Source organism: Chenopodium album, chromosome 6 (genome assembly GCF_948465745.1).
Source record: "Chenopodium album chromosome 6, dcCheAlbu1.1, whole genome shotgun sequence".
NCBI classification, from domain to species: Eukaryota; Viridiplantae; Streptophyta; class Magnoliopsida; order Caryophyllales; family Amaranthaceae; genus Chenopodium; species Chenopodium album.
The window spans coordinates 59160235-59304413 of record NC_137839.1 but is presented as its reverse complement, the minus strand read 5'-3'; the positions used below and the strand labels follow the sequence as shown (position 1 = coordinate 59304413).

At 37.4% G+C, this 144179-nt stretch overlaps 1 protein-coding gene, 3 long non-coding RNA genes and 1 pseudogene across 4 annotated transcripts; 1 reads left to right on the top strand and 4 right to left on the bottom strand.

Moving 5' to 3' along the window:
• Positions 1 to 56514: 56514 nt before the first annotated feature.
• On the bottom strand, positions 56515 to 58228 carry LOC145634940 (uncharacterized). Its single transcript, XR_014113698.1, has 2 exons — positions 57937 to 58228; positions 56515 to 56811 (listed from the first exon to the last, which is right to left on the bottom strand). It is a non-coding gene; the product is annotated as an uncharacterized LOC145634940 (long non-coding RNA).
• Positions 58229 to 64978: 6750 nt separating this feature from the next.
• LOC145634939 (uncharacterized) lies at positions 64979 to 69339 on the bottom strand. Its single transcript, XR_014113697.1, has 3 exons — positions 69082 to 69339; positions 66692 to 66753; positions 64979 to 65147 (listed from the first exon to the last, which is right to left on the bottom strand). It is a non-coding gene; the product is annotated as an uncharacterized LOC145634939 (long non-coding RNA).
• Positions 69340 to 74321: 4982 nt separating this feature from the next.
• LOC145636122 (exocyst complex component SEC6) lies at positions 74322 to 108866 on the bottom strand. The gene is made up of 25 exons (XM_081687582.1): positions 108424 to 108866; positions 106258 to 106296; positions 106050 to 106138; positions 102230 to 102320; positions 102011 to 102100; positions 101850 to 101929; positions 100987 to 101079; positions 100115 to 100141; positions 96260 to 96367; positions 94668 to 94794; positions 93279 to 93323; positions 91578 to 91633; positions 90788 to 90896; positions 89649 to 89789; positions 89353 to 89532; positions 86063 to 86146; positions 85883 to 85969; positions 80955 to 80999; positions 79427 to 79505; positions 76853 to 76922; positions 76027 to 76114; positions 75812 to 75901; positions 75586 to 75702; positions 75370 to 75432; positions 74322 to 74738 (listed from the first exon to the last, which is right to left on the bottom strand). The coding sequence occupies exons 1-25, from the start codon at positions 108550 to 108552 to the stop codon at positions 74607 to 74609; spliced, it is 2259 nt and encodes a 752-aa protein (XP_081543708.1). The 5' UTR covers positions 108553 to 108866; the 3' UTR covers positions 74322 to 74606.
• A 1491-nt stretch (positions 108867 to 110357) lies between these two features.
• On the top strand, positions 110358 to 116367 carry LOC145637002 (uncharacterized; annotated as a pseudogene).
• Positions 116368 to 127425: 11058 nt separating this feature from the next.
• On the bottom strand, positions 127426 to 127918 carry LOC145634938 (uncharacterized). The gene is made up of 3 exons (XR_014113696.1): positions 127781 to 127918; positions 127584 to 127688; positions 127426 to 127483 (listed from the first exon to the last, which is right to left on the bottom strand). It is a non-coding gene; the product is annotated as an uncharacterized LOC145634938 (long non-coding RNA).
• Positions 127919 to 144179: the final 16261 nt, after the last annotated feature.

Genomic DNA, 144179 nt, shown 5'->3' with positions numbered 1-144179 from the left:
CTAGTCCATGATATGCGTTCAATAATAGTGTAGTTGGATGGGGCTTGAAAGACTTTTCCAACGATATATTATAAGCCCAATTCCGATGAATAATGAGGAATTTATGGCCAAAATACTAAACTGGACCCAAACCGTATTTTACCTACGACCCAATGATCATGTGGAGGGTCCAAAGGTTTAATCCTATTCCTAAACTAATTAGGATTTAATTATAAGCTTCTATGAGTTTCTAAATTATCTTAATTATCCTTTTTGAAAAGATAAAAATTAAATAATTTGAAATTGAATAAAAACTTTCCTTTTTTAAAACTTTTTTTTAAGTCCTAATTCTATTCAAATTTAAAGATGTTCAAAGACAATCAAATATTATTTTCGTGCCTCATAATTTTTATCCAAATCTTATATGGTTGGATAGATCTTGAAATTATCTTTCCAATGATATATTATAATATTAATTCCGAAAAAGATATGAAAGAAATACAAAACTCTATCCAAAACAAACACCGTCCCACTATTTCGGACATATCTTTTTATCTATAAAAGATTTTAATCTGATTCTAATTGGTTGGAAAGTAGACTTCAAGAGATTTCCAACGACATATTATACGACTTATTTGGACTTCTAGATCAAAACATATGATAAAAACAAAATCTTCTAAAACTACTGACCGACGAGTTTTATTTCGATTCGAATTCGGATTCTTTTCTATTCCTTCGACCCTCTATTTTCCTTATAAATAGAAGTCATATCACCCCTTTTTCAATTCACAATCATCAACAATCACCAATCATCTCTCTTCTCTCTCTAAGCTAAAGATTATTCTCTCTCAATTCTTAATCTAAGCCTAGCCCTTTTCAAAATACAAAATTCAGCATTCACAAGTCCTAGACATACCTAGCCAAGTTCGATATTGACAGCGCCCTAGACGTGAAAGGTTGATAATTTCTGAGGGTTTGGTCCCAAATCTCTATTTTAATTATTTAAATTAATTGTTTGCATTAATATTTTCCTTGAAGTTACTAATGCGTGTATTTTGTTATTAGAAAGAGATACGAGGCATCCAAGTAAGTAATTTAATTGTTATTATTTTGATATAGAAATCATGCTTTGATTATTTTAATTCCTAGTACTCCCTCCGTGTTTTTTTAAGTGACACAGTTTGACCTACACGTAGTTTTAGGAGATTTTATTGACTTTAATAAAATAAGATGTTAGTGGGGTAGGTTGGAGGAGTGAGAAATGATAAAGTAAAAGAATGTGAGAGGAAGTGGGGACTATGAAAGGAGTGAGAAATGATAAAGTAAGAGATAGTGGGGTGAAGATATGTTATTAAAATGTAAGGAATTTCTAAAAGAGGAAGTGTGTCACTTTAAAAAAAGGTCGTTTAAGGATGTGTCACTTAAAAAACACACGGAGGGAGTATCATGTTAGGATGTCTTTATGATTCCTAGTATCATGTTTAGGGTAATAACTAAAATTTCTAATATCATGTATGTTTATATGATGCTTCCTATTCTTTTCTTCTATCATGTTAGTATTATGTCAGGGATGAAGCTTTGATCTTTAATGTTTAGTGACATGCTAGGATTTGTTATTAATCTTGTTAGTATCATGCCTAGGATCTTGCTAATTATATAATGCTTTAACATGATTATTTTAATTATGATTGTTATTTTGATTATGATTATTATGGTTATTGTGATTATCATGTTGCTTGTTTATTATTGTTTATTATTGGGAGGAATGGCTTAACTAAAATCTGGGAAGATGTGAGAACTGGAAAATGATTTTCTGCATTTCTTTGTGGCACCTATGGAAAGCTATAAACAACTCGGTTTTCCAGCTTGCAATTTTGTATCCTATTTCCATGTTTAACAGGTTCATGTGGTATTTGGTGGCCAATGTCAATGTTTTTCAGGGCAAAGGAAAGGATCCAGTTGCTGCCATTAGCGCTCTAAAATGGAGTAAATCGAGAGAAGGGTACATCAAAGTCAACACGGATGTAGCCTGGGAAACCACCAACAACAATGGGGTGGGATGTGTTGCTCGAGGTAATGATGGTAGATGGATTTTTGGTAGATCATGGAAAACTAATGCTAGAATTGCTAGCGAGGCAAAACTCATTGCAGTGGGTAATGGTCTTGCAGCGGTTATTGGAGCTCAATACAAGAAAATATAGTTGAAACTGATGCAGTAGCTCTAAAAGTAATAATTGAGGAGGTAGAAAAATATGACACCAATGAAATGGTTGTCATCCTTAAAGACCTTGTGGAGATGATGAAGATGGGACGTGAAGTTGAGTTCAGTTTCATTCCAAGGGAGCCGAATTTCGTAGCTCACTATCTAGCAAAGATAGCATTGGAGATGGAGGACCAGGAAGCAATCCATAGCAGCATCCCAACTTGTGCTAGAGGTGCTTATGAGGAGGACCTTTTTAACAGCAACTTCTGAGTTACCCTATGATGGGGCTCTTTTGATCAGTTTGGAAGAGGAGATTCTTTCCTTGTTTGTTATTTTCTTTAGTTGTTTTTTTTTCTCTAGATGGTTGCAACTTCTGCTTTGGTGTTTTATTTTGGTCTTTTTAGCCATGTATTTTTTTTAGGGGAATTCTAGCCACGTACTTGGATGCTTGTTTAATTAATTAATATATCTTCTCTTTTATCTTATAAAAAAGGTTTTAGTGTGATTTGTCAAGTCTATTAGTTACTTGTTGAACTTTTCAAAAGGGCAAACCAAACACAAACTAAAGCCCACATGCCACCATAATGTGTCTTGTCATGCGTATACGCAAAAGCCAATTTTCACTTGTTTAACAAAAAATTTGTCAAGTCGTGTTATGTTGTGTCTTGTTATAATTTTCCATTATTAATAATAATAATAATAATAATAATAATAATAATAATAATAATAATAATTACTACTAGGATAGGCTTTGCTATAGCTAGAGGAGTGGGGGCCCAGATTGTATCTCGGCTTCCCACTAATTTATTGTAGGTTGTATGACTTTTGTTTTTGAGATATAATAATAATAATAATAATAATAATAATAATAATAATAATAATAATAATAATAATAATAATAATAATAATAATAATAATAAAGGTTCGACTCCACATACTAAAGAATACACTTAATAATGTGTCATGTCATGATATCCCATGCCTAACAATAGTTGAGGGCAATGCCAAACCGTAACTTAATTGAGAGGTGCTACACATAAATCTAGTGTATTTGGGGTCAACGTACACTTTCAATGGGTAGCTGCCACTTCACTACAAGCCAAAAAAAAGGGTAAATTGGGGGGGGGGGAGTAAATGGGTTTATGCGCCTAAATGCAAGGTTGAGTGGGAGAATAAGCTTAGGCGCCAAAATGCATTTTAATTAATTCATGCATATTAATATCACTAAATGAAATAGGGAAAATTGTGGGGGGGGGGGGGAGTAATTGGATTTACGTGCCTAAATGCAAGGTTAATTAAGCTAAGGCGTCAAACTGCATTTTAATGCATATTAATCTCACTATTGTGTTACTAAACTATTATATCATGATACTAATGAATAGAATTTGTTTCTTAAATGAAGAGATGTTTTAAAATTGAATAATATATCATTTGGTAATGTTTCTTAAATTACAATTAACAAAAAATTACAAATCAAAAAATTATTATAAAAACACTAATGAAATTAATTGATAATGCTCTCTAAAGACATTCATCAATAACATAATACTAAAACGGGCACCAGGTCTTATAATCCACCTCCTTTCTTATATATTCTTCGTCTTTTTTACTTGTATTTTGCTTATGTATAGCTTTCTAGGCTTTTCTTTATTTTTTTTAGGCTTTAAGTAGAATTATTGTGTTACTATCAATCTAGTGCTCACTAGATTTCCTTTGCAAATTCTATTTAAAGTTCTTTAAGGAACAAGTGATCAATGAACTCAAAATGCTCCTACCTGCTTTGAATCTTCTTGTTGTTTAAGCTCTTAATACAAGTGCTTGCAGTCATGCAGATCTCAAAGTGCCACCACCCCCCTAGAGACCCTCCAAAAGATACACTTGTCGTCGGACCCGCTTGTGAGCACTTTGACTTGATCGGTCCTCACAAGTCCCAATCGATCCTTACAAGTCCCGATCGACCCTCGCTTTCACCCTTGCTCCCGAATAGATAAGAGTGATCCCCAAATACGTCATTTTAATTGTGTTGTTACTAACCTCGTAACACTCAAGACTCTTGGCTTGCACCCGTGTTGCCCATTTGACGAGTGTGCGCCACACGACCCGAGCCAAAATATTTAGATTGTGACACCATGAATGACAAGTGTCATTTCCTGGTGCTGTTTTTTCCCTCCAAAACTCTCGTTCTCTTTTTAGCAAAAATCTTTTATTTTTTGAATATTTATATAATACAATCATAAAAATATTATTCCTAATCTTATGTATTATCTTTATAATAATTGTATTCCTTTTTATTTCGTGTTCTATTTACTTAGAATATTTTTTTTTGAGGGATTTACTTAGAATATAGTTACACAAGATTTTGATACCTTTGCATTAAGGGAAAATTAAATAAGCTATAATTTATAAGGTTGAAATATTGTGGAGTGTATAAAATAACGGAGCCAAAAATACATATTAACATTTATATTACCATTATTTATATAGTTGTACAATAGTGGGGAAAAATATAAATCTATACATGGTATTAATTTGAACCCTTGTGAACCAATAATAATTAATTTAGTTTTCTGTTAAGTATTTCTGAAACAATTTAACCAATTATAACTTTTTTTTTTTCCTTCAAAAAGTCTACTTCATATAAACTATTACTAAAACAAGTAATACTTACATTAATCATTTTGGACATATGTCAAGCTATCATTAAAACAATTTCCCGCCAATACAATATATGACGTCAACTTTATTTTTTTTTTTAAATTATTCTACTTATCTTATTTTTTGGAAGTACATTGCAATTTTTTTTTGAACTAAATTATTTCTTTAATAAAAAGCCATGCAACATCTACATTGTATAGTTTTATTGGGAATAACATGCATCATTAATGTAATATAAATTATAGTATTTTAAAATATTTCAACACAACTAATCAACAATAATATATATTTTTTTTCCCTAAATTGTAGTTTTAATAATTTTTCCCATACTATTTCATCTTTCTTATATGCATTGCATCGGTTTATTCCATACAAATGGCCTCAAATTTATATTATATCATAAATTAATTATGGGAAAAAAATTATTACTACTGTGCATCGCACGAACACTAATCTAGTATCGATATATTTTCGAAAATGTTATATACTTGGTTAATTTTAACATTACTATAGTTTTGTATTCTACCTTAAGTTTTTTACTCTGATACCAGTAAAAATCGTTTTGTTATATAAATAAATTTAACTTTAAAATAAAGCAGCAGAATGTAAAAATAACAGGTCAAACAATCAAAGGGTTACAATAAAATATTGGATCGATGGTTCATTAAATAAAATATTATAGGTATATTATTAAACATTTGGTCCAAAGATTACTGATGCAATTTTATTCGCTTTTGTGTTTATTTTCATTTATAAAATAGTTATCGATTATGTAATAATATCCTTGTTATATCTTGTAGGTAGATTTAGAACTACTCTTCGTTTTATTTTATAATATATATTTCGTTAGCATTACTAGTATGATCTCGTTCCTTAATATTAATTTTACACAAAAGATTCCAAGAGAGAAAATTATTTTTAAACGAAGGATTGATAATATTAACTCATGATCAATTGTGAAATTTTTTATAAAAGTGAAATTATGCTTCTTAGTATTAACATTTGATAATTGTTAATTAGAAGGTAATACAATTATTAATCTTGTAATATACAAATATTAAATCTCGATAAAGTATTTTACAAAATAAATGATATTATGCAAAAATAAACATTTAAAAAGTAAGGAGTAACTCTTGAAATACTCAATTTTTGCTACAACAACCTAGTTTAAATTAATTATTTTTTTTTTTTGGGGGGGGGGGGGGAGATTAAATTAAATGAATTAGTGTAGGGTTAAAATCAAATAATAAGGGTTTAAAATAGATAACACTAGATGAAAGCCCATGTGATGCACGGTTTTCCCATTAAATCACACAAATTGTAATTAGATCATATCATACATATAATATATATTTTGATTAATTTTCTATTGTTTCTTAACGATATTTTTTTTATTAATTTTATGTAACTTATTCCACCTAATTAATATTTTGATACGAACATTAAAAAAATATACATAAATATATGTAACACAAAAAATATTAGATACACATAAATATATGCAAGAAGTAATATTAAAAAAATAATAAAAACATATAAATAAACCATTTATCCTCTATTTCGATAGAATCACCAACTTTGTTCACAACTATACTACTCCATCTAATAAAAGTGGGTAAATAGAACACAGAAATATTAGCAAAATTAAATATACTACATCCGTTTTATATGATATGCAACAAACTTGGTTGCACAATCCCCAGGCTAAAAATTTTGAAGCAAAGATTAGTAATAAAAAAGGGGCATGTGAATAATTGGATGAGAGAGAAAGTAAACACCACCAGCTCTCACCTTGTAACCACCCTCTCACCACCACTAAGATCTGAAACCCCACCACCACCACCCAAAACCCACCCAACCAACTTGCACCACCACCAATTAAAACCCTACGTCATCAGCCACCACCAACGAACAAAACCCCTTATCACCAGACCACTAATTCACACCACCAACGAACGAAGCCCCATGTATCGGACCACCAATGAACCAAAACCCCACGTAACCAGGCCAACCACCACCGACGAACTGAAACAACCACCTTACCACCTACAACGAACTGAAACCCCAAGAAACCACTTCTAATTTAGATCTCAAACCCCAACTTACCACAACCAAGGAAACAAATCAAAATCCCACCTCACCGCCACCAAGATCCAAAACGCAGCACCACCAAGACCTTACCTCGTATTGTTTAAAATTATCATCAAATTTCACCTTTCCCAAATTGCGAGTCATAAATGATAAAGTGAAGTGCGACAACTTTGAAAAGGGAAAAATAGGCGGCAATGAACATGCAAGGGTGAAGTGAAATAGTTGGAAACTTAATCTGAGTAGTGGTGGTGGTGTGGTGGTTGTGAGAGAAGAGAGAGAAGGGTTGCTGCTGCTAGTGGTTGAGAGGGAGGAGAGAGAAAAATTGGTAATGTTGGTGGTGGATGTGGTTGTAAGGGAGAGGAGAGAATGTGGATCAGGGTTTTAATTATGGATAAATTAATTTGGGTTAAAGAGTTAATATGTTGTTTATTGAAGTTAAGTAAAATTTAGTAAGGATATGCCGGTAATTTTTCCCTAAAAAAATTTACTAAAAGAGGAAACTTCTGGTTTGTTGCTTATAATATGTAGCATTCGTTTTTGGAAAATGTTGTAGATAATAAGAAACGGAGGTAGTATATAAAATTAATCTTTAAGATTTTATAAAATAAATCAATATATTTACATGAAGAAAAATTGTTGCGAATTTGATCTAGAAATAGTAATTGTTCAAAATCAAATCTATGCATTGGAAATTTTTCATCGTCCCCAATTGCCCGAACAATAGTATTTTGGAAAAAATTGAATCATTATTTTTTTGTCACTGACAATGCGATATTACTTCTTATTTGGGACGACTGAAAAGTATCAAATGAAGTAAACTTTTCCTTCAATAAAATTTAGACAAAAGTGTTGAACAAAGTTGGATTTAATTGAGGCACGAACATTATCATCTTGTAAATAAAAATAAAAAATTAAGTTAATTTAATGACTTGATTAAGCTACCTAAATCACAAAAATTTTGTTTCATAAAATTAATTAACAAAAACTAAAAAGTTTTATAAAAAAATTTAATAAAGTAAATAATTTATAAAGATATAATACCTCCTCGTCCAATAGGACCATATCAAAACTTAGGTCCTGTTCTTTTTAGCTTCTTGGCAGAGCAGAGCACATTAAATTATAGCAGAGTAGAGCTGAGCAAATTTCAGGATAGTAGAGCAGAGCAGATTTCAACATTATTATTAATGTTATTATTATTAATGTCGTCGTTGTTGTTGTTATTATTGTTATTGTTATTATTGTTATTATCATCATCATCATCATCATTATTATTATTATTATTATTATTATTATTATTATTATTATTATTATTATTATTATTATTATTATTATTATTATTATTATTATTATTATTATTATTATTATTATTATTATTATTATTATTATTATTATTATTATTATTAAGTGCATATACCATTGATTTAGGTGAGTGAAAACAAAAATAAATGTGTACCACATTTAACATATGTTAATAGTAGAAAGATAAAAGACAACAGTTTAACATCTTCACATTATAACAACCACATATCAAAATAGGAACATAATTAGATCAGAGTCTAACATCATGGTGAATAGACCATCCACTTCCATATTATTGTGATTTTCATCATCTTCATTATTGCTTTGATCTTGGTTGGTATCACCTTCATTGTTGCTTTCCAATCGATTAGCCCTCCAAATTCGGAGTGCTATATGATGTCGCACTATGTCCATACTATCTTTGCACCATTGTGCATACATAGTTGAATCTACAGCTACTATATTCGCATCATGTTGAATGATTGGTATGCTAAGCTTATGCATCCGAATAAAATTATGTAGTGTGCAAGTGGCTATAATGATTGACATTTGACTCTTTTGTGACGCCTGTGGCATGTTATGTAATATCCTCCACATTTTTTCAACTGTCCAAACGAACATTCCACCTTCATTCTTAACAATGAATGTAGCTTAGTAAAATGTTCTTTTAATCCTCTAGGTGGCATTGTTCTAAAATCAGGCATATGTACTTTTACTCCCCCGATGTACAACGTCATATATCCAAGAGTATTTGGATATGCCGAGTCTGCCAAATAATATATATTTTCCTGAAATATATAGATTTTAGAATATTCAGAATATTTTACACGAAATAAATTAAAATATATATTTAATACGTAATTGAAGAATTAGAGCGTACCCGAAGCTGGATGGGAAAAATTAAATTTTGGATCTCCCAAACTATCTTTCTACACCGTGGTATCATGCACACTTCCTTCCAGCCGACGTAAATAAATGTGTAAATTCTGTCAAACGAACAACAAGCTAAGGCATCCCAATTTTTTTTCCATGTCGATCACGAAACGACACACCATTGGTATCACTTACAATGGCATCGATAAGAGTTCCATCAAAAGCTCTAATAGCATCCTGACAAATAATGACATTTATATATAATTGATTTTATAATAAACATCTAAACTTTCGACATTGAAATCTAAACAAGCGAATGTAAATAATTGTAGGCGTCGTTTGAAGTGCACCTACGTCAAAGCATGTGGTGAATATTCTTGGCACTCATAGGACGTGGGAATTGACATAATACGATTAGGGACAAATAAAGTAGGGAGCCGCCAACAAGTTTTTAAGGAACTTGTAAACCGTTCACGGATCATAAAAGGCAACCACGAATAAAGGGACAACGAAAGGCAACAACGATTGACCGGTGAAAGTTACACCCCATTCATAATCCATGAGATTAATAACTCCATATGGTTCGGACCACGAAATGAGGATCGGGGATGATGGTACGAAGTGAGTCATGGAGTCACATTTGCCCGTATTGGCCTCTACTAGATTCTTATAGTGAAAAGTATTCCTGTGATCTCAAAGGCATACAAACAAAATATTCGATTCGCTCCAAACTATTATTATGCTAAATTGGTTGAATATTAATACAACACATAATTCTAAAATATTAGTGATCACTTTAATTAACAACAAGATTAAAAAGGAACCTAAACCGGTTGTCCAAATTATCTTATTAGGCGTAATTTTCAATTACATATTCCCTTTAACATGCAATATGGCGATCAAAAATAAAAATAGAATAAACATTAATATTGGAAGCAATTTAACAATAAATTGTTCGTTAAATCAAATCATAAACCTAATCATGATACTGTTCCAGGTGTGGATCCAAGGGTTCTACTGGGTGAGCTGGGCCCCGTCGACAACCTACACAAGGCAACACACGTAAACTGCCCTCGGGGATGGTTCGAGGAACCCCCCTCCGATGCTTAAGTTAGAGAGTGTTTAGAGAGAGAAAGTGTACTTAGAGAGATGTAGAGAGTATAATAACTTGAGTGCCTCTTTTCCGTTGTACTTTGCCCTCTATTTATAGGTATACAATCTCCTTTGTGGAGAGTCGACCTGGTCAGCTCTGCGGGCTGACTCCATCGGGCTGGTGAGCCCATCACAGTTGTTCTTTCGGCAATGAGTGCGCACCCTAGGGAGCTGGGCGATAGTTCAGCGGGAGCTATCCTATACAACTAGGCCCTCAAGAGGTGGTATGAGGTCACTCATGCCGACTCTTCTTTACATGGCGGAGCCTTCCTATCTTGAGCCTAGTTGGAAGGAATAGCTCAGCAGGAGCTATCCCCTACAACTAGCCCCTCAAAAGATGGTATGAGGTCATTCATGCTAGCTATTCTGAGCGTTTAGCCTTATCGACCATGACTCAACGGGACGTCTGGCCAAATTACCCTACACACTCATAGCCCCTCCAGTTTTTGGGTTGGTGATGCGATCTAGAGACTTGAGTACGTGGTTAGGTCGTAATATTGGTGAGGGCTCTATCGTATTATTGAGTGTTAAAGATGGCTCTATTTTTGCCTGCTAGGCGCACACTTGGTCGTTGCTCGCTAAAACTGTAGGGAGAGATTTTGATCACTCCCACTAAAGTCTGAGAAATGACGATCTTGCGGAGAGGAATTTCAATCACTCCCGCTGAAGTCTGAGAAATGACGATCTTGCGGAGAGGAATTTTGATCACTCCTGCTGAAGTATGAGAAATGACGATCTTGTGGAGAGGAATTTCGATCACTCCCGCTGAAGTTTGAGAAATGACGATCTTGCGGAGAGGAATTTCGATCACTCCCGCTGAAGTCTGAGAAATGACGATCTTGCGGAGAGGATTTTCGATCACTCCCGCTGAAGTCTGAGAAATGACGATCTTGCGGAGAGGAATTTCGATCACTCCCGCTGAAGTCCTAGAAATGACGATCTTGCGGAGAGGAATTTCGATCACTCCCGTTGAAGTCCAAGAAATGACGATCTTGCAGAAAGGAATTTCGATCACTCCCATTAAAGTCTTTCTTTGATAATTTTTTTTGGGCGGGAACAACATTTGCATGAATGGGACACGTGTCGATCATCCAATCCTGCAGTTTTGATTTTACCAAAGTGACATGGCGGTTTCGTTTTACTTCATATCCAACCGCCCATTAATTCCGTATTAAATTAACTGTCCCCCATTTCTTTTTACCTTCCTCATTTTTTCATCTTCCCCATCTTCTTTCTTTTATTTTAAATTCTCTTTCTTTCTTGTACTTGTTCTCAGACGCGCATTTCCCCTCCAATGTTGTGGTAAGTTTTTGCTTCTTTCGTCTTCATTTTTGCTTCAATTTCCTGTCATTTTTACTTTTCTCCTCTTTGTTCTTGCTTTCTTACTAATTTTGCCTTTCTTTTTCTCTTGGTTGCAGTTTTGAACTCCTCTTTTGTTCGAGTTCTTGCGTTTGCCATTGTTGTTGTACTCTGTTGCTTTCTGCAACTTTTGCTCTAAAGGTACTTACTTTGTACCTTTTGTTGTATGTACTTACCCAATTTAGCTTCTTTTGCATTTTTCCTCACAAAATTGTGTCTTTTGACTCGTTTCAATTATCATTATCCGATTTTTACCCCTTTTTGTTGTTGTTGTAATTGCGCTCTTGATTCCCTCTTTTTATTCCTCCATTGTTCTTGTCTCCATAAACTGATTTTCAATTTTCGATGCCTCGTTGCCTTCTTTTTCCTTTATGTGGGCCTTTTCAGGTTATGACAAGCTAGACAGGCTCATTCTTGGGCTGGCTGACAATTGGAGGGATCCCTTGACTGCTACTCTTGATAATCCCCCAGAGATTTTTGACACACTGGAGGTGTATGCTGGTTCCCTGAAGAATGAGATGCGACTAGCTCCGACTAAGCTACGGGTTGTCTTTGGCAATGTGACAACTACTGACCGTGCAGGATCCAGCCGTGTTGAAGCTGAGCCCCCATCCTCCATTGTTGGGAGTAGACACGAGACCCGGCCCGCCTCTCAAAGAGCGGCTTCAGAATCTGAGGCGTTAGTGGCGCATGGTGCTTCTCCTGAGAAGCAGCCTGCTGCGGTTTTCGGGCAAGTGGCACCTCAGACCTCTGTTTCCAAAAGACAACTTGATCAAGCTTATGAGGATCCAAAGAATACCGCTGATGATTTTTGCGGATAGCATTCTCAAGTTTCCCTCTAATGAGGTTGAGACTACTGTTGCGGGTGTAAAGCCTACTTCTTCTAGTGAGCATGTTAAACTCTTTTCTTCTGATATCGATACTGCTACTGTGTGCAATGGATACTGTGGTTCCTTTGCTGAAGCCGCTGATTTCCAGCTCCCTGATGAGACTATCATGAAGCTTCCAAAGTTTCCATCGCGCCCTTCCGGACTGAGAGGGCGGCTCCGAAGCGCCACTAGAGGTGGGCACTCTCAGGCAGGGGGTACTCACAAGCAGGATCAGCTAATTATTGATTTGGAGGATGGTCCTGTGACCTCTGCCCCTCCTGAGGATGAGCCTGCTGTGAAAAAGGCTCACATCTCCTCTGGCCTTGATCCCTTTGCTTCTCACTCTGCTAACACTGGGCTTCCTGGTGGGAATGCTAACAAGGGGGTAGATACTCAGAATTCCAGTGAACTTAATCATTGCGTTCACCAATTCCTAAGTGATGCTTTTGAGAACCCGCTATCTGCTACCTCAATCTCTACTGGGGGTACCTTCCGCCGTACTGGGCCCATTGATGTCCACCTTCGCCCCTTACTGTGCCCTGCTAAAGCTGAGAATGCTCCCTTTCGACCTGAGATGAATGTGAGGGCTAATGAATCCTTGTTCGTGGACGACCCCCAGAAGGGTGGTACCTTGGGGTATCGTCTTACTCAGGGAGTTCGTCTTCCAGCTGATTCTACGTGCTGCTCAGTCAGTCTCCATGCGGCTACGGCTTGTCATGACTTGCAGAAGGTTAGTTCTTGCTTTTAGTCTTCTCTTCTCTGATTCTGTTTTTTTTTCCTTCTTTTGCTTATTCTTTTGTTAATTCCTTGTCTTATTTTTCTCTTTAATTGATTCCTATTCTGGCTTACTCTTTTCTTTCTCTGCCTAGCTTGTCAGGTCTGTTAGAGACTTGTCCAATGCCTTGCTTACAATGGAGAAGGAGTATCAGAATCAAGGCCTGATTCTTTCTCAGAAGATTTTGGAGGTTCAGCAGGCTCGTACTAAGAGGGATGCCATGGTCAGTGAGGTGACTCCTCTAAGGGAGAGGGCGGAAGCCCTGCAGCTTCAGTTAGGAGAATTTCAGCTCACCTAGACCAAGCTAAGGAGCTGCGAGGAGCAACTGCAAACCTCTCAGGCCAGGGTTCAGACGTTGGAAGCAGAGATTGCCGATAGGATCTCCAGGGTAAAACATAGTAATCGATCATTGACATTGCATAAATAACACGATTAACAGGCTCTCGCAATTTATTAATCAACATAGATCTAACAGGCTCTCGCAATTTATTAATCAACATAGATCTAACAGGCTCTCGCATCTTGAATCAATATTGTCAAACTCATGCATAAAAGATAGGCCTAATCTAGTCACAGAGCATTAAATCAATCAATAGGAAATTAATCTAGCATTGATAATTAACAACAATAAATTACCCCTTCATATTATTCATTAGATCCCCATAAACCCTAGAAATTAAACTACTCACACATGGTAAAAACTAAACTAATCAAAGTAATAAAATAAATCATGATGAAAGGAATAAAGTAAATAACTAAGATTAAAGGGGAAGAAATTGTTACCAAAAAGTAATCTGGAATTAATGGAAGAATTAAGAACAAAAGTTTAGAGAGAGAATTCTAAGAGAATAATTAAGAGAGTAAAGAAAAAGTAAAGAGGAGAAGAAGATATCCTAAAAACGTATTACGGAGGAGTATTTATACTCCGTACAAAATCCTAAATTAAAACAAATTAAAACGACGTTAAGCGTCAACTAATAAAACACGCGCCTGATCGGGCGAGGCACCGCCCGATCGGGCACGCCTTCGGGCGCCAGCCTTTTCTTCTCTCGCCTGGCCGGGCGCGCCTCCGGGCGCCAGCCTCTTTTGGCCGGGCGCCGACCTTTGCTTCTCCCGCCCGGCCGGGCGCGCCTCCAGGCGCCAGCCTTTTTGGCCGGGCGGCTCTCTTGGGCCACTATTTGGACTACGATTGGGCTCCAATTCTTCGGGCCAATCTGGGTTTCCTCTTTGGGTCTTGAATACTCGGTCCAAATGCCCCGGTATCACCTATACCGAGCCCTTAATCACCGGTTCGATGGCTCTAACCGGCCCTGGGCTATAAAATCTGGTCGTGTTTCTCCAATGCTCGTGATTGCTCCAAAATATCTCGGGAAAATACTCCAAAAGCATAAATCCCTGCAAAAGTCAACCAAATCTACGAAAACACTAGAAAACACCAATTAGTAATAAAAGTGGCTCTAAAGAGCCAAAAACACTACTAATTATGACCAAGGGACGGGGGTAAAATACTATATAAAATAGACACATCAAACTCCCCCAAGCCAAACCTTTTCTTGTCCCTAAGCAAAGATCTCATCAATGAATCAATAAATATGCTTCACCCCAAAAAGTAAAAATCAAGCACAAACAATCCAGGGTAAATCAAATAAACATGTTTCAAAGTCAACCAATCAAATCCATCTAATTACCAATCTTCCCTAACAATTGCCAAACAGAGCAAACCACAAGAGCATATAGAATTCAAGACTAGTGCTCACACACTCAACTCTCATTTACGTGGCGAGTAAAAGATGTACTCGATCGCTCTCCATCCAACCCCTTTATGTGAACAATGCCCTCCCAACTCACACTCTCGTGTGTATAAAACAATGAACGCTCAATCCTACTAGTCGACTCGAAATATGTCAAATCATAACTTGCATTGATAAGCAACACTTTCACATTCATACAATTCTATGCACAAAGGTCGGAAGGTCTTTAAAGCTTGTAATGTAAGGCTAGGGTAAAGGGTAGGATACATTTGGGAATAAGTGAGAGAAAACTATGCTTAAAGGAGCCATATCCTAATAAAACCCATGATCAAAATAAATAGTGATCATACATCTCCTACATAACCAACTCTAACATCAACCAAATAAACTCCAATCATAATAAATAATCCCAACTCTTACAATTTCACTCATAAGATATAATAATGAAGTAATAGAGTGAATAAACAAACTTTATATCCAAACTTGAGTTTTTTTCATTGAGGCTCAAAATTATTTTTCTTTTGATCAACCTCCAACTGGAACATTTGAACATTTTTTTTTTCGAAGTTCACTTATTTTTTTCATATCTTTTTTTTTTTCTTGAACTTCTCTTTTTTTTTTCAATAATATCATGCTTTATTTTTTTCAAGAAAATATAACTCTCAAGCTCATCAAAAATAAACATGAATAACAACAAAACAACTTCTCAAAAGCCCACCTAAGTTGTGCAAATAATAAGCACACTACAAGCTCCCTCACCTCACTCACTAATAGCTCCCCCAAGCCAAGCTTGGGACTAGTAACCAATGGGGCAAAATAGGCTTGTAATATGGCTAATAAAACAACAAAAAGTCAAGGCAACAACATGGGTAGCAATAAGGGAACAAATGTATCTACAATATCTGGAGGCTACCTAAAAGAACAAATGCCTTCGTCCTCCACAATGTGCATAATAATGAATCATATAAACATTACTTATAGTTGCAAACCAATACTCAAATTCATTGACATACCAGGAACTATGGAACTATCACACATTCCTTACCAAATCAACTACTCAAGCACTATATTCACAAGAAGTTGGACAAAATTGACGCAAGTTAAGGTTTCTAGGCAATCAAACATCAAATCATGATCAACTAATCCACAATGCTTATCATCAAATACAAGAAATCAAAACAATTTTTCTCAAGTAAGGGGCACAGGGAAGCATAATTTACAATTCATTGGAACAAAACTATCCTAAGAAAGTAATAAAATCTATACTAAGAAAAATAAAAGTAAAATGAGAAGAGAGAGAGTGAAAGATGTACCATACGAACACGAGAACCTCCCCCCAAGCTAAATCAGAAAATGTCATTGTCTTAAAGGGAAGCTAGTAGTCAAGGTGACTACACTTCATCATCACCACATCAAAGTCACCAAAGTCTTGAGGATTGCAATGCATCTCTTTGGAACAAAATTGGGCAAGAAAGAAACAAAGTGTTAGTGGCAAAAAGTTCAAATTTGAGTCAGGTGCACTATTCTGATCATAACTTTTGATATATAAAATATAATACAGTAATTTTAATTGAAATGGAAACTAGACTTGAAGAGCTTTCCAACGACAGGTCACACGCAAAAATCGGATGAGAAACGCAAAAGTTATGGCCTATCGAAGTTTACTAAGTTTGCTGACGCGTACGCGCGCCCGATCGGGCGAGCTCTGCCCGATCGGGCCCGTGCTACTGATTTGACGGGGCAGCTTGCGTTGCCCCGGGATTCCTTTAGCCCTTCGATCTTTTCTCAACTTTTCTAGTATCTCTGCAAAAAATCACACTCCCACAAATATAAGATATACTCTCCTCTACCTCTCTAAAACAAAACAAAAAGAAAACACACAAACAAATAAATAAATAAAAAACTAAATAAAAAACAACAAAATACGGGTTGCCTCCCGCAAAGCGCTAGTTTATCAAGGTCCCGCTCGACCATACTCCTTCTCTCAATCGGAAGAATTAAATGCCTTGAGTAACCTATCAAACGCTCCTGCAAACATTTCATATATAGGGCTTAATAGCAAGCACATTTATCGCTACAAAGAAAAAGTTAGGAGCACATAAAGAGAACTCAAGGGAGAAAGAAAAATCAAAAGAGGGAGATGAAAATACACCACAACCTTCTACTACCTCCGTTAAAAATTTAGAATTAATAGAACGAACATGGAGGTAGTCATTGTCTTTATCATCCAATAATGACTTGAACATTCCACCCTTACGAATAACCTCATTATCAACAAAGGAATTTTCAACCACCGTTTCTACAACTAATGATTTTTCAATCACCGATTCGTCAACCAATGATTTTTCAACCACAAATTCTATAACTGATGGTTCTTCATCCTCAATAACATTCATATTATTATAGTGTCCATAGACTTTTTCATCAAGAGCCTTCCAATAACTTTCATTAGCAACTAATCGTTTCCGAATATGATCATACGTATACGGAAAGACTCTAAAATCATCCGGAGCACGCACAAAAAACTCACTATAAGGGAATTCAGGATTTTCATGACAAAGACGTTGACAACTACAGTAGTTAGGTGCTGCATAAAAATTATATAATTCTTGTAGTGATATAAAATCTGGTCGTGTTTCTCCAATGCTCGTGATTGCTCCAAAATATCTCGGGAAAATACTCCAAAAGCATAAATCCCTGCAAAAGTCAACCAAATCTACGAAAACACTAGAAAACACCAATTAGTAATAAAAGTGGCTCTAAAGAGCCAAAAACACTACTAATTATGACCAAGGGACGAGGGTAAAATACTATATAAAATAGACACATCACACCCTCGTGCTGTCAACTACAAAGTTCCTGACCATGTCGTGCTGAACTTAGAGGTTCCCCTCTGCCCCGACATTGCTGCATCTATTAGGGTGGAGTCCTTGGCTGGTGAACAATAAAGGTTATGACGGCTGTCACCTTCCTATTCCAGTGGTTCCTCTGAATTTCCCTCACCCAGATCTGTAGTAACTAGGTAGCTTTTGTTGCTGTCTTTGGGGTGTATAGCCGCCAAAGATTATATTTTCTTGTGTCTTTTCAAAATACTTTATCTTTTGTTGCTGGGCTTGTCCAGCGTGACTTGAATTTATGTCTCCCTGTACGCGTCGATCGAAGTGCGCCTACGTTAAAGCATGTGTGAATATGCTTGGCAATCACAGGAAGTGGGAATTGACATTACGATTAGGGACAAAGAAAAGTAGGGAGCCGCCAACAAGTTTTTAAGGAACTTGTAAACCGTTCACGGATCATAAAAGGCAACCACGATAAAGGGACAACGATAGCGAACAACGATTGACCCGTGAAGGTTACACCCCATTCATATCCATGAGATTACTAACTCCATATGATTCGGAACCGCGAAAGGAGGATCGGGGATGATGGTACGAAGTGAGTCATGGAGTCACATTCGCCCGAATTGGCCTCTACTCGATTCTTATAGTGAAAAGTGATTCCTGCGATCTCAAAGGCATACAAACAAAGATTCAATTTGCTCCAAACTATCATTAAGCTAAATTGGTTGAATATTAATGCAACATATAATTCTAAAAAATTAGTGATCACTTGATTAAATAATAAGATTAAAAAGGAATCTAAACTGGTTGTCCAAATTATCTTACTAGGCGTGATTTTTAATTATATATTCCCTTTAAACATGCAATATAGTGATCATAATAACAATAGAATAAACATTAATATTGGAAGCAATTTAACAATAATAGCGTTAATCAAATCAAATATAAAATAACCCTAATCATGATACTAGCAATATTAAAATAAAATAAGAGTAATTAAATGAATTAATTACTCACATTCCGCACGTTCCTTTAAATTGCTACATCATGAATAAACTGCTAGTAACTTAAATAAAAATATAAATCAAATTGAAACAATTAAATTAAATAAAAAGTAGAATTGATTTAGTCCAAACCCTCAGTCAATTTTACCTATCACGCCTTGGTTAAAGTATAGAACTTCAGGTATTGGATGGACCCCTTAAAGTGCTTAAAGGAAGAAATAGTGAAAGAATGGGGAGACTAGTGTTTAGGCTAAAGAGGGAGAAGAGAATGATTTGATGATCAAGCTTGTTGATCCTTGGAAAAGGGGTGATATGACCTCTATTTATAGAGAAAAAAAGAAGGGTCGAAAAAACAAGATAAGATCCGAATTAAATCGAAATAAAGCTCGATAGACAGAGTTTTTGCAATTTTTGTTTTTATCACATATTTTGATCCAGAAATTGGAATAAGATGAATAAGATATCATTGGAAAGCTCTTGAAATCTAATTTATAACCCAATTAGAATCAGATTAAAATATTTTATAGAATAAAATATATGACCGAAATAGTGAGATGGTGTCAGTTTTGGATTGAGTTTGATATTTTATTCATATCTTTTCCGTTATAGCTCGGAATAGATATTATAATATATCATTGGAATTATAATTTTAAGGGCTATCCAACCATTTAAAATTTGGATAAAAACTATGATTCAAGAAAATAATATCTGTCTATCTTTGAATGTCTTTCAATTCGAATAAAATTAGGACTTTCAAAAAAAGGAGTTTTATTCAATTTCAAACTCTTTAATCTTATCTTTTCAAAAAGGATAATTAGGATCTTTTAGAAACTTATAGAAGTTTCTAATTAATCCTAATTGTTTTAGGAATTGGATTAAATCATTTGGACCCTTCACATGATCATTGGGTCGTAGGTAAGGTGGGCTTAGGTTCGATTTGGGCTCAGTTTAATATTTTGGCCATAACTTATTTGTTATAACTCGGATTTGGGATTATAATATATCGTTGGAAAGCTCTTTTAAATCCCCATCCAAATATTTAATCATTGGACCCATATTATGGACCAAAATAAACTGGACTAAACGTTTTTTATAAAAAGGACACGAAATGAATGATTTTAAGGGACACGAAATGATATATTTTGAGTTTAAAGGCACGAAAAGAGGAAAATAAGTTATGTTTTGGGGAAATGGAATAGGAGTTGGGTTGGTTTATGAAAGGGAAATATGGATTTAAGCACTCCAAGATTAAATACTCAAACCGACCAACAATGGCGGTGAAAGGTTGTTCATCATCGGGTTTGGTTTTGGGGAGACATTTTTAGGTGTCTTCACTCCCTATCTTAATTTGCAGAGTGTTTCCTTGTCTTGGTGGATGAGGGCTCAGTTTTTGCATATACTGTAACTGACTTGCTTGATGTTTACCCTGTCCTGGTGGGCAGGGGTTCAACTTTGTGTTGTATGTACTTAATGGTTTTTTTGCTATTTCATCCACTGATTGTTTTGTGGTTTGCGTGCGCGTTTGAACCTGCTGCTGAGGCAAGGTGTAGTAGTGCCTAGACCTTAGCACAGCAACCTCTTCGTTGCGTTTAGTGAAGCCTCGTAGGTTGGGCCTCCCTATTTTCTTGATTTGGCTGTTGGGGGCTTTCTTACTTTCTTGCTCCCTTCTATATTTAGCTAGAGCTTTGATGAGCTTTGCTCTCTCTACCCTGTTTGTACTGCGTGTTTATGCTCCATGTATTCTGCTTGATTCTAGTAGAAACTTGCTTGCATATTGGCTAGTTTATCCTATTTGTTGACTGTTTGGCACCATTCGTTCAGTCTGCTTTGTTGAGACTTACTTGCGTCAACCAGCTTTTGGCTGTTTGTTTGTGTCATTCAGCTTGTTTATGCTATGACTGGTTGTTCTGTGTCATTCAGCTTATTTATGGTGTGACTTGTTGTTCTGTGTCATTTAGCTTATTTATGCTGTGACTTGTTGTTTTGTGCCTCTTACTTCTCTTCGTAAGGGCTTATCATATGTCTATGTCCTCCTCCTCTCCCCTTTAAAGAGGTGAGCTGGGTGGGACTAAGAGAACCTTAGTGTTGCTCGCGCAGCTCATCCTTCTTCTTCTCTTTCACTTTGAGCAGGTAAGGTGAGTTTTTAGGGAGGGATTTTCTTTTGTCGTTTAGCGCCGTCTCGATGCTTCTTGCTAAGGTGCTTTATGCCTTTGGCACTTGCATGCTTTCTTTCTTTTTGTTTTTTTTTTGCATGTTAGTTTATGATGCTAAAGCATGATATATTTAAACAAATTTACGCAATATACTCCTCACGTAGAGGCTCGTATTTCATTGAATTAAAATGGCTTAAATGCCTTAATTGACATAACATGAACTAAACAGAGTTCTTTGCAAAATTAAAACAATTAGCCCCAGCTCTACTTAATTTCTTACTTTTTCAAACAAAATATTTCATTAACACATCATCATTGTAACTATTCCTTAAGACCTAACCTTCTTGATCTGCGAGGAGGAATGCACCAGGTCCTACCTGCTCATGGATGATGAAATGGCCTTCCCAATTGGTTGACAGCTTTCCATGCTAGTTTCCTTTTCCTATTACTGTTGTCCTTCTAAGGACCAACTCTCCAGGTAGGAGCTTCCGGTGCTTGACTCTTTTGTTGAAAGCTTTGGAAATCCTGCTCTTCTGGGCTGCCAGCTTGAGGGTTGCTTGTAGCCTTACTTCTGGCAGGAAGTCTAGCTCTTCCAGCATGCGCTTTTCATTTCCTTGTGGCTCATAGTGTTGTATCCTCAGGCAGGGAATTTGTATTTCCACTGGGACAACTACATCAGCCCCGTAGGCTAGAGTGAAAGGGCTTTTACTAGTGGATTCTTTTTCAGTGGTTCTGTTTGCCCATAATACCTCAGGGACTCGGTCAGCCCATAGGCCTTTGTGCTCCTCCAGCTTCCTCTGCAGGGCTGTTAAGATCAGCTTGTTTGCTGCTTCAGCTTGGCCGTTACTCTGAGGGTGATATACTGAGGCACTTGCATACTTGGTGCCCATGTCCTCCAGGTAATCCTTGATTGTGTCGCAGTGAAATTGGCATCCGTGGTAAAAGACAATGCACTGCGGCACCCCGAACCTTGTGATGATTTTTTCCATATGAACGTCCTCACTTGGGTTACCTTTATGTACTTAGTGGGCTTGGCCTCTATCCACTTGGTAAAATAGTCCACTGCCACTATGAGGTACTTCCTACCCGCTGACCCAGTGGTGAAGGGTCCCAATATGTCCATTCCCCACTGAGCAAACGGGATCGGGCTGAGCATTGGGGTCAGATCATTTGTCGGCTGGTTTATGACCGGGGAGTATTTTTGACACTTGTCGCACCTTTTCACATATGCCAGTGCGTCTTGAGCCAGAGTTAGCCAGTATGCACCCCTTATGAGAATTTCTATTCCTAATGCTTTTCCACCAATGTGGTTGGCACATATTCCTGAGTATGCTTCTTCCATGATACTCTCCTGCTCCCTCTCTGGAATACACCTTAGCAGTGGATTCGAGAAGCCGTTCTTGTTGAGCTCTCCATTCATCACCACGTACCAGTTAACATCTTTTTTCAATTTCTTAGCTTGTACTTCATCGTCTGGCAGCGAGCCATGAATTTTGTATGCCAGTATGTTTGTGAACCAAGCTCGTTGCTGTCCAATGCAGTTCACCTGCTCTTTTTCAGCAATGCTGCTTTCCTCCAGGACTTCCACCATCAGTCCTCGTGAGGCTCTACAGGGTAGAGCTAGCTAACTTCGATAATGCATCGGCCTGAGAATTTCCTGCTCTAGGGACCAAGTCTATCTGGAAGTGAACTAGCTGAGTGGACAACTCCTTCACTTTGGTCACATACTTCAACATTGTGGATTCCCTAATCTCATACTTCCCCCTCAACTGATTGGCGACAAGCTGAGAGTCAGTCTGCAGATGGACTTTCTTGGCTCCGGCTGCGATACTCATACGCAGACCTGCCAAAGCTTCCCCATACTCTACCTTGTTGTTTGATGCCTTGAATTTGAACTTTATGGCATACTCAAATACATTTCCCTCTAGGGATGTAATTATGATCCCTACTCCGCTTCCTGTTTGGGCTGATGATCCGTCTACCTCCACCTTCCAGATTCCAATATCATCTTCTTTCTCCTCGTATGAGGCTTCCACAATGAAGTCTGCTAGGGCTTGTGCTTTGATAGCTGCCCTAGGTTTGACCTCAAACTCATACTAGGAGAGCTCATTGGCCCACTTCAAGAATGGCCTGATGTGTCCATTTTTTGTAACGCTTTCTCCAGTGGGTGATTTGTGAGGATTTGTATTATGTGCGCGTCAAAATATGGTTTCAACTTCCTTGTTGTTGTTACCACTGCAAAAGTCAACTTCTCCACCAACGAATACCTTTGCTCGGCCTCAGTCAGCACATGGCTCACAAAGTATATTGGCCTTTGCTGCTTTTGTCTTTCTACCAGGAGAACGACTGTGATTGTCTGAATTGATGCAGAAATGTACAATTGTAATTTTTCCTTCAGCTCCGGGCTGATCATTGTTGGGAGCTTAGTCAGATGCTCCTTAATGCCCTCAAAGGCTTCTTTTTCTATGGCTCTTCACTTAAATTCCTTGTTCCCTTTCAGTAGCTGGTAGAACGGTAAGGCTTTGTCGGCTGACTTGCTGATGAACCTAGTCAGTGCGGCCATTCTGCCTGCCAGCCGCATGATGTCTTTAATGCACTTAGGCTTAGGTAAGCTTAGGACTGCTTCAACCTTCTCCGGATTTGCGTCTATTCCTCTCTCGCTGATCAGGAAGCCTAAGAATTTTCCTGAGCTCACCCCGAAGACACATTTCTTTGGGTTGAGTTTGATGTTATACTTGTTCAAGGTGGCCCATGTTTCCTCCAAATCCATGATATGCCCTGCCTGTGTGACGCTCTTGACAATTGAGTCGCCCACGTATACCTCAACATTTCTGCCCTTCTGGTGCCTGAACACTCTATCTATTGTCTTCTGAAAATTTGCTCTAGCATTCTTCAATCCGAAGGGCATAGCTATGTAATTGTACACTCCCCCTCGGTGATGAATGCAGTTTTTTGCGTGTTTAGGTTGTGCAAGCTGATCTGATGGTATCTTGAGAAGGCATCCATGAAGCTTAGCAAGGCATGCCCGCTGGTTGAATCTACCAGCTGATCGATTCGCGGCAGCGGGTAACAGTTTTTTGGGCAGGCTTTGTTGAGATATGTGAAATCAACACACATCCTCCAATGGCCATTTGCCTTCTTCACCATGACCACGTTGGCTAGCCGATCCGGGTAATCACAAGGCTCGATGAATCCAGCTTCCAGGATTTTTTCTACTTCTTCCTGGATTGCCTGATTTTTCTCCGTGGAGAAGCTTCCTTTCTTTTGTCTTACTGGCTTAATATCTTCTTTCACATTTAGCCTGTGGATCATGACTGCAGGGTCAATTCCGGGCATCTCATCTGCTGAAAATGCAAAGATGTCCTTATTCTTTCTCAGCAGCTCTATGAGGTGTACCCCTACTCCTGGATAAATATCCTTTCCAATTTTCATTGTTCTCGAAGGTTCACCTTCTGTGAGCTCAATTGTAACGTGCTCCCCGCTAGAAAGTGGCCTAGCCATTTTCTCCTTTGCAGGCTCAATATTTTCCATGGTCAGCTTTTGTTTCTCCTTCTCCTTGTGATATTCTTCGCACTTCCTCTTTCTTGACTTTTTCTCAGGTTGCTCAGTGGGCCTTTGTTCTAAGATTGGCTGCTGTCTGGTCCTAGCGGGCTGCTTTAGAGCAGTTATGTAACATTTTTTAGCCGTCTTTTGGCTTCCCCTGAGCTTTGCTGACCGCCCTTCATTAGTTGTGTAGGCCATGGCAAGATGATAGGTGGAAACTACTCCGCCGATCTTGTGGATGAGTGGCCTTTCCATGATCACATTGTAAGGCGAAGGAGAGTCTATCACCAGGAACTCTGCTCGAACATCGCGCCTTTTTGACCTTTCTCCTACTTGGACTGAGAGTTCGATTATGCCCTCCGGGGTCAATTCAGACCCATTAAACCCGGTGACTTCATAACTCACCCTTTTTAGATCTTTCCTGTCTAACTTCAGTTCTTTGAATGCGCTGATGTATATGATGCTGGCTAAGCTACCACCATCTATCAGTATTTAGTCCACTTCCTAATTTTCTATTCTCATCGTCACCACTAGAGGATCATCATGAGGATAGATTATGCCCTCTTGATCATACTCAAATGTGGCTCGCGGATGCGGGGGAAGAGGTGGCCACCTGCGCTTCTCATTATATTTTATCTGATGTATCATTCAGGTCCGCCCATGCCTTATTCACTGTTCCCTCATGTACTAGTCCTCCACTGATCACATACACCTACCCTCTGGCTTGCTATCTCTGTCTCTATCCTGAGCGGGACCCCTGTGACCTTCTCTACGGTCACTGCCTGTTCTATCCTCATCCCTTCTTTTGGGGAGATCAGCAGGCTGCTTGAACTGATTCAGGTACCCCCTCCTAACTACGTCTTCTATGTTACCTTTCAGATGCGTGCATTCATCAGTTATGTGGCCATGATCCCTATGTAAGTCACACCACTTTCTAGGATCACGGTTCCTATATATTAACCATCCTCAGGGGTCTCTGCCACTTATCATCAGCTTTGTTCACTCTTAATATGTGAGACCTTGAGTGAGTGAGTGGGGTATACTGGTCGAACCTCCCAGGTCTTCCTCCTCTCATCGGATCTGACCTTCTCACCCCAACAGCTCGATCCGCCTCTCTGCGACCTTGTTCAGCTATGTTAGCTGATCCGCCCTGGCTGCGTTTTCTGCCCGGGTGACTTTTGCCCGCTTAACTGGGTCGTTTGGCGCCTTCCTGCCAGCATCGCCCCGTCAGTATCATCTTCCTTGATGAACTTGTGCGCTTTACCTAGTGCTTCAGCTAGCATTTTGAGGCTTTTTTGCCCCTTATACGCTCTAAACGGTGAGCCTAGTAGCAAACCTCTCTGCATTGCCAGCAACTCTACCTTCTGGCTCATATTTGGGATGGTTTTTGCCTCCTTGTTGAATCTGGTGATAAACTCCCCCAGGGGTTCATGCTTCCCCTAAACTAGTGACAGCAACTCAGTTGTCATCTTAGTTCGGTCTACCAAGGTTATAAAATGCTCCATGAACATCCTTTTCAGCTAATTATATGAGTACACAGAACCTTTTGGAATAGCCCCATGCCACTCTACTGCGAGCCCCTCCAGGGTCAGTGGGAAGGCTTTGCACCAGACTGAATCCGTCATGGTATAGAGCACCATGTGATTCTCAAAAGCCGATATATGGCTCTTAGGCATTGTAGTTCCGTTGTATCTGCATCTTGGCATCTTTATCTTCTCCATCGGTTCCTCCTGAATCTCCCGGCAAAATGGGGAATTATCTAGAATAACCTGGATCCGTGCTCGCTTTTCCCTATCCGGGCTCGATCCCCGCTCTGCGGCTGGTGACCTATTGCAGGCAACTCGCCTCTCCGGGCTGCCCTTAGTCTGAACTATTTCCTTCATGCTCCATTCTCGGTTCAGATTTCGAGCTTCCAACTCCAGCACCTTCTTCCTCAGCTGGACAAGCTCCTTTTGCTCGGGGGTGAGGGTTGTGGGTGTTGGCTTCTTTATCGCTGAATCTATAGCTACTGCTAGTGGTGACGAGCTCGCTCCCTTACCAAAGTTGGCAAGGACTGCTGTCATCGCTGCCAACTGCTCCTTACTGCACTTTGAGAGGTTTTACAGGATGGCTGGCATTTTTACGGCTGCGGTTTTTGGGTTATAGGTGCTGAAACAATGGGTTCATTATTCGCGTCTGTTAATGGCATACCGTATTTGAAAATGGAACTAGATCCTATAAGATCGACTGGTTTTGACGCTGCTTTAGCTGCAGTCGATGTCGACCCAATGGGGTTAGATTTTTGTGAGATGGTGGACTTGGGTTTCTTAGTGGATCCTTTGGGATCGATGGTTGCTGGTGGTATTTTTTGTGGTGTCTAGTTGGCTTCATTGGCTTTGGGTATGGGTGTTTGTACAGCTTCCTCCCCAGCCATGGTGGTTTGTCAACTAGTCCCTAACTCAGTTGGTGAACCTCAGGTTAGATGATCCTTCCCCTCTTTCTAGCGCCAATTATTCCAGGTGTGGATCCAAGGGTTCTACTGGGTGAGCTGGGCCCCGTCGACAACCTACACAAGGTAACACATGTAAACTGCCCTCGGGGGTGGTTCGAGGAACCCCCCTCCGATGCTTACGTTAGAGAGTGTTTAGAGAGAGAAAGTGTACTTAGAGAGATGTAGAGAGTGTAATAACTTGTGTGTCTAACCTCTTTTGTACTTTGCCCTCTATTTATAGGTGTACGATCTCCTTTGTGGAGAGTTTGGCCTGGTCACCTCTGTGAGCTGACTCCATCGGGCTAATGCGCCCCTCATAGTTGTTCTCTCGGCAATGAGTGCGCACCCTGGGGAGCTGGCGATAGTTCAGCGGGAGCTATCCTATATAGATACTAGCAACAAGAATAAAAATAAGAGTAATTAAGTGATTAATTACTCACTTTTCGTGTTTCCTTGAATTGCTGCATCATGAATAAATTGTTAGTAACTTCAACTAAAATAAATCAAATTGAAACAATTAAATTAAAAGTAGAGTTGATTTGGTCCAAACCCTCGGTTAATTATAACTTTCATGCCTTGGTTTAAGTATAGAACTTTGGGTATTGTATGGACTCCTAGGAGTATTTAAGGGAAGAATAATGGAAGAATAGGGAGGCTAGTGTTTAGGCTAAAGAGGGAGAAAGAATGATTTGATGATCAAGCTTGTTGAGGATTGAAAAAGGGGAGATATGACCTCTATTTATAATGAAAAAAGAAGGGTCGAAGAATAAAGATAAGATCCGAATTAAATCGGAATAAAACTCGATAAACAGCAGTTTTTGTGGTTTTTGTTATTATCATATCTTTTAATCCAAAAATCGAAATAAGATAAATAATATGTCGTTGGAAATATCTTGAAGTATACTTTTTAATCCAATTAAAATCAGATTAAAATACTTTGTAGCATAAAAGATAAGGTCGAAATAGTGAGACGGTGTCAGTTTTAGATAGAGTTTGATTTTTCAATCATATCGTTTTCGTTATAGCTTGGAATTGATATTATAATATATCATTGGAAAGATAATTTCAAGGGCTATCCAACCATCTAAGATTTGGATTAAAAGAATGAAGCACAAAAATAATATCTGACTATCTTTGAATGTCTTTCATTTCGGATAGAATTAGGACTTTCAAAACGAGGAGTTTTATTCAATTTCAAACTCTTTAATCTTATCTTTTCAAAAAGGATAATTAAGATCTTTTAGAAACTTATAGAATCTTCCAATTAATCCTAATTGGTTTAGGAATGGGATTAAATCTTTTGGACCCTCCACATGATCATTGGATCGTAGGTAAGGTGGGCTTAGGTTCGGTTTGGACTCAGTTTAGTATTTTTGTTATAACTTATTCGTTATAACTCGGATTTGGGCATACAATATACCGTTGGAAAGCTCTTTTCAAACCCCATCCAAATATTCAATCATTGGACCCAGAGAATGGACCAAAATAACTGGAAAAAACGTTTTTATAAAAAGGACACGAAATGAATTATTTTGGGTTTAAAGGCATGAAAGAGGAAAATAAGTTATGGTTGTTTATGAAATGTATTGGGATTTAATATAGATATAAGAACTTCAAATATTAACTCAACCCGGCCAATAATGGCGGTGAAAGGTTGTTCATCATCGGTTTGGTTTTGGGGAGACATTTTTAGGTGTCTACAGAAGCCCCCACTTTGACTGAGTTTATAGTTACGTCAGTTTCAAAAAACGATAGTCAAAGTAGTTGATAGAGACAGAGAATGATTTAAGACATCCTGCAATCCTAAATCACTCTGTATACACCGATACCTGCAGGAAAATGTTAGTTCCACAGATAAAAGAGTAAACGGATAGAATGCGTATCTGACACCAGTGCATCGGTGACAAATATGTTTGGTAGCTTCCTATGCTTGAAGGAACCATCGGATGACGTTATGTTGAAATATTTTCCATGCCTGAGGGAAGTCAACTGATGAGTTTAGTAGCTTTCTATGCTTGAACAAATCTACCGGATGATACTTTCCATCCTTAAGGAAAGTCGACATATGAATTTGGAGGCTTTCTATGCTTAAAGAAATCCACCGGATAATACTTTCCATGCTTGAGGAAAGTCAACAGATGATTTTGGCAGGTTTCTATGCTTGAAGAAATCCACCGGATGACACTTTCCATGCTTGACGAAAGACTTGTCTGATGATGAGATTGCAAGTCTCTATGTATCGAGAACCTTGCGTCGTGATATGATGATGGTTCGATTGTCCCCGAACGTGGGCTGTAAATGGTTCGCTTGTCCCCGAACGTGATTATTTAGGGTTTGCAAATGCACAAATATTAATGCAAAGTCCAAGATGTAAATGGAGAACCTATATGCTAGACTACCGTGGGCTGTAAATGGTTCACTGTAAATGTATTGGACTTTGCAAGTTTTATTTTTCCATTCTTGTGAATCAATGTAGGCAATCTCAGATCATGCGGTCCATCACTCACTTAGCATTCATGTTTCTCAGGCACGGTACCAAGCACTCGATGAGAGACGCAATTTGAGACGTGTTCATATCGAAGACATTAAAACACTTGCCTTTAGACATTTTTTTACTTATTCTTTTCTTTTTTATTTGAACTTGCTTTCTGAATGTTACACAATTTGCACACCTTCCCATCCCAGGGTTTTCTTAATGTGGGTTGAATAAATGAGGCCAACCGTCAAACGAGGCTCAAAGTGGTTGATGAAGAAATGGATATGTGATTGAAAATGGTTTAAGGGGAATGGCAGGGTTGCAAAGGTGCCTCAAGTCATCGGTGTACCTTCTGTTTAATTCGGTAATTGTTTTTTTTTTTGCTAATCACATGACCGAATGTAAGAAAGAGATGCTCATTTATGAAGAAGGTAAGAAATGTGACACATGGATAAGGAGAACCTATATGCTAGACTTTTAAGAGGGTGGGTTTGAAACAAAAGAAAAAGAAAACATGAAATCTTGATGAGATGCTTGCATCGTGCTTTGTCTTCATGGCTGTTTATGAGTTACTTCTTGTCGCTTGAGGAAAAAAGTTTCTTGTTGTTGATGCTTTGATTGGAAGGAAAGAAGGAAGGAGTGACGTTCCCCTTATTCTTCCAACTATTGCCTAGTGATTTTAGACTCAAGTACTGTGTAAAGATGAAATCACTAAATGCATTCACTCAATATTCGAATTGGAAAGGAAGAGTGTATGAAACAATTTTGAAATCTGATGGGAAATACTCCACTCATTCCTATTACGACGGAAAACGACGCATACATGGTCCTAGTATACGGTCATAAACAATATAGTGCATTACTCGAAGACAAAGTGTGTGCAACGACTCAACATGTGTGATTAGGTGAGTTTATTAAGACTCGTGATATGATCGCATGGCTAGACATGAGGACGTTGTTAAAAACAGAAGACCCAATGACCAAATAGTACGGAAGACTTAAAGACAAACTAACTTGATTAATTTTGTCCAATTTTAATGTTTATGCTATTTACTAAGTGAAAACGGTCCATTGCCAATCGTTAGTTATAAATAAGATCAACCACAATAAAAAATAAAGAATACATGTTAAGGTTAGCACAAAAATCACAAGAAACTAGGAAGAGTACTAGAATTCTAGAAAAGTTAGGACTCATGAGTAAAAAAAAATAATAATAATAATCTATAATCCTATGTTATAGGAGTTTACCACGGATTAAAGGAATTGACACGAAAAGATATAAAAAAATAAATAAATAAAAGAAAGAAAGTAGAAGCTAAAAAGACAACTAATAAACTGGACAGGCTGTAAAATATCGGTTATTACTTTTAATCTGTGACTCTGATTGGGACGAAACCAATGCCAAATGAAAGATAAAACTCGGGGCTACAGATTCATAGGTTGTAGGATACGTAACTCTTTCTAGAACTCCGGCTATGACCAAAACAAGTTGACTCTTGTGCAGTATACGAGAATAAAAAAATCCGGGTGACTCAAAAATTATAAAAAAAAAATCTATGACTCAACTCTAATAAAAAAAAAGGGTTTGATAAAAGAAAAATATAAACAAAAAAAAAGTAAAAAAATAAAAGCACATATAAGCACATTGTCATGCATGATGCAATGAAGTTCGCAACCTAAAGTCAAGTTGTATGTTCGACTATGGTCAAGCTTATTTGGGTGTCAAAGGGTACCATGGTTAAGAGTTTGGACGTGTTAGCAAGGCAGCCTCCCTTGAGGGTGTATGCCAACGGGCGGCACCGCGAGTTCGTGATGAAATCGAACTCGACTCCATGGTTTGAGTGGATTTAAAAACTCGGATGAACCCTTATTGCCATGAGCGTTTTCGGGTTGATAGAGCTTAAATCCCCTGGGCTAGCAACATACATAGAACACGTACTATTGTGGAAAAATAGGTAAGCTAAAATGTATATGCATATGTGACAATGCCAATTAAATCGCAGGAATACAATTCAAGAATCTTTCAAGTCTCATCCACTCATCTCAATTAAATACCAATCACTCAAATCGATAAATAACCAAGAATCCTCCCCAATGGATCGGAGCCGCCAAATTATAGGCGTTGTTTGAAGTGCGCCTACGTTAAATCATGTGGTGAATATGCCTGGCACTCATAGGAAGTGAGAATTGACATAATACGATAAGGGACAAATAAAGTAGGAGCCGCCAATAAATTTTTAAGGAACTTGTAAACCGTTCACGGATCATAAAAGGCAACCACGAATAAAGGGACAACGAAAGGCAACAACGATTAACCCGTGAAGGTTACACCCCATTCATAATCCATGAGATTACTAACTCCAAATGGTTTGAAACCACGAAAGGAGGATCGGGGATGATGGTACAAAGTGAGTCATGGAGTCACATTCGCCCGTATTGGCCTCTACTTGATTCTTATAGTGAAAAGTATTCCTGCGATCTCAAAGGCATACAAACAAAATATTCGATTCGCTCCAAACTATTATTATGCTAAATTGGTTGAATATTAATGCAACACATAATTCTAAGATATTAGTGTTCACTTTAATTAACAACAAGATTAAAAAGGAACCTAAACCAGCTGTCCAAATTATCTTATTAGGCGTGATTTTCAACTACATATTTTCTTTAACATGCAATATGGAGATAAAAAATAAAAATAGAATAAACATTAATATTGGAAGCAATTTAACAATAAATTGTTCGTCAAATCAAATCATAATAAACCTAATCATGATACTAGCAACAAGAATAAAAATAAGAATAATTAAGTGATTAATTACTCACTTTCCGCGTTTCCTTGAATTGCTATACCATGAATAAATTGTTAATAACTTCAATAAAAATAAATCAAATTGAAACAATTAAATTAAAGATAGAGTTGATTTGTTCCAAAACCTCAGTTAATTATACCTTTCACGCCTTGGTTTAAGTATAGTACTTTGGGTATTGCTTGTTTGGACTCCTAGGAGTGCTTAAGGGAAGAATAATGGAAGAATAGGGAGGCTAATGTTTAGGCTAAAGAGGGAGAAAGAATAATTTGATGATCAATCTTGTTGAGGATTGAAAAAGGGGAGATATGACCTCTATTTATAATGAAAAAAGAAGGGTCCAAGAATAAAGATAAGATCCGATTTAAATCGGAATAAAACTCGATAGACAGCAGTTTTTGCGGTTTTTGTTATTATCATATCTTTTAATCCATAAATCGAAATAAGATAAATAATATTTCGTTGGAAAGATCTTGAAGTATACTTTTTAATCCAATTAAAACAAGATTATAATACTTTGTATAATAAAAGATAAGGTCGAAATAGTGAGACGGTGTCAGTTTTAGATAGAGTTTGATATTTCAATCATATCGTTTTCGTTATAGCTTGGAATTGATATTATAATATATCATTGGAACGATAATTTAAAGGGCTATCCAACCATCAAAGTTTTGGATAAAAACAATGAAGAAAAAAAATAATATCTGACTATCTTTGAATGTCTTTCATTTCGGATAGAATTAGGACTTTTAAAACGAGGAGTTTTATTCAATTTCAAACTCTTTAATCTTATCTTTTCAAAAAGGATAATTAAGATCTTTTAGAAACTTATAGAAGCTTCTAATTAATCCTAATTGGTTTAGGAATGTGATTAAAGCTTTTGGACCCTCCACATGATCATTGGGTCGTAGGTAAGGTGGGCTTAGGTTCGGTTTGGACTTAGTTTAGTATTTTGGCCATAACTTATTCGTTATAACTTGGATTTGGGCATATAATATACCGTTGGAAAGCTCTTTTCAATCCCAATCCAAATATTTAACATTGGACCCAGATTATGGACCAAAACAACTGGAATAAAAGTTTTTATAAAAAGGATACGAAATGAATGATTTTAAAGGACACGAAATGAATTATTTTGGGTTTAAAGGCACGAAAGAGGAAAATAAGTTATGGTTGTTTATGAAATGTATTGTTATTAAATATGGATTTAAGCACTGCAGATATTAAATACTCAACCCGACCAATAATGACGTTGAAAGGTTGTTCATCATCGGTTTGGTTTTGGGGAGACATTTTTAGGTGTCTACAATAATGAAGTTATACCTTGAAATATTGCCAATATATTGTACTATTAGCTACCTCTGGAGGCACCTTGGATAAGTCACGATGTGGTCTAATGATATCGATGGACAAATTAACCAACACTTTTAACACTTCGTTATAATACTTGCATATTGTAGAAATAGAATGCTTAAATTTGTCGGAAGCATCACGATATGAAATTCCTTTTGCTAAGATATATACACATATACCTACTTGTTCCGCTACTTTCACATATTTACCGTCATGTAGTAGATCTCTTTCAATCATCAAGTTCACTAGCTGAACAAACATGTTTCGATCAAGTCTTAATTGAATTTGACATTCCGTCGGAGTTTCTGTTAACAACATATGTATAAATTCAGCTCCACTTCCCCTCGTTCTCTTTGCGGTTGCCTTGTCGGTTGGGTCGTCGCTGTATCAAGATTGTCTTTTACTGAATCGTGAAGTTCCTGCAATAATGCAAGAATCATGCATGTATGTTTTATGTTTTCATCTCCCATTCTACATTAAACAAAACAAGATAATGATAAATAAGATGTCCATGTAATTAACCCCAAATAAAACAATAAACAATACTTTTAAGTCTCGACAAACCAAATTTAAGCCATAATAAAACAACACAACTAGTTCACCGAATTAAAAGACAACACAAAGTTCAATTGAAATAAAAGCACACATAGTTCAAACAAATCAAAATCACAAATACTTCAACCAAATACAAGCTTTTCGTCTTTTTTCATCAAAATTATCAATACTACCTTCACTTTTTCGTTTACTACTAGTACCACCTTTAACTTGTTTCCGCACAGTCTTTGGAGGGGATACACTTTGGGCAGCGCTTGAAACATTGACATTTATACGAACATAATCACTATTAATGTTCTCGTTATCCCCTGAACCTTCTATTGTTCTGTCATCATATTCTCCCTCTTCATCATCATCTACAAATTCTTCGTTGTCATCATTTATAGAAAGACCAGCTACATTCTTTGACAAGTATGAAGTACCCCTTGCCATTGCTGGTGAAAAGCATCCACCGACACCTATAGCTGATGTATCTTGAAATATTTGCTCCATCAAATTTGTGTTTTCTATCCCATTTGTAGCTATTTACTAACCCACATTTTGGAAAGTCCTGGAAACGGAAAGTTACAAGACATTATAGTTCATCCATAGCATCATAGTAATGAATAAAAGTTGTAGGTACTTACCGCCAAGAACTTGTGCCATCTTTCAGTTTGGTTCTCTTTCTCGATATAAGCTGTGTTTGTTATGGGGTTGTGGGGAATAGTTTCAAGCCTTTAAAAATCCCACTAGCTTGAAACCCACTGTGATCATACACTAAAGTACGGTGGCGTCCAAAAGGGAAGAAGATAGAGCAAAAGAGTCGCCAACAAGTTTTTAAGGAACTTGTAAACCGTTCACGAGGTGAAGGTTACACCCCTTAACGATCCAAGAGATCGTCAACTCCATAAGGTCATGAACCAAATAAGGGTTCGGGGATGATGGTACAAATCCAACCTAAAAGAGATTGAACCTGCCCTAATAATAGGTCTCTACTTTATTCTGATCGTATTCATGTGCGCTTTCTGATTAACATGCAATCAATAGATTAACCCTAAACCTGTTTAATCTATGTTGGTTGAATATTAATGCACAAATAAACTATTATTGGCGATCACTTGAATTTATAATCACAATTAACCTAACAAGATTATTAATTATCTTATTAAGCGCGATTGCAAATACCAATTCCCTTTAAGCATGCAATAAAAGGTGATCAAGCAATAACAATATAAAATAATATGTATCAAGCAACATAATAAATAATCAACATCATGAATAATAATAATAAATAATCAATAATCATGTTAAAGCATAGCAAGATCCTAGGCATGATACTAACAAGATTAATAACAAATCCTAGCATGTTACTAAGCAATAAAAATCAAATCTTTAACCCTAACATGATACTAACAATCATAAATATTAGGAAGAACATAGGAAGCATCGTACTTTTAATCATACTTAATATTAAAGATACCCTAGACATGATACTAGGAATCAAAATAACAATCTAAGCATCATAATATCAATTAGTCAATTAAAGCACTTACTTGGATGCCTCGTACCTCTTTCTAATAACAAAATACACACGTTAGTAACTTCAAGGAAAATAATAATCAAGACAATTAAATTAAATAATTGAAAGAGAGATTTGGGACCAAACCCTCAGAAATTAAAAACCTTTCACGTCTAGGGCGAAGGCAACTTCGAATATGGCTATGTGTATCAAGATCTTGCGAATGCGGAATTTTGTATGAAAAAGCAAGGAAGAAAAGAATGCTAAAGAATTAGTGTTATTGAAAATTGATGAAAAGAGATGAATTGTTTGTAGATGAAGAGAATTAATGAATGGTAATTGATGATGAAAACGGAGTTTTTGATACGATATTTATAGAGAAAATCATCCAAAAAAGATAATTTATCAAAACAGAGTCTGAAGACCACAAAACAACCTTGGCGCCAGCCCTGGCTCATTGGCGCCAGGACCAGTGGCTAGCGCCAGACGCCAATGGCTGGCGTCTGGCGTCAATCCTGATTCCAGGCGCCAAGGCTTGGGGTTGGACGCCAAATTGGCTTTTAACGCGTTTTCGAAATTCTGATAAAATTCCTGTACTGGAAGATAAAATAATATAATTTCAATCGAAAATGCTATTTGATCTGATTAAAACTCTAAAGAATCCTAATTGAATTAGGAATGAAAAGAACCTTCTAGAATGTTCTAGAAGACTAAAACCATTCCTAATTGCATTAGGAATGATAAATTATATTAGGCCCTCCCCTAGATCATTGGGCCGTACATAAAGCTCAAACCGGGCCCAGTTTAGTAAATTGGCCATAACTTCCTCAATATTCATCGGAATTGGGCTTATAATATATCGTTGGAAAGGCCTTTGCAAGCCCCATCCAACTACAACACTATTGGACCCATATCATGGACCAACCAAACTGGATTGGCTGTTTTCTTAAAATAAAGTTTTCAAAAACAGAGAGAAGAGAAAAGAATTAAAACTTTCCGCAACACTAGACCTTTCCACACTTTCGTTTCATTCGATTATGATTCAACGTGAAAGGTACTCATCACTGGGTTTGGTTTTGGGGAGACACAAATGGGTGTCTACAGAAGCCCCCACTTTGACTGAGTTTGGAGAAACGCAAGTTTCGAAAACGAAAGCCAAAGTATCGATAGGGACGGAGAATGATTCAGAACGTTCTGCAATCCTAAATCAATCTTATAACACCGATACCTGCAAAACCAACATTAGTTAAACAGATAAAAGAGTTAAGAAACGCGTATCTTGCACCGTCGAGCACACGTCTCTGAAAGTAACCGATTGTTGCTGTATTGTTGTTTTGACGACCTCCTGCAAGCTAGAGAATGTCATCCCGCCTGAAAACCGCTACGCCTTGTAACTGCTTCCAAATTAGAAGATTGCTTCGCCTGAAAATACCTTCTCCGCTGTGATAATATTCCACGTCCAAGGGAATATCATCGAAAATTATTTCTCTTGAAATAATTCTCATCCGCATTATGATCATCTTCCATGCCTCAGGAACTATGATCGAAGACAATTTCGCCCTGAAATTACCTTCAGTTGTTTGTGACAACTTTCCGCAAGCTAGGGAATGATGTCGAAGACATCTTCTCTTGAAGTCATCCTCATTTGATGCGATAATTTTCCAAAGGAAAATACCGAAGATCCACGCCTGTCGATCTTTAAAAGTTCGCCTGAACTTTGCTTTTGCTATGCCTGTACGTCGGCGCTCTTTGCTCTTGAACCTGTATGTCGGTGCCCTATGCTCTTCAACCTATATGTCGGTGCTTTTTGCTAATGAGCCAATGCTTAGGCACTTTAAGCTAAGTGAGACGATCTTTTCATCAGGTCGATCACTTTTCATAATCAAGTCGATTACTTAATCATGTCAAATTGCTTAGAGGGGCTAACTGGCGTACCAAGGAACCCAAAATATATCGCAGAAGGCTAGCACAACCTCAACAGGTGGCTGGCTGCTTTGGCGTCGCTTAAAATCAATCAGCGCCAAACATATGGAATTAGCGCCAGGCGCTGGCATTGGCGTCTGGCGCCAAGCATAGAATGTGACGCCAATGCCTAGGGACTGGCGCCTGCACGGATTCTTCTTTAAAATCAGTTTTCCGTTTTATTTCTTGCTCTGTTCGTCGCGAAACAGCTCGAGAGAAGTCCGAAAACTTCAATTGATCGTTACTCATTCGTTTCTCAACCAAATTCGCTCAAATTTGTTGCAAATCAAAGCTCTTCTCATCCATATTCCCGATCTATGTAAGTTTTCCTCCAACTCACACCGGTTTTTATGAATTCTTGGCATGTTCATTCACGAATTTCATGAAAATTCGAAACTTATAATGCTCAATTTGCTTTGTTTATCAAGTTTTATTCCATGAAATTGCCTGTTTATGTTTGTATGTCGCCTTGGGAGTAATTTGAGACTTGTTTGACTCAATTTGGTGAAGAAATGAGCAATCCACCATTGTTGGACCTCTTAAGGGAAGTGAAGAACAATGTGGCCCGTTCTTGATGTTTTTGCTAGCAATTCTTGTTCAATTTGTCGCAATAATCACTATAGTGTTGCAAGAAATTGTTTGATTGCTTGAAAAAATGATGTCATGCTCAATTTGAATTTGTGCTCTGTTTTAGTACTACGTACTCTGTTTTTGCAAACATAGTATCATGCGGCTAGGAAAACCTTTAGATACTATAGAACCTTAATTTATGATGATTCTGCACAATGTAGCATAGCTAGACAAAGAGGCTCAGGTTCACGGTCCCGAAACACTAGACGGGAGCATGAGCCCGTGGAGGACGACACTACACCGTCCACTTCGCTTGGTCGGTTCCCAGAGTGGGATGAGCAGACCCTGTTCTTTGCCCCTGTCCACCACATTTCTGAGAGGGTGAGACGGGGAACCGAGCCTGGGAGGACACGGCATCACGGCTCTGGCTGTGATGGTCTAGGCGATTTGTATAGGATGCACATTGCCAGAGATCGAGAGACGAGACTCCTATGGGAGTCTTGCGGACTGGTTGCCCTGTTTGAGACCTCCGAGGCTATGGTTGCCTCCAGTGGGGGTCACCACGTAGTACGCGCTCTGGTGGAGTTCTTCTAGGACACCACCAACACTTTTCATTTTCCATGGGGCGAGATGATGGTCACCCCTACAGACTTCAGTCTCATCACAGGACTGGAGTTCTCTTCTGTGTCGCTGCCATTCGACGACGGTATCGACGTCTTTTCTCCAGAGGTCGAGGAACTATTGGGGCCGATTGCTGTTCGGGCCCGAGCTGAGGTCGAGACGACTCAGTTCAGTGCTAGGGGGATTCGCCGCTCGACGCTGGCAGCGGCTCTTGATGACGATGCGACTACCCGAGAGCAGCGGGTGCACATCTTCGTGCTGATGTTGTTGTCAGGGACATTCTCCCCTGACAGGGATAGTAGGGTGTTGCTTTACTACCTCCCTTCTGTTCGCGATCTCCGGCGGATCGGGACTTATGACTGGGCCAGCTTGGCCTATACTGACTTCGTTCGCACACTGAGGGACTCGTGTCGCCACCGATCTTTTAGGACGAACGTTGCTTTGTCTGCTTTCTGGAAAGTCGTAGAGGTAAACATTATTCCCTATAAAGTTTAGCCCTATATGTTAGTTAGCTTTTACTCATGCGTTTAATTTCTTGTAGATCTGGTTCTATGAGTATTTTCCTTCCATTGCGCCGGCGAGACCATCGCCGAGGGGATATCCGGTGAGCGCCTCTTGGGGCGGCCACCATGTGGACCTGTATACTGCACGCGTCCGGAGTCGGATCATCTCGGTACGACTTTTAGTGTTTATCTTGCTCTTCTGCGCCGTTTTAGACATGTTCTTACCCGATTGGTATTTTTATTAAGGTAGTATACCGACCATGGGGTGGTTGGACAGTCCCTGGATTAGCCGCACAGTACTCTGCTGAGCGCCGCTACTTTCTGGGGACCTACGGAGCGGTTGTGTACTTAGGAGAGAGAGTTGCTAGACAGCACTCTTCCGATGTTTTTGTTGTTCCTACTCCTCCACCACGTCACATGTTCGACGAGAGAGAGTTGTCGAGCATGGCTGAGGAGTCTGGTTCCCTCTGGCGGTCGCATGTGATCTTCGGACGGAGTTATGCTGAGGAGCTACTTCTTTTGTTAGCTCCAGCCCCTGTGCCGGCCGAGGATGTGAGGGTAAGATCCTTAACTTTTTTGTTTTTCGCTGAGTAGCCCCCAAGTAATACCTTGCTGATTTCTTTTCTGTTTTATCAGGATGGTCCCACTGAGTTTGTGCCACCCCGTATGTCCATCCACTACCAGGGGATGTACGGGCCGATCGAGGAGATGATTTCTCCGGCTCCTGAGGGCGAGCGCTTCGTGGAGCGGTCGATTCCTCATCACCAGACCAGGGTAAGCCTAGCTCTAATTCAGGATCTTGTATTCAGTTATCATGCATTTTTACTGACTTAACTTTCCTTGACAGTTCTCACGCGAAGTGGTTTCGGCTATGGCACGATGCATAGATGCCTTCCGGAGCCAACTCGTTCGGATGAGGAACGCAGCTACCTGTCGTCGAGACGACACTGTCCGAGAGGTAACTTTTCTTTACTCATTATATCTGCACTACACTTCTTTTACCTTGCTTCTGATTTAATTCTTTTTGCAGGGTCAGCCGATTGCTTCTCACACCCGTACGAGGCCTGAGGGGCGGAGAGAGCCGGCGAGGTCTAGCTCGAGACGTCGTCGCACTTCGTCCGGAGGTAGAGGTGGTCGTTCTGAGGCTGCTCGAGCCGGCGTTGCTGAGGGCTCAAGGTCTTCTTTTGAGGGTGCTCCTGCTGCACCGGTGGGAGAGGCTACCTCGGCTTTCAGAGGTGGTGGGATGTACGAGGTTGGCTCGTCATCGCAGCAGCCTCCGCGGTCTCAGCCTCAGGTTGACCTTGGCTGGAGCGGTCCTGTTTTGAGTTTCCCTCCTCCTACGGAGACTGGAGCTGGTGCTGAGGCCGGAGCTGGTGGAGAAGTGTCTCCTCGGACGGCGCAGTTTTATGGCATGATGGGCCTACGTCCTCCGGCGCCGTAGTTCATTTCTGTATATGCATTTTATTTTGACTTTTTATAGAACTTTGCCTTTGACTTGTTATTTAGACACTTTGTACTTTATGTTATTGTGAATTTATCTATTATTATGTTAGTGTATGTTAGTGTGTGCAAATGTGATAACAATTTTGCGCAAAAATTCCGTCATTTTTATTATTGACGGAGGGTATTATCCGACTCTCTCCCCCAAAAAGAAAAAATAAAAAGGAGAAAATAAAACGGAGAAAAAAGCTGATTTTTGAAAATTAATTCAAAAAAAGAAATAAAAAAAAAATTAACTAAAAATAACTGCTATATTTAATTAATAAATAGAAAAATATTTAGAAAAATAAAAACGGGGTCATAAAGTCATTAACCGACTCCAATTTAATATCAAAACGCAAACTGAGCACGCGCGACCGTTCTGCTGACTTGGCGCCAGCTGGCACCAGCCTGTGGTGCGTGGCACTAGGCGCTACACCTAGCGTGTGGCGCCAAAAACAGATGGGTGACGCCAATTTAGGGTGTATGACGCCAATTGACGTTGACTCCGTATTTCATTCAGATTGAAATTCCTCGTAATTTGTGCATAAATAGCCCCCTGCTCAGCCGATTCTTCACATAATTCCAGCGAAAAAATTATTCTTCTCTTTAGAAAAAATAATAAACATGTCTTTAGCCACTAAAACCTCCACCCAATATTCTCATGAATGGTGTCGATCTCTTAATGCTAGAGAAAGAAAAGAATTGGATTTATTTCACTTGGGGGGGAATATATGGCATTAAAGGGGTAGATCTAGACATAGACTTCATACATACCGCTTTAGAATATTGGAACATTGATATACATTGTTTTAGAATAGGGTATGATGAAATTAGCCCTTTACCAGAGGAATTTGGTGCTATTTTAGGCTTCCCTGCAATAGACCTGGTAGTAATCCCTAGAGTAGATGCATATTACTATAAGGATTTTGAGCGCTTCTTTAACTTGAAGGAAAGGGATTTATCAAAAATAGTAGATGGCAATGTAGTGAACTTAAAAGAATTCGCACGCTATTATTTTGATAAACCGCTTTCTGAATCTTTTCACATATATAGAAGAAGGGCGTTTTTATTCTGCATGCTTAATCAATATTGTCTTAGTAGTGGAAAAATTAACGATGGTCAATCAATTATAACCACTGTGCTAGAACAAATTGAATCAGGGAGAAATCCAATGCCATTGATAGTTGGGGAGACTATGATTAGTCTAGATGAATTGAAAAGGGACCCAAAAGCACCTCTTCGCGGTTCTCCAATTTTATTACAGGTAGAAAAATAATATTTTTAATTACAGAAATCAAAAAATATATTTTTGTATTGAAATATTAATTTATTTGCATTGGAATTTTTTTTTACAGATATGGTTAATGGAGAGGCTAGGATTAATTAGCCCTCCGGACGACATTGAAAATTATACGCCCACTTGCTTTGTGAGAAGAAAGAAGCGCATCCCTAAAATTGGGCGCCATGGGTGGAAGAAAGTCTTTGAATCACGTGATTTCGCTATCAAGTGGGTCATCCCATGGTGGAAAATAAAAAGGATGGTTGGTGTTAACAAGCAACCTTTCTGCCGTCTTCCAAGCTTGTCTCGCATGACATATTATTACCCCTGCAGAGTAAAGAGACAATATGGCTTGCTTCAAAATATTCCTTCCGGGGATCTTCGTCCTCCCTATGAGTATCCCGTATCTCAAGAAGTGGATAAATTTGACACTTACTGGAGCGCTAGACCTTTATGGGAAGTGATTACCCAAAAGGTTCCCCCTTCTTTACCTAATGATGTAAAGAAGTGGTTGCTGAAGAAGTCTTCAATTGATCAGGGTAGAACCGATGTGAAGAATCGTCTAGGTGACAGGGTGACACCGGCCAAGGAACGCTTAGGTGCAAGAATTGAGTTCAAGACACCTACAATGCCTAAGAAGAAGAATACTACTAAAGACAAGGGGAAAAGGAAAGCTACAGACAAAAAGGTTTGGGTGGAAAAGAAGCATGGGGTGCTAGCTGAAGGAGAAACAATCTATTCCAAAATTGAATGTAGGTCCTCTAAAGGATGCCTACTAGCTAAAGTGATGGATGAAGAGGAGGAGGCGGAAAAGAATTGGAAAAGAGCAAAGAAGGAGAAGAAAGACTAGAACATTGCTTAGCTTTAGATTTATTAGATTCTTAATTTTTATTTAAAGTTAATTTATTTCAGCCTTATTTGAATTCCATTAACAATGCAATTTTATTTTATTAATGAAATTTCAGCTTTCAATTAAATGTCACTTTAAATTTATTTTATTAAAGCAATGAAAAACCGAAAAAAAATTAATTTTCCAAAAATCTTTCGAGCACAGAAGTCGAAAATTTTCCGAAAAAACACCGAAATTTGCCCAGATTTTATGACTGAATTGGCGTCAGTAATTGTAGATTGGCACCAGCTATTGAGGTCTGGCGCTAGGCGCCAATTCCATCGTCTGGCGCTAATGGCTTTTGGCTGGCGCCAGACTTTGTTCTGTGAGGCCAGTTGCTTTTCCGACTTTTGTTGACTTTTTGTTGATTTTGGAACACGGAGATGTCGAAAACTAAAGTGGCCGCACCCGTAATGGGTTGCCTACGTATCCTTTCCTAAGGAATCAGGCCGAACGTAGCTCTCTTGAGTGTCCTACTCAAGTAATTATGGGTAGTATTTTTTAAGTTGGTCAAGATTGGTCATGTTTGAGAATTCATTGCCATCCATGTCAGTTAATTTTGCTGCACCACCTGACAGGATTGTTTTGACAATGTAGGGGCCAGACCAATTAGGTCTAAACTTTCCCCTTGGATCTAAAACATTTTTCCTTAGTGCTTTTAATACCAAATCTCCTACTTTGATATTTCTTGTCTTGACCTTCTTATTAAAATGTCTAGCCATACAAGTTTGATAGCACTGAGTGTGATGTAGAGCTTCTAGTCGTTTTTCGTCGAGTAGGATCAATTCTTCATATCTTGCCCTAGTCCATTCGACTTCATCGAGTCTACTCTCTAGCGCAATACGTAGAGATGGTATTTCTAGTTCGACAGGTTGTACGGCATCCATTCCATATACCAAAGAAAATGGTGTATTTCCTGTTGACGTACGGATTGACGTGCGATAACCCCACAATGCAAAGTGAAGCTTGTCAGGCCAATCCTTATAATTTTCTGTCATTTTCTCGATGATAGTCTTTAAATTCTTATTAGCTGCCTCGACTGCTCCGTTTGCTTGAGGTCTATAAGGGGACGAATGATGATGTTGGATACCATATTTATGTAGCAATTCTTCACATTCGGCTTGAAAGTGAGTTCCATTGTCACTTATCATTTCATGTGGGACTCCATATCGACAAATGATATTTCTCTCGATAAAGAGCGCTACATGTTTTGCAGTGAGTTTAGCGTATGATTGCGCTTCAACCCACTTTGTAAAGTAATCAATTGCTACTAGAATAAATTCGTGGCCTCCTGTCCCTGGAGGAGTGACCTTGCCAATTATGTCAATTCCCCATGTAGAAAATGGCCATGGTGATGTGTAGGTGTAGAGCAAAGATGGAGGAACGTGCTGTAAATTGGCGTAAATTTGACACTTAGGGCATCTTTTCACATATTGATGGCAGTCCCTATTCATGGTAGTCCAATAATACCCTTCTCGCATTATTTTCTGGACTAACATTTTGCCATTTATATGAGTTCCACAGATTCCTTCGTGGACCATTCTCATTATTCTTTGTGCATCCACCTTCCCTACACATAGGAGAGCTCGACCTTTAGGTACCCTTTTATGTAGCTCGTTCTCTATGAGTACATATTGAGAAGCCAAAAGTCTCAAGGCTCGTTTTGCTCTTTTGTCAGCATGAGGAGGGTATTCTCCCTTGGTGACATAGTTGAGAATGTCTGTGTACCATGGTTCTTCTTCTTGTTCTTCATCTTCATCTTGGACTGGGTCGTCGTCCTCTATAGCCTGTATATATGCCGGTTTGTGCCTTTTTTCGATAGTTAGAGGCATTTGCTCGATATCCGTGGGAATCCTAACCATTGAGGCTAATCTTGCCAAGGCATCAGCAAATTGGTTTTCTTCTCTAGGTAGATATGTGTATTCTACCTTCTCTAACTGATCGGTAAGAGTTTCCAGATAAGTTTGGTAAGGGGCTAGGCTTTCGCTCCTTACTTTCCACCTTTTAGATATTTGATTGATGATTAGAGAGGAATCTCCAAATATCCTTAACTTCTTTACTCCCAATGTCAGGGCTGTTTCAAGGCCTATCACGCATGCTTCATATTCAGCAGCATTGTTGGTAACGTCGAAATCAAGCTTTATTGAGATTGGGACATGTTCTTCCTTAGGTGATACTAGTAGCACTCCGACACCACATCCCTTTTGGTTTGAGGCTCCGTCGAAATACAAGGTCCAAGTATCATCTTCGGTGACCATCAAATCTTCATCTGGAAATTCATTGTCCTGTATTGGTGTCGAGTCTTCTATTGGAAAATCTGCCAGAAAGTCTGACACCACAGATCCTTTAATGGCTTTTTGTGGCATAAACCGCACATCGAACTGGGCTAAGTTGACTATCCATCTTGAAATACGTCCATTGAGCGTTGATTTCTAATCGAGATACCACGAAAACGGTATGCACCAACATGTAATGTCTCAACTTAGTTGTGGCCCACACCAAAGCGAGGCACAATTTCTCGAGTGGTGTATAGCGTGTTTCGTATTCGAGCATCTTCTTACTTAAGTAATAGATTGCATTCTCTTTGTTTTCTACCTCTTGTGCTAGCATGGCTCCCATTGTCTCCTTGGTAACCGTCAAATATAACCTAAGAGGTATTCCGGGAAGTGTTGGCGCTAATACGGGAGGATTTGCGAGATAGGCTTTGATCCGGTCAAAGGCTTCTTGACATTCGTCATCCCATATTACTGGTACATTCTTCTTGAGCTTTTTGAAGATTGGTTCACATATCGCTGTTAGTTTTGATATGAACCTGCTTATGTATTGCAATCGGCCAATGAATCCTCGAATCTGTTTCTCGGTCTTGGGCGGTGGCATCGACATGATTGCTTTAATCTTGGTTGGATCTATCTCTATTCCTCTAGAGCTTATGACGTACCCCAAGAGCTTGCCTGAGGTGACTCCAAAAGCACATTTTGATGGATTTAACCTCATATTGTATTTTCTTAGCCTTTCGAAAAATTTCCTTAAGGCTACTTGATGGCCTGGACGGTCCTTTGATTTCACAATCATGTCGTCGACATATACTTCAACTTCTTTGTGCATCATGTCATGGAGCAAGGCAGTTGCTGCACGTTGGTAAGTAGCACCTGCGTTTTTCAACCCAAATGGCATTACCGTGTAACAGTAAGTGCCCCATGGTGTGATAAAAGTTGTCTTCTCCATGTCTTCTTCCGCCATGAGAATCTGATTGTACCCTGCGTATCCGTCCATGAATGAGAGAAGCGCGTGATTTGCTGTGTTGTCTACCAGAATATCGATGTGTGGCAAAGGGAAGTCGTCCTTTGGACTTGCCTTATTTAGATCTCGATAGTCGACACACATCCTTACCCTTCCGTCTTTCTTTGGAACTGGGACGACGTTGGCGACCCATTCAGGGTATTTGGATACCTTGATGAAACCTGCAGTTATTTGTTTTTGAACTTCTTCTTTTATTTTAAGTGCTACGTCGGGTTCATTCGACGCAACTTTTATTTTACAGGTTTCATTCCTGGAATTAATGGTATAGTGTGTTGAGCTATTTCTCTGTTAATGCCTGGCATATCTTCATATGACCAAGAAAATACATCGATAAATTCTTTAAGCAAGTTAATTAAATCGGTTCTTTCTTGTTTATTCAATGTTAGTCCGATTTTAACTTCTCTTTTATGAGTTGAATCATTTGAGATGTCAACTGTTTCAGTCTCTTCAATTACTGGTGTTTTCTTTTCAAGTGTTTCCATTGCTTTAATAAATTCTTTATCTTTTTCATCGTTAGCTAAGCAATGTTCGTCATCTAGGGTTAGGGAAGAACACGAGAAGTAAGGAGAATGAGCGATATTATTATACTCTGAGATCATTACATCAAAGAGTGATATGTCCTCAGGGACTGGATCACTAACTATCCTAGGAGAAGAAATAGGAAGGGAAGGCGTTATAGTTAAAGCCTTAGAAGGTTCTAAAGGGGAAGACTCTGACTCAGACTCTGACTCTGACGATTCTTCAAACATCGGCCCTTGTCCTGTCGTGATCGATATCTTCCTTCCACTCGGAGTAGTCACCTTGATAGTCTTGCGCCACCCTTGCAGCGATCCTTCGGCTGGAGTAATTAGCTTTGAGGGGTCGAAGTTTTCACTTTGTAGGACCGTTTGAATGAGTGAAGAGTTATCTTCCTCATAAACTGACTCATTCTTTTCTCGCCCAAACAGTAATCCCATGACATTAAAGTCAAAGCATGGAGGTGCTTTCTCCTTATGGACGGGAGTTGGGATTTCGTCAATGAAGTAGCAATCCAAGAAAATCTCGAATCCTGGTTGTCGTATGCCATTTACAACAAATGGTTCGGGAAATTCATGGCATGGATAGTCCTCTCCTTCTTTTATAAACTGACCATTAAGCGTAAGGGGGTACTGATCCATTGGAATTGCTTTCTTTTGAATACGAGCGTCCCTACGTGCTTTCAATTTGTCCTGGGCTCGCTTGAGATCTTTCCTAGTCGGTTCAAAACCAAGTCCGAAAGTATCTAGCTTAGGGAGGCCAGGTGACTCTATTGATTTTGCTATCCCCTTCTTCTTTCCTAAGGTCATCCCAGGGAAGTGTCCTTGTTTCTTTAGCATAGTGTTGATAATCATGTTGGAATGGGGGTCGTGGCAAAGAGATGTCCTTTCATCCTCTTGGATTAAGGAGACTTCTTCGTTAAAGCCCCATAGGTCTTCATCATCTTCGTCGTGCTCCACGTTGATGATTGAATTCTCTATTGATTTGATCCTCATTGGCGAAGCATCAATGGTGATGGGGATTCCTCCAACTATGGCTTTCACTTGTTGGTGGAGAGATGAAGGGACAGCCTTTAGGTCATGGAGCCAAGGGCGTCCTAACAACAGATTGAATGAGGCTTTGATGTCTACCACTTGAAAAGTAGTAGCATGTTCTATTGCTCCTGCCGTCACATTTAGGGTTATTTTGCCGAGAGCTTGACGTCGAGTATTATCGTAAGCTCTTATTCCTTGTGTGGATGGAGTTAAATCCTCATCCTTTATGCCAAGCATCCTTGCAGTCCTAAGTGGATAGACATTAATAGCCAATCCATTGTCTACAAGAGTCATGGGAACATTCATTCTTTTGCAGACTACCGTGAGGTTTAACGCCTTGTAGTGTTTGTCACCTTCCGGGGGTAAGTCTTTATCAGAGAAGGTGATTAGATTAATCGGACTAGGGAGGTCACTCGTGAGGAAGTTAGCTAGTCCCTCAGGAGTGGTGTCAGAATCTATCCCGATTTTGTCCAAGGCATTCATCACAGCTAACCTATGTTCTCGAGATGTTGCCAGAAGCTTCCATACATTCATCTCCACTTTTGTCTTCTTGAATTGTTTAACGATGTCATTGTCTTCGATGATAGGTATGGGAACTTGTTGTACAGTAGGCATAGGTTGTGTTGAAACGGGAGGTTGTACTCTCCCGGATCTTGTGAGGACGTCTATTGATGAATCTTCTTCAGCCCAAATGTCGTCCGTGGTGTATGATACAGAAGGTGAAGGTCCTACTATGTCTTTTAGATAGACATATTCTTCATCACTGTCCCATACTCCATTAACATTTATGTCCTCTTCTTGTTGAACTCGGACTAATTCCTTTCTATCAATCATTTTCTGCACCAAATCCTTGAACTTGAAGCAGTTTTCTAGGGTGTGTCCTCCTGACTGATGGTATTGACAGTAATATCTATCTGTCCTTTTTAATGATTCAAATGGTCTCGGTTCGAGAGGTTTGACCTTGCCATTCTCGGAGAGCATTTCAAACATTTGTGCATACGGGATCCCAATTGGAGTATAAACTTTATTGCTCTTCTTGGGTCTTTCGGTGACTTGTAAGGGAAAGTATTTTGCCTCATAAGTCGTTTTTACGGGTATGAATTCTCTCTTAGGTTCTTCATCATATTCCTTGTGAAGTTCATTCAAAATTTTGAGAGTTTCATGTAACAGTTGCGATGTCTCCCTCAGATACAGTGTGAGTATTCATATTTCTACCTCATTTGCTGTTTCTGGAAGATTATCTTCGACATCGAAAAAGGTCTCTTCTTCTTCCTCTTCGACGTTGGTTGCTTTGACAGGTTTAATGAGGGATGAGGGGTCAACTTCGCTTTCTTCATCGGAGATAGCCAATGTGTGAGCTAGAGGTGCATTGTCAATACTCGGTTTCTTACTGGCAGGGGGCAACGGTAGCTTGTTACTGTCAATTAGGTCTTGGATAGCTTTCTTAAGCTTCCAACAGATTTCAGTAGAATGGCCCCTACCTTGATGATATTTGCAATGTGCATTGGGGTTCCAATTAGGCGACCTCTTCTCGACTGGTGGATCTCCAAATGGTCCAATGGGAGTTATAAGACCTTTTGCGTTTAGCCGATCAAACGCGGTGTCATAACTCATGCCAATAGGAGTGAAGTTTCTCCTAAACGGTTTCTTTTTTCCTTGATTATTCATGGCGAGGACTTCTCCTAGATTAAAGGCGCTAACATTATTTGAGTGGGCGGTTTTGGAAGAAGAAGGATTGTCATTCTTCTTTCCTTTCCAGCCACTGTTGGAGTTATTGTTGGCAGCTTTAGATTTAGCTAAGTCATCTTCAATATTAATCCCAATATCATAAACAGCCTTAAAGGTATGAAGGTTATTTTGATATTTAAGATGTTTTGAATATTTTTCTTGGAGATTTTTAATGAACAGTCTCACGGACTCTTTTTCACTTGGTACCTCAATCATTTTAGTTGAGGTTTCTCTCCACTTGTTAAAGAAAGATGTGAAGCCCTCATTCTCCTTCTGTTTGAGGATTTCAAGTTCTCTATGGTCAGTTTTGACTTGAACGTTACACTTGTACCTATCGACGAAAGCGTTTGCTATGGATTCCCAGGTAGAGGTCTTTTCTTTTTCAAGAGAAAAGAACCATTGTTGGCAAACGGTCTCGAGAGATAGCGAGAACAGAGAAGGGAAGACTTTCTTATCGATACCCTTGATACTCATTATTGTTTCAAATGCCCTTAGATGGAAGTATGGGTTGTCGATTGCCCTAAACTTTGGGATGTCGTTGGCACTGAACTTCTGTGGAAGAAGATCCTTATCCACCGAGACCCCTTGGGATGTGAGTTCTTGAAACTTGTAGTCGCTGGACAACTTGCTTAGGCTTTCTTGCATGAGGTCCATTTGTTGTTGCTTCGCGGGATCCTCGATCTTAAGTGCGAGAAGCTTTAGTGTCTCAGTTACAGTAGCCAGTTGGTTCTTGAGATCGTTAACTTCTTCCTGAGTTGCCATTATAACTCTTGCTTTCCTCTTGCAAGCTATAGGTTTGTCGAAAAGTTGGACTTGTAAGAAGAGGTTATCTTTGATTAATCGTCCTTCCTTTCTTGACCACGCGCTGTAAATTAAGCCAGTTTGCGTTTTAATTACTTGACTCGAATCAATTTGACTTTATGGTTTTTATTTTAAAAAAAGAAAAAAGAGGGTATGTAAAAAGTATGCATATTTTTAGGGAGCAATAATGTATATTTTTAGGGAGCAATAATGTACATGTGTTTAGGGAACTTAAGTACTATTATTTATTGGAGGATTAATATTCGACTTACCCCCCTTAAAAAAAATGGCGAAAAATGACGCGCGCACACAAGACTCCCTTAATCATGGCCAAGACATGTGTATTGGTGTGTGTATTGAGTGTAAGTGGCATGCTTGGACTCTTGTGTAAGACCATGGGACTTAGTGCCTAAACTCGAATATTGATTCAATTAAGCATTATTGCCAGCAAAATTAACCGAATTAAACAGGAAACTGATTAATTAGACATTAGGTGATGACTCGACAAATAATCCGAACTGTCGGCCAAGCGACATGACTGGCGTCACAATATGGTGATTGGCGCCAGAATTTTTAGTAAATGTCTGGCGCTACACACCATACAGTGGCGCTATAGCTCAGACTTTGGCACCAATATTGGAGCCTCGGTCTGGGATTGTTTTCGGTATTATTAGTCAACTGGGGTATGCCTAAAGTCGTACTAGGTCAATTCCGATTAAAAGAAGAAAAAACTTTATTGACTCAAATTAATTAATTAATTAATTAATTAGGCAAAGTTCTTTAAGTCATTAATTATAATCTCAACACAAATCAACAAACGGTTAAGAAGAGCATAGGATATATATGCACAACAAATAATGCACAATTAGGCAAGTAGGCACAATATGATGCAATGAGTTCGCAACCTAACCATGGCTCTAGTTCTCTAAAGTTCGGGATATGGTTTAGTCAAATAGGGTCCATGGTTAATTGTCCAGATGCACCGCGTAGAAGCCTAACCGTGAAGGGTTAACGCGTGTGGATAGAACACCGCGAGTTTTTTTAGAAAAACTCGCTTCCATGGTTTGGTGAATTCAACCTCTCAGATGTACCCTTTGTTGTCAGGAGCGTTCAATCGGGTAGATAGAGCATGAATTCCCAGAGGGTTATGTCCATATGTAGAACACATATGGGTTTCAGAAAAGTGAGAAAAAATTCAATCAGGAAGTAGGATCGAGCAAACAATACGAAAAACCGGTCGAAATTAGAACGCATATTTCTGGCTCGGTATTGGGGGAAATTGGCGCCAGTAACAGAGACTGGCGCCAACTTTTAACTGTAGCGCCTGGCGCCAATACTGGCGTCTGGCGCTACGGCTAAACGTTTGGCGCCAAGCTCTGGCCCCTGACGCTACTTCCCACATGCCTCAGCAGCTTTCTGTGCTTAATAAAATCATCTAGTTTCGCGCGGTGTTATTTCAGTCCTAGTTGTGAAAGACATTTCTCAAATTTCCTACGTGTAAAATCCTATGTTTTTTACTCATTACGGATGGTCTTTCCAATGAGAACCTTTTTATGCATATGACAATAATGTTAATCAAAATTACGCACATGAAATACTTAGAACTTTTCGAGTCTCATCCACTCATTCTAAATCATTGCCGAAACAAATTCAGGAATTAAAATAGAAATCCTCCCCAGTGGAGTCGCCAAAAACTGTGGGGAATAGTTTCAAGCCTTTAAAAATCCCACTAGCTTGAACCCCACTGTGATCATACACTAAAGTACGGTGGCGTCCAAAAGGGAAGAAGATAGAGCAAAAGAGTCGCCAACAAGTTTTTAAGGAACTTGTAAACCGTTCACGAGGTGAAGGTTACACCCCTTAACGATCCAAGAGATCATCAACTCCATAAGGTCATGAACCAAATAAGGGTTCGGGGATGATGGTACAAATCCAACCTAAAAGAGATTGAACCTGCCCTAATAATAGGCCTCTACTTTATTCTGATCGTATTCATGTGCGCTTTCTGATTAACATGCAATCAATAGATTAACCCTAAACCTGTTTAATCTATGTTGGTTGAATATTAATGCACAAATAAACTATTATTGGCGATCACTTGAATTTATAATCACAATTAACCTAACAAGATTATTAATTATCTTATTAAGCGCGATTGCAAATACCAATTCCCTTTAAGCATGCAATAAAAGGTGATCAAGCAATAACAATATAAAATAATATGTATCAAGCAACATAATAAATAATCAACATCATGAATAATAATAATAAATAATCAATAATCATGTTAAAGCATAGCAAGATCCTAGGCATGATACTAACAAGATTAATAACAAATCCTAGCATGTTACTAAGCAATAAAAATCAAATCTTTAACCCTAACATGATACTAACAATCATAAATATTAGGAAGAACATAGGAAGCATCGTACTTTTAATCATACTTAATATTAAAGATACCCTAGACATGATACTAGGAATCAAAATAACAATCTAAGCATCATAATATCAATTAGTCAATTAAAGCACTTACTTGGATGCCTCGTACCTCTTTCTAATAACAAAATACACACGTTAGTAACTTCAAGGAAAATAATAATCAAGACAATTAAATTAAATAATTGAAAGAGAGATTTGGGACCAAACCCTCAGAAATTAAAAACCTTTCACGTCTAGGGCGAAGGCAACTTCGAATATGGCTAGGTGTGTCTAGTGCTAATGTATGAGGAATTGTGTTTGTAAAAAGCTAGGCTTAGAAAGAGAGAGAGAATCAAGAATTTCTTGATGAGAGTTGGTGATTGAAAAAGAGAGGTTTTAGAAGGCTATTTATAGAGAAAATCAGCCGGATGGATAGAAAAACAAATCAGAGTTTCGAAAAGAATAAAACACGGCCGCAACGTCAAACACGCACATGACGCTAAACGCTGGACTCTAGCGCCTCGCCAGACGCTAGACTCTGGCGCCAGACGCAGGAGTGGTGCCAGGCGCTGGAAAACAATTTTTGCGGATTTGGTTTTTATCATATCTTTTGATCCGGAAGTCCAAATAAGTCATATAATATGTCGTTGGAAAGAAGTCTACTTTCCAACCCAATTGGAATCAGATTAAAATCTTCTGTAAATAAAAAGATATGGCCGAAATAGTGGAAGGGTGTTAGTTTTGGATAGAGTTTCATATCTCATTCATATCTTTTTTCGTTATAGCTCGGATTTAATATTATAATATATCACTGGAAAGATAATTTCAAGATCTATCCAACCATATAAGTTTTGGATAAAGATTAGGAGGCACGAAAATAAAATCTGAATATATTCCATTTCGTACAAAACAAGGATTCTAAAAAAGAGTAGTTTTATTCAATCTCAAACTCTTTGAAACATAATTATCAATCCTAACTCCATTAGGATTTAAGAAAAACTTCTAGAGTATTCTAGAAGACTATAATCAATCTTAATAGTTTTAGGAACGATAATTAATAATAGGCCCTCCTCTAGATCATTGGGCCGCATATAAAAATCAAATCGGGCCCAGTTTAGTATTTTGGCCATAACTTCCTCATCATTCATCAGAATTGGGCTTATAATATATCGTTGAAAAGGTCTTTTCAATCCCCATCCAACTACACCATTATTAGACCCTTATCATGGACCAAACTAAACTGGAATGTATGTTTTTCAAAAATAAGGTAAGAAAAGAAATATTTTCAAAAACAGAAAGAAGAGATATTTTAATAAAAACATTCACATCACTAGACTTTTCACATTTTCGCTTCGTTCGATAATCAAATGACATGAAAGGTATTCATCACTGGGTTTGGTTTTAGGGAGACACATTTAGGTGTCTACACCAACCTAAATACAAGTATAGAGGCAAGTGAAGGGTCAAACCCAAAGGAACGGTAATGTTCAAATGCTTTCGATTTGGGCACCTAAGCTAGGTCAAAGCCAAAGGTAAAGGTAAAACTAAAAAATAACAAACAAAGGATCAGGGAAATAAAACACTAGGAACGAGGATCAACAAGTAATCATGACAATTGCAGCAACTTGGGACAAACATGCCAATCAATGGTTGTGAAGACAAATGATAAGAGCAATCAATTGGAATCAAATAACTATCTCCTAATCGTTAAACTAGATGTCTCTACGAATAACAAACTAAGAGAATCACAATCCAAACCAATTGATAATTGTAATTCCTAAATCAATTGTTCGTGTCATTAGAAATTACAATGCAATCTAGCATAATTCTCAAGGCCTATCGAATTACACAAATGCACAATTCCATTAATCATTTTAATCTCAACAATCAATCAACACAACTCCCAAATTAATTTCAATCAATCAATCATACAAGTTTTACCCAATTCCTAGCCAAACAACTACTCTAGAATCATCATTACACTAATTAAGAATCAAACATCAAAATCAAGCCAAACAAACATGAAATCAAACAAAACAATAAGATGAGATAGAGTTAGAAATGCTCATTGATAATAGAGAAGATCTTAAACACAATTTTCCCCATTGAGTCTTCAATCTCTCAATCACCATTAAAATTCCTCACTTTCTCTCTCTAAAATCTACTCCTAAACTGACCCTAAAACTAGAAAGAGAAGCTCTCAACTAAGCTAAGAATATCATCAAAATTATGTCTAAAACTTCTTACAAAAATCGGTTAAAGAAAGGTATTTATAGAGGCGCAGAAAAGGAAAACAAACAAAGCCGGAAATAGGGAGGAGAGCCCACGCAGGAAGAGGCGCGCGCCCTCTCCCGAGCCACGCGCTGCAAGGTTAAGCGCCTGCGCGGCTGGGCTGCACGCTCGCGCGTGAAAGGAATGGTGTCCTTCGAACAAGTGTACTATTCCGTTAGTGGGTTCATAATTATTAGAAAGCTAATATATTCAGTAAGGTCAAGTGATCGGAATGCCTGGGTGGAGGTCGCTTCCGATTAGTAATATTAATGCATAATTAATATTACAGCTTAATCTTGACTGAACCTTCGGGTCACACCCAAGCAACTAACGAACCGAAGCGACGAATTAATTAATAAGTCGACTGAGTAATTAATATTAAGACGTCGGAAATTCGATCTTGGAACGTCGAAACCGAGCTTCGAAAGTCAGCTTAATATTTGATTTTTGCAATGGACGGAATCGCCCTCCACACATAGCTACACCCGACTTCGTTGAAAAGGCCCTTGTTATCGTATGGCTCCATATATCAGTATCCTCCAATTCTTGAATTGGGACATGCGTACTAAAAATATCTTTAGCATCTTGGAACTCAAAACTTTCCCAAACCCACGGACACTCTCCTGTTTTTTTTTTTTTACGCAAACAGGAACTATAATATATTAATTACTTGTAAAAGTTACTGATGACATACAGGGCAAAAGAGCAGGTACTTAGAGCAAATATGAATATGCTCAAAGTTAGCTGAGTATATCATATAGTTATAGAAACTAGAAATAAGATGAAGCTTATAATATCTAGAAGAGGAATACTTCAGCAACCTAAAACAATCAAAAGCAGCTGCTGGACTTCGCATGAACACTTTTGTAGATATGCTTCAGCAACTGGTATATATCAAAAAGAGTTGCTGGGCAGAACCTGAACTTAAGTAGCCATATCTGGAATCTCTGCAGCATATAAGTCAAAGGTACCTGATGGAGGATAAGAGAAAGGAACAACTTCTCCTGTCTTCATCTTTGTTCTCCCCATCATGGCTAATCTGTCAACCACTAAGTTGACTGTCCTGCTTGCATGAAAAACATGAACTGTCCAACTATATGGACACTCTCCTGTTATTATCTCAATATATAAGGAAAAAAATAAAAGAGAGAGTAGGCGACTAAAGTGGAACAGAGGGAGTACCTAACTGCTTTGACTTTCAGATTTAAAAAGCCTTATAATACACTAAATGTTTTTTAAAAAAAATTTACTTTGGTTTTATTATCAAAAGATTTTCTCTATCTCGGCCATTGTAAAACACAACTACCATTAAATTCTAAATGAGTAAAATAGATGGAGACTTTAATTTTGAACCTATAAATGGAATCACCTTTAAATTAACCTCCGCTGGTGAATCTGGTGATCACATGAACCACACACCACGAGCCAAAAATAAAATAAAAAATCATATTTAAAGTTGACAGGTTTAAGGTACACATAAATTACTCAGTAATACATTAAACAAGTCATTGAAAAGTTGAAACGGAAACTATAAATAAAAAAAAATGAAACGGAATAAAAAGATAATCGGAACAACCGAATTAAAGGAAAAAAAAACCTCTGCAGCCATGGATGTGTTGCAATGTAATTGCAATGCATAACTGCAACAGAACACAAAACAGAAATATGAATAAACAGAAAATAAGCCTTATGATAAATCTTCAACGACTTTATCCATCAACAGAGATCCCTGCAAAGAAAAACATTTTTACTTTAACTAAAAGAATTTGATGACAAGTAAGCATAATTACCATGAGCTGGGGGGACAATTAGCTTCTCTAATGATCTATCTCTATGATAGGGAGACTTATAGAGCCGTGTGCCTTTCCAGTTATTTTTTAAAAAAAAACAATCAATATCCAACAAATGTTGAATCTTTTGAAATTGTTTCTCACCCACTGTAATATATTTAAGATTATAGCATGTAATGAAGTTTCTTTAAATATGTTTAATCCAAACTCATTTGCTAATTTGAGAATGTCGTCCTCCTAAAGTAAAGGGAAACAAAAAATCACACAATCTCACTACTCGATAATTTCAACAAGTACCAATATTAAACAAACAGACTGACTTGAAAAATGTTATTCAGTCCACATTCCATACTATGCAACCACACTTTAGTGTATTAGCTTAATCTAGAATTGTCTAATGAACACCACTTGACAAAACAAAATGCACAAAAAACCTAAGGCAGTGCTTGGGATGATGGATTTTTTGTCAATTCCATAATTTCAATTCTGAAAATTGAAATTCCAATATTCTACTTCAAATAATTTGTTTGGAAAAGTCTAAGAATTTAAATGTGTGGTTCCAAATTCATTGTGTTGTTTGGGAAGTATTTTGGCTTTTAAATCCAAATATAGAAAAATTGAAATTGGAACTTCCTTTCTAACCTTCAGATTCACTGTCATCTTCCCTCTCACCACCGCCAACAATTGGGAGGTCGACATAATCTTTGATGCTTCTCAATCACATTAAAGATCCAAATGTCCAAATTATACTTCTATTTAACAATAATAAAAATTTAGGCATCTAATTCCAATATTCAATTTAAGGTTCAAATCAAAGCAAATGTATTCAATTCATCATAGAGGGTATTGGGCTGAATTAGAATTCTCAAATCAGGTAAGATGTTAATTCAGAAACTTCTCACAACAGCACACCAAACAACACATTTTACGATCGAACTATACATCGTTAACAACTAGGGGAACCGCAACCAAAGGACACAGATCCACAACTATATATATAGCAAGTGTAATATATAAGTAGTGTTATGCAAGTAGCAGTAATATGGTAGATAAAGTAGAATTACCTAGAGCAGGATGGGGCGTGAGGCTCTCACGTAACCTTCAAATGGAAAGCAGTGCACAGCAATAGGACTGACACGCACCACTCTTGGAGAGAGGCGCTCAACTCTAAATTTGATGAACTGGAGATTAGTTTGACGCGAAGGAGCGTCATAAAAGGGGACGCAGTGGGCCAAGCACAAGGCGCCATTGCCCAGATAAAGCATGTTCAAGAATTTAAAATTGCGAATATCAACTGTAAAGTTAGAGGAATACTTAACGTCCAACCACACTTTGGTTAACAAATCATAGGAACCAAGGAAATCACACTTCCCTCTAAGTTGAATGTAAAGAACATCATCAGCCAAAGCTGCGGGTTTCTTCCAGCACCTGAAATTCTTGGCCAAGCAATCCCATTCTTGAGTAGCAGGATAATATGAATAGAGGGAATCATCTTTACGAAAATGCACAAGAATCCGCTCATTCTTTTCATCAGGAATCACTGGATAAGACACACACTTCCACTCCAGATGAAGATTGGAGGGTGGTGGAGCCAAGGGTTTCCACTTGCGCTATTGGGGAATAAACACCTCGCCTACACAAGAACATGGTACTGCGCCTCCCAATACATATATTCTACCCCCCAGGGGAGCACTCATTGCAAATTTGCGGCCATAATGCATAGCAGGGATAGGCTTCCACTTATTATAATTAGACCCTAATTTTAAAAAATCCTCATCAGCTTGTAGCTCTTCTCCTTTCATCAATGAGAGTAGATGAAGTATGTTCAATTCTAAACAAGAAGCGCCCAAGTGGTCTACATGGGTTGTCTTATGACAAAAATAATCTGTTGATATTTTACCGCCCACGGTATAGAGGACAGAACCCAAACACAGTGTGCTACCTTCTCCATCTTCATTTATCAGGGTTGCTAAAGGATTTATCAGGATTTCAAAAGGAGCTCTCTCTATTTTCTTTGCTTCCAAATCTACAATGTAATAATCAGACTTCTGCCTCGACGCGATTTAACCAAAATAAGTTTCTTCATTGTCTTTCCTTCCATTTTTTTTTCTTTCCTTTTATTTTCCAATTCCCACAAATTATTTGTATTTGTATGCTCCTGCTTTACAACAGAAACATCAAACATAAAAATCCAAAACAATAAGTAATTACTAGTACAACTTCAAATTATATGTATAATTCAGGGCAGGGGCCAGGAAAAAGCAGTCTGATTTCATAGTTAATCCTATTGGCGGATCCAGGATTTCCGTACCTGTGAGTCACCATGTGAAAGCTAAGTACAAAGAGAAGAAATTAATGAAATTTGCAAGAGAAGAACAGAAGTGAGAGTGGGAAATTTGATTTGGGGGTGTTTGGTCGGCTGGTTGATGTGAGAGAGGGAGTTAGGTGGGTTGTGACTTGTGATGAGTTTGGTTATTCGCTTCTTTCTTCACGCGTTTAAATCCCCCCCCCCTCCTTTTTTTTTTGGCACTGCTGAGTCACGTGAGTAAGAGTCTATTCTCTTCCGTTGAAATTCAGTTCATTCAGTTCAGTTCAGCTCTTAATTTATGTCTAATGATATTGCTAATTATATAAAGCTAAATTTCATTCTTTTAAGCTCTTATTACAACGACAACAACAACAACAACAACAACAACAACAACAACAACAACAACAACAACAATAATAATAATAATAATATTAACAATAATAATAATAATAATAATAATAATAATAATAATAATAATAATAATAATAATAATAATAATAATAATAATAATAATAATAATAATAATAATAATCAATGAGTAATAAATAATAATAATAATAATAATAATAATAATAATAATAATAATAATAATAAGGGGCGATTAGGGTAGGTTTCCACGTTTTTTTCCGGCAGATTTTCCGGCGCTTTCCGGCGATCAGGTTAGTGTTCTAGTCAGGAGTGGGTTCTCGGTTTTTTTTTTTTGTTACAAACTCCTCGTCATTTAGGTGCGATTTTGGAGCAGTTTCGGGTTGGTTTGGTGCAATTTCAGGCTGTTTGGGTGCAGTTCCGAGTCCTTTTTCCGACATCATCTCTGGCGTAAGGTGTGATCAGGTGGGCGGTTTTCAGTCAGGGGTATTTCAGGCGGCTTTTGGGTGGATTTCAGGTGGTTTCCCGGGTGGTTTTCAGGCGGCTTTTAGGCGGATTTCAGGCGGCTTTTGTGGGTGGTTTCTTGATCGATTTTCTGGCGAATTCTCACGTTGTTTTCCTCGGGTTTTCGGGCTGTTTCAAGCGTCTTTAGGGTGCGTTTTTTTTGGTATTTTTTGGGCTATTTTGGTCAGTTTTCAGGCTGCGGTTTTGGGTGCAATTCTGCTGTGTTTTCAAGCGTGGTTTTGCTCTGTTTTTGGGTGCGTTTTGGGTGCAATTTCAAGCTGTTATTGGGTCATTTTGTGGGCAGCTTTTCTCGCAAAATTTGGTGTTGTTTTTGGTCATTTGGTGCAGTTTTTAGGCAGTGGGTTTGGTGCATTTTTGGTTGTATCTTGGGATGTTTTTTGGTGCAGTTTTGCAGGATGTGTTCATTAGTGTTTGGGGGTGTTTTAAGCGCTACAATTCTGCATTTTTAACATCTTTTTGCTGCAGCTTCTAGTATGTTCTTGGTGTGCTTTTGGGTCCTATTTTGAGTGCATTTTGTATTCAAATTCCTGGTACGTTTTTGGCGATTTTTCTGGTGCATTTCAGGAGGGTTCTGCAGTCGGTTCAGTGGTATTTGGGGCGTGTTTCTGCAGTGGTTCAGAGGAGGTTCTTTGTTGGTTTCTATTTTGGGTTTCGGTGATCAATATTTCCAGCGATTTTCGGTATTGGGGGCTGTTTTGGGCAGTTTTGGGTGTTGTTTTTGCAGCAGTTTCTGGTGCAGTTTCTGGTCCAGTTTCGGCAGCTCTTGGGTGCAGTTTTGGGTACTGTTTTGCGGCAATTTCTGGTGCTCTTTCGGGCGTATTTCAGTTTTGGGTGGTGCAAGTCAGCTATGTCGGCTGCCGTTGTGAAGTTTCATTGTCCCTTTGTGGGTCTTAGTGGTTGTCAAGATGGGAGTGGAAATGGCCTTACTCGACGTTCTCTAATCAAACATCTTAGTGATCGTCATTGTTGTATCGGTGCGCGAGATATCACCCGACATTCTCTTACTTCTAATTTGGCTGTTTATAATGAGGCAGAAGTTACTTTTAGGCGTATGGGGATTTGGTTATGTGGAGTTTGCTATAAAATGCACACGGTACGTATTAAGTGTCGTCATGGTGGGGATGAGGATGTGTCACCCCCTGATGAAGGAGATGGTGTTGTTCGTTTTGTGCTTCATAATTTCACCAAGCCGCAATCTCCTTCTTCTCCTACCATATGGATGGATTGGTGCGAGATCATAACGGTGGTTTTGATGTGGCCCTCCTTGATTGTTTATTCTCTAAGGGGTTTCGCTCTGTTAAGTCTATCCCTCCCAAGTGTCGTTTGGGGTTTTCTGGGGTTATGAAAGGTGCTCTTGATAAGGTGATCTCTAAGCCTGATGACATTTCTAATTGGGTCTCTTTGTTGGTGTTACCTCTTTGCATCCTTAAAATCTTTCGCCCGCGGAGTAGTCATGAGTCTCGGTCTTCGGTAAGACGTCGACATCAAGAAGAGAGTATTTCCCGTGCTATTTGTTCTTGGAGTGTAGCGGGTGGTAATTTGCAGCTTGTGAGGGAAATTTTGGCAGAGGATTCTCCTACTTTGTCGATGGTTGATGATGAGGACATTGATTTGGAAGAGCGTAATATTAAGCAGTGTCGTAGGAAGATTTGCGATGGCCATTACACTGCTGCAGTTCGGGTTCTTTCTTCTTCAGGCGTTGCACCTTATAATGACGCCACTCTTGCAGATTTACAGTCAAAGCACCCTTCATCTCCAGCTCCATCCTTGCCTGATATACCTATTGATCACCTTCATCTCGTTACGATTTTTGCTGTTGTTTTGGATCGGATTAGGAGTTTCCCTCGTGGCACATCATGTGGTAGGGATGGTTTGCGTGCTCAACATCTTATGGATTGCTTGAGTGGTGCAGCTGTGGCAGTCTCAGATGAGTTGGTTGACTCTATTACTGGGGTGGTTAATCTCTTTCTAGCTGGGAGATGTCCTATGGAATTAGGAGAGTACATTGCTAGTGCTCCTCTTACGCCACTTGTCAAGCCCGGTGGTGGTATCCGTCCTATTGCTGTGGGTATGGTTTGGCGGCGTCTCGTTTTGAAGGTGGGTGTTGTTATGGTTGGTCAGTCTTTAGGGAGTTACTTTGATGGCCTTCAATTTGGTGTTGGGGTTTCTTCAGGTGGTGAGGCAATTCTTCATGCGGTGAATCGGTTGATTGAGGACTGTGGTTTTGATGTTGGTCTATCTATGTTGTTGGTGGATTTTCAAAATGCCTTCAATCTGGTTTATCGTTCGGTCATGTTACGTGAGGTACGTCGTCGTTGTCCGGGCATTTCGCGATGGGTAGAATTCTGCTATTCTAATCTAGCCAGGTTGTACTATGGGGACCAAACCTTATAGTCATCTCAAGGGGTGCAGCAGGGTGATCCCCTTGGTCCTTTGCTTTTTTCTTTGGTTTTACAACCCCTGGTGTGTAAAATCAGAGAGACTTTTGATGTATGTCTTCAGGCTTGGTATTTAGATGACGGCACGATTATTGGTGACACTTTGGTGGTGGGGCAAGTTCTGCAGTTGATTATGGAGGAAGGACCTCGTTCTGGGTTATGTCTTAATGTGGAAAAAACTGAAGTTTTCTAGCCTACAGAAGACCCTCGAAGCAGGCTGGTGGGTGTCTTTCCACCTAATATTGCTCGACCTTTGCGTGGTGTTAGGTTGCTTGGAGGTCCCGCTAGTTCCGATTCTGGTTTTAGTGGTGAGCTTGTGATGCAGAGGGTGACCAAGACCATTGCCCTTATGGATAAGGTCGCTATGCTCGATGATCCTCAGTGTGAGCTGTTGTTACTTAGGGCATGTACTGGAGTTTCAAAACTCTACTTTGCATTGCGTACTTGTCCTCCTAGTACTTTTGAGGTGGCTCAGCGCACTTTTGATGCAGCTCTTCGATCTTCCATGGAGCGTATTGTTACTGCTTCGGGGCCTGGGTTTGGTGATTGGCAGTGGCGACTTGCCACCTTACCATTTGCGTTTGGAGGGCTTGGTGTTTATTTTGCAGGTGATGTTCGTCACTATGCTTTTCTTGCTTCTCGGTTACAGTCTGCTGGGTTGCAGACACAACTTCTTCGGCATGCTAGCATTGTTGGTCTTGGACGAGCCTTTGAGGATGCGTTGAGTCTGTTTAATGGAACAGTGGAGTCTGACATTTTGAGTAATCCTAGTGAGGTCGCTGCCCCTAAACTCATGAAGAAATTGGCAGATATATATTTCACAAAGGTTACCGCTTCTGCGGAATCTGCTTATTCTTTAACTCCTCGACAATCAGCATTATGGAAATCACAGCAAGGTGATCACACCTCTGCTTGGCTTCGGGCGGTTCCTATTTCAGGGTTGGGTCAGACGATGAACGCCAAGACTTATCGTTGTGTGTTGTCCTATCGGTTGGGTGTTCCATTGTTCTCTATCTCGACGTTGTGCTCTGCTTGTTCGAGGGTTTTTGCTGGAGATATTTTCGGTGATCACGCGGTGTCTTGTGCTGGTATTGTGGGTATTAAACATCGGCATAATGTTGTTCGGGATACCCTTGTTGATGTTTGCTATCGTTCTGGGGTTTCAGCGAGAAAAGAGGTTGACATTGGGTTGGCCGGAGGGAACGACGAGGCCCTCAAACCCGCGGATGTGTTACTTTATTCATGGGATCGTGGTCGCAATGTCTATGTTGATTTGACAGGGTCTTCTCCTTTGACACAGTCAGGGCTATCTGAATTCATTCCTGGGCGGGTTGTGGCTGATGCAGCTCATCGGAAGCGGGTTAAGTATGAAGCTCGATGTCAGGCGATTGGATATGGTTTCATTCCCTTCTCCTTTTCTTCGCTTGGGGAATTCGAGAAAGAGGTTGTTGCGTTAATGAAGCGGATTCAGAGGTTCTCGACGACGCAAGACATTGGGGCTCGTGCTGCAACTCATATCTTCACTAGGGTAGGATTTGCAATAGCTAGAGGAGTGGGGGCCCAGATTGTATCTCGGCTTCCCACTAATTTATCGTAGGTTGTATGACTTTTGTTTTTGAGATAATAATAATAATAATAATAATAATAATAATAATAATAATAATAATAATAATATTAATAATAATAATAATAATAATAATAATAATAATAATAATAATAATCAATAAATAATAATAATAATAATAACAATAATAATTGAAATAATAATACTAATAATAATAATCAATAAATAATAATAATAATCATCAATAAATAATAATAATAATAATAATAATAACAAAAAAAATAATAATAATAATAATAATACTAATAATAATAATCAATAAATAATAATAATAATCAATATGTGTTTAAAATGTTTAGAGGTTTCAAGTTTTTAATATATTTTCCATAAATTTTATAATTATATAGTATATTTTTCGTAAATATTTTAATATGTACATTTGTATATACACATATGTATAGTAATAAATAATCAAAGATCACTAATCCGTAGTAAAGAATCACTAATTAATAAGTTCAGTTCAGTTCAGCTGAGTTCAGTCAATCGGAACAGGCCCTAAGTGTGCACACGTGTAGGTCCGCCTTACTACTTGTGCTATACATTAGCAACCAAATTTAATTCAATGAAAATTCAAATAAAATAATTTTAGGGATATTTGATTCTATAATCAGATTAGGCTCATGAAATTATTTTCTCGTAAAATAATCACTATTTCTGATCTTTAATAATCTTAGTACTTAAAGCCAATAGTTCAGATATTTGGATCCAAATGCACTGACAGATAAATTAAAATAGGTAAAAGGTAAACCCTAGATTATGAAATTGACATTATGATTACAAAAAAAAAAAAAAAAAAAAAAAAAAAAAAAAAAAAAACAACAACAACAATAACAACTCACCTCAGAAGCTGCTTCAATGGGGGATACAAGTATTAGAGAACGTTGAGTGCGCTTCAATGGAGAACGTGGAGTAAGAGGGGGAAACAGGAGGAGGAAGTATGGCTAGTATTTCGGGGTTTTTTTGGAATCCCTCGAGATACTGGTCACGCTCTACCTGGTTACGAGACTCGAACACCTGCAAGAACACGAATCTCCGGTGATCGGAGATTCGCCTCCGACGATCAAGTTAGTGACCGAAAAACAGAATAAATGTAGAGAGAGAAAGTAGAGAGAAGTTGGAGCTTTTAGTGTTATATTCATTTATGAATAAGTTTCAAAACCAACAAACGAAACCAAATTAAGCCTTACAACTTGGAACCATTAAGGCACTTATTCAAAGCCCAAACTAGTAGAAGTAGTATAAAAATGAAACCGAGTTTAAATGAATTCAAAAGTAAGTAGCAAATTAAGTTGTGCAAAGTAACCAACACTCCACTCAAAATCCCACAAACTTGATGCGAATGATGAATATATAAAAACCTGTGGTTAATCTGCTCCCCAATATTACAAGTGTAAAAATTGGATCGTCACAGGGTCATTGAAGGGTGAAGGCCATGACCAAAGAAAGACACACAAAAGCACACAATTAGCAAAGCTGAGTACATACAAGCAGCGAAACATAATAAGAAATCCCTAGCATGCTACTAATAATCAATCATCACACATCATCAAATTATAGACTCAACACATGACTTAACTGTCAGTTTACTAAGACTTCACTAGTTAATAGTAGTTAACTCATTTTATTTTATTCATTGGATTAAGCAATAGACAAGGTTGTCCATCCCATGCTCCATTTGGAACATCAATAAAAGAAAAACCCCATGCCTCCTTTCAGAAATATTAATAAAACATTCAACGACCACGGGCGCGACTCCGTGACCATAACTAGTATGAGATCTCATCTAACTCCTAGTTTTTTAAAAGTATTTGAAATAAGAAACTCGTAGATCAGACGACCTCTAGAAAAGTGCATGGCTAATAATCCAACCCTTGATTGTCAATAATCTAGATAATCACAAATCCAGAGTTTTATTGCTCAAGCTCATTCATCTTGCTTTTACGTGATTTACAAGTTTAGACTTGGTGTTGACTTGTATACAAAACAATACAGTCAATCAAATATCACATCATTACAAGCAATCCAAATTTCCAATTTAATTCTTGATTTCTTAGTGGCAAACAATATTTAGTATTGAATCCTTTAACTACCTCTGTGTATAAAAACCGTAAGTGCATAGGGCACTTTAAATCCTGAACCTCGTCTTAAAAGACTTTAATAAACTCCCTCTACTCAAATCATAATTAATTCATGAAAGAGTTTTAAAAATTAACCTCGTGGAACCATTATCAAAATTAATTCCACTTATAGACAACCAAGAATCCATAACCTTTAATTAATCATAACACATCCAATAGATAAGACAATCACTTATACATCACCCACAACCGTAGTCATACTTATATCTCATACATTCCTCATACATAATATACGAAAATCATAATTTATAACCAAACAATTTAGCCCAGTCTTCTCTATACATGATACTTCTCAATACATGATTAGGGATGCCAACATCCGCCCCGCCCCGCCCCATTGACATCCCTATACATGATACTAAGTTCTCAATACATCCCTAAACATGCATCTAAAGGCAAGGTTTCGTAACTCGTACGTACCTTGAATAAACAAATTGGAAAACCGCTTTTCCAACTGAAAACACCTTCTATGAGGTCCTCTCCTAAACCAAACAACAAAATCTCAATCAATACCCAAACAATCAAATTTACATCAATACTAACTTACTTTAAAACCTTCACATCCAATTAAACAACACTTTAAAACTTTTCCTTTAGTTAAAATTAATGGCATTTATATAGTTCTTTAAATTTTCTTCACAAAAACCTTAAAATACACTCTTATACATGAAATTACAACAAGTTTAAATTTTTATAAAAATCTAAAAATTACTTAAAACCCCCTAAATAATCTCCCTTTTTAATGGGTGATTAAACCCTCTTTATAAAACATCAAAAGTATTATTTAGAAACTATTTTCAGCACTTTAGATTAATTAAAAACCCTTCAAAACTTCATCAACACATCACTTTTATACTCGGTTATCAATTAAAATAACTAAGTACACAAAAGCCCCAAATTTCTTTGATATTAGAACCCTAAATCATATCTTTATTAGTATTTCAAAACTCTAACTTCATAAAATTATGAGAAATGAAAATTAACAATCTAGTAATATGAAAATATGAATTTAAACAACAAAATTATATAATATAATTTTTTCATACTAATAAAACTAATTTCAAACAAAATAAATCAAAACCCAAAATCAATACATTAAAATTATACAAAGTAGATGAAACTAGGGAGGAAGAAAGGGGAAAAGGTGGTTGCGATGGCAGGCGCTGGCTGGGTAGTCGTCGGCGACCAGGCGGCGGCGGAAGGTGGGGACATTAGGAAGAGGAGGAAGAAATAAAGAAGAAAAAGAAAAGAGAAAAAAGAAAGGTAAAATAAAGGAAAAGGAAAATGAAATAAAATAAAATAAAGGAGAAGGAAAACTAGAAGTAACCTTTTGATGTGGGAAAATTTTGAAAGATTAATGGGGTATTTATTAGGGGTGTTCAAAAATACCCGACCCGAATGACCCGACCCGCTATCCCGATGACCCGTTGTAAAATAGCCGGGTATTTTTAAAAAAATTATCAATTTTCGGGTCGGGTACCCGACCCGGGAAACCTATGTTGCTGTCGGGTCGGGTCATGGGCCGATCTATGTAGCTCGCGGGTACCCGAAATACCCGTTAAGTCTTTTTTTTTTTTTTCCTTCTGGAATCTTTAGTTTTTACTTGTTAGGGTTTTATAGTTAATTGCCTTTTCAAACTTTATCCTCTACACAATCGTTTTCCTCTCCTCTCTTTCTTTCTTTGGTTTTCCTCTAATCTCCATCTATACCTCTCTCTTTCTCTAGTTATCCTCTTAATCTCTAATCTCTATATATTCATTTGTAATTCTTCAATGTCTTTATCTCTAACTTGCGCTATATTCTTCAGTAGATCTCGTAATGGTGGAGGTAGGTAGTTCGATTTTGTGAAGGGGTCTTCATTTTATGGGTTATAATCAAAGAAATTAAAGGTGGCTTGGCCATGGTGGTTGATACTCCTTGATAGTGGGTCTTCAATTTCTGGGTGTGAATTAATGGAGGAAGATGGTGTATAATAGTTGCTGTTGATGATGATGGTTGGTGTTGGTAAATGATGTAAGCTACGGAGTAATAACAAAAATTTGGGTTTCTTTTTTTTATTTTTTATTTTTTATTTTTATTTTTATTTAATGTTTAATACATCTAAAAGATCTAATTTAGTTGTACTTGACTTCTTCCAATTGTATGTAATTTTTGTTGTTCTTAACTTCTTCTAATTGTGTGAAGTTTGGGCAGTAGATTGTTACTTTGTTTATAATTTTTTCACATTTTAATCTGGAAAACTGTCATATCTAATTCGGACATCCAGGTACCCTATGACCCGACCCGAGAAAAGCGGGTACCTGAAACCCGGGTATCCGGTCTTCTCGGGTCGGGACATGGGCCGAGTATCAAACTACCCGAAGATCCGGGTACCCGGATTTTTGGGTACCCGAAAACCCGGGTACCCGGATTTGAACACCCTAGGGTAAGTGGAAAGATTGGGCCTCTTGGGTCAAATGAATGAAATGGACTAAGTTTTAGTTGTATTGAAATAAATTATAGAATGAAGGTTCATAAAATAATTTGTACTAAAATAATTTTCAAATCAAATTAATAATTTGAATCTTTTGAAATTAGATTACGGAAAAATACAAATCAATATTATAAATAAAATTAAATTTCATTTATAACATATTTAAAAATACGGAGGATTTCAGCCCCCGCGTTAAACCCTAATACATCTACATTTTACAAACCCTAACTCAATTTGGGTCAAACGATTACATTGAAATTAAGTTTAATAAACTTCTTATACTAAAATTATATGATTAATTTGGGGAAAATTATAAATTTATGAAGAATTTACTTACTTTTGTCAAAATCTTCACGATAACTTGCCTAGAGGGTTTCAATTCTCCAAGCGGCAAACCTAGAAACAAAGCATCGATTCTCCACGAACCGAAACAACTATGGAGATAGAGGGAATATAGAGAGACAACTTCAGAAAGATGGTCGATGTAGAAGGAATGGAGAGAGAATAATTAATGGAAGATAGAGAAAGAGTTTGAATTAATATAGAGGGAAGACAAAGAGAAGGGTACATTTCAAATGGAAGAGAGAGAGTGAGATTTGCATGTGACCAAAGAAGAAGACAAGTTGTACATTTCTCCCAAATACGATTAAGAAATATGACATAATTCTGGAAACGGGCTGACAAAAAGCATAACGGGAAATGATGAGGATTTCCACTAAAGCATGCAAATTTACAGAATTGTCCCTTGATATGCATTTGTTCATGCATATTAAACCTCCCTTTAGACAAGCTCGGAAAGTAGTAACATTGGTGGGAAGGTCCCCATTTTCTTTTTGTCAAATGGGGACCCTAATTTCCAATGAATGTGGATGCTCTAAGAGCCCCATTATTTGAAATATTGGGTTTCTGTAAACAAAGAGACCCAATATATATTTAATTAATAAATCTGTCATATGAGATCTCTTTGAGCATTTTTGTAGTAGTGTACCACAAGACGAGGCAAGGTCATCTCCGGAGTTTAAGTAGTTTTTTTTTTTTTTTTTTTTTTTTTTTTTTTTTTTTTTTGGTGGAGTTCCAACATCAAGAATTCGTTTGCTTTTCCTGTTTTTTGCTTTTTTTTTTTTTTTTTTTTTACATATTTGATCCCGTACTTTGATTAAGACAAATAATATATTGTTGAAAAGTTCTGAAAATCTAATTTTTAACGCAATTAGAATCAGGCCAATATCATTTCTAGATATTAAGATATGGCCAAAATAGTGCAAGGGTGTAGGTTTTAGACCGGGTTTAGTATTTTGATCTTATCTCCTATTATTTAAATCAAAATTGGGCTTATGATATATCATTGGAAATGTTATTTTAAGGACTATCCTTTAATGTAATATTTGCATAAAAATTATAAGCACATAAATCGGACTTGCTTTTGTTATCATTTTGCGGTTTTGAGAATAGGAAATTAAGTTAAAGATTTGTGGATATTGCAGTTATTGTTATATTTCATAACATCGTTGAATTCAAATGAGATTATAATCAATTATATCTCATAATAATTGCCTAAAATGACAATGTTCAATTATAAAACATGGCATCATATCGTTATTAATCTTAAACAGTAAACCCTAACCCTAACTCTAACTCTAAACAATAAACCTCGAACACTAATTCCCAACCCTAACACTAATTTAGAAATGTGTCAACTAACAATATGACATTAAGAGTAGAAGAACCAACATCACATATATGTCTTAATCAATAAGAATTGGCAAAACCTCCCTAAGTTATTGATGAGTCTATTTTATATATATTTTTATTCCCCGTCTCACGGTCATATTTGTGCTTATTTGAGCTCTACGGAACTGTTTTTATTACTAATATATGTTTTCTAGTGTTTTTGTAGAGTTGGTATGTTTTTGTAGGAATTTGCAGAATTATGATAATTCCCGAGCTTATTGAGCCACTACAAAGACAATGGAGTCGGATCGTATTTTATGACCAAATATTCTAAGCCCAAGGCCTAGTTAGATTAATTTAATCCGGTGATTAAGGGCTCGATATATAAAGAGGTCCAAAATTTTCCACACAAATTACGGACCAAACAAGAGAAGAAATGGGCAACAAAAGAAGCCACAAAGCCCAACTCACAGCACTAGTTGACCGGGCCCGATCAGACGAGCTAGCCCAGTTGGCCGGACATCTTCAGCATCAAGCTATTCACTTAGTGGGCCTGCAAATTATTGGGCTTGCTTACTCGGTTTTCACTGAACAGAGGAGTAGTAGCTTTAGTTTGTTAGGCGGTGACTAATAAATTGTTAGATTAGGATTTCTAAGATATTCTAGTTTTCTTGTCAGACTTTTAGTAGGAATCCTAGGATTTATTTTTGGTTAGTTATCTTTTAGTTAGGATTAGTTTTTCCTAAGCTTATAATTAAGATAAGATTCTCAAATCCTTATAAAAGGATGGAGTACGAGGCTATTAGGGAGTAGTTTTTACTTTTTAGTTTTCTTTTTCTTTAGTTTAGTTTTAGTTTTAGTTTTCTTTTCATATTAAGATTTTATTATTTTGTTTCCTTATTACTTTTATACTATTATTCTCTTTATATTAGTTATGTGTGAGTAGTTTCCTTTCTAGGGTTTGTGGGGATCCATAAATAATATGAGGGGGTAATTTATTGTTGTTGATTATCAATGCTAGATTAATTTCTTATTGATTGATTTAATGCTCTGTGACTAGATTAGGCATATCTTTTATGCATGAGTTTGACAATATTGATTCAAGAATCGAGAGATGAGAATTAATGTTTAGGTCTAGTTTCAATAGGCAGGTTAATTTATAAATGGTTAAGTCAAGATTCGAGAGATGAGATTTAATACCGGTAAATTAATTGTGTGATTGTAATACGTAGCGAGAGCCCTTTACAATCTGGTTGATTGATGCATTAATGATTGACTGTTATTGATTATTGGTATTGCATGATAATTTCTTATTGGATTGTTTTAATGTTTTACAATTGCGGCTTGTAAAAGTATAGCAATATTAAATTGATGAATCGAGCAGATGTTAATTTGATATTAAAGGCTATTTTCAATAAGAACTTAGATCTAGTAAATTGCGAGAGCCTGTTAGATCTATGTTGATTAATAAATTGCGAGAGCCTGTTAATCATGTTATCTATGCCATGTCAATGATTGATTACCCTGTTTTACTCTGGAGTATTATTTATTGGTGAACTTATGCCCTAGATCCCTTTATATATTGTTTTCTCCCTACTCTTATTCTTTGTAGTTTAGTCTCATACTTAATTATAAATATTGGTTACTTAAATAATTTAGATTATAACAATTAATTGGAAGTAAAAAGACTTGTTTCCCTGTGGAGATCGACCCTACTTCCCTATCTACCTTAGTTAGTGATTTAGGTATTTATTTTTGATTAGGGGATACGACTTTACCCTGTCAGTTATTTTAATACAAAATTCACCATGTTGATCACATTGACTTAGGGCCTTTTCTCATTGACAGAACTGAACTGAACAGAACTGAAATGAAATGAATATTTTACGAGAGAAGGAAATTAGGAGCTGAACAGAACTAAAATGAAAATAATCTGATGAGAACAGGGTCTTACTTACCAATTTAATCAAACTAAGTCAAACAGAAGATGCAATATTTTATATTTCTAAAATCAATAACACTATCAAAATCTCCATCCCTTACGATCTAATACCTGGTCTCATCCTCATGCAAATCCATATGCTTCATATCTTTCTAACTCCTCCCAACCAAGTTATTTACGGTCTCCCTCTCCCTTGTTTAACCCATCCATGGTCTCACTCTTCCACTTTTCGTACTAGTGCACCTCGGGTCTTCGTCTTATATGTCCAAACCAATGCAGGCAATTTTCCCTTAGTTCGTTTATAATGCCTACGACCCATACTTTCTTGTGAATAACCTTATTTCCGACTCTATCTGTTAGAGTGATCCCGCACATCCACCTTATCATGTGCATTTCTGTAACCTCCATCTTTCTAATGTGCTGCTTCTTAGAATCCCAACATTCTATACCATAGAGCAACAGTGATGTTGTGGCAGTCTTGTATAATTTCCCCTTCAACTGTAAGGGAATGTTTCAAACACATAACACTTCCATAGCCGCTCTCCATTAAAGCCACCCTGACTTATTCCTATAAGCCACGTTTTCATCAATCCCCAATTGTGATGAACCTACATTCATAACAACCGTTGTATGGTCATTTCCTATGTAATAATACACAGCAACAACGGAGATGATTTCATGAGTTTTATTGGGGTTTGGAGAGCCACAAAGACGGATGATAAAAATTGATCCCAAGATCACTTGAAATCGGGAAGAGAGCTCTAACCACTTGAGTTATCCCTCACTCTCAAGATGATTTTATGGGTTATAGCACATTTACATATAAAATTATTCTCATTACCACCGCGAAACGAACCGTACATGTATTAGAACGCTGCATTAGGCAAATTGGCACAAAAACTTTACGAGAAACTCAATTGTCCACGCCCCAGAAAACCCATTGATTTTAGCAAGAATATCATCATGGTCATCACCATATGAACACCCTCTGACCAATAATCTCAGTAACCCAGATACAGAAATTTCCTATCATTTATTTATTATTTTTCTAAAAATACAAATTCATTGTAAAATAGTTTGCCAGCTTGGATAAACTAGATCAATACTCATTGTAGCAAACGTCTTCAATCATCAACATTCATCAAAATGTACCCTCATTTAAAAAAAATAAAATATAAAAAAATAAAAACTGAAAAACCCAATGCAACAATCAAGCCAATTTTTACATGACAAGCATCAGCTAACATAAACCACATCTTAAATTAAAACCCTCAAGGAAAGAATTTTCACTAGAAGAATCAATCTTTACAATGAGGTTCTCGACGACGCAAGACATTGGAGCAAGTGATGCAGCTCATATTTTTACTAGGATAGACTTTGCTATTTCTAGAGGAGAGGGGGCCCAGATTGTATCTCGGCTTCCCACTAATCTATTGTAGGTTGTATGACTTTTGTTTTTGAGATATAATAATAATAATAATAATAATAATAACAACAATAATAATAATAATAATAATAATAATAATAATAACAATAATAATAATAATAATAATAATAATAATAATAATAATAATAATAATACTAATAATAATAATAATAATAATAATTATTATTATTATTATTATTATTATTATTATTATTATTATTATTATTATTATTATTATTATTATTATTATTATTATTATTATTATAATCCTATAAAAAATTATAAAAAAAAATGCAAAAATGTTGAATGTCAAAAGCTTCCTTTTTAATGTAAACCCAAAGGTTACCCAAGGACCTATGTTTTCTAACCTAAGGGACTATGTTTTGAGCCATACTTAATTAGTACTCAAACTATAAGCAAAAAGAAAGAAATAAAAATAAAAGTACTCAAATGGTGAAAAATCAGACAACCCTGTCTTATACTTAACTCCAAAAAAAAATGAAGTATTAATTTATCATAGAATTAGCAATAGTCAATATAGTACAACAAAATTAAGATGAACAATAATAAATTCTTTACAAACAGAAGCTAATTTAATTTTGTCTCTTATTGTTGACCTGTAACTTACAACGAATAACATGAACACTTAACCTATAATACAACCTCAAAAAATGAGAAATTACTTATAAAAATGGGGAGGGTGAAAGATACGAAAGAGGGGAATTTCATAAGAAAGAATAATGACAAATTGACAACCTATTGAAAACAGCTACGTAATCTGGATGCAAACATCCACATTCTAAACCAGCTATGCAGGTAAGTCCTATGTTAGTTTGCGCCATATGGAGCCCTTTGATGCTTGTAGGCACTTAACTCTGGAGAAAACAAACCCAGCCTTAGGAGGGTTTCCACCAACGAATGAATTCTCGTAAATTTCTTTGCATTCTTGTACAACCTGAACAATAAAAGTGAATTTTAGACATTTGAACTGCAAATAAATAGGGTTTTTGTGATTATTTCAAATTCCTATGCAGACTAATAAACACTATTTCTGTCTATCAAACTTTCTGAAACACCAGAGATAGATACTAGAGAGACAGAAGTCCCTCTCTGAAAACTTCACAAGAGGTTGGCTTTTGCAACAAATTCTTTTCTCCATCAGTAGTGTCTTGAACTAAGAGACAGACAGTAGAAGTTAAAAATGAAATCCAGACCTTTATAATAAACAAGTTCATTGATATTTCTGGTACTATAGATGCAATAGCACATGTAATCATACTTGAACTGATGTAACATTTTGATCTAAAAGGGAACCTCACTTAATCTTGGAAGGGATTTTATTTTTATTTTTATTTTTTTATTTTTTTTGTAAGGTTTTGACGAACCACTGATAACTTGATGACTCTTCAGAATATATAAGATAAAATTAATGCTTGTAAAGTTGTAAGAGCTATTTAAATCAAATATATACAGTCTAGCTGCAACACAACAGAAGGCATATTTGGTTTCATTGTTCCCGAAAAAACCGGGTTCATATTTCTGCTAATATTTGACGTGTACACTAGGAAATGACAAGGTAGACTTGCCTCTTTAGCATCTTTCCTTGGTATGCCTTCTCGCAAGCTTACAAGCTTCTCAACCACATCAGCCTGCACAGAGAAACGATACAGTTTCATAAACAACGTAGAAATGGTGGATAAAATTAGCAGAATCAGTGAGATTTCAGTTATACAAGAATAGCTCTTCCCCATTTTAAAAAAGATAAGGTTTTGGGAAACAATAAAACAAATTAGTAGTCTTACCGGGCAGTCTGGTTGATGTTCTAAGATATTTGTGTATACAAGTGTGAATGTATCAAGACTTTCAGCTGAAGCAAGCTCTCGCAGATCACTTAGTATTCTTACTCTGGATTCTACTTTCTGAAGCACAGAATAAAAAATCACAACCAAGTACAAAGCCTTAATTTCTGAAAATTGTAGAGCTCACCAAAAGTATATTGACATTTGGACATTTTGATTAGAAACTCACAGACACGCTGATGTATTCCCTGAAGAAATCCATCAACACTTCTTCATCCAATCTCATTCTCTCAATAGTCTCTTCCTTAATATAATTTTTCTGCAGAAACATGGCAATGGCAAAGCTGTGAGTAAAATATAAATATATATAGTGGGAATTCATGATACTGATAGGTTAACCAAGTCTAATGGTCATGATTGAGTAATCCACAACTCTAGGACAACCTGTGTCAAAAGATGATCCACATAGACCACTACAGTTTCTTCTAGACAAGCCTCCACAAATCTTCTGAATGATCTTTCTTCAACGTACCTATATTACAGATCCAGGTGTTATAGAGATTACATACTTTAGATAAAGTTGCAATATACATATACCAATGCTGAAGCAAGTTAAGGACTAAACAGAGACAAAACTCAGAAATAATAATCTCTTTTTTTTTTTTTTGGCTTGAGTCAGTAGCACTGTTATGAACACCATAAGAGAGAGTGAAATATTTCACTAATTCAGAAAAAAAAGGTACAATTTATGATAGATCAACCACCACAGCACCGCAACAGATGAAGTTATCTTCCATTGGAATGTGCAAGTCTAAATTATGTAAATAATAATTACACCATGTTCTTAAGACCCTCTAGCTCTTTATTATCCCATTCTGTTTTCAGCTGGATTAATGCTTGATTCAGCTTAAAAGTATCTAGCACTGTTCAAATTGTTCAAGGTCTGAGTGTGCCCGACAGCCTAAAGTTAATCAAGATAGATAATCACAAAGCTTCATTAGAAGAAAATGCAACCAAGGACAATTGAATTTACAAGCTTATAGAAAACAGAATTGGCTTTTACTGCAATGCTATAGAGTGTAACTACAAGCAGTCCAGTTTTTTAAAATCCTGTTCTAATGCTCATGCAAGGAGGTAACCTGATTGTTTTTTCTTGAAACTATTAATGCCATGTAGCGTAGTGTCAAGAATGAATGTCAACATAGATAGCAATGTAAAGTAGCTTCATGCAAACTAATCTTTGTTAAGCACAACATATTAAAGTACTAACATTTTTATGTCGGCAAAATAATCTCCAAATGTTGCTACCAGGTACTCTGTTACCTGTCCTTCACACCATTCTGAAACAAAGCACATGGTACAAGTTCAGCCAAATATAAAATATTAAACCAAAACATATAAATATTTACAGTAAAAAAAATAAAAAATAAAAAAATAAAAATTGCAACTGACTATCTGAGAATCTTTTTAGTTTGAACATTCAGTGATATTGCAACAGGACATGTTACAAGGTCAAATATAGCAGGAAGATAACATTGACGCTTATCATCTAGAAGAATTATGTTACTATACTAAGGTGTGGCCGTGTGGGTACTGACCAGGGTCACACTGTCACATGGTACAAAACCTATACAAGTATAGATACAGGGTTTTCCACGTATGGGCAATCAGATATGATAAAGGTAAAAAGAAGTACGTTGAAAATTGATAGCAGGGAAGTAAATGAAAAATAAATAAGCTTAACACAGCTACTTGATTTAGAACCGGAGAGGGGGGGGGGGGGGGAGGGGAAGTGATGTGCGACCAGAAATCAATTCTGCAAAACCGTAGGGAAAAGGATACGCAAGAGTAGTTAATAATAGTCATAAGAAGAGCTTGATACTGGTCACCATAAGGCTAAGCAAAACTAATAAAAAGGTGGGTTAGTATTTAAAGTTAAGAGAATCCTTTGATGTTAGTATTAACAATTCCCAATGAAGTTGCAGCTACACATCACCAGCAAGTTAAAATGAGGAAGAATTCTATGATCTACATGATTAAAAAAAAATTAACAATAATAAAATTAAAGTATAAAAAGTATTTAGTCCACACAAACAAATACTTCATTTTTTATTAGATAAAACCTTTCAGTTTTCCCACTTTCCTATGCATATCTTCAACCGTTGAAATCTTTAAATTTTTACTTCCTCAGTTTCGTAATAATTGCAACACTTCCTTATTTGGTCAGGACCCACTATTAATTTTATTAATTCTATTTCCTACTAACCCTACTTTTACAGATAAATTATCTCTCCTACCAACCCCACTTACACTACTTTTTTATTTATCATTTCTCTCGCATACTAACTATAATTTATATTACAAAAAATTTGCCCATTTGCATTATTGGATTTTCTCAAACTATTTTGATGCCCTGTTCTAATCTTTAAAATGGGCCCTAACATATTTAAATAAAAACTCTTTTTCTACAACATATTGGATTTTCTACAACACATTGGATTTTCTCCCCTCTTTTTCCTTTCTTTTGCCTTTTTCGATCTCCAAAACAGCAACAAATGTGGTGGTGGTTTGCGCAGCGACGACGATGGGAGGTATGTGGGTTATGGAGAGGGGCTTAGGAGAGAGAATAAAGAGCTGATAGTGAAGGTAGTGCCGTGAAGAAAAGAAGATGGTAACAGAGAGAAAATGGAGTTGCGTCCTGAGGGTGACGGCAATTGTGGTGGCTGGGTTGTCGTTCGATGAGGAGGGCGATGTTTTCTAGGGAGTGTGTGGTTTTGGGAGGTCAGGTACGGTGGTGGTTCGGTGGACTGGGTGGTGGTTCAGTGGACTGGGTGGTGGTTTGGTGGAAAGGGGTGGTGGTTTGTTGGACAAGGGTGGTGGGTTTGAAGGTTTGGAGTTGGGTAGTACAGAACATAAGGCTTTATTAGGAAGGAAGTATGGTAGTTAAACTTTCCAAAATAGTATAGGTCATCTAATATGACATTTCCTTTTTAGGAATGTTAGTCATCTAAATAGAAACAGAGGAAGTATAAATTAAGACGAGCCTAACAAGACTCCATAAGACTGTTTTTCAACATGAAAAAAATCTCTAAAAATATTGCATAGTGAGAATAGTGTATATTTTAAAGTGTTCCATCTAAATAAATTCGGAGGAAGTGTGTGACATGAGGTGCAGTCATGCAGATGATTTTAATGCAATATGTAGTTTATAAGTACAATTGAAAGGGAAATTTTACATGGCTGCCATAAGACCAATGGAGAGGGAGACCGAAAAATGACTTGGTTGGAAGGAGTTAGGAGGGATATGAAGTATATGGATTTGCAAGAGCATGAGGCATTAGATTGTAAAGGACGGAAGAAGAAGATCTTTGTGTATGACTATACGAAATAATCATCTTTGGTTCATGTAGCCGATCCCACATATGGGATTAAGGCTTTGATTGATTGACTGATGTAGTTTATAAGTACAAAAAAAAAGAGGATGAAATGAGCAAGATTGCATGCAGCGGAGAAAGGTACCCAACTTAAAGATTAAGAAAAATAGATAATAAAACAGTAGCGAGAATATATTAATCACTTCTAACTTCTTTTTTTTCAATTATAAAATTATGAAAAAAAATTAAAAAAAATAAGAAAAAACACCTTGGGATATTTGAGAAAGCTATATGAAAACGAAATATTTATAACAGCTATAGACACATATCAGCTACCAACTGGAAGTAAAAGGATCCTGTTGTAAGGAAAGTGGGCATTACCTTTACTATAAGAAGTTAAAATTTCATATAAGTCTATGTACAGCACTAGAGTCATATAAGAAAGTTAATATTAGGCAAAGGTACTTTACCTTTTTGATAGAGCTTGACCAGCAACTCTTGCACTCCTGGATCTTCAAATATAACAGTAACAGTTTGATGCACACCTTCCTATTAATCATGAAAAGAGTTTAGTATCCATAGTGCTCAAGTATAGAGTGCATAATTTTACTGAGAAAAATTGGACAAGCTTTTAAATGCATGCTTCCACTATCAAAAGTGTAGAAGTTAGAAGACACAAAAAGTCAGGGAGAACAAGAAGTTGCTAAACCTTTATCCAAAAATTAATCCCCCTCACACACACAGAGAGGAAAAGGACGTAAAATAAAAAGGGTAATGTGCAAAACAATGGCCAGTAGCTATATTCTACACCAGCAGCTGCCCTTGTTCCGATGAACATCACGCTTAAGCAGGGGTCTCAACCCTCTATGTAAGGGAAAGATTGACGCAGCATAGGTGTCATTTGCATGTTCAACCATGTATATGTCTACATGTTGAAAATGCAAATGACAAGTTATTGAATTGCTTTAGTAACATAGCCAATAAAAAATAACCTAAATGATTATACTGCTTCACTCAACACCTTGTGAATGAGCTAACAACTAGCTTCAACACTAAAGTTGGTCCCTAAATATTAGAATCTAGATTGCATGTTACTCCCTCGGCTCTTATTTGATCTTCCTATTTATTGTAGCAACATTAAACTAGGAAACAAGAGAATTAGTGGAAAGTGGGTCCTGTTTTGACTTTTTGCATAGGAAAGAATGTTATCTAGACCATGGTATAAAAACAAGGCCGCGACGTCTTGGTTGGGCCGTTTTGTAAAGGAAATTCAATTGACTGAACCGAGATTGTCCGCATCAACAAGGGGTATTAAAAAAACCCCGCGATTTTGTCCGAATCAAACATTTCAACCCTAAATCATTCCGCATTGAAAGTTCCATCTATTATTTCACACAAAAGTTACTTTCTATTCAAAGATATAGTGAAAGATTCCCCCATATCTCCCCACTAATGGCTCAAATCTTTTATTATGCCCCCATATCACCTCCCTAATGGCTCTAATCCTCTACTATCTTGAAATCATATTTGCACCGATACAACCGTGACATGGTCCGCGATCAACGCATCATAAGCGTTCCCGCGACACCGCAACCGTTCCCGTGATCGTAACCGAAACCACATTTTTGAACCATGATCTAGACAGAATGGTATTATAACTTTTATTAAATAGTATAAGTGGACCTATGTATTGGGGTGAAGAAGGGTAAAAGAGAGAATTTTTTTTTCCACAAAGAATAAAACATAAGTTGGAAGATTAAAAAAGATAAAATTTATTTTTTCTATATGTCATTGAACATCACCATTAGCCATTCCATTAAGTTAAGTCAGTTCCAAAAAGGTTTTAAGCTATATCTAACAAGGTTTGAAAGCACAATGTGATATTAATTATAAATAACTATGTTATTACATTGGATGCTACTCGACAAGCCGTAATGAGTAACAGCTCAAAAATAAACTTTTATATGTACCATAAAACCACAAAATGTTCAAGCTTACCTTTGCAACTTCCAAAAAACCTTTGCAAGTATCTTCAAAATTGACCTGTCCACCACATAGAAAGCCATGTTATCTTGACAATAAAAATATGAAGCCAAATCCATAGGTTCTTTCATAGCACAATTTCTACACAAAAAATGTTTGATAATATCCTTCAATTAGTCAAGAAGCTCCTTAATATTTCATCTGAAAAATTTAAGACCCAATTTTAGTAACAAATTGTACAAATATCATCTAGAAATTCAATGAGTGCTGCATTACCAAGGCCCTTGCAAATTTTTCATGATTTATTGAATGCCTATGTAATGGAATGATATTACTCGATATGATAACAGTACAACGAAGGAGAAAACTCAGAAATTTGAGTAAACAAATTAAGGGTTTCTTACAAACGATAGTAGTAGGTTTAGCCTACAAAGCTCCAATAGTGACTTGAGGTCACAACTCTCCTAAGGAATCACTCCAAAATTCTGCCTACCTATCTCCTTCCCTTCCCTCTCTATTTATACTAAGGACTATTAACCCTAATAAACTAAAATACCTATACTACCCCTCCAAGCTAGTCTATTACAATACCGGCCCCCTAAACTTCAACCTTATCCTCAAGGTGGTTTATAATCAACACTTGAAACTCGGCTTGGGCAATAGTGATCTCCAATCCAACTCTTGAAATGGCCAAAACCAAGAGCGAGCTGCAGCGAGAATTTCTGTTCATAGCTGAAAGTTACTATGGCAGAAAAATCTAAATAATGTACCAGCTTGTCATGATAGTTGATTAAATTTTGGGCAGAGTTGGTATTTGTTGACTTGGGATTGTAAGGCTGTAAATTGAAATGAATGTTTTGGTTTAACCCTTGGCCAAAGAAATGAGAGTATGTGTTAGGAGGACGACTACAGGCTGATGGTTTTGGGGGCTCAAGGTTAGAAGAATGATAGTGGAAAATTTGGGTTATGAACTTGGAATTCAGAACCAATGTTGGATGAATGGCCCTAAAGTTGACAAGCTCAAAACATGAAGGATAAGGCAAATCTAATTTGTAAGCAACTTGAACAATCCTTGAGTCACCACAAAATGTGATAGATTGGGCTTTAAAAGAGTAAGCCCACTTACTTGGGAATGGTTTAACCCATGCTGTATTACACCAAATACCATCAGGTTGCCATCTAAGCCATTCTTTTGTTCCGTTGACAGTAATACCCTTACTATCCCCTTCCAGGTTTTCCTTATTCTCCAAGCTAAGGACAATTTCCACAAAGCTTCTCATACACCCCACTTCTGAAATTTTCAACACCCAGTACCACCCTTTTTGACCAACAGACCCCCCACCAACAAAAGACACTAGTCCATCTCCGACGAGATCACCACCGCCGGTAAAACCACCAGCGAAATCACCACTCCTCTGCTGCGTGAATTCACCACGACCAACACCACCTCTGCCATGGACGTTCCTGCGCAATCCCCCACCATTTTCTCCGGCGACCAAACAGCCCAGACCACCTGTAGCCCTTTGTTCCTGCACCCACATGACCCACATGCACCAGATCTGCCCTTCACGAAGACACCTCCTTTTATACTTAGGCCACCAATAGTGGTGGTCCTACCACTATCCTCACCCTTTCCGGACCCACCAGGTCCTCCTCCGGACTCACTAGCTGCTGATCCGCCTCTCACGAAGTCAACCCTGTCCCTGTTCAGGCAGCTTCTAGTGGTGGCCTTACCACCAAACTCACCTTTTCCACCTAAGGATCCAAGGCCACCGCCGAACCCACCTCTTCCAGCACCTCCCTTCTCAAATTGTTTTGCTGGTGAACCACCTAAGACCCCAACTAGCTTCTTTCCCAAATTACTTTCCTCAAAATCATTTTGAACACCACCAGTAAGCCCATGATATCCACCACCAAATTTGCCGTCGGCTCCATCTTGACCTCCACCAGCGAATCCATCCCCAAAATCGCCAAGCCTACCACTAGATTTGACTCCTCCAAAACCCTTATCTACGCAATTCAACTCACCACCAAGGTTTACCAAACTACCAATTCCCTTATCATCCTCTAAGGCTCTAATCTAGGGTGTACCTGCTCCTCCACTTATCTGCATTTTCAATTTCATCTTCCAATTTCGCTTGATAATCTCCTTCCTCCCTATTCATTGGAGAAGAAGCTTTGTTAGCGATTTTGTCCATATTTCTTTGAACATTTTCGATGATTCTCTTTGTGCTTTCCTCTATCTTCTTTGAGAATATCTGAGGTGACACCTTCGTTTCCACTTCGATTGATAGTGGCAAAACTGGAGTTGGTTGCTCATGCCAATGCATTATACGAGCCGAAACGACTCGCCAATACTCTCTTCAGAACCCGCCACTCCCGTATTGGTAGCCACCTGTGCCCACATTCAAACCACTCCAACGCTTCGCCGCTCAGCCATATAATGACAGCCTTCAATTTCACCTCCTCGTCTAACTGGAAAAATTGGAAAGTATCCTCTAGTCGGAGTACCCAGTTAGATTCCTCCCATTAAACTCAGAAAGTTGAAGCTCACACCGGACTCTTCGTTCGTCATTCAGATCTGAAATTCCACGCTCTCTCTTGCTGGAAATGTATGCGAATCCCCCCTGGATTCAATTTTGCATAAGCTGTGATGCCTCTCTTCCAGCAATAACAAACACCATATTTTTTTTCGTAGTGGTGGTTTCCGGCACCGGACACCAGGAACACCACTCTGATACCAAGTGTAATGGACTAATATTACTCGATATAATAACTATACAACGAAGGAGAAAACTCTGAAATTTGAGTAAACAAATTAATGGTTTCTTACAAACGATAGTAGTAGGTTTAGCCTACAAAGCTCCAGTAGTGACTTAGAGGTCACAGCTCTCCTAAGAATCACTCCAAAATTCTGCCTACCTATTTCCTTCCCTTCCCTCTCTCTTTATACTAAGGACTATTAACCCTAGTAAACTAAAATACCTATACTACCCCTCCAAGCTAGTCTATTATAGCCTTTTCGGAGGGATACAGGACAGAGCAATTTGAAATGAACTAAACTAGTGTAGCTTGAACACCAAATGGAAAAAATTGAACCCAAAATTCATAACTAGGCCAAACCCTATTTTATACAGAAATATAAAAAATATTTGAAGTATGGAACCTCAGGATGTGTTTATCAACTTAGGACAACCCTATTTGTTTCGAACAACCAGGTTTAGACGCCACCAATTGATCGGTCATTATAAATGATAAGATGAGACAAAAATCTAAGGGGAAGTTTGTATAGGGGGTTTCAAGAAAGGGAGAGGGAATCCTGACTCATTTTCTGTTGTTTGGACAGTCATTATTCTCACACCCTCTACCTTGTTTTCATTTTGGGTTACCCCCTATTAACTCTAAAATGATTCCCCCGTCATCAGCTCCCAGAGGTTTCAATATAAGTATATAACCGACAAGGCTCCAAAGTCCTCTACACAGTGACCACCTTGATCAACTTTGACAACCATCTGTCCCACCAGCATGGTCACACCCAGCCTTAGCCTTCATCCCCTGCAATACTTCAACTGCCACCACCACTAGCAACCATACATCTTCCTCCACTTGTGACAAACATCTGGGTTTCAATACTCCACCAAGCTACCACCTAACATCACCACGCCTCACCTATCATTGTCACATGAAACAGAACAATCAGACAACCAATAGTCCTCCATCATCGCAGTAAACTGAACCGGGACACTTCCGTATTTACCAACACCAATCAATCAATCAATCAATCAAAGCCTTAATCCCAAAAGTGGGGTCGGCTAACATGAACCAAATTTGATTATTCCGTGTAGTCATCAACATAAATCTTTCTCCTCCATCCCTTACGATCCAAAACTTCATCCTCACGTAAATCCATGCACTTCATATCCTTCCTCACTCCTTCCAACCAAGTCATCTTTGGTCTCCCTCTTCCTCGTTTAATCCCTCCATGGTCCCACTCTTCCACTCTTCGCACCGGTGCACCCTCGGGTCTCCGTCTTACATGTCCAAACCAACGCAGACGATTTTCCCTTAATTTATCTACAATGCCCGCCACACCTACTTTCTTGCGAATAACCTCATTTCTGATTCTATCTCTTAAAGTGTTTCCACACATCCACCTTAACATGCGCATTTCCGTAACCTCCATCTTTTTAATATGCTCTTTCTTAGAAGCCCAACATTCTGTACCATAGAGCAACACTGGTCTTATGGCAGTCCTGTAGAATTTTCCCTTCAACTTTAAGGGAATGCTGCGGTCGCATAGCACTCCCGTGGCCGCTCTCCATTTAAGCCACCCTGACTTAATCCTGTGGGTCACGTCTTGATCAATGTCACCATTCTTCTGGATGATCGACCCTAGGTACTTAAAACATTCACTCATGGTCAAATCCTTTCCATCCAAACTCACCACTTCATTGCTTGTCCCCCTCTGAGTGCCAAAACGACATACCAAATATTCAGTCTTACTCCGACTTAGCTTAAACCCTCTAGATTCCAACCTCCACATTGCAAACTACCACCACCACAAATCCAAGGAACAATCATCACAAAATCAACCTCCACAAATATGATTCTGACAATAACTTAAATGGTTGAACTTGGCCAGGAATGTTCAAGATTTGATGCCTCTGATCAAATTCAACCACAACGAATAGAATCTTGCTGCAGCTGACAATTAAATGGAGACAGAATTTGAAAGAAAATGATCTACACTTCTACAATGTATGGTGGCGGAGATCATGACAAATTGTATCTTTTCTCTTTTTTTGGTTTCCTATCCTTCCCTATCCCTAATCCCAACCAAACACCCAACTCAGCGACATGCTAAAGGAGGAAAACTCACAAACAGCTAAGTGACAGATACAGGAAATACAGAACGAATAATATCGACAACGAAGGCGAATCACCTGTTCTGCATAATTTTGAGGCAAAGCCTCTAGAGTGCTGTTGCTGAGCTCCATTGCAAGATCATAACAGCGAAGATTGTTATTGATCTGTTTTGCAGTGTTCGTAAAAAATTATCAATAACATATGAACCTCAAGTAAGTAATATAGGACAGAAAGAGAAAATAGAATGATTCACAAACCATAGCACACAAGGGTTCAAGGCCAATTTCTGATGCAGGTTCTTCAAGCCTCTTCCTTTCAGCTGCTTGAAAATCATTCATTACCTGAAGGAAGCAAATTGATATGCCAGATGACTTTAAGGTGACTAATCGATGGTAATTAGTGAAAAAATACTAACGAGTTGATTCCTATTTAAACAAGCACCATGCAAGCAGAAGACAACAATATTGTGCCACAGTCCTTTAAACATGAAAGAAAAGATATCAAAGATTGATATGAAGAACCTACTGATGTTATTACCTCGTGCTACAATAATGCTAAATTATGATTTTTCTCTTCCCAGAAACTAGAAAAAGAATTTTAATTTTCCTTTAATTTTTATACCTATATAATTATTAGCAACACTGAGCTGCAAGTGGTAAGATATTCAGGGCAACAATTGTTGTCGATGGAATCATGGGACAAAAATATAGTCAGATTTAAGCGTAATAACATCATATATGCCACCTTGGGAAAATTGCATCTGTATTTCAGAAGCGAATCGATAAATTGGACATTTCACCTTATTATTATACTACCTCCTTTCCTAAATGACAGTTACACTTACTGCACTAATAGAGACCGAGGGTAGGAGAAAGTTTAAAAGTGGCAGCGAGAGTTGTAGGCAGGGTTTTTGTAAGAAAAAGTAAGAGACTGTTGTAAGTGGGCTTTGTGTGAGACAAAATTTGACAAAGCAAAATTGTATCCAACAAAATCGGATAAAACAAGGTGTAACACAAAAAGGAACAAAGGTAGTACTATGCGTTGAAAAGCCCTAGGAGGAACTGGCAGGAAGAGGCCATCCTATATTGCATTGCCATTTTCTTAATGTGTTTTGAGATTCATATTATGTTTGCGTTGCAGTGTTATATAACCATAATAAGGTCAATGACCATCTAGAAGCATAACTACTAGGCTAGCGACCCTAGCGTCATCACACCACCATAAATTATCCTTAATAAACATCATTTGCAGATGGCAGGTGCACGATTTTCATTATGACAGTACACAATGTTACTCAGCAGAATTATTTTATTACACAAAGGGGAAAGAGAGCAACAATGAGAGTTCAATAATATACATTGAGGATGCCTTTCAAGTGACATAAATGATAATCCATCTGCTTCTATTTATTAGACAAAAGGTGTTCATTTAATGCTACAAGTTGTTATGATTCTTTTAATTGTTGATTAGCATTGGATTTCTCTTCTAATTTTGAAGCTAGACCTGGCAAACTTAACCCATAGCAAACCCTGGTTATTGTTATTACACTAATACAAACTCTATCTGAAATTGACTAAACTCAAAGCAACTTAATCCCAAAGTAAAACAAAATTATTAATTACTCGAATGTGACACAACCCAAATCCAATCTGAACGATCTAGTTGCATCTCTGCCTTAAGTCAACCGGGTGATGGAAGACTAATATAAAAAGATATTTTTACTTTATTTTGAAAACTAATTCAAAATTAAATGCAACTTTAAATATAAAAATAGATTATAACCTACTTTCTATAATCAATATGGGCTTGCATTACCAGTTTCAACTAAATTTAACCACTCCCTTTGCCCCTGGATCAACTATCTTCTTCAAAGTTATAGCTACTCCCTCTGTTTACCTAAGTCTTGGACATTTTCCGTTTTCATCTGTTTTTCTAAGTTCTTTTCACTTTTATTTATGCCTTTATAGCAAAATTTTATTCATTATTTATCAACTACAACCCCACTTTGTGAAGTCCAATTATATCAAATAAATTTCTAACACTCTATCTCTCTCCTCTTTAAAGCAAAAGTAGTCACATGTATGGTCTACATTTGCAAACATTGGTTTACTTGATTTGAAAAGTTCAAATGGTATTTAAAAAGGAACACTGAACATTCAAAAGATATTTCAAGGGGGAGGGGGAGTAACGGATAGTAATAAACCACCTAATGTTCCAGTAGAACAGGTATAGACATTACTTAACGATAAAGAAAGTGCTAATTGCTACCCTCCCTTTTTGTTAGTTCTTCGCATTTTCTGTTTAAGCCCATTCCCATTATTTCAAATTTCAATCTTTACCTTATTCCATTTATGTTATTTTAAGTGTCTCATATTGATTTGGCACACATGCCAATGAACTTCGGCCAATAATATCTTTAATTATATCAATAAACATAAATTTTAACAATTAAATATTAGTAATTTATTCATCGAGGCGATTCTAACAACTGCCCACAAGACTATATTTTTTTCTCATGTACTCCCTCCGTATTTCATTACTTGCTCCACTTTCCTTTTGCGGCCACATTTTATTACTTACTCCATTTCCGTTTTTTGAAACTTATAACAATAGTTTATTATTTTCCTATCCACTAGTGGTCCCCTCACATCATATTTTAATATTTTTCATATCCTCTCCTCTCCCCACTTTCACTTTAGCTTTTCTAAATTTTCTTATTCTTCAACCAACCCAACTTCCATCATATTTTATTACTTTCCACTATTCCTCCTAAAACTCAATGCATGGAGAAATAGAGCAAGTAATAAAATATGGAGTATAAATCACAAATATTGATCAAAGGTCAAGTGAAAAGTTCAAAAAGTCTCAATGGGGCACAAATAAAAACGGAGGGAGTACAATATTACATTATGGGAGCACAATGTATACAAAAGCTCAAGGCGTTTCGAAGCCCATCACAAGTTCCCTGCACCTAAAGCCTTCATTGAAGTGAGACGCCTATAATAAACAATGAAAAAAATTCCTAAAAAATGCTGTGCCTCAAGGGGTGCCCCTTCGCCGCACCTCATCAAATTCACTTTGCCTAGACCACAATAGTGCATTAATCCTAACACCTTGCGCCTCAGCGCGCTTTTTTAAATGCTTGGGAGCCCACCACTCCACCACAGCTTATGCACTTGCATTGTTGGGTGATGATTGACCACTACTTTCCCATTTGTTTTCCCACCTTCACACACACACACTCTCTCTCTCTCTCTCTCTTACGTGATAGAAAGACCGGTGTGCTGGTTGTACTCTAGCAAGATTAGCATGGAATGTCAGCCAAGATGGACATGATAATTCCCCCTCCCCCTCCTTCTCAGTTCACCTTAAAAACTAAGAATGTATATCAGATGAGCAGGGCTACAAGAGAAGTACAACGAATCTCTGCTTAGGTGGAAGATCATAAAAGGAAAATTGAAAAATCAAAAAATTCAAATAACACATGGCACATAGCAGTTTGACACCTTTATCTTAAATTCAGCAGAGATTGTGTCAATGAACTTGCCTGGATGATGGCCAATGCAATCCTGTACAGCATGACATCAGTACTATTGTCACGGACAATTTGCACTTGCTCTCCTAGGATTCTGAACAAATCCACAGCAGCTGGTGTGTACAGTTTCCCCTCTTCTGTTCTCTTTGGAGGTTGTGTCTTGTCAGCCTCCAAAATATTTAAGTACCATTTCTAAAACAAAGAAGCAGAATCAGTGTCCAGCTAACTGCTGAGGAATAGCAATATAAGAGTACACATATAGAAACATATACTAAAAGTGATAACTAACATGACCAAAAAGATCTTACTCTTGTTGTAGCTTGCATTCTTTCAACATAAGCATTCATCAAAGGATCCATTGCACCACTCTCAGAGCAAACTTGAGCTAAAGATTCATCCACACCAAGGTCAATCAGATTCTGTTGGTAATCTACCACCCAACTAGTTACCTGGACATAAGCAAATTATAAGCAGATACACGTCAGTCAACCACAAAAGATTTGTGGAAAGCTGATGCAAATACAAAAGCGAACAAATAAGCAAGTTCACATGTCAAGCTAAGCTATACAAAATAAGTACGTGAGAAAATGAATGCATTTAGTTACCCTTCATAACAGTCAAAATCATTTTATTTAGTTTACAAAGTGGTCATTTATTCTTAATATATTACTCCCTCCATTCTTCAAAAGATTGTCCATTTCGCCAGTTAAGTCTACTTTAAAAGGTCGACCATTCATTTATTCAGACTGTCCACTCAATATAATAATATTAAACTTTTATTTTTTCATTTCTGTTCATTATAATTTTTACCTCTCTTCCCAAGTGTCCCACTCTATCTATCCATCAATAAAAATTAAAAAATAAAAATAAAAAGTTAAAAGTTAAAAAAGAATTATAAGAACCACCACTTCAATATTTAATTCCATCTTCACTCAACAATGCCCTGCCAAAAGACAATTCTTAAATCTATGCACCCAGCTAAAATGGGCAATCTAGTTAGTACGGGACTACGGGAGTCAATATCATCAGTAAATTTGAAAAAGAAACAAAGAACAAAGAAAATGGCAGCTGATGTCTGTTGAGAACTAAGAGGAATTCTATTCCTCCGCATTAAGATATTTTTGTTACCGGTCTGATATTATCATTGTTTCCCTTCACTACTCTTTTATTCACTTTCCTTGATAGGTAAGAATTGGACATGGAATGGCAAACAGACCAACATAGACCCATCTAGTCCAAGCTCACAAGGCTGAGATTGATAAGGTGTCACACTCACTCACAGAATAAGCTTTTGAACTCAAACTGTGCACTGACCTATGGTAACAAATGCTTCAAAACTGACTTAACAATACTGACAGAAATCTAACTTTGTCCCATTCTACACCATCAAAGTAATTTGCCAAGGGAAGATCTGAAACATATGGTCTTTTTAGATATAATTAGTTACCTTCAATATTTCAATGTTGGTAAGTTCATTTGCCTTGTCGCTAAGCAATCTAAGCATCTGAACAAATCTCTCTGTGTACAGGTTGACCATCAGTTGGAAAATTTCATATCTGTCATCAGCAAAATAGGAAAAACATAACTAGAAAATGATGATAAAAGTATGCATACATATCACTTACGTCAATTAGAATACTCCTAGTAACATTATGCAATAGATAGACCAGAAGAAAAGCACCAGAAACTTTTGAATTAGGAAATCTAACAAATTGCATGATTTGCTTAGTACTTGGTAGAATGCTCAACCATGTTTTTCACAGACATCTTTTTCTAAGCACCAGAATCTTATTACAAGAAAATTGGTTCATAGTATTCTAATGATTTTTATTCGTCAGCATTAGTGCAAACACAAAATTGGAGTCCATGTCATCAACAAATGCTTTGCTTCTATATTCAATTATTAGAAATAACAAATTAAAAGCCAATTGAAGGATTGCATAACACAGCAATTTGCAGCTCTAGAATGATCTATTAGTCTTTAAATTTATTTCAATAACAAAATAGAAAAATCAAATACCTAGAAAATATTAAATTAATCAATAAATAAACTTCTAATAGGCAAAGTTCTATATGAAACCACACCAAAAGCAATTCCTGATCTTAACCCAGTAAGATGGCTATGGAGCAATATTTGATCAATACTAGGCTCTTTTAATACTATTTCCTCATACAAAATAATGAAAGAATAACAGAGATAAAAAAATAATTTTAAAATAAATCTAAAGAGCACAAACCTTGGTGGAAAACAAGGAGCCACATAGTCATAAATATCTCCAAGCTCTTCTCCAATCTAGAAGTTAAGAAAGAAAACTCAAGTATAACATAAGCAAATGAGTAAGAATGCTATTATTCTAGTACTCATTAAATCCAGATTTAACTTCTTTTCCCAGGTCCCTAGAAGAAATTCAATAAGAATAGATGCCAAAAATTAATAATTTGGAAATAGCTACCCATACATAGTGCCAGATCGCCCAGACGAGCAGATGGTTTCCGTATCAAGAAAAATGCTTTGTAGGGTCACAGAAAACATATTAATTACTAAACTTGAATACATACTACAGTACCTGTGCACTAGGAGTGCAAATTTCTCTTTGTTTCATACTTTCTTTCATTATTTTATTTCTTTGTCTTTCTTACAAGGATGATTAGTTTCTTATTGGCAATAAGTTGTACACTATTCCTTGTGTTTTAGAAAGCCTTGTGGAAAATATGAGAAATCAGCTGGAAAGGTAACTTAACACAGCACCTAATGATAATAACACGATATGAATAATAGCAATAGAGATTTTTCAGTCTATTTAGTTAAATAGGTTCAAAATGATTTACTCTTTCAACTACTCCCTCCGTCCCCTTTTGATGGTCCCTTATGGGCAAATTTTAGTCCCAAAATGTTCACCCCATTTGCTTTTTCCAACAACCATTACTATTAATTTTTTACCAAAATTCCCTCCAATTTGCAACAATATATGTGCAAATTTAAATTTCCCATGTAAATTTTGTTTTCGCATATACTCTTATTACTTTCTCTCTCTACTTTTTTACATACCCAATGTCAATTTATTTTTTCAATGTACTTTTACTATTCTTATTTGTGTTTATTAATTCCCGTGAAAAATGCCCACAAGGGACTATCAAAAGGGGACGAAGGGAGTAAATGAATTAGATTATCCTCATATATGAACCAATGTAACAGCCCAGCCCATTAACTAAATGAACTCCTTAATCCCATAAGTTGGGCCAGCTACATAAACCAACATAAGGACTTCCCATGAGGTCACCCATCCTAGTACTACTCTAAATCATTGTGGCTCATGTCAAGAGATGTGACAAACTAAATCTTGCAGAATGTTTCATAATTTTAGGTTTCCAATGCAGTACATAAACTAAGAGTGAGGGATTTCTGAGTCAACATCATAGCAGTTAGAAAGATTCAACAAATTAAAAAGACAAAGATCCACAATTTTGATGTACAATGTGAGGACACAAGAAATAGGTCAGAAAAAAGTTTGTTAGTTTCCTTTAAAAGGTTAACTATTTAATGTGATTTAGTGATTAACTTTGCAAAATGTATGTGCCATTCATTAGACACAGTAAATATGGGCAAATGGATCACTCTAATCAATCAATTCTATGAACCTGAGATGTATATAGAACAGCATACAGAGTATCGGGAACGAACAAATGAGAACCTACAATTTATCAATGTTTGAACTAGCTTATCTTTCGAGTTTTTAACCTAATATGTAAGAGTGATGAATCTAAAATCAGTAGGGAACATGGCAGTTATATTATGATTAATGGCTGACAATTAAACAGCAATGATTTGCCAATTACAAGTATGACATTTACTAGTGATGAACATGTATATTCTGAGTAATAAAATGATGAAGTTACAAGTTTAAACTAAAATAAGAGCAGCAGAGATATAAACATACCGCACGAGCTTCCTCCAGTGCTGCTTTATGGTCTTCAATAACAAGCTGGCCCATAGACAATAGTTAGAAAGTCCTGTTAGTGAATAGCTCTATTTGCTTCCATTAGTTACCAAGAAAAACATGTTTCACATTGCAAATTAAAATGAACAAAGGCCCTTATTCTAAAGAAAGGAGTAATGGACAGTGATCTATTAAGAGATTATTTTAAAATAATATTGCTAGCAATTATCAAATAGATGTAAATCAAATAAATAAAGCATCTTTCAAAAGAATACAACAGTATGAGTCAAGAAATCATTTCAACCCTACTTGTCCCCTCCCTCAAAAGAAACATGCAATATTGTCAGTGCTTCAACAGCTTGACTGCCTTAACTCCATTATTCCTTTCATCTATATGATACACTGTCAAAGAAAATCGACATATTTTCCCAATCTTTATCGAGTATGAGCATCTGTAACCAAATTGCTTTCATGATATATGAATAAAAACCAACTGTTAAAAGAATTCAAAAACCCGTATTACATGTTAACGCACACGCACACATGTTTACCATAAATTCCCACCTCACTCAGCACCATTGAAAAACTTCTGAGTAGCCAATTTAGATTAGAAGAAACCTGTCTCTCAGCTAGCAAGACACAAAATGTGCGCAGATGAGAACACAAGCCTCTGAACCTTTAAAATAAAACATAGAATTTTTCTAACATACTCAATGTCAAATTATCATAAACCCCAAAGAATACATGATAACCAAGCCACACATGCATCTAGGCAAAACAGTAATGGGGCTAAAATCCATTTAACAATTTAACCCCAACCACTGGGGCATTCAAATTCATAAAACCACTCAGTATTTCAGCAAAGAAGACCAGCACAGCATATAAAAAGATTTGTCATTTTGGAGACATTAAGCAGGAAAGACAGACCTAGATAAATCCAGCGTATCAAATTCATACACTGGTTAAAGAGATTCATTCCTAATCCAATACTTAATGCAAGCAAATTATCTTTGTAGGATAATCAATGTTTCAAATTGAATAACTGTTATGTTGATCCACCCATAATATAAATAATCAGATATATACAGCCAATACAGGAATTAAGATCTGCAGATGAGAGATATACTGACCCCATCCCTCTACCTCTGCAGTCTGTAAAATAAGGATACATATATCATGCACACAGTGGTTATTATTAGTCCATCGGTTTATTCACTGCAGGTTTCATATTAGTTGCATTTTGAACAATTTCCAGTATCACCTATTCGTCGAGACGCCAAGGTAGGAGACGGTGGATAGGCAACTTGGATATGGTCATGCACTTATCAAAACTATATCACAGAGCACCATCACACTGCTTTATGGATGAAATTGATGGGAAAGACTAACCTCTGTAAGAAGCCTGCTAAACCGGTCCTCTACTGTCTTTCTTATTTGTTCATAGCATTTGTCCTTGTAGCCTTTTCCCTGAATTTTCAGCTGAGGAGATGCTGTTGCATTAATTCTTTTTCCATCCCTAACAACAACAGCAGTAATATTAGGAAAGAGATTTTCAGATTGAATTGCTCCTGGAGAAAAGGCAGCTGAATCAGAAATTTAAAAAAAAAAAATGTGGTTCAGTAATTGTGAAATATTGTAATGTGTTAGAAACAATAGCACTAATCATAATTCTAGATATCAAGGGATGTTTTTAATGAGCACATATGGCCACTGGTTATGTATAATGTCAATAACCAGCTATAAGCAAAAGAAGCAAATAGCAGTGGGTAGCTTTCCCACCATAATGCCAATGTCTTATCAGCTTATCACTAGTATATCTTGAAAAATAGCCAGGTCATTTGATAAATTATAAATAGGGGATCATAAGGAAACTGGATACGGAAACTTTGCATGTCCAGAGGCAGTGGTGGTCAACTGATGACTGCTTTGATAACTTGCTTCAAGCTCATTTATTTCCCAACTAAATACACACCATTACAGAAAATTTTTAATCAACAAAAAGATTTCTTGTCATTTCCAATTCCTGGAAACAGACTTCTTTCCATATTCTCGTGTTCAGCATCGGTACTAAAGCCTGAACGGGGCTCAAGAATCTACAGTGGCATCATCAAATGATATTAAATGCATTTAGATCTATCCTAGTATAGACCCCTAATTGAAAGGACAGCAGTAGCAATTTACAGCATGATGTTACTGCTAAATAAGAAAATTTCCAAATCTGATGAGGATGATTATATGGTATGGTAGTATGTGTAGGTGTTTAGTCTATTAGTAAATATGCATCAAGCTTTAAGGGACTGGTAACACTTCTTCACTTCTGAGACCAATTGGAAGTTGAAGGCCCCTTTTTAAAGAAGTTTATTCGCTTGGGAAACTAACAGGAGGAAGACAACAAATGAGAGAGATGATCCGTTTATAATAGAGATGAAGGACAAGAGATCTACATTAATAAGGAAGTATGTCCTCTGGCTACAAGGGAAGTTCATTGCAGGAGAGTTATTGTTAGATTTTCTGAGGAAAGTCGCATACCAAATATTGAAGTTCCATATTTGGAGGTTCTTTAACAGTTGGAACCTTAAGTGGAATGAACAACAGTTCTGTTTCCTTAAATTTGTTGATGAGACCATGCATGATAGAGGGTTTCAATTTATCTTCAGGTTTTAATTTCAGGAAAATTGCAAGTGATCCAGAGGGAGCATATAATTTTTACCATATCCTCCCTACAGGATTGACACCCCCTGAGTGACCTCTTAATGTGATTCTTCAACACTGATTTAAACAAAATTGTCTGATTTGATATACTTTGTAGGTTGCAGAATTCCTTAGATAAATGAGCGCAAGTAATAAAGAAAACAAATGTATTCACAGATAAAATTTTCCATCGAAAGAGAACTAATTTCAAGCATGCATAAGTGAATAAAGATTTGTTAAGATAAATTTGCACTGAATCAATGCAAATAATTCAGACAAAAGGTGTTTACTTTGTGGTTCGACGAGCATTTCCAATCGATGCCATTGCTCCATCTCCCTCAGCCTCAGCAGCTTCCTCAGCAAGTTGATGATCAAGAATCTCTTGCATTTCAACCACCCTGTAAAGTTCACAAATAATTGAAGACAGCAAAAGGGAAACAATAAATGTCCATTTGACATACTTGGACATCAATGATATAATATTCAAAATCTACTTCTTCAGAGGAAGAGCATGCAATGCAAAACTCTTTCGACATTTAAATACGAACAAGCACTCAACCAAACAACAAAGACATTTGGATTCAATGAATATCCTATCATGACACTACTATTTTTTATTTTTTTTGTATCTCCTTCAAATAGGAAAGAGAGGGACATTACCATGCCATGTAAATAACAGGCCCCGGAAACAGAGAGAATCCAGCATTTAGGGGGATATAATGGGCATGGAAACAAGCTTTAGAAGAGGCTTCAACTTAGTGGCATTCAGAACACCCAAGGAATAGGAATTTGGGTCCAGGAAGCTGCATGGAACAGATTTTTTCTTTTTTTTTAGCTCTCTACTTGGAGATTGAAAATACTCAAAGAGACCTAAACCCTAAATTTTATATGGTAAATTGATTTCTAGGTGAGGAACTACTCCTTAAATTGAGACTGGCATACTGACAGTGGCTTTATTTGCAATATTTTAAGCTTCATAGCTATTCAATATATTGTACTTGCAAACAATGTTTTATATACTAAAACTTAATGATGAAATCAAGTGTCTGGGTACAAAAGATTCAAATAGCAGTGTGTAATAGAATTACCTAAGCAAGGGCAGTATAGGTATTCTAGTAATATTACTTTAATAGATTAATAGTCCTTAGTACAAATAGAGAAGTCATTGTCATTGAGTAGATAAGAATGTTCATGTGATAGGTCAAATTTAAGAATCATTAGTTTAAGTTTTCGGAACTCATAAGCTTTTTTTGTGGCACTGTCACTAAGCAACAAAGCGCCAAGACGCCAACAACTAATTGTTCTTCGTCATTGCAATTGTAATCTTCCTTGTGCTTGTTGTCAAGCAATTAATACAATCAATGGCCACACTTGTGCTGCATTAGTGCCACGCTTGCTAAAACATAGGCAGGGACTACATTAGAGGTTGATTACGATTGAAAAATCTGATAATGTTAGCAATCATACTACATATACAGAAATGTAAGGGGGGGTTCATTTGGTTTGTTAAAATGGAATGGATTGGTATGGAGATCTCATACTAGGGAGGTATGGATTCTAAACCCAACATACTTGTCTAAACTTGTTTGGTTTACAATTTGAAATGGTTTTTAATAATCTTATAAGGTGAGGGCTAGGTGGAGTTAGAAACCTCTTAGTATGAGATTACATATACCAAACAATAAAATGGATGGAATGGATTCTAACTCCATTCAAATCCATTCCAAAAGCTCCAACCTCAATATTTGACTGTAGTATTAACATATACTTAAATTACTGGAAAAACACACTTAAACAATCCCAACTATTGCTGATTACGATTTACCTACAATAATCCCAACTAAGGTTTATTTTTTAATAATCCTAACAATGCACCCAGTTTTCCTAGAGCACACCCAACCGGTCATCAACCTAATACAACAGATTGCTCCGACACGTGGCATCACGTAAGTGGTTCAAAAAAATTAAAAATTAAAATAAAAAAAACTAATTAAAAAACAGAAGGAAAAAAAAAAAGAAAAAAACCCTCCTCCCTACCACCTAGACCAACCGAATTCCACCACCACCTCGCCGGCAACCTCCCCTTTCCCTTTCCAATCCACCGAAAACCACCTCGCTCATGAAACCACCCCAACCTCCCTCCTTATCCCCTTTTCTGATTCGCCTAGATCCACTAGCAAAACTCCCCAACTAAGGTTCTTTTTCGATTTTCCGGCGAGGGAGGGAAAGGAGGGGTGGTTAATGGAGGTCGAATTGCTGCGACCAAGAGGCGAGCAATTAGGGGTTGGTGTGGGGTGGATCGTGGCGAGTGGTTTTGGGGGTTAGGAGGGTCGTCGGTGGGGCTGATTTGCGGGAGTAGCAATAGTTGTTGAGTCGGTGGATGGTGGTTTTGGGGGTTAAGAGGCATGTCGATTGGTGGTTTTGGGTGACCGGTGGTTTTGGGTTGGAGGAGGAAGGAAGAGGAGAGGCAGGGAGCGGTGGCGGTGGCGATCCAGGTGGGTGGCGCTGGCAATAGTTCGGATCGTCAGTGAGAGGAGAGAGAAAGAGGCACGAGAGGGAGAAAGAAAAGGGAGTTTCGTGGGTGGTCATGAACAGACAGCGTGGGACGGCAATTGGTGGGAAGGGGCAGGTGATCGAGGTGATGATGGCGGCGGCAGAGCCGCGGTGTTGGGCGAAGAAAAAGGGTGGAGCTGCCATGGCCTAGGGATTCATGGTGGGTGTAAGGTGGCTGGAGGGAGGAGGGGACGACTAGGATGATTTCTGATATTTTTTTCTTTTTTTTAATTTTTTGTAAAATAAGCCAATTATGTGTTTACCCTTTTAGCAGGTAGCCGGTTTTTGGGTTTATTGCAGGAAAGCTGGGCATATAGTTAGGATTATTAAAAAATAAACCTCAGTTGGGATCATTATAGGTAAATCGGCAATAGTTGGGATTATTAAAATGTATTTTTCCTAAATTACTTGACCTATTTTATATATTTTTGAAGAGTAATGTTATATGTAGCTCTAAGGGCTATATATAAGCATTAAATTTATTCTTGGAAATTGTATAAAATTAGGAATTTATGACAAAAACATGCGTAAATTAGTGTTATTAGTGTTTATATTTTGATAATTTCTTAACTTTTTACGATTTTCAAGTGTAAATTTAATGCTTATATGTAGCCCTAAGGGCTATGTATAACATTTTCCATGTTTGAATTGATTTGTGTTCTTGGATTGGTATATGCATGATGGAACGTAAAAAGTACTAGAATCTAATTAAATAAGTATGCTCACATTTTCAATATTTGCAATAGTTTGAAATTGTTCAAATCAGCTTTGTTTGCTTAATATAGTTTAAGTTAATTGTACAAAAAATAGTCGAATTTCTTATCCATGTTGGATCAACCTGTGTTTGCTAAGTCTCAACACACACTGTGCACTTGCGGTAAAACATTTAAACTTATCAGGCTCCACTTTATATGGCTTCTTTTGATATTCTTTGGTCTTTGTATGGTCTTTGTATCCCCATGACTATTATGAGTAGAACATAGGAGAATCAAAGGTGTGATTTAGGAATATTTTTGATACCTCTTCTTCTTGTCTTTTACAAGGTAAAACCTACTACCATCATGAGAGGAGTTTTGTTCAAAGTGATTTCATGCGTACATTTTTCCCTCCAAATTGTGTTCACTATTCTACAATTAAGATAATTATCCCCAAAGAACAAGTATTGGAAATGAAATTCATCATTTGACATTACACAAAGCATTTCAGTATTTGAAAGTAAATTTGAGTTCAAAAACGCAACCTTAAATGCCATGGTCCCTATTTTATGTCCGGACAAGTAGCACAAGTGGAATCAGAGCTAATTCAGATCTGTAATGACACATTAATTAAGGTTGGCCTCATTTGATTAATCATGCTTATTTAAAAGATTATGGTCCTCGAGGAAATGAGGAATATGATTCATATTTCCACATATAGAAGATTAGAAAAACAAGAAAGGAAAAATCTATGATCTCAATCATGAAAAAGGTTTCATAATATATACCATCCATGTCAAACTCACAGTACAAAACAGACAGAGGTTTTACTAAAAAAATCGTAGACACCCATCACTGGTGATATATAGAATAGATGATTCAGACATATATGTGTACCTTAATGCACGAACAAGAGTTTGAGGACTGCAAAGAAGATAGCAGGTATCAGTTAGCACATTCGGAATACAAAATAGCTGAGGCAAAACATGAATATAAGGGTTGATATCACAATCCGAAAAGCATAAGACAAGTTGAAGCAAAAACAAAAATCAGAGACAAGTGTGTTTTAATTTTGAAACCCATACAAAATCTTCCACCCTCACTTATCAATTTAATTAGTGAACCTACCTTAAACATTTCTAATTGAAAGTGTATAAAGAATTAGACAACTGTTCCCATTAGCTATTCTAAATACTTATAAAGTCCCATCAAGGTTAACCTGGCGCGCCTAGTTAACTTCTCAACTCTTGAATCTTTGAATGACCATTAAGTAATACAAGTCATAAGTAATAGCTATACAGAAAGTGCACAGTAACATATTCATCAGAACTTAAAGAATATTACAGACTACAACAAAGCATTCAATTTACAATTCCCAATAGCTGATCATACATTCACACTTTAAAAATAAATCACTGAAATGGTCCACCTTTTTTTGCCTGGTTTTCTTTCAAGAAGGTAGTACTCTCATGTACCAGTTGCTCATTAATCACATCCATGTTTGTTACAAATATCAAGCAAATAACAACAAAGAGCTAAACTAAGGATGGCAACTTTTTTCCCTTAGTGTCTGCCCCTTTCTCCCCTCTTTTCACCCTAAGTGTTTGTGTAAGCAACCAAGAAAGAAAGAGCATGCATTTTCTTATCAATAAAATTCAACTACACCGTTGAAATAACCAGTCTGCATTTGAATCATAAAAATCTAGGAAGAGTAATTTCTGGAGAAAGTAACGCCATTTTTACTTCTTAAAAACAATAAATGCACATACCTTTCTTTAGAAAGTTTATAGAAGTTGCCAATATGACCCCATAAGGTCTTGTCGAATGTTTCCCAAGTTCGATCTACATCTTCAAAATATTCTCTGGGTAAAAATCAATATTGTAAGTCTTGAAAGCATCACATGATAAAGGAAACCGAAAGCAAATACATCAACATATTAATGCCAAAGAAAAAAAATAACTAAAAACCCCACAGTTTTCAGTATAATCTTGGTCAATTATTGAGTTGAGATGACTTAGTATATGAGGTCACTTTCTTGTTTGAGCAGAGTTCAATCATCTTAGATCCGAAATCATACAAGAGAAATTTGTTTTACAGGGTACTCATCCTATATGTGAAAATAAACCTTACTCTTTTTACTATACAACCAAATTCATAAAATAAAAAAAATAAAAAAAAATAAAAAAAATAAAAAAACAATACTCCAGAATCAAGATCTACAGCAAATATATAATAAAAATTCAAATGTCCTCATACAGATAAGCCAATTGAGAATAGGATTCTCGAGTCTCTATATAGTTTGAACAACTACTGGCACTAGATCTAAGCACCTAAGGTTCCTCACTACCAATGCTTGTATTTGCTTCATCCTAAAGAGGGTGGTGGTTGACACCATGTCTAATGGAACTATTTGATTAGATATGCCAAACCTGAGTTTCTTGATAGCTTTTTAGGTGAAACCATTGTGATGGGATGTGTCATATGAGTATAAATGGTAAGAAATTAGATAATTACACAAACATAAGCACAAGACAAAACATATCATCACCAAGTAACAGCTTGGGATGATTGATAATCCCTTTTCTTTAATCACCAATAAACATTACCAAGCATCCATGTAACAAAGGTTACCTTATTCTTCCAACCTCTTCTTTATGTGATGCAACAGCTGCTAACGCAAATCTCCTTTTTCCATCTAGAGCAGTCAATCTCTGCCATAATTAACAGGGCTAAGAATAGGGGAGAAAAACATAACACCTAAAAAGAGAGAAGTATGCAAAATTTTGATTTGCCTCGTATGTGTTGATAAGCTCTTTATCATCACTTAGTGATTCTCGTGCCTCAGCTGCTTCATCAGATATGGACATCATTCCCTCAATATCCTGCATTAGGTTCATTTAATTAAATTTTTTAAAATAATAAATTAATCATTACAAATCAATAATAGTAAAATTTGACCGAGAGCAACATCTCTTCAGAGTAACCAAGCTTGGGTCGATTGAGAATCCAACCTTCAGAGTCTTGTTCAAGTTATTCCTCACATTGCTCAGGAGTTTTATCTGATCATGATTATCTATCAATGTTTGGCATTCTTGGCATAGTCTGATATCAACAAGAAAATCAAATTGAGTGAGCCATGAATATTGCAATGTGAGAAATTAAAGGGGGAGACCAGAAAGGGGGGGGGGGATTTTGGAATATTACTACAGCCTACCATCCTCTCTCTCTCTTCTTTCATACCTTTTACAATTGCTAAGCAAAACACATTGTTACTGTAAAAGTTGGACCTTCTGAGAAATTATAATTCCCAATCACTCCTGAAAAAATGTCGGATGAAGGTACACCGACCTATTGAGTGGTATGAGGATCGTATTTTTCACACAATGAGATAGGAACCATTCAGAATTCATAGATCAGGTGTGCATTATGAATACGAAAATTTGGATATTCTTATGGATAATTTATAAAGATTTGCTTACAGACTCATTGAGATAAGGATGATTTACATGTGGAATTTATTGATTTGGAGAAAGCCAACGTTAACGGACCAAGGGAGATACTTTGATGGGGTTTAACAAGGAAAGGCATTTTGCAGAAATATATAGACATTATTAAGGACATGTATGAGGGAGCTAGTGCAAGAGTGCGCACTACTGTTGGGAAGATGTCATTGACCTAAGTAACCCAACACTTGATTCGGACCTTCCACCGATATGGGTCTATACTCGAAAGAAAACCAAGGCCAAGGAGACAGGAGTACAAGCAACAGAACAGCAAAATTAGCCAAAAGAGGGTACAGAACAAAAGCAGTTAATGAAGCACTTGTGAGAGTGGTGACTAATTCTCTGAGTTTGTGATACTTTTGTCAGAAGAAGACCAATGCAATTAAATGTAGGTTTGATCCTCGTAATAGAGCTTGAGTATAAAAAGGCAGTAAAAGAAGTAGTATAACAAGTTATCCAGAAATTGAGAGAAAACACTTGTTGAGAGTCTCGAAGCCTAAAGCTACTAGTGAGATTGATAGCCTAAAGCTACTAGTGAGATTGAGTCACCCCCCATTAATCAGTTTTTATCAATCAATCAAGATTTCCTCTTATATTCTTGCTTATTTATTGTTATTACAGACTGTCGAAGTTGGTCTATAACGGAAGCTGAAGAGTCCCTATCACAATTGGAGTTCGTCAAGGTTCCACACTTAGCCCTTTTCTTTTTGCCATAGTCATGGACGAATTGACGAATTCAATCAAGATGATATACCATGGTGCATGATGTTTGTTGACAATGTTGTGTTGATTGATGAGACAAAGGGAGGCGTGGAAATTAAGTTGGAAATGTGGAAACGGACTTTGGAATCACATGGCTTGAAGGTGAGCAGAAGTAAGACAGAGTATTTAGAATGTAAGTTTAGCGTAGTAAGAAACAAGGGGGCATTGGATGGAATATTGTATGAGGTCTTCCAATATTTGGAATCTATTATTCAAAAGGATAGAGAATTAGATTGAGATGCAGCTCATAGGATCAAAGCAGGTTGGTTGAATTGGAAGAAAAGGAATTTTTATGTGATCCTAGCATGCCTAATAGATCGAAGGACTGAATGGCAATTAGGCTTGCATTGCTATATGGTACCGAATGTTGGTTATGAAGTATCGTCACGTGCATAAAATGAATGTGACAGAGATGTGTATGTTGCGATGGATGAGTGGCCATACAAGAAAGGGTCAAAGAGGAAGAAAATAGGGGTTATATACATTGAATACAAGATGAGGGAGAATCACTTAAAGTGGTTTAGCCACGTAAAAGGGAGACAAAGTTAGGCCACGCCGCTTCAGTAAGGAGGCTTGAAGAGTGGCAAAGTGTTAGGGATCAAAAGGGGTGGGGGAAACCTAAGCAAACTTGGAAAAGGGTGATTGAAAGTGATATGAGTGCTTTAGGGATTGAGGATAATATGGTGTTGGATAGGCGAAGTGGAGGAAGAAAATTCACGTGGAAGACGTGTCATATATATATATACTTTTTGTTTATTCTATTTTAGTATTTACTTACTCAACTCGTGTTTTGCAAATTTTACGTATTTCCTTTGCTATGGTTTTCTCAAACCTTGTTTTTTACTCGCACATTTTTCCTCTCCTTTTTATCCCTCGCCACTCTTTAAAATTCTCGTAAATTCTATTTTTTTTTCACTTTACTCACCTCTTTTTTACCCAACTTTTATTCAATCAATTATCTTGCTATGCTCTTTATCCTTTTTGGACAATTCCTTATGACGATTGATGTTAGCCGACCCCAATTCCCAAGAATACAAAATGGGCCCTATGTTATTCTAATACTACCTCCGTTCATGGTTATCTGTAACTTTTACCAAAAATGGACGCTAAAGATTATGTGCAACATTTCCAAACTTTTCCATATTTTGTAAAAAAAATTAACAAAAAAAACAAAAATACCGTTACTTAAAACTTTATAACATCAATTACATTCTTAAAAACATAATTAATTAATTACTAATCTAACCTAATTAATCTAACTACTTCTATCAAATTTAATTCATCTCGCCCAATAACTCATTGAAATCAACCAAACTAGTTCAAAATCATCCAATTTCCACATTCATACCCTAATTTTTCACCTTCTTCATCTTCCACGTTACCTTTCTCTCTCCTCTTTCAAACTCATTCTAGATCTGGTACGACGAACAAGAAGACGACGTAGGCTGTTGTCGATGGGTATTCGGTGGGTGTGGCGGTTTCTTAGGTGGTTTTGGGTTCAAATTGGGGTGGGTCGTGGTTCTGGGTTCGAGTTGGGGGTTTAGTTTCAGTGGGTGATCGTTTTCAGTGGGTGGTCGTTTTTGGTGTGTGGGTTTTGGTGGGTGATCGTGGATCTGGGTTCTGGTGGGTGGGTTTTGGTGGTTCCGTCAGTGGGCTTTGGAGGGTGGTCGTCGATATGGGTTTTGGTGTGTGTTCGTGGAGGTGGTGGTTCTGTCGATGGGTTTCGGTGGCCGGGACGTTGTATGGTTCTTTCAATTTTTTATATTTTTTATTTTGATTAACTATTAATGACATACCCTTACTTTTTGTTAAGCACCATTAAGAAGTTTTGCATTGGAGTCCGTTCCTCCACCCAAAGTTGAACATAACTGTAACGGAGGTAGTATATTTTAAGAAAACAACTAGTCTACAATATACAGCAAATAGAAGCTAGTAGCAGAGCTTTCCATAAGACTAACCAACTTAAATTTGTACCACTAACGATCCACATTGAGAATAAATTATGAGGTTGCTCACTGGCAACCTAAATAGTGGCCAATCCATTTTATGAACATACTCTTCCAGCAAGCCAAAACAGGACAACTACTTCCGCTGTTCTCAGCCTCACACCACAAGTTGTTGAGCATTCATGCCACTAAATACTCTTATCTTTTTTTCAGCAATGAAATAGCTCCTAAGCCATATCAAATAACCTACAAACATATTTTCAGATGTATAACAGAATATTAAGTTGACACAGAATAGAGTCAAGAGTCCATCAAAGACTAGATAGTAACCTATGGTGTACTTTCTAGATAATTTTTATCAAACCAGCAGCTAATCATTGAAGCCAGGGAACGACACCTCTATCTCTACGCCTTGTTCAAACTCTTACCATCATACTAGACACCCACCCCTTTCTTCTCTCGAATAGGAATGATAGATGATGTCTAAGAAAAGCATGATTTAATATCATATATTCATATGGGTTTGGATTAGGTGGATAAAAGGCCAAATCTCCAAAACTCAAGATGTATAAGAAAAGAAGGCTTTAAGGTTAGTGTGAGGCTATGCTTAAACAACTTACTTCTCGATGGAAACAAAGTTATCTCGAAGATTATTAACTGTTCTTTCTGACAAGGAAAGTGATTTAAGTCCAGATTGTGCCTGCTCAACCTGCAAAAAGGCATATTATTGGTCAAATGTCGGCAGATTTGCAATGAAAGATACCAAACAACAATAACGCTACACAAATATTAGGAAAATATTGAAGCTATTTACAAGCTTGAAAATACCTGTTCGGCAACCATGGTGCTAAGCTGAGCATCATTTGCCTGATCATAACAATAGAAATTTGCAGTCAGGTCAAGGGACTGCCATAATATACTATGGAAGAGGACATTAGTCAAGAAGAAGAGGATGCTATGACATTGATGAGATAGATTACTAGTATCTTAGTATGCCAAGTAGCAAGCTTGAAGCACTACTATATTTGCTTTTCTCTCTGCTTATTTTACATATTCATTTTATGTTGAGTGTGTGAATTGTGTCTTAGACCTCTTAATTGAAGACTTTTATGCCATTACCGCCTTTGGCGGTATCTTGTGGTCCTTTCTCTATTTTATGCATTAATAATATGTTATTTTGAATATATAAAGCTTATATATTGCTATAGAGTGATTTTACAGTGTTTTGACACTTGCGGTGCGTCTCGTATCCAAAAGGATGGAAGAAGTACAAACTACCAAGTAGTCATGTTAACTAATATAATCCACAAAAAAAAAAAAAAAAAAAAAAAAAAAAAAAAAAAAAAAAAAAAAAAAAAAAAATTGCATAATACTCTATCAATAATCACCTAAATACCAAAGAGACCAACTCCATCCACTTTGAGTTGTGTCAACATTGTCAACCAAAAAAAAAAACCTTCGATAGTAGTTGGATAGGAAACCTTAGCATGTTTTATGTCCCTTCAATTATCAATGTTTGTTAAAGCCATGCAAAGCTTATAAATCTTCTTTTAAGATTCATTGGCAAATCCAAACAAATTGTCCCTTCAATATCAAGTGAATTCACGCTCCAATGCAGCGTCATTCCACATTCTAGAGTGAATTCATGTAGGCAATTTACCCATGCAACCATGCTTAGTATGCTGAAAATGGATAACGGTAGGCTCTAGTGAAGTTAGAAAGTGGAAGAGTAGCCATAGAGGTCCCCATTGCGGTCTAATAAAGTTCAGGCTGCCAAAATTTTGTCGAAACAATCCCAAAATCATCAGCTCAATGCTATGGTAAATTTACCAGCTCAATCTCCAAACAATAAAGTTTTAAACCATTAAACTGCCATTCAACTGCAGATATACATCGATCAATACATAGGCTTAACTTGCTAAGGAATAAAAAGAAAAACAAGAAAATGAAAATCCTAGCATAATTGTGGAGTTCCAAGGCCAATCTTGTTTGAGTCAAACATGATTACAGCACCTAGTCTAAATCCCATCAAGGTCAAAGACAAACTAAGAAAGTTTTAAAATTTTACCTAACCCTTAACAAAAATACATTTTCTAATTCAGTTCTAGGTTGGTAAGTTGAAAATAACACACAAATATTTGAGGCCATAAGATACAGTGCAATTAACGGTAAATATGCTTTAGTTCAATTTATGGATGATAAGCTCACTTGATTTCACTGAAAAACAGAATAATTAAAAAATTTTCAAGGCATCATTCTTAGTACGAGTGCAAGGAAAAGAATATCTAGGTTTTCTGGCATCTCAAACTTCATAAATCATTTTATCTATACTTCAGTAGAACCATGTTTCCTCATATTTGAAGTTTCTCAGGTTAAGAGGTCCATTGGCATCCTGAAAAGTAGTCGTCTAGAATAACATATGCCAGTCAACATAACTCTCCACCACGTCAATCCATGTCCTGCCTGAATGATAATTAATTCATACAGCATTAATCCCAAAGATGCTATAGCATAATAATGTTCAAATTCTAACGAACAGCAACTTTAAGTATCCAATAACACAGCCATTTTTCGGCAGCATGGAACACGGGTATGAAGATTCAATAAAGGCGAAACACTATCTTCATTAGGAAATCGGCAAAAGTGATTACTAATTGTACAAATAAAGGGTTGTAAACCCTCCAATCCAAACATGTTTTCAACCTATCAATCCACAATAGTATGAGTTCATCATCAATTTGCAACACCGCTAATTAACAACTCCCTAACATCCACATTACTGAATTCCGATTCAAATTTCACTATCAACACGACTATTAATTTCGAACAAAAGAGTACAATTCTAGCTAAAACTTAATCCCACATCACCAAGAACAAATTCCACTCCTACTTAAGAATTATAAGCGCACAATTGCAGTATATAAAGCAATAATTAAAAAGCATCAAATCTAAAAGCACAAAACAAAAACAGAAAAAAAAAAAAGATTAATTTACCTGCTGACGCGAAATGTAATCAGCCTTAATCGAAGAAATGGATTGAAGAAGCTCAGGAACAGGCAAAAGCTTGGCAACCTCGCGCACCGCCGCTTCTCGGGCTTCGACACCGAGGTCTTCCACCATCATTTTTGCCTTAGAATCAAAATCAATGTAATCTAATAGATAAAGATGAGCTCAAACTTCAATTTTCGTGAATTTCAGGCGATCTCAATCAATCATAGAAAATTCTAGCTGGCAATTTGAATTTCTCGAGGATTAGGAAGAATTTTATGATGAGGGTTGGCGATTTGGCAGAATTCGGAAAGTTGAACTCAGCAAATCTTGAATTCTCTTTCACGTTTGTTCGATTTACCTCCGAGAAACATGTACAAATGTACAATAGGAGGAATCCACGACACAGGGTTAGACGGGGTTATTATTTTAACTAACAGACCGCAACAAAATAAAGGAGCTCCAATTTATCAATTTGAGTAACAGATCTAATGAAGTTACACAAATTCTCAAAATAGCAGGTGTGGGAGAATTTATTGTAAGACGAGTTAATTTACAAAGTAATTAAAGTTACAATTTTTGAGGAACTAGAAATGGAGGAAAGTTATGCATATACTAATGCATAACATTGATTAAAATATTATAAAAACACATGGTAGAGAGAGAAAAGAGGAGAGAGATAGGAAGAGAGAGGCATGTTGGTGGACCACACCCATTTTTTGATCGGATTGTATCACGTGATGGTGGACCACATGCTGATTGTTCCACTAAAAGTTTACATGGTACCATTGAATCCTCAGTGGTACTATTTACGCATAAATTTAGTACAACTAAATGCATATATAATACCATTATGTGCACATATAGTATCACTGTATATTCAATGGTACCATTTGATCATCCAATGATATCAGAATATTTATTCGTTTGTACATATGCATAATTACATGAATACCCTTTGTTATGCATTTCTAAATGCCTAACATTCCTCCCTTTAAAATTCCTCACAATTTATACTCTTATGGGGAAATTTTCATAAGTCAAAGTCAACGAAAGTAAGCCATTGTTCAAAGACGGGAGAGTAAGCTTCTACGAAAGGAGTCCAGCTTCGATGGACGAAACTCAAGAAACAGCTTCCCTATTTTCCAGAACGAGATAAGCATTGAAGACTTGGTCTTTAGCCATCCAAATACAATCGTTAGTGGGCTGAGTTGAGGGTTAGCAATTAAAAGGATAACTTCAAATACTGGGGAAGGCAACTTATCACTCTACTACAGCTACATTCAACCCTATTCATCATCTATAAGAGGAAGAAGTTTCGTCCATGAGAAACACATTGAAACCTAGCTGCGAAAATACATTGAGCATACATTGTAACCTTTCCAATTAATATTTTACATAGTTGCGGGTTAGAGCAAAGATCTTCAAAGCAAAGTACAAGGATGACCGGTTTGACATAGGACAAAGAGGTGAGATGAAGACCTCAATGTCTTGGGGTGCTAGAAGCATATTCAAGAGTATTTATCACTTGCGGGGTGGCCTTAGAAGAACCATAGCTAATGGTAAGAGCATAAAGGTGGAGCATGACTGGTGGGTGACTGATAAAATTATCAAATGCAAGGACAGTCAGCTTACTTCCACAGTGCAAAAACCAGTTCTTATCAGTGATTTGCTTGACGAGCAGGGCAAATGGAAGGTGGGTTTAGTATGGAAATGGTTTAGCCCCGTTATAGCAAAGGATATCCTTGCTATTCACCCCGGTAACCAACTGCAATCTGATGGTTGGGATTGGGGTCCTTCGAGTACAAGGCATTTCTTTAAGATCGGGATATTGGCAGGCACAGGGTAGCAATAACAATGGAGCCCCGACTTCTAGCTTCTGGAAAATATGGTGGAAATCGAAAATTTGGCCTAAGCACAAGATTTTCATCTGGAAATTGATGAACAATGCTCTGCCAACGTTGAGTAACCTAAAGAAAAGAGGCATTGACATTGACACAAAATGCAAACTATGCAACGCGGAAGAAGAGACCACTAGCCACCTGTTCAGGGAGTGTGAAGTGACTACAAGAATCTGGAAATGCAGCAATCTGGGCATCAATTCAGAAATAGGAAGGAATCTTGACATAAATACTTGGGTGTCTAACGTCTTATTTTATTTGCTTTCAACGGATGACGATCAAAATCATTCAACCATGGAATTCGTGAGTACTCTCTGGAGTATCTGGTTGTCAAGAAATAACATCAGCTTCAATAATTCCTTAGTCTCCCCGCATAGTATTATCAAATTGGCGCAGCATTGGAAGCAGAGATGGGACTCAGGGACTAAAACTGATGGACAAAGGGGTCGAATGGCAGCCACCAGGGAAGCTGAGGGCAGACACCAGAGTTCATGTGCAAACCAAGCCAATGACGAGCCAGCAAACCAGAGGTACACTATCATCATTGATGGTGCTTGGAAGAAAGTGGACAGCAAGCTTAGCAAGGCATGGAGAGCAGCTGTTGGGTGGGTAATTAAAGATAGAGGTAACTGACAGGGGCAAAAGTCCCGTTTTTGCTACCTCCCCCTGTCAAGCTGAGGCTAAAGCGGCACTAACGGCTCTACAAAACTCGAATTTAGAAAGGGACAACGTTGTGATGCTTACTGATTCTATGGAGTTGGCCCAAGCAGTCTCGGATAGTACTAAAGCCAGAAGGGAGATCAAGCAAATTGTAGAAGAAGTTAAAAAAATATGCTCTCTCATTCCAAAGTTTTGCGATTAGGAAAGTAAATAGAAGTAGAGTCTTTGAAGCCCATAAACTTGCAGTTACAACAAGAAAGGGCATATGAGTCTTCTCTTTTTTCTTGATTGTCAAAAAAAAAAAAATATTTTACATAGTGAAAGTTTGGTAGATCCTTATTCTACCTTCGTTTTTTACCTTCTTTGGATTTTCCTCGTCACCAATTCTTGTGTCATCCTTTTATTTTTGCATTATCTTCTTTTAAGATTTTATTTAGTTGATTCGTAACCTAGATTTTGTTATTCAATCCCACTTGACAAAATTTAGCATAAACATATACTATAAAAGTTAGGAAAAATTGTACAAAAAAAAAACCTTTTCAATGCACCATTTTGTAATAATAAAATTAAAATAAAAAAAAAACTTTTAAATGTTATATCGTATAAAAAAAAACCCAAAGTTAATTTTTTTTTTTTTTTGTTAAAACCTAACGTACCTCTAATTCACTTAATTAACTTCTAATTTTTTTCTAATTACCTTCTATTACTCACTTAACCATATAATAATTAAATTAATTTATAAATGACAATAAAAAACAAAAACCACCACCTCCACCACCAGCTAGCTACCCCCTCCATTTCCCCTTCCCTCGGCAGCAACCCCCTCCCCAAATTGACCGTCACCTTTGAACCCTCACCCTGAAAACCCACCTCTATCGTCAGTTAACTCTCTTCCCTAGACTTTAACCCCTAACAACCCACTTATCCACCACCTCAGTTACGAAAACCACTGCTGCAAGGAGAGAGAATTTTACAAAAAAATGGAAGATAAATTTCTGCCATGAATGGACAATTTCTCAAGCTTCCACACAATTTTATTTTCTACCAGATTCCCACAAAGCTGCCCTTCCACCCCAAAACCCCAAAATCGACCTAACCACTATTCCAAAAATCCTACCAATCCCCAAAAGTCGACCACCTACACGACTGATTGAAAGTGGCCAATGCGGCGGCTATTGTGGTGGGAATGGGTGTGATTTGATATCAATTAACAACAACCAATTAGATATTTCGATGAAAGACAATGGTGCAAATGGAGTAATGATTGGGTTTTGCGGTGATTGATTTTTGGGGATTTCGAGATGGTTAATTTTTAGGGGTTTCATGGTGGCTGGGTGGTCAATTTTAGGGAGTTAGGCGGCCGTACGGTGGTCAGGTGAGGATTGGTGGTTGTGGGGTTGTAGATGGGGGGTCAGGCGGTGCTGCTAGGGGAGGGGGAAAGGGAAGAGGTGGCTTGTTGGTGGTGGGGTGGTGGTTTTTGGTTTTTGTTTTAATTTATAAATTAATTAAATAATTAAATAGTTATGTTATATTTAGAGGCTAATCAAAAGAAATTACAAGTTAATCAAGTGAATTAGAAGTACTAGGTTGTCTTTAACAAAAAAAAAATTATAATCGGGTTTTATTTTGCAAAAAAGCTATAAATTGGATTTTCTTTTGTCTAAAAGCTTTGAAAAGGTTTTTTTTTCCGTAAAATGATGCTTTTTAAAGGTTTTTTTTAACTAATTTTCCTAAAAGTTATTATTTTTCAAATATACTTCCTCTGTTTTTTTAATTATAAGCTAGAGTAAAATTTGCACATTTGTCGAGACACAACTTTGAACATCAATTTTTTTTATGAGAGTTGTAAACTTTATGAAAAAATTAATTTATAAAAGTAGATATTATGACAAATCCAACAACATATTATATGATCATATTTATATATAATATATTGGTAAAAATTTAAATCAATGATGACATATGAATAGTAAAAAAAAATCTCAAATAGTATATTTATAGTTTGTAATCATATGTCATCAATCATCATTGATTTATAGTAACAATCTTTCTAACCACTGCTTGATTTATTCAAGCATTGATATATCATTTCATATGTATTGTATGTCAACTACATACTAGACTAAGAAGACCAATTTAAGTTTGTTTGTCAATACTTGTTTGTAATTAAGATTTAAGGTAAGCAAATATTTGTTTGTCAATACTTGAGATTAAATTTAAGTTTAATAGTTAATTTGTAATTAAGATTAAGCTATATATATGAATTGATTTGATTGTTTTTTATTTTTTTGATACTTCATTCATAATATATAGCCAATATAGGTGACCATTGTAATTCCCTTGATATGTTATTTCTTAAGCTATTAGATTTGGATTATTTATTAGGAGGGTCTTTGTATACTATAAACATATGTCGTTCCACTAGCTGTAACTCTATGCTTATAACTTGTACAATGTATATATTCTCTAACTTGTAATGCAATTCTCATGGAATCAATTTTTTTTTTTTAATATCATACTAAAAAAAAAACACACACACACACACACACACAACATAACATCTAGCATGTAAGTTACTATGGTAAGATAGTACCCATCAAAAGAAAAAAATAGTATACTAAGATATTTTGTAGAATATATATTATCTTACTTCTTAAGATAAACTAGTTTTTTTTATAAATTCCTTAATTTATTTCCCAATTTTATGTATAGAATATTTCTTATTTCTAAGGCTATTATATATATAATCAAATGCAAATTACCATAAGTAAATTTCCTATATATAATATTAGAATGGTATACTTTGAATATCCTGTTTTTTAAAGAATATTATCTTAATCTGTAAGATATTTTAGATCTTAATTAGTTTCCTCATTCGTTCTCCCTAGAATATTATGTTTATAATAAAAGAAGATAATTCCTCAAATATTAACAACCCTATCAAATGCATTATATACACTGTAAGCTACGTATGGTAAGCTATAAAGTAGGCCTAATTTCCTACAATTAATGGAAGACAAATATACACTAAGCATATATAACTATAACTAATATACAATAAGAATACATTGATACTTATCAATATATTCTAACATGTAATATTACTGCTATTTCTTATAAGATATTTAATATGATGTGATCATGTGAATGCAAATTACCATGACTTACGTAACTAACTCAATATTGTTCTTTTTTTTTTTTCCTTTTTTTTTGAAACCTTTTTTTTTGACACCTAACTAACTCAATTTTGATTAAAAAAAAAGACTTTTTATTTTTTTATTTTACATACTTTACGTTATATCCTTTTGGTTTTCATATGTTATTCTTTATTTTCATGCATGTGAATGCAATTATAAATATCTACACTACTTTACTTTTTTAGTTTTTTGTAATATATTAGGCCATGTTAACTTTGAGAAGGATCGATCCATGAAAATTTCCTTGATGCATTTGGACATTTAGTTGTACGTTTGGTCGCACATTTCCATTTTTTGTTTTAACAATACATTTGCATAATTGAGTATACATAATTATGTACTACGTACCTCACAATTTTCACATTATGATTGTTCACTTAATCATTTAATAGAATAATATACTTACAATAAGCTTTAATGCAAATCATTGACATAATTTCAACTATATTATAGATTTGCAGTTAACAGATGATCAACTAAAGAATTTCACTTTATCTGAAATAGAAAATTTTTTGCAAAGTAATGGTAGCACACTTCGAAAATATCCCATGATACCTTTTCCAGATGATATGCTCATGTTAGAAGGAAGAAACAAGTTGATTCAAGATGAGTTGCAGTATGATAAATCATCATTACAACAAGAACATGAGGCCCTTTGTTCAAGTCTTACCGATGAGCAGAAAGAGGTGTACAATACAATCATGAGTGCGGTTTCAAAAGATGAGGGGAGGTGTTTTCTTCATATATGGATATGGTGGCACGGGTAAAACTTTCATTTGGAGAACTCTATGCGCTGCTATAAGATCCAAAGGAGAAATTGTGCTCCCTGTTGCTTCAAGTGGAATTGCATCACTTCTCCTTCCCCGAGGAAGAACAACTCACTCTAGGTTTAAAATACCTTTGAATGTAACGGAAGACTCAACATGCAATATAAAATCGGGAAGTGATTTGGCGGAGCTTTTAAAAAAGACAAAGCTTATCATTTGGGATGAAGCTCCTATGGTAAATAAATTATGTTTTGAAGCACTAGACAAAAGTTTAAGAGATGTTTTAAGGCCTTCAGAGCAACCATTTGGGGGTAAGGTAGTTGTCTTTGGAGGAGAATTTCGACAAATCCTTCCAGTTATCTCGAAGGGAAGTAGACAAGACATTGTGTTTGCAACAATCAATTCATCTTATTTGTGGAATTTTTGTGAGGTCCTAAAATTGACAAGAAATATGAGGCTTCAAGTAGGATGATCAAATTCAAGTAATACAGATATAAGAGAATTTTCAGAGTGGATATTAAAAATTGGAGATGGTACGGTAGGAGAGCCAAATGATGGTGAAGGTACTATAGAAATTCCTGATGACAATCTGATAAAGGAAGCAACAAATTCGATCGAAGCAATTGTCGATAGTACTTATCCATCTATTCTTCAGAATTTGTGGGATCCAAAATACTTTCAAGAGAGAGCAATTTTAGCACCAACTCACGAAAATGTTGAAGCTATAAATGATTATATGTTATCTTTAATGCTAGGTGAAAATAAAGTTTAAATTATTACTTGCTTATAAATGATTACTTCTTAATTATTTTTATTGACTATTACTTGCTAGCTTTAATGCTAGGTGAAGAAATAGAGTACTTGAGTTCTGACAGCATATGTCAAGCAGATACAACCATGGGAATTGAAGACTTTTATCCACCCGAGTTCCTAAACACCATTAGATGCTCCGGTTTGCCAAATCACCGGCTAAGATTGAAGGTTGGTGTTTCTGTCATGCTTCCCAGAAATATTGATCAGTCTTCTTGCTTATGTAATGGTACCCGATTGGTGATAACTCAGCTAGGAAAGTATGTTGTTGAAGCCAAAATAATTTCAAGTAGTAACATTGGGCATAAAGTGTTCATTCCTAGAATGGTCCTAAGCCCATCGGATACTACCACTTTGCCAATCAAGCTTCAGCGTAGACAATTTCCATTGGTAGTTTGTTTTGCTATGACAATAAATAAAAGCCAAGGTCAATCACTCTCACATGTTGGTTTATATCTACCAAGACCGGTTTTTAGTCATGGTCAGCTTTATGTTGCAATCTCCAGAGTTACAAACAAGAAAGGTTTGAAGGTTCTAATATGTGATAAGGACGGAAATATTGCTAACACTACAAACAATGTAGTATACAAAGAAGTATTTCAAAATTTGCCATGAGAAGGTATTACTCAACACTAATTAATATATAAATTAATATTCATCATTTGCTAACGTTGTTTTAAATCTACATTGTTAAACTCTCTAACTTTTGTAATCAATTTTTACATTGCAGTGCTACAATTCATGGACTTTTATTAATGCCCAACTAATGGACGAAGTAGGTAGAGATTGAAAGGCATTAAGTACTTTAATTAGATTTTTGTGGTTAGAGTCAAATAATTTAACTTTTATTCAAACATTGTATGTGTTGGGCTGGACCTTAAATAGATTTGTTTGTGTTATTTTTTTCTTCATATAAAACAATTATTTATTGCTTGATTACTTATATGATAAGAGAGCAAGAAGTTTTAACAAAAACACTTCTACAACAACATATCATTCACACTATACAGTTGATGATAGTTTTGTTTCATATTTTCATTACTCATAAGTTGGATTAATTTCGCATATTAATTAGTTAATCTTATTTAATATTATAAGCCGTGCATCGCACGGGTATTGTACTAGTTAAATAATTAAATGGTTATGTTATATTTAGAGGCTAATCAAAAGAAATTACAAGTTAATCAAGTGAATTAGAAGTACTAGGTTGTCTTTAACAAAAAAAAAAATTATAATCGGGTTTTCTTTTGCAAAAAAGCTATAAATTGGATTTTCTTTTGTCCAAAAGCTTTGAAAAGTTTTTTTTTCCGCAAAATAATGCTTTTTAAAGGTTTTTTTTAACTAATTTTTGACAGGGTAAAGTCGTATCCCCTAATAAAAAATAATTACCTAAATCCTCTAACTAAAGTAGATAGGGAAGTAGGGTCGAACTCCACAGGGAAACAGGTCTTTTCACTTCTAATTAATTATTATAATCTAAATTATTTAAGTAACCAATATTTTTATGAATAAAATCTAAACTACGGAGAATAAGGTCGAAAGAAATAAAGTAGGGAGAAAATCAAATATTAAAAAGCCTAAGGCAAAGGTTCACTAATAAACAATATTCCAGGGCAAATCATAATAAGCAATCATCAAGCATTGGTTAATCAGATTATAAAGGGCTTTCGCTATGTATTATAATCACAGAGTTAATTTACCGGTATTAAATCTCATCTGTCGAATCTCGACTTAACCATTTATAAATTAATCCGCCTATTGAAACTAAGCCTAAATATCAATTCTCATCTGTCGAATCTCGAATTAATATTGCTAAACTCATACAATTAAATCTGGCCAAACCTAATTGCATAGAATTTAATCAATCAATAGGAAATCAACCAAGCGTTGATAATTAACAAACACAAAATTACCCCTTCATATCATTTTTAGATCCCCATAAACCCTAGAAATTAAACTACTCACAAATCATCATGACTAAACTACTCAAGTAAATAAATAAAAGCATAATCAAGAAAACAAGTAAAATAACTGAAATTAAAGAGGAAGAAATTGTTACCAAAAATAAATCTGGAATTAAAGGAAGAATTAAGAACAAAAGTTGAGAGAGAATTTAAGAGAGAGAAAAATACTAAGTAGAGAGAGAAAGTCTAAGAAAGAAGGTAATCTAATAATTCCGTACAAAATCGTATTTAAACGTTTTCTAAAACAAGAATTAAAACTAACTTAATCAGGTCTTCTAAAAACGCGCGCCCGATCGGGCAAACCTTTTTCTTCGCGTTCCTACCCAGCAGCATCGCCCGATCGTGCTAGATGCTCGCACGATCGGGCGCGCCTTAGCATGCACAGCACTATGGTTTGCCGCGCCCGATCGGGCTAGAGGTTGCCCGATCGGGTCTTTGCTCCTCTTGAGGCTTGGACTTCGATTGGGCTAGATTTCTCGGCCCAATCTGGGTTTCCTCTCGGGTCTTGAATACTTGGTCCAAATGCCTCGGGATCTCAATTACCGAGCCCTTAATCACCGGCTCTCACCGATCCTGGGCTCCAAAAGTGGTCGTGTCCTTCTAGCTTCCGTAGTTGATCCATAAAGCCCGGGAAAATGCTCCAAGAGTGCAATTTCCTGTAAAATACAACTAAAACTACGAAAACACTAGAACACACAAATTAGTAATAAAAGTGGCCCGAAAGAGCCAAAAACACTACTAATAACGACCAAGGGACGGGGGTAAAACACTATATAAAATGGACATATCAAACTCCCCCAAGCCAAACCTTTGCTTGTCCCTAAGCAAAGAGCTCATCAATGAACATATAAAACATACTTCACCCCAATCATCAAATCAAAAACCAACGATTCAAGGCAAATCTAATGAACACGCTTCAACATCAATCAATCTTATTCATCTAATCACCCTTCCTCCCCAACAATTGTCAAGTAGAGCAAACCACAAGAGCATATAGAATTCAAGACTAGTGCTCACACACTCAACTCTTATTTATGTGGCGAGTAAAGGATGTACTCGATCGCTCCCCAACCAACCCCTTTAATGTGAACAATGCCCTCCCAACTCACACTCTCGTGTGTATAAAAACAATGAACGCTCATCCTACTAGTCGACTCGAAATATGCCAAGTCATAACTTGCATTGATAAACAACACTTTCACATTTACATAACTTCTACACACAAGGTCGGAAGGTCTTTTAAGCTTGTAATGTAAGGCTAGGGTAAAGGTAGGATAGATTTGGGATTATGTGAGAGAAAAGCTATGCATTAAGGGAGACAAAACCTAATAAACCCATGATCAAAATAATGATGATCATACATCTCCATCAACATAACCAACTCCAACACCAAATACAACTCTAATCATCATAAACAATTCCAACACTCACAATAATCACTCATAAAAATATGATAATGTAGAACTTTGAGTGAAAAACAAACCTTGAACTCATTCTTTTTTTTCTTTTTTTTTTTTCAAACTTGAATTTTTTTCTTTTTTTTTTCTTGAACAACCTTCAAATAGAACACTTGAGCATTAATTTTTTTTTTCTTTTGCTCTTTTTTTTTCTCTTTTTAACTCATATTGGAAATTTTAACTTTGAAACACAACATATCAATATTTTCCAATAAAAAAATCAAAGAACAATCACTCTTATTTTATTCCCACATTGTGAAAATAATGTGCACACCACAACTCCCTCACCTCACTAACTAATAGCTCCCCCAAGCCAAGCTTGGGACTAGTAACCAATGGGGCTCTGATGTGTCTATTTTATATAGTATTTTACCCCCGTCCCTCGGTCATAATTAGTAGTGTTTTTGGCTCTTTAGAGCCACTTTTATTACTAATTGGTGTTTTCCAGTGTTTTCGTAGATTTGGTTGACTTTTGCAGGGATTTATGCTTTTGGAGTATTTTCTCGAGATATTTTGGAGCAATCACGAGCATTGGAGAAACACGACCAGATTTTATAGCCCAGGGCCGGTTAGAGCCATCGAACCGGTGATTAAGGGCTCGGTATAGGTGATACCGGGGCATTTGGACCGAGTATTCAAGACCCAAAGAGGAAACCCAGATTGGCCCGAAGAATTGGAGCCCAATCGAAGTCCAAATATTGGCCCAAATGAGCCGCCCGGCCAAAAAGGCTGGCGCCCGGAGGCGCGCCCGGCCGGGCTGGAGAAGCTTGGTCTGGCGCCCGGTGACGCGCCCGGTCGGGCGCGAGATTAGTGTTAGAGTCAAAAAGGCGCGCCCGATTGGGCGGTGCCTCGCCCGATCGGGCGCGTGTATTTTTAGGAGACGATTAGCGTCGTTTTAATTTGTTTTAGTTTAGGATTTTTGTACGGAGTATAAATACTCCTACGTAATACGATTTTAGTATCTCTTCTTTCTTAGATTTTCTCTCTCTACTTAGTTCTCTCTCTCTCTTAATCTCTCTCTAAACTTTTGTTCTTAATTCTTTCATTAATTCCAGATTTATTTTGGTAACGATTTCTCTTCCCTTAATCTTAGTTATTTATTTTATTCCTTTCATCATGATTTATTTTATTACTTTGATTAGTTTAATTTTTAATATGTGTGAGTAGTTTAATTTCTAGGGTTTATGGGGATCTAATAAATAATATGAAGGGGTAAATTATTGTTGTTGATTATCAGTGCTAGATTAATTTCCTATTGATTGATTTAATGCTCTGTGACTAGATTAGGCCTATCTTTTATGCATGAGTTTGGCAATATTGATTCAAGAATCGAGAGATGAGAATTAATGTTTAGGTCTAGTTTCAATAGGCAAGTTAATTTATAAATGGTTAAGTCAAGATTCGAGAGATGAGATTTAATACCGGTAAATTAATTGTGTGATTGTAATACGTAGCGAGATCCCTTTACAATCTGGTTAATTGATGCATTGATGATTGACTATTATTGATTATTGGTATTGCATGATAATTTCTTATCGGATTGTTTTAATGTTTTACAATTGCGGCTTGTAAAAGTATAGCAATATTAAATTGATGAATCGAGCAGATGTTAATTTGATATTAAAGGCTATTTTCAATAAGAACTTAGATCTAGTAAATTGCGAGAGCCTGTTAGATCTATGTTGATTAATAAATTGCGAGAGCCTGTTAATCATGTTATTTATGCAATGTCAATGATTGATTACTATGTTTTACCCTGAAGTGTTATTTATTGGTGAACCTATGCCCTAGATCCTTTCATATATTGTTATCTTCCTATTCTCAACCTTAGTAGTTTAGTTTCTTACTTAATTATAAATATTGGTTACTTAAATAATTTAGATTATAATAATTAATTAGGAGTAAAAAGACTTGTTTCCCTGTGGAGATCGACCCTACTTCCCTATCTACTTTAGTTAGAGGATTTAGGTATTACTTTTGATTAGGGGATACGACTTTACCCTGTCATGCTCATATAGGCTTGTAATGTGGCTAAATAAACAATAAAAGGGCACAAGAAACAACATGGGTAACAAGAAGGGAACAAATGTATCTAATACTCTGAAGGCTACCCAAAAGAATGAACGCCTTCGTCCTCCTCATGTGCATAATAACAAGTCATGAAACACTACTCATAGTTGCAAATCAATACTCAAATTCATTGACATACCAGGAATTATGGAACTATCACACATTTCCTAACCAAATCAACTAGTCAAGCACTATATTCACAAGTAGTTGGACAAAATTGACTCATGTTTAGGAATCCAAGCAATTAAACTTCAAATCATGACCAACAAATCCACAATGCTCATTATCAATAACCAAGAATCAAAACAAATTTTTCTCAAGTACGGGGCACAGGGAAGTATGATTCATAATTCATTGGAACGTATTTTTGAATTTTTTTTTATTTTTCAATTTTTTTTTGTATTTTTCATATATAAGAAAGCAATAAAAACTACACTAGGAAAGAAATAAAAACTATACTAGGAAAGCAATAAAAAGAGAAAAGAAAGAGAATTACCAAGTGAAAGAACACCCCCCCAAGCCAAATCAAGCAATGCCCTCATTGACTTGGGAGAGTAGCCTACTCCTCATCCTCATCCATCCTCGAATAGCTCCCGTCGTGGCTAGAACCGGCTCCTCCATGGCTAGAGCCACCACCTCCATACCCCGAACCACCTGCAAAGTAGTTAAGGTCCACATTCCTCCCAAGCCCACCAAAAGGTACATCGGTCCCATAACCATGGACCGATGAGTAGTCGACGTAGGTACTAAAGGCACTTGGGTTCGTATATCCACCCTGCGGATATTGGAACTAATCAGGGACAAGTGAATCGGGGGGAATAGCCCCCCGACGGGCGTAGTCATCATACATGGGGTATAAACCCCTCCCTAGGTTCCTCTCCACATGACCTACCCTTCTATCTAGAGACCCTACTCTAGCATCCAAATCCCTAACCAAACCCTCAACTCTCCCTTTCCCCGTCTCAATCCTATCTAATTGGCTCCTAAAAGCTGAGAAGTCGTAAGGGGCGTTAGGGTCTATGTTGTAGTTGGTAGAGGAAGTGGGGATATCGTGTGTAAAGGGTTGAGGTGGTGGATAATGTAATGAATGGTGAGGAGGTGAGTGGTCAATGGGAGAGTGATGGGGTTGAGGTGAAGGGTGAGGTGGTTGCACCTCACCTTGACCGTTAAGCTCAAAAGTGTAAGAAGGCTTCCCCTTCTCAAATTTGGTCAAGGTGGGGTAGGGTAAAGTGAAAGCATTATCCCTCCTACCCGATTCCCGTTGAATCACCCACCAAGTATCCCCTCCCATGACATTAAGCCAATTAAGGCTACTTAGATAGGTTAGGTCCATAAGAGTTGGGCCGGCTACCTTACCATCATCGTTAGGGACAAAGCTAAGGTGTTTGACCGCTATATGTGTAACTAGGCCACCAAAGTAAATGGGTACCCTAGACCTACCCGCCTCGGCCGCATTGGCCACCCGTTGGAAGTGGTTGGCCATTTTATGGACTATATTGAGCTTTTCACTCCTAGGGATCATGTCTGACCCTAGTAATTCAAGCTCATCCCGCCTAACATTGGCGGGTTCATGCCTTCCAAAAATGGTAAGGCCAACAAACCGTTGCCAAATCTTTGGCACGGGATGTTGTATCCAAGTACCTTTAGCATGTTGGAGGTTCAAGTTAGGATCCCTCGTAAGGGATTGATAGACAACGACAATGTTGTCTTGGGGTGGTTCAAGAGGCCTATCCGATTTCAACTCAAAAATTTTACCAAACTCTTTCAATGACAATCTAATATCATTATTGAATAACCGAAATTGAACATGAGAAATTAAGGCATTTGATTTTATGACATTAAAACTAGAAACGAATTCTAAGGTTAAATAATCATAAGTATCGTAATGCATGTTAAAGAAACCGCTCATGCCAACTCCTTTGAATAATTTTTCTACATGCTTATCAATTCCTAGTCTAATAAGGGTAGGGTGATGAATGAAATGAGTGGGAATTACCTGCCTCGTGATGAGGTTAAGCATCCTCTGTTTTTGCTCTTGGGTGGTGATGACCACCCTCTCCCATCCCGGAATTTGCAAGTCCGGGTCTATTCTCGCCTCTTGATTCCTTGAGCCTTCCCCCCTCACCGTTCTTGACCTCTTGAAAGCCATTGATGGTGGAAAGAATAAGAATTGAGTGGTTTCTCTCTCTTAGGGTTTAGAGAAAATTGTAGAAATTGGGTCTAGATTGTAGAGAAAGATGAAAGGATTAGAAATATGTAAAAAAAATTTGAGTTTTGATGGAAGGATTGGAGAGGATCTTGAAGAATAAGTGAGTTTGAAGGTGTAAAAATGGAGGTTTTAGAGAGATAAAGTAAAGGAGAAGAAGATGAAGTAAGAAGAAAATGAGGAAATAAAGAAGAAGAAAAATATAAGGGACGGCCAAAAAAATAGGCGCGCCCGATCGGGCGAGCCTCGCCCAATCGGGCGGATCATTTGAATTCCAGAATTGGAGTTGCGCGCCCGATCGGGCGCGAACGCGAACAAAAAATCCGCCCTATGGCTCGCCCGATTGGGCGAGCTTCGCCCGATATATCTTTTCCTCCACTTGATTTGCGCCCGATCGGGCGAAATTTGCTCGAGTTTCTGACTGCACTTGCGCGCCCGATCGGGCAACTCCGCCCGATCGACCGAAATTAGGCTCGATTTCAGCTCTCCTTTCGCGCCCGACCGGGCGAGAGGAGGCTTGAATTTTAACCCTCCTTGCGCGCCCGATTGGGCGAGCTTCGCCCGATCGGGCCCGTGCCCAGTCGTTTCCTTTGCTTTTCTTCTTCTTCAAATTCTTCTAAGTCTTTTGACCTCTTAAACCTATACCTGTACAAAAACACTTATAAACGGTAAAATTTCACTCTCCTCGCCTCTCTAAAGTAAAAAAAAAATAAAAAAAAAATAAAAAGAAAACTAGTCTAGAAAGCAAGAAATACGGGTTGCCTCCCGCAAAGCGCTGGTTTATCTAGATCCCGCACGACCCTCTTACCACAGTGAAACTCAGAGTGAATCGGAACTACTTAGGTGAAGTATATCAACCGCACCAATTGTAGCCCCCTCATGATATTGCTTGAGTCTTTGGCCATTAACCTTGAACTCGTTACCATGTTCGTCGAAAACTTCCACAGAACCGAATTTGTTGGCCCTTTCTACGATAAAAGGACCCGACCACCTTGACCTTAACTTTCCTGGGAAAAGTTTAAGTCGTGAGTTGAATAGTAACACTTTATCACCCTCTTTGAATTCTCTCGAAAGGATCATCTTGTCGTGCCACTTCTTCGTCTTCTCTTTGTAGACTCCAGCACTATCATAGGCCGTCAACCTAAACTCATCAAGTTGATTAAGTTGAAGTAACCTCTTTTCCCCGTTAGTTTGGCATCTATATTGAGCTCCTTAATAGCCCAATATGCCTTATATTCCAATTCAACCGGGAGATGACATGATTTTCCATACACGAGTCTATACGGAGTAGTACCTATAGGGGTCTTGAATGCAGTTCTGTATGCCCAAAGAGTGTCGTCCAACTTGTCACTCCAATATTTCCTTGATTTTTACACCATCTTCTCTAGAATGGCCTTGATCTCGCGGTTGGAAACCTCGACTTGGCCACTAGTTTGGGGGTGGTAGGCTAGACCTGTCCTATGGTAGACACCATAATTTTTGAGGAGGGTGTCCAACTTCCGTTCATGAAAGTGAGATCCTTCGTCACTTATTATAGCTCTAGGTACACCAAATCTTGGAAATATTGTCTTCTTACACTAGTAGAAAAAACGCATTAGGCAGCGGTTCAAACCCGGTCTAAGGCACCGGTTTGAACCGCTGCCTATTTGAGGGGTGCCAAAAACCCCATATTTGGCACCGGTTCAAAACCGGTGCCATAGGGTGAAATAGGCACCGGTTAACCGGTGCCTAATACTGCTCTCCCGCCATTTTTTTTTTTGGGTGGTGGATAGTTTAGGCACCGGTTCCTGCCTAACCGGTGCCTTTTGTATATATATATTTTTTTTTCGTTTTTTTTTTCCATCGTGCAATAATATTTTTTAAAAAAAACCTGCAATAATAATACCCTGTAATTCCAGCAATTATATTAAATATAATAATTAATAATTTTATTATTATAATAACTAATAATAATATTATTAATTATTATATACAAAAATAATATTAGATACAAGAATTCAATTATATATATATAGATATAAATATTCCCAAACGCAATACAAAAAAAAAAAAAAAGTTGCTTACATATATACAAATAATAGTAAGTACACATATATAATGAATAATAAGTTATATATATTTCAAAAGTTAACATAAATAATTTACAATTACAATGCATGCCATTTACATGTTGAAGGTGATGAAAGACGCCAACATGTCACGAACTTCATTAAGCTCCTTGATTGTCAACGGACCATCCATTTGGACCTTGCAAAACTTGAAATACAAAAACATTATTTTAAAAATAATTAATTAGGCAAAAAATATGTATTTAATCAAATATTACCTATACGACTTCTATATAGCCCATTTACTATATTACTTATCAAATGAACTATTTCTTTCTCATAACATTTCAATATTGGATAGTTGTATGTGTGTAAGCCCTAAAATTGTATAGGAGAGCATTTTATTAAGGTTTATGACGGTTTTTACCCAAAATGGCCCGAATATGGCCTATATGACCTTACTTTGCCCATTTCCTACATTTCTTATTAAATGAACTTTATTTATCTCATAAAATGTCAATATTATCTAGTTATAGGTGTATAAGGAAAGAAATCACATCAAAAGAGCATATTAACACAAAATGGCCCTAATATGGCCCATATGACTTCTATTCAACCCATTTTCTACCTTTCTTGTGAAATAGCCTTTTTGTTTCTCATAACATGTCATTGTTGGATAATATTAGGTGTCTAAGGCTAGAAATCACATCAATATAGCATTTCAAGAAGTTTAACAACGCATTTTACTCAACATGGCCCAAATAGGGCTTATATGACTTCTATGTAGCCCATTTTCTACATTACTTATCAAATGAACTATTTCTTTCTCATAACATGTCAATGTTGGGTAGTTGTATGTGTGTAAGCCCTAAAATTGTATAGGAGAGCATTTTATTAAGGTTTATGACGGTTTTTACCCAAAATGGCCCGAATATGGCCTATATGACCTTACTTTGCCCATTTCCTACATTTCTTATTAAATGAACTTTATTTATCTCATAACATGTCAATATTATCTAGTTATAGGTGTATAAGGAAAGAAATCACATCAAAAGAGCATATTAACACAAAATGGCCCTAATATGGCCCATATGACTTCTATTCAACCCATTTTCTACCTTTCTTGTGAAATAGCCTTTTTGTTTCTCATAACATGTCATTTTTGGATAATATTAGGTGTCTAAGGCTATAAATCACATCAATATAGCATTTCAAGAAGTTTAACAACGCATTTTACTCAACATGGCCCAAATAGGGCTTATATGACTTCTATGTAGCCCAGCCATTTTCTACATTACTTATCAAATGAACTATTTCTTTCTCATAACATGTCAATGTTGGGTAGTTGTATGTGTGTAAGCCCTAAAATTATATAGGAGAGCATTTTATTAAGGTTTATGACGGTTTTTACCCAAAATGGCCCGAATATGGCCTATATGACCTTACTTTGCCCATTTCCTACATTTCTTATTAAATGAACTTTATTTATCTCATAACATGTCAATATTATCTAGTTATAGGTGTATAAGGAAAGAAATCACATCAAAAGAGCATATTAACACAAAATGGCCCTAATATGGCCCATATGACTTCTATTCAACCCATTTTCTACCTTTCTTGTGAAATAGCCTTTTTGTTTCTCATAACATGTCATTGTTGGATAATAGGTGTCTAAGGCTAGAAATCACATCAATATAGCATTTCAAGAAATTTTAGGACTTACCTCATCAAGCTGTTGAGTGTCCGTACAATGAGTCACAATGTCAAGCATGAATCTCATCACATACAAAGCACAATCAAGTCCATTCTCTTGTTGTGCGCACTAGCATATGACAAACAAATCACATCAGTGAAACATGCAAAGGAAATGAGCAAATATTTACTACCATAGATTTTCAAGATAATCACAATAATATCATGTAAATTACCAACGGTGTCTTCCATGTTGGACCCTTTGGAGCACGACAATGTAGTTTCTTCATAACACTGTAGTATAAAAAATACAATCAAATTTGATTAGTCGTATGATTACTAAATTAGTTATTATTAGCAATAATCATCACTATAGGTTGCTATATATATTTACTTTTGCAATATAGACTTCACGAGCCACTTCTCCGATGATCGAGCTGAATCAAGGTGATAAATTGTGTTAGTGGAATTACAAATCACCATGAGGCTCCAATGCTCCCTACATAAGTTCACAATAGACAAGGTAATTAATATTTAGGAGTCAACATATAATGAGGCCAAATCGATTGAATTTGACATGGTTAGTCATACTCTCTATAACATGGGGCGAATATGAACTTGTCTCCCGCACGCGTTGATTCCCTTATACTCTGTTCAACATAGTACAACACGTCATGGGGGTTGCCTATGATTTTAGTAGTGGATAACTGCTCGGGGCATAACCACCCAACTTTACACGAAGAATCAGTGTCAGTTAAGTGCTCCTGTAGTGCTCTGCGTGCATGAACATTGATTAATTTATCAGATGTAGGATAATCACCATCAATTTGAATAACTTGAAAAAAGTATGAACTTTATGTAGGCATTGAAGTACCTCATGAATGTTTGAATGAGGGAAATGTTAAGCTTTGCACCACGTAGAAATTCCTTCACATCTTCTTTGCTAATCCAAGCAATTGCATCCTCATCATAGTGGAACATTGCCTTAGGAAGTGCAACTTCCATGGGATCGACCAAATGACAAGCACGGTTGTGAAGAAAGGTCATGTCAGTAGAGAGCGATTGAAGAACAATGTCTTCAACAATTGGAGTAGGTGGCATGGGTGAACCTTTCGAAGAGTGCAACTTCGACGCTTGTTCACTCTTGGACTGTTGTTCACTAAGCTTCTTCTTAGGTTGATCAATTCTTTTAGGCTTCTCCACCCTCTTTCTCTTTGAAGTTTTGCTTCCATTGGAAATCTGAAATAGTTTGAGAAATAATAAGTTTCAACTCACAATCACTTATAATAGGCAAGTGAGTAGCCATTTCGGGTCAAAATGGCTTTTTTTTATGAATTTGACCCAAAAACTTAGAACTTGGCGATTTTTATGTAATTTCAAATGACAAACACTTATATATATGTGATTATGAGTTGTTTTGAGATGCAAGGAGTTTATAAGTTGAGAAATGAAGAAAATAGGCAAGTGAGTAGCCATTTCGGGTCAAAATGGCTTTTTTTTATGAATTTGACCCAAAAACTTAGAAGTTGGCGATTTTTATGTAATTTCAAATGACAAACACTTATAAATATGTGATTATAAGTTGTTTTGATATGCAAGTAGTTTAAAAGTTGAGAAATGAAGAAAAAAGGCAAGTAAGTAGCCATTTCGGCTCAAAATGGCTACTTTTTGATGAAATGATGAAAATTGCTTAAATTGTTTTTTTTTTTTTTTAAAAATGCAACGGCAGCCGCACCGGGAAACCCGAGGGAGGCGCCCCCGCTGCCGGAACAGCGAAGGCAGCCCGTGCCGAGGCCACAGCAGCCCCGACATGTGGCAGGGGGCTGCCAGTCTGCTGCAGCCTTGGCAGCAGCCTGCCTGGGCTGCTGCTGCCTCGACAGGCGGCTGCCATGGCTGTAGCAGCACCTGCCGAGGCTGCAGCAGCCCAGGCAGGCTGCTGCCGAGGCTGCAGCAGTCTGGCAGCCACCTGCCATGGCTGCTACAGCCTTGGCAGCCACCTGTCGGGGCTGCTGTGGCCTCGTTGGGGCTGCCTTTGCTGTTCCGGCAGCGGGGGCGGCTCCCTCGGGTGTCCCGGTGCGGCGGAAGTTGCTTATTTTTTTTTAAAAAAAAAAATTTGAACTAGGCGATTTTTATGTAATTTCAAATGACAAACACTTATAAATATGTGATTATGAGTTGTTTTGAGATGCAAGGAGTTTATAAGTTGAGAAATGAAGAAAATAGGCAAGTGAGTAGCCATTTCGGGTCAAAATGGCTTTTTTTTTATGAATTTGACCCAAAAACTTAGAACTTGGCGATTTTTATGTAATTTCAAATGACAAACACTTATAAATATGTGATTATGAGTTGTTTTGAGATGCAAGGAGTTTATAAGTTGAAAAATGAAGAAAATAGGCAAGTGAGTAGCCATTTCGGGTCAAAATGGCTTTTTTTTATGAATTTGACCCAAAAACTTAGAACTTGGCGATTTTTATGTAATTTCAAATGACAAACACTTATAAATATGTGATTATGAGTTGTTTTGAGATGCAAGGAGTTTATAAGTTGAGAAATGAAGAAAATAGGCAAGTGAGTAGCCATTTCGGGTCAAAATGGCTTTTTTTTTATGAATTTGACCCAAAAACTTAGAACTTGGCGATTTTTATGTAATTTCAAATGACAAACACTTATAAATATGTGATTATGAGTTGTTTTGAGATGCAAGGATTTTATAAGTTGAGAAATGAAGAAAATAGGCAAGTGAGTAGCCATTTCGGGTCAAAATGGCTTTTTTTTTATGAATTTGACCCAAAAACTTAGAACTTGGCGATTTTTATGTAATTTCAAATGACAAACACTTATAAATATGTGATTATGAGTTGTTTTGAGATGCAAGGAGTTTATAAGTTGAGAAATGAAGAAAATAGGCAAGTGAGTAGCCATTTCGGGTCAAAATGGCTTTTTTTTTTATGAATTTGACCCAAAAACTTAGAACTTGGCGATTTTTATGTAATTTCAAATGACAAACACTTATAAATATGTGATTATGAGTTGTTTTGAGATGCAAGTAGTTTAAAAGTTGAGAAATGAAGAAAATAGTCAAGTGAGTAGCTAATTTACCTCCTTATTAATCAACTTCACCCATGCACGTGGCCAATCAACGAAGCTACCTACAGCTTGCCAAAGTGCTGTTATCTCAACCTCCTCTATCGGTACGGGTAGTGGGATGTCTTCGAACCCCGCAACCACTGAATCGATCCCAACCGAGTAATGATGTGGCCCCGCCGTAGCACCCGTCGTCGGTTGGGCACTACCATACGCCACCAAACTCAATAGCATATATAAAAAGAAGATAGTTAAGTAGGACTTTTACAACAGCATAGTTATAACAAAATTCATTAAGGTAGAGGGTTACAAATTACCTGTAACTCTGGAAATTCATGCGGTGTTGGATTTTCAAGCTCCCTCGAGTCCGCATGTGTAGGAGTAGGAACCTACAACAGTACATCAATCATTGCACCTAAAATCTCAATTAACTCGGTATTTTAAAACTTTTAATAACCCAGTTGATTTTACCTGAGGTGACACATCTTCACCACGTATCTCATCTCCTCCATGTCTATCACCTTCTCCTTGTCCTTTTGGTTCAGAACATGAGTCGACCGGGGTACGAGTGAGAAACGGCAAAGTCGGTAAGTTCATCAGCTTCGCCCAAGCATTCAATTCACCAACTATCTCGTTGCGTACTTGTTCCTTAATTGATGCCACCTTGGCATCCAACTCCCCCGGTGAGTTAACACTGGCTCGAGATGTACCCGATTTTGTGTATTCGGGACCCATCACCTTATTCCATCCAAGCAATGACCCTCCCGAACCTACTACTCGTCCTGGATGGTATGGCCTTCCCAAAGCCATGGTGAAAGGGTCATTCTCAATACTTGGTTCAAATTTGCCCTCCACCATCTCTTGAGTGTGCTCAAGCTATAGCATAAGGAAAAATGAGGTCAGTAAAACAGTTAATGGTTAGATGCAAAAGTGACTTAATTTCAACAATTCATAGGTAACTTACTAGCTTATCCGCCAGTTTTTTGGCTTCCGGACCCTTGATGAACCATTTTTCGGTTTTCTTATCAAACGAATGGAGAGAACAAAAGAAATCATCGGCACGACTCACCAAGGTAGTGATCGTGGAACTAGAGGGTTCCTTCGATGCCACTAGAAGCGCTTTAGGGTATAAACCCGAAGCGGCCCACTCAGGTCTCTTTTCAGCAAAAGTCTTAGGACCCATACGATGGACGTATTCCTTCTTTTCTGCATTCGCTTGATTTTGCTCTCGAAGTTCCTACAAAACAAAAAATGTTAGTCTCATTAATACAAAAAGTGTCAAGCTATTATTCAATTGACATCAGATTTACACAAACTTACAATGGCTTTCTTTTGACTCTTCATTCTAACGAACTCTTCCCAATCATCTTTTGACACGGTCGGCCATATTTGCCACGGGAGACGGTTATCCTCTTTGGCATTCTTCTTCTTTGTTTGCACCTTCTTCTTCTTATGGATCCACCGATTAGTCAACTTGGTCTTAAAGCCTCTGAATCTTTCCCCTAATAAAGAGACAAACACCCTTTTCTTCTTGGGATCATTAGGAATAGAAAACTGCCTCTGCAAGCACAAATTAAAACCGATTATTGGTTTCTATTTAAAAACAATCATAAGGTTAAGGTATCTTAAATTGTCTAAATGTGCCAAAAACACACTTACCCTTGTATCATCCCAAAATGCTTGAATCAAACCCGGAGGTACTTGCCGCATTACAAGTGTAATGGGGATTTTCCGCGAACATAAGCCAACTTGATTAGCATATTGTCGACGCCATTTGGGCCCGGGTTGGCCTTTGTTGTCATACTCCAAGACCATGGGACCGTCCGGTTTCTTAAAGCTTCTCGTCGGACCCCTTGTTTTTCTTTCAGCCAGTGCCTTTTCCCCCCCTCCACCACCTGTGTTGTTTTCATCTTGTCCTTGGCCTTGACTTTCAGGAGTCGGGTTCTCACCAACAATCTCACGTGCTGTATTTTCAATGGCCGGTGCACGTTCAGCTAACATTTCAAAATCGTCAAGCCTACGCTCGAACTCATCTTGAGCCTGATCCTCTGGCTCACCCAAGTCATCCTCCTTATTCACATCATAAGGAGCATCACTATCATCGGAGTCGTCATCCTCGTACTCGTCCTCATACTCATCATCGTCAATGTCCTCTACCAAACGAGGATCATGATCGTCCGCCATGAGATATAAGCACCTGTCAAAGCAATCATAAAACAATATTAGTGTATAGTAAAGTATATGCATGATAGTTATTATGGTTATGTAGAAGCTATTTTAGCCATTTTCACCTACTTATTACGGTCCTATAACCTTGTATATGCATGATAATGAGTACAAAATGCCAATTTCAATCTACATATGGAAAATAGGTTGTTAGAATGAATAAATGTTAGTTCATACACAAAACAAAGGAGTTGGGTTAAGTAGAAGCTATTTATGCCAGTTTCACCTACTTATGGTCCTATAACCTTGTATATGCATGATAATGAGTACACTTAGGCAATTTCAAACTACAAATATATCATTTTCGCTGACTTATGCTCCTATATACATGATAACTAAACAATATTTGCAATGAAACCATTACTAACTTTTAATCAAACTACCTCATTCTGAAATTCCTTCGTTGTGGTCTGATCGCATATAACCTGCTTCGTTGTCTATGTCATTTAGTACTCCAGGTCTAGGAACAGTGAAAGGTGCTGAATCATCAAACGCATCATATTCTTCCTCATCCTCAACATCTCCAATGCCTAGGATTCTTCTTCTGCCAGCTAGCACTATAGACCATTTTGAATCCATTGGGTCAGTTACGTAGAACACTTGCTTAGCTTGAGATGCAAGGATAAATGGTTCCGCACTATCATTCAAGTGGCCAAGATCTACAAGAGTAAAGTCCTCATGTTTGACGTTTCGCCTGATATTATCAACCCACTTACACTTGAAAAGAGCAACCGTGAAGTCACAATAATCAAGCTCCCATATTTCTTGAATTCGACCATAGTATGACAACTCTGCATCGACAGGTGATTTATCCTTAGAACTTGCAAACTCCCTTGACGATGCCACAAGAGTTACACCACTGTTTTGGGTGGAGGAAGATTTCAAATCACGAGCCTCGGTCCAAAAAGTGTACCCATTGATGTCATATCCCTCAAATGAACGGACATCATCCCTAGGACCGTACGCAAGCCACCGTACTGTATCGGTCACATTAGTATCATTCAATCCACTCATTACTCGTTCACGAAACCAATCAACAAATTTCTTATTATGCAACTGCATAAGTGCCCTTTCACCTTTGGATGGAAATTCGGCACGCAAACAAGCCATGTGCTCGTCTAAATATGGGTGCACATCTGAAACATGGTGCAACACATAAAGGTGTGCTTGTAAGAACTGATCTCGGTCTGGTGACATTCGTTTCGACCCAATTGTGCCATGACCATCAAGTCTACCTTCATGTCGAGAAGTAGAAAGACCAATAGGTTGAGCAAGGGCTATGTAGTCCGCCACAAAGTTACCTATCTCCTCACCCACTGTCCCTTGCATTATACTTCCTTCAGGGTGAGCTCGGTTCCGTACTTTATCTTGTAATGTACCCATGTGTCTTTCAAAAGGGTAGCACCACCTCATGAACACTGGACCGCACAACTTAATCTCACGCACCAAATGAAGAACCAGATGAACCATTATGTCAAAAAATGAGGGTGGGAAATACATCTCAAATTTGCACAAAGTCACAACCACATCAGCTTGCAAAGCATCTAGTGTACAAGGATCAAGAACTTTGCTACAAATTGTATTGAAAAACGAACAAAGGCTTGTAATCGCTTCCCTCACGTGTTTCGGTAGAATTCCACGGATTGCAATCGGTAGGAATACTTGCATCATAATGTGACAATCATGGGATTTCATACTTGTCAGCTTCAATTCTCCATTTAAGGTTACAAATCTTTTCATGTTAGATGAGTACCCTGATGGAACCTTAATGCCGTACAAACATGCACAAAACATACGTTTCTCTACCCTTGACAATGTATAGCAAGCCGGGGGTAAATAATTCTTTGACGCATCTTTGGCCTTTCCCTTTCCCTTGCTCTTCTCCTTCCCTTTTTTCGAAACACTTTCATCTTCTATTCTCGGCTCCTTTCCCTTTCTGACCTTTTCTTGAGGCCACAATTCTGGACGAATCCCCATCTCTTGCAAATCTAACCGTGCACCCTTTCCGTCCTTTGTTTTGCCTGGGATATTCATAAGTGTCCCCAAAAGAGCATCACACACATTCTTCTCTATATGCATCACATCAAGACAATGCCTAACGTCATGTTCTCTCCAGTACGGCAGCTTCCAAAAGATTGATTCTTTCTTAAACAGAGCAGCTGAGACCACAGTTTTTTCTGATTTTCCAAACACCGTTTGTATCCCTTTCACTCGAGCACTAATCTCAGCACCAGTCAATGGTCTAGGCGCAGTATCCTCTTCCACGGTTCCATCGAAAGCCTTTTTCTGCCTACGGTACGGGTGATCACGCCTAAGGAACCTTCGAGTCCGTAGGTACACATCTTTGTGAGAATGAGTCAGGTATACGCTTGATGTGTCATCAATACATATGGGGCATGCTTTTTTCCCTTTGACCTTGTACCCACACAAGTTGCCATATGCAGGGAAGTCATTAATGGTCCACATAAGGGCTGCACGCAATGTGAACATCTCGTTCTGATGAGCATCGAAAACGGAAACCCCTTCGTCCCACATCTTTCTCAAGTCGTCAATAAGCGGCGCAAGGTAAACATCTATGTCGTTTCCAGGTTGCTTAGGACCAGTTATTAGCAATGAAAGCATTACATACTTACGTTTCATGCACAGCCAAGGAGGCAAATTATAAATCACTAAAAGTACCGGCCATGTGCTGTGTTGGGTACTAAGAGTGCCAAATGGATTCATCCCGTCCGTGCACAACCCAAGCCTTAAATTTCTGACTTCATTACCAAATTCCTCAAACTTCAAATCAATGTTCTTCCACTGTGGAGAGTCAGCTGGATGCTTCAGCATTCTGTTTTTCTTTCTTCCCTCTGCATGCCACCTCAAGTTTTTAGCGTCTTTTGGTATTGAGAACAGACGCTTAAACCTTGGAATAATGGGAAGATACCACAACACCTTAGCAGGAGGTCCCTCCGTGCCAGGATTGCAACTCATGCGCTTGTACCGCGACCGCTTGCATCGTGGACACTCCTGCAGTTTTTCATACTCATTTCGATACAAAATACAGTCATTAGGACATGCATGTATCTTCTTATACTCCAAACCAAAGGGACACATGAGCTTCTTTGCGTAATAATAAGACTTAGGAATTTCATTCCCATCAGGCAACATATCACTTAATGCGGTCAACAAAGAAGTAAAACTGATGTCCGTCCACCCATGCTTCGACTTAATGTTGAAAAGTGTTAGCACGGCCGATAGTTTGGAGTATTTTTTGCACCCGGGATACAAAGGCTTTTTGGAAGCCTCCGATAATAATTCAAACACTTCACCTTCAACACCTTGCAACATCTCATCCACTTGTTCATCCTCGACCTCATCCGCCTGATCTTCATCGGCTCCATCCTCACCATTATCAACAATATACTCATCATTCTTGTATTCCTCGTCCACATGAATCTCAGTGCTTCTAACACGCACATCATTCCGATCAAGATCCCCACTGTACTCTCCACTTTCTCCGTGCCAAATCCACACATGGTAAAATTGCCTAAACCCACGACATAATACATGATCTATAATGATTTCAACACTATCGACCACATTCACACAATTACAATCAACACAAGGACAATAAAGGCCTTTGCCTCCCAGTGTGCGTTGATAAGCTAAAGCCCTCTCGCAAAACTCTTGAACCCCATTCCAAAATTCCAATGTATCGCGTCTACCATACATCCAACCACGATCCTTCTCCATTTAGTAAATTGTCTCTAAACATATATATAGCACCATATAATTATAATGTGTAAGTGCTACATATTTTATGTAAATCAAATTCAAGTACAAAACGTGAATATACCATTCATATAGTGAAAAAATGCATGTTTCTAAAGGGTCCTTATCACTCCAACCTAACCCATCCTTGAATGTCTACTCTCACTAGTGAATGTATGTCAACTTTCCAATTTTAAGGAAAATCCGGCAGCATTTCCCCCTAGTTCTCCAAGTACACGATGTAGATAATTAATTACCCACATATGTACCCAGAGAACATAATGAGGAAATGGTAAGCCAAGATTTTCCTTAAAATCGAAAAGAAAACATACATTCACCACCTAAGTGAGAGTACACATTCAAGAACAGTCCCAACCGGGGACTATTCAAGACTTTCTCCTAATGAGAAAGCATTGAACGGGTATCTAGGCATATGATGATGCAAGCTAGTATTCTACATATTGTTGTATTTATTTGCAATTAAACAATACACAAGTTGCAATTTCATGAATAAACTTTTATTAAATGGATAAATAGAAAGAAATATAGCTAAGTAAATTTTATAAGTCATACCAATATAGCAATGCAACTACCCACTTGAGCTCAATATGTAGTCCTCAAGCTAATTAAACTCGTGCTTCAATTCACATATGAATCTATATATTAAAAAAACAAAGATTAGCAACGTCATTAATTATCTAATTAATATATTCACAATTCTCTAATGTATTCACAATCTCTAATTTATTCACAACTAATTAGGTGGCAATATCACTATTTATTTCTCTAATTTATGCACAATTCTCTAATTTAATCACAATTCTCTAAATTATTCACAAATCTCTAATGTAATCACAGTTCTCTAATTTATTCACAATTTTCTAATTTATTCACAACTAATTAGTAGCAAGGTCACTAATTCTTTAATATATTCACAATTACCCATTAAAACAACCTAAAATTACACATTAAAACATACAAAAACTCAACTAATTAAGTAACATTCTTACTAATCTCTATTATATTCATAATTACTCATTAAATCAACCTCAAAATAACCCATTAAAACTTATAAATTTTTCAACTAAGGAACAAGGTAATGCAAAAATACTCTAATCTATAATATGTATTCAAAATTACTCTAAACATACAAAATTACTCTAATGTATAATATGTATTCAAAATTTCTAAATAAACAACCAATGCAAAAATTAAAAAAATTAGGGTAAAATTATATATATACCTTAGGCGGTGGTGGAGGTAGCAGCGGTGGTGCGACTAGTGGAGGTAGCGCGGAGGTGGAGGCGGTGCGCGCTGGTGGACGGAACAACGCGGAGGTGGAGGCGGTGCGCTGCTGCTCAATTCGAACAATGCTGGTGGCTGGAGGGCGGTGAAAGACAGAGAAGAGCAGGGGAGAATTAAGGGCGGTGGTTTTCGACAATTCGTACAATGCTGGTGGTGTTTCAACTCGACAATTCGTACAACGGCGGTGTTTCAATTCGCCTATTCGTACAAGGGCAGGGGGAGAATGTTGGTGGCTGGAGGAAGGATTGAAGGCGGCCGGTTTTCGAAACCCCTGGTGGCCGCCGGTGAAGGTGACGGCTGTGGTGGAGGGAGAGAGAGGAAGGATTGAAGGCCGCCGTTTTTCGAAACCCAGCTCTAATGAAACAGTAAGGAATGAAGAAGGAATGAAAGAGAAAGAGAAAGAGAGGAAGGAGAAGAAGGTAGTCTGCGTTTTTTTTTTTGAATTGGGTCCGGTTCAATTGGCACCGGTTCAAACCGGTGCCTTTTTAATTTTAGGCACCGGTTCAGGCCAAACCGGTGCCTTTTCTCTTCTTCTAAAATCCCGCCCATTTCTGGACCGGTTTAGCCTGAACCGGTGCCATATGGGGGGTGCCTAATGCTTTTTTTCTACTAGTGTTAAAAAGTTTGTGGACAACTTTGGCGTCATTGGTAGGAGTGGCGATAGCTTCAACCCACTTGGATACATAATCTACGGCAACAAGAATATAGCGGTTCCCTTTTGAAGAAGGGAACGGTCCCATGTAATCGACATCCCAAACGTCAAAAATCTCAACTTCTAGAATTCCAGTTTGGGGCATCTCATGCCTCCGTGAGATGTTGCCAGTCCTCTGGCAAGAGTCACAAGCCTGCACAAACATGTTAGCATCTTTAAACATTGTAGGCCAATAAAAACATGACTCATTAATCTTGGCCACCGTTTTAGTGGGGCCATGATGTCCTCCATATGGTGAGGTGTGGCAACTAGTAAGCCCACCGTGGACTTCCCATTCGGGAACACACCTGCGAAATAAGCCATCTGCACACTCACGAAACAAAAAAGGATCATCCCAAAAATAATGTTTAACATCAGAAAGGAATTTTTTTTTTGTTGGTAGGACATGTCAAGAGGCAGAGTTCCACCCACTAAATAATTGGCGAAGTCTGCATACCATGGGTGTTGTTCTACAACTGCATATAGGTTGTCCCCAGGGAAAGAATCATCTATAGGTAGAGAATCCTTACCCTCATCATACCTGATACGTGACAAGTGGTCTACCACTACGTTCTCTGCTCCCTTTTTATCTTTTATTTCTATGTTGAAATCTTGGAGCAAGAGAACCCACCGGAGTAGCCTTGGATTTGATTTCGCCTTAGCTATCAAATATTTCAAAGTTGCATGATCAGTAAAAACAATAACTTTAGAACCAACTAGATATGATCTAAATTTTTCTAAAGCATAAATGACAGCAAGAAACTCCTTTTCCGTAGTGGCATAGTTAACTTGGGCTTCATCCAAGGTTTTGCTAGCATAATAAATAGCATGCAAAACCTTGTCCTTCCTCTGTCCGAGCACGGCTCATAGAGCAAAGTCACTTGCATCACACATGATCTCGAAAGGAAGGTTCCAATCGGGAGCACATATGATGGGTGCCGATATCAAAGCCTGCTTAATCCTGTTAAAAGCCTCAAGACACTCGTTAGTAAAAATGAATGGGGCATCCTTGAGCAAAAGCTGTGTCAGTGGTTTAGCAATTTTAGAAAAATCTTTGATAAAGCGGCGATAGAACCCCGCATGACCCAAGAAGCTTCTAACTCCCTTAACATTAACTGGGGGAGGTAATTGCTCAATCACTGATATTTTAGCCTTGTCTACTTGTATGCCCTTATCAGATACAATATGACCTAGGACTACTCCCTCTGTCACCATAAAGTGACATTTTTCCCAATTAAGGACTAAGTTGCACTCTTCACATCTTTTCAAAATTTTAGCGAGATTAATTAAACATGAATCAAATGAAGAACCATATACGCTAAAATCATCCATAAAGACCTCCATAATAGACTCTATGAAATCAGAAAAAATGCTCATCATACAACGTTGAAAGGTAGCGGGTGCATTACATAAACCAAAGGGCATTCTACGATATGTAAAAGTGCCATAAGGGCATGTAAAGGTAGTCTTTTCCTAATCCTCAGGGTGAATCGGAATTTGGAAAAATCCCGAATACCCATCCAAATAGCAAAAGAATTTGTGATTGGCTAACCTCTCAAGCATTTGATCAATAAATGGAAGAGGGAAGTGGTCCTTTTTAGTGGCGATATTTAATCTGCGATAGTCTATGCACATACGCCACCCTGTTACAATTCTAGTGGGAATTAATTCATTTTTTTCATTTGTTATCACAGTCATCCCATCCTTCTTTGGCACTACCTGCACAGGACTTACCCACTTGGAGTCAGAAATAGGATAGATAATACCTGCATCAAGTAATTTCATCACCTCCTTCTTGACTACTTCCTGCATGTTGGGATTTAATCTTCGTTGGGGTTGAATGCAGGGCTTGTAATTTTCCTCTAGATATATCCTATGCATATAAAAGTCAGGGCTAATACCCTTGAGATCATCAATACTGTACCCTATAGCCTTCTTATGGGTTTTGAGAACCCCTAGAAGTTGGGAAGATTGTAGGTCAGTGAGTGCAGTACTGATGATCACGGGGTGTAGTTCCTGTTCATCCAGAAAAACATATTTTAAATGAGAAGGGAGAGGTTTTAGCTCAGGTTTCTTGACCTCTGAAGGTTTTGATTCTTGAACTAAATTTACTACCTTCATTGTTTCCTTGGGGCTTAACTCTTTTAAGGAAAGAGCCTTTTCAATATCCTGTACCTCATTACCCCAAAGGCTTGCATTGTCGCTAGATAAATTCCCACAGAGAACTTCCTCTAAGGGATCCTTCGCAAGAACCTGTGGCAAGCTATCATCACAAATATCATCCATTATATCAATTATATCAATGTAGCAACAATTTTCCTCTAACATAGGCCCTTTCAAAACCTTCCCTAAATTGAAAGTAACATTATCGTCACCTACAGAAAGGGTTAGTTTACCATTTTTAACATCAATAATCGCTCCTGCAATATGGAGGAAAGGCCTACCTAATATAATGGGTATTTGTGTGTCCTCTGCCATGTCTAAAACAACAAAATCAACAGGAATAAAAAATTTACCAACTCTGACATGTACATCCTCTAAAATACCCAAGGGGTATTTTACCGAACGATCTGCCATTTGCAAAGTTATATTAGTAACTTTTAATTCTCCCATATTTAATTTAGCGCAGACAGACGATGGCATGACACTGACACTAGCACCCAAATCACACAAAGCTTTATCAATAAAAACATTCCCAATGTGACAAGGGATAGAAAAACTACCGGGATCCTTTAATTTAGGAGGGGATTTGTTTTGCAATAAAGCGCTACACTCCTCTGTGAAAGCTACAGTTTCTACTTTATTAAAGGCCCTTTTCCTAGTCAGAATGTCTTTCATAAATTTAGCATAAGCAGGAACTTGAGTGATTAAATCAGTGAAAGGAACTGTTACCTGCAGGTTTTTCACAACCTCTAAAAACTTACCGAATTGTTTATCAAACTTACTCTTCAGTTGTCTATTAGGGAATGGAAGTTTGATAACCGGGCTCTACACATCTCCTCCTTTATCCTGCGATTTACCCTTCACGGAAACATTAGTAGGGTTAGTATCTATTTGTAGCCCTGCAAGGCTAGCAGGATTAGCATTTGGTATAGAGGAATCTAGATCAGGAACTGGTCTATCTTCCTTTGGCATAGGAGGTCCATCATAATGTGAACCACTCCTTAGAGTGATTGCATTAGCATGATCTATAGGATGGATAGGTTGCGATGGCAGAGCTCCCTGCTGACGGGATTGTAGGGTAGATGAAAGTTGTGCAATTTTATTGTCCATGATTTTATTATGGGCTAGGATAGAATCAATTTGCGCATCCCTACTCTCCATATGCTTTTGCATGTTGGCAAGCATTGCTCTAATTTCTGTCATGGCAGGGTCGGAAGATGATGAGGGTGATGCTTGGCTTTTCTGGCCGGAATTAGGATGATAATATTTTTGTTGTGGTGGTGTTTGCTGTTGTGGTTGTTGTGGAGGTGGAGGATTTTGTACATTGGTGCTCCGGTATGAAAGATAAGGATGATTTTTATAACCGGCATTGTAGGAATTGGAATAGGGGTTATTTTGCCTATAGGTTTGGAAGGCATTAACTTGTTCCATAGAGCTCCTACAATCTTGCTCCCAATGACCTACAATTCCACAATTTTCACAAAAAGCTTCATGGTTAGCAACAGCAGAAACATTAGCTACAGAGTTAGGAGCAGCAGTAAGATTATCTAATTTTTGACAAATAGATGTTAATTGAGCTTGCAAAAAGGATACGGAATCGACACTATGTTTTCCTTTATTTGCAAACCCTCTCGGATTCCCATATTGGGAATTGTGTATTGCCATGTCTTCGATAACCTGTCCTGCGTCATCCACATTTAAATTCATAAACCTCCCACTAGCTGCCGAATCTAGCACTGATCTAGAAGAATTTCCAAGTCCATTATAGAATGCTTGGATCAATTGCCATTGTGCTAGATTGTGGTGGGGGCACTCTCTCTGTAGATCCTTGAACCTCTCCCAAGCCTCATATAATGTTTCGTCGGCCTCTTGAGAGAAGTTCTGAATAGCACTCCTTAGCACCGCTGTTCTCTCTGCAGGATAATATTTATTATAGAAATTCAAAGCAAGAGTTTCCCAGTCAGTAATACCAAGTGCAGTTCTATTCAAACCATTAAACCATAATTTTGCTTTGCCACATAATGAAAAGGGAAAAAGAATCTCCCTGATTTGGTCTTGCGTGACCCCGACTTGTCTAATGGTGTTACAATATTGGCAGAAATCTGCGATGTGAAGATTAGGATCTTCACCCTTAGCTCCGCTGAACTGCTTCCTCTTTATCACAGTGATAAATTGGGGCTTGATCTCAAATTGAACTCCATCTAGAGCCGGAGTGGGAGTAAGGTGCGGGAAATCTGTGAGCTTCGGTTGCAAATAGTCACTGAGTTTCTTATGGGTCGTCATCTCTGATTCTGAATCTGAAGGAATATCTGTGTCACTAGAATCAGGGGGAGGATCTCTTCGATCGTTGTCCTCCTCAGAACCCGCCAGAATTTGTCTATAGAGTCTCCTTTGCCTATGAAAAGAACGCTCGATCTCAGGATCAAAAGGGATGTAACCTGATCTGGAACACCTGGGCATAAACAAAGAACTAAAGACAAATATGAGAATTGCCTCAAAGAACTAATGTTCTCTGAGGCAAAAAGGGGGATAATCTAGACTACAAAAATATAATCAGAAAACAAAAATAAAATCGTTTCCCCGGCAACGGCGCCAAATTTTGACAGGGTAAAGTCGTATCCCCTAATAAAAAATAATTACCTAAATCCTCTAACTAAAGTAGATAGGGAAGTAGGGTCGAACTCCACAGGGAAACATGTCTTTTCACTTCTAATTAATTATTATAATCTAAATTATTTAAGTAACCAATATTTTTATGAATAAAATCTAAACTACGGAGAATAAGGTCGAAAGAAATAAAATAGGGAGAAAATCAAATATTAAAAAGCCTAGCGCAAAGGTTCACTAATAAACAATATTCCAGGGCAAATCATAATAAACAATCATCAAGCATTGGTTAATCAGATTATAAAGGGCTTTCGCTACGTATTATAATCACAGAGTTAATTTACCGGTATTAAATCTCATCTGTCGAATCTCAACTTAACCATTCATAAATTAATCCGCCTATTGAAACTAAGCCTAAATATCAATTCTCATCTGTCGAATCTCGAATTAATATTGCTAAACTCATACAATTAAATCTGGCCAAACCTAATTACATAGCATTTAATCAATCAATAGGAAATCAACCAAGCATTGATAATTAACAAACACAAAATTACCCCTTCATATCATTTATTAGATCCCCATAAACCCTAGAAATTAAACTACTCACAAATCATCATGACTAAACTAATCAAGTAAATAAATAAAAGCATAATCAAGAAAACAAGTAAAATAACTGAAATTAAAGAGGAAGAAATTGTTACCAAAAATAAATCTGGAATTAAAGGAAGAATTAAGAACAAAAGTTGAGAGAGAATTTAAGAGAGAGAAAAATACTAAGTAGAGAGAGAAAGTCTAAGAAAGAAGGTAATCTAATAATTTCGTACAAAATCGTATTTAAACGTTTTCTAAAACAAGAATTAAAACTAACTTAATCAGGTCTTCTAAAAACGCGCGCCCGATCGGGCAAAGGGCCGCATGTTCGGGTGCGCCTTTTTTTCGCGTTCCTACCCAGCAGCATCGCCCGATCGTGCTAGATGCTCGCACGATCGGGCGCGCCTTAGCATGCACAGCACTATGGTTTGCCGCGCCCGATCGGGCTAGAGGTTGCCCGATCGGGTCTTTGCTCCTCTTGAGGCTTGGACTTCGATTAGGCTAGATTTCTCGACCCAATCTGGGTTTCCTCTCGGGTCTCGAATACTTGGTCCAAATGCCTCG

What these genes read in the sequence shown, in the direction of transcription:
- LOC145636122 (XM_081687582.1), bottom strand. Translation starts at nt 108,552, where the DNA reads ATGATGGTGGAAGACCTCGGTGTCGAAGCCCGAGAAGCGGCGGTGCGC. An exon ending in ACTTGAACAAGACTCTGAAG is followed by an intron (nt 102,101 to 102,229) that starts GTTGGATTCTCA and finishes AACCTAATGCAG; the next exon opens with GATATTGAGGGAATGATGTC. An exon ending in CTCAAAATTATGCAGAACAG is followed by an intron (nt 81,000 to 85,882) that starts GTGATTCGCCTT and finishes TGTGGTGGACAG; the next exon opens with GTCAATTTTGAAGATACTTG.